The 141,037-nt window shown below is 39.8% G+C and overlaps 12 protein-coding genes and 1 long non-coding RNA gene across 19 annotated transcripts in view; 8 read left to right on the forward strand and 5 right to left on the reverse strand.

Annotated features, from left to right (window-relative positions):
* The first annotated feature begins 6,585 nt into the window (after positions 1 to 6,585).
* On the forward strand, positions 6,586 to 31,296 carry LOC115736857 (DNA-directed RNA polymerase IV subunit 1). Of its 2 annotated transcripts, XM_030668706.2 has the most exons (20): positions 6,586 to 6,919; positions 9,022 to 9,162; positions 10,964 to 11,062; positions 12,433 to 12,553; positions 12,669 to 12,793; positions 13,780 to 13,833; positions 13,918 to 14,145; positions 14,630 to 14,782; positions 14,973 to 15,068; positions 15,143 to 17,080; positions 18,426 to 18,595; positions 18,706 to 18,769; positions 18,847 to 18,965; positions 19,704 to 19,864; positions 21,025 to 21,284; positions 21,375 to 21,548; positions 21,642 to 21,779; positions 28,771 to 29,027; positions 29,652 to 29,763; positions 30,676 to 31,296. In XM_030668706.2, exons 3-20 carry the CDS (start codon positions 10,976 to 10,978, stop codon positions 30,850 to 30,852), a joined length of 4,434 nt encoding a protein of 1,477 aa, XP_030524566.1. In that variant the 5' UTR covers positions 6,586 to 6,919; positions 9,022 to 9,162; positions 10,964 to 10,975; the 3' UTR covers positions 30,853 to 31,296. The 2 variants fall into 2 exon arrangements, with proteins under 2 accessions (XP_030524566.1, XP_030524567.1); XM_030668707.2 differs by lacking the exons at positions 6,586 to 6,919; positions 9,022 to 9,162; positions 10,964 to 11,062; positions 12,433 to 12,553 and having other exon boundaries at positions 12,715 to 12,798; positions 19,698 to 19,864.
* A 4,494-nt stretch (positions 31,297 to 35,790) lies between these two features.
* On the forward strand, positions 35,791 to 45,739 carry LOC115736858 (SPX domain-containing membrane protein At4g22990-like). Of its 3 annotated transcripts, XM_048285192.1 has the most exons (12): positions 35,791 to 35,994; positions 36,229 to 36,299; positions 37,682 to 37,740; positions 38,319 to 38,439; positions 39,385 to 39,696; positions 39,867 to 39,971; positions 40,112 to 40,566; positions 41,543 to 41,844; positions 42,753 to 42,937; positions 43,680 to 43,870; positions 43,995 to 44,128; positions 45,146 to 45,739. In XM_048285192.1, exons 3-12 carry the CDS (start codon positions 37,688 to 37,690, stop codon positions 45,382 to 45,384), a joined length of 2,097 nt encoding a protein of 698 aa, XP_048141149.1. In that variant the 5' UTR covers positions 35,791 to 35,994; positions 36,229 to 36,299; positions 37,682 to 37,687; the 3' UTR covers positions 45,385 to 45,739. The 3 variants fall into 3 exon arrangements, with proteins under 3 accessions (XP_048141149.1, XP_030524568.1, XP_030524569.1); XM_030668708.2 differs by lacking the exon at positions 35,791 to 35,994 and having other exon boundaries at positions 36,230 to 36,398; XM_030668709.2 differs by lacking the exons at positions 35,791 to 35,994; positions 36,229 to 36,299 and adding an exon at positions 37,032 to 37,177.
* A 1,259-nt stretch (positions 45,740 to 46,998) lies between these two features.
* On the forward strand, positions 46,999 to 48,105 carry LOC125316598. Its single transcript, XR_007199732.1, has 2 exons — positions 46,999 to 47,519; positions 47,762 to 48,105. It is a non-coding gene; the product is annotated as an uncharacterized LOC125316598 (long non-coding RNA).
* A 9,982-nt stretch (positions 48,106 to 58,087) lies between these two features.
* Positions 58,088 to 63,652, forward strand: LOC115736914 (hydroxymethylglutaryl-CoA synthase). Its single transcript, XM_030668805.2, has 12 exons — positions 58,088 to 58,354; positions 59,495 to 59,601; positions 59,894 to 60,026; positions 60,255 to 60,398; positions 60,593 to 60,751; positions 61,778 to 61,851; positions 61,953 to 62,028; positions 62,111 to 62,166; positions 62,256 to 62,343; positions 62,430 to 62,570; positions 62,651 to 62,800; positions 63,251 to 63,652. The coding sequence occupies exons 1-12, from the start codon at positions 58,292 to 58,294 to the stop codon at positions 63,452 to 63,454; spliced, it is 1,395 nt and encodes a 464-aa protein (XP_030524665.1). The 5' UTR covers positions 58,088 to 58,291; the 3' UTR covers positions 63,455 to 63,652.
* A 3,804-nt stretch (positions 63,653 to 67,456) lies between these two features.
* LOC115736915 (transcription factor TCP9-like) lies at positions 67,457 to 69,120 on the forward strand. Its single transcript, XM_030668807.2, has one exon. The coding sequence runs from the start codon at positions 67,882 to 67,884 to the stop codon at positions 69,064 to 69,066; it is 1,185 nt and encodes a 394-aa protein (XP_030524667.1). The 5' UTR covers positions 67,457 to 67,881; the 3' UTR covers positions 69,067 to 69,120.
* A 5,932-nt stretch (positions 69,121 to 75,052) lies between these two features.
* Positions 75,053 to 82,301, forward strand: LOC115736913 (phospholipase D beta 1-like). The gene is made up of 10 exons (XM_030668804.2): positions 75,053 to 76,633; positions 77,315 to 77,431; positions 78,301 to 78,495; positions 78,925 to 79,173; positions 79,269 to 79,337; positions 79,457 to 79,604; positions 79,913 to 80,061; positions 80,773 to 80,949; positions 81,071 to 81,268; positions 81,709 to 82,301. The coding sequence occupies exons 1-10, from the start codon at positions 75,671 to 75,673 to the stop codon at positions 82,000 to 82,002; spliced, it is 2,559 nt and encodes an 852-aa protein (XP_030524664.1). The 5' UTR covers positions 75,053 to 75,670; the 3' UTR covers positions 82,003 to 82,301.
* A 4,734-nt stretch (positions 82,302 to 87,035) lies between these two features.
* On the forward strand, positions 87,036 to 89,365 carry LOC115736972 (bifunctional dTDP-4-dehydrorhamnose 3,5-epimerase/dTDP-4-dehydrorhamnose reductase). The gene is made up of 2 exons (XM_030668888.2): positions 87,036 to 87,620; positions 88,707 to 89,365. Exons 1-2 carry the CDS (start codon positions 87,165 to 87,167, stop codon positions 89,157 to 89,159), a joined length of 909 nt encoding a protein of 302 aa, XP_030524748.1. The 5' UTR covers positions 87,036 to 87,164; the 3' UTR covers positions 89,160 to 89,365.
* Positions 89,366 to 91,213: 1,848 nt separating this feature from the next.
* Positions 91,214 to 95,147, reverse strand: LOC115736971 (homeobox protein knotted-1-like 7). The gene is made up of 5 exons (XM_030668887.2): positions 94,400 to 95,147; positions 94,075 to 94,195; positions 92,425 to 92,615; positions 92,088 to 92,219; positions 91,214 to 91,754 (listed from the first exon to the last, which is right to left on the reverse strand). The coding sequence occupies exons 1-5, from the start codon at positions 94,721 to 94,723 to the stop codon at positions 91,614 to 91,616; spliced, it is 909 nt and encodes a 302-aa protein (XP_030524747.1). The 5' UTR covers positions 94,724 to 95,147; the 3' UTR covers positions 91,214 to 91,613.
* Positions 95,148 to 101,287: 6,140 nt separating this feature from the next.
* Positions 101,288 to 111,539, reverse strand: LOC115736966 (ubiquitin carboxyl-terminal hydrolase MINDY-1). Of its 4 annotated transcripts, none has more exons than XM_048285857.1 (13): positions 111,129 to 111,539; positions 110,589 to 110,707; positions 110,384 to 110,490; positions 110,206 to 110,293; positions 108,146 to 109,229; positions 108,004 to 108,058; positions 107,813 to 107,894; positions 107,604 to 107,684; positions 106,638 to 106,742; positions 106,511 to 106,560; positions 106,028 to 106,148; positions 102,474 to 102,570; positions 101,288 to 101,316 (listed from the first exon to the last, which is right to left on the reverse strand). In XM_048285857.1, the coding sequence occupies exons 1-12, from the start codon at positions 111,379 to 111,381 to the stop codon at positions 102,490 to 102,492; spliced, it is 2,226 nt and encodes a 741-aa protein (XP_048141814.1). In that variant the 5' UTR covers positions 111,382 to 111,539; the 3' UTR covers positions 101,288 to 101,316; positions 102,474 to 102,489. The 4 variants fall into 4 exon arrangements, with proteins under 4 accessions (XP_048141814.1, XP_048141813.1, XP_048141812.1 ...); XM_048285856.1 differs by lacking the exon at positions 101,288 to 101,316 and adding an exon at positions 101,332 to 101,540; XM_048285855.1 differs by lacking the exon at positions 101,288 to 101,316 and adding an exon at positions 102,059 to 102,289.
* Positions 111,540 to 121,567: 10,028 nt separating this feature from the next.
* LOC115736973 (agamous-like MADS-box protein AGL19) lies at positions 121,568 to 129,250 on the forward strand. The gene is made up of 7 exons (XM_030668890.2): positions 121,568 to 121,848; positions 125,128 to 125,203; positions 127,839 to 127,900; positions 128,097 to 128,196; positions 128,321 to 128,362; positions 128,478 to 128,519; positions 128,830 to 129,250. Exons 1-7 carry the CDS (start codon positions 121,667 to 121,669, stop codon positions 128,941 to 128,943), a joined length of 618 nt encoding a protein of 205 aa, XP_030524750.1. The 5' UTR covers positions 121,568 to 121,666; the 3' UTR covers positions 128,944 to 129,250.
* Positions 129,251 to 129,559: 309 nt separating this feature from the next.
* On the reverse strand, positions 129,560 to 135,098 carry LOC115736967 (protein FIZZY-RELATED 2). Its single transcript, XM_030668884.2, has 10 exons — positions 134,442 to 135,098; positions 134,071 to 134,193; positions 133,842 to 133,946; positions 131,869 to 132,048; positions 131,573 to 131,635; positions 131,269 to 131,463; positions 130,815 to 130,916; positions 130,679 to 130,741; positions 130,509 to 130,577; positions 129,560 to 130,140 (listed from the first exon to the last, which is right to left on the reverse strand). The coding sequence occupies exons 1-10, from the start codon at positions 134,967 to 134,969 to the stop codon at positions 130,087 to 130,089; spliced, it is 1,482 nt and encodes a 493-aa protein (XP_030524744.1). The 5' UTR covers positions 134,970 to 135,098; the 3' UTR covers positions 129,560 to 130,086.
* A 1,627-nt stretch (positions 135,099 to 136,725) lies between these two features.
* Positions 136,726 to 138,503, reverse strand: LOC115736970. Its single transcript, XM_030668886.2, has one exon. The coding sequence runs from the start codon at positions 138,011 to 138,013 to the stop codon at positions 137,084 to 137,086; it is 930 nt and encodes a 309-aa protein (XP_030524746.1). The 5' UTR covers positions 138,014 to 138,503; the 3' UTR covers positions 136,726 to 137,083.
* A 35-nt stretch (positions 138,504 to 138,538) lies between these two features.
* Positions 138,539 to 141,037, reverse strand: part of LOC115737054 (expansin-A7-like) — a 3,266-nt gene continuing 767 nt past the window's right edge. The window contains exons 3-5 of the mRNA XM_030669005.2: positions 140,355 to 140,595; positions 139,822 to 140,137; positions 138,539 to 139,642 (exon numbers count right to left, since the gene is read on the reverse strand). Coding sequence (XP_030524865.2) covers positions 139,330 to 139,642; positions 139,822 to 140,137; positions 140,355 to 140,595 — 870 coding nt within the window. The 3' untranslated portion in view covers positions 138,539 to 139,329. The remainder of the gene's footprint in view (positions 139,643 to 139,821; positions 140,138 to 140,354; positions 140,596 to 141,037) is intronic.

Below are 141,037 nucleotides of genomic sequence, written 5' to 3' on the forward strand. Positions count from 1 at the left end.
TTCTTCATAAAGATTTTCCTTTTCGGACATTTTCGGACCGCATAAGGTTTAATGCCGCATAATTTTGGGTGTTCTTTAGCCCACTTGGGTGTCCTCCTACTTTATCTACTTGAAATAAAATGAGGTTATTCCCGATCATTAAAAAAAAAAAAAAAGTATCGCCAGAATTCTCAAACCGTAAAATCATGCCGGAGTTAACCCAAATTAGTTTCATGCCGCAAATCATGCCAAACCGGTGCCCAATGACAAATCTACCCTCGTCTAGCTTCCGTCTAATGTCCCCATTAATCGTGGAAGTAGAATGAGAAACAACTCATATGATCGGCGTGCGACGTGAAGAATCCAACATAAATGGGTATTCTGAATAATATCGTTTTGGCTCTGATTAAAAAAAAAAACTAACTAATATATGCTAATTTTGCTTGGGGAGCTCCATCGCTTTTCGAAAATCCGCTAAGTGGTAAAATTTGTTACGGGTGTGCGGACTTATAGCATATCCGTTACGCGAAAATTAATCTGAGATAAATGAGGCACGGCCGTACGAATTTGGGATTTTTGTTGTTGTTGTTGTACCAACCCTGCATCTAAAATACGAGATCGAGGATTTGCCAAGTCTATTAGAGATTTCAGGAAGACAAGTGGAGTGATGCTGATGCTAATGGTGAGTGAGACGGTTAGTTTAGGCCCAATCATAAGAAATGTTTGCCAAATGTGAGGTAATTAGTCCAAAAGAGTGGAGAAGTTTGTAGCATCCTCCCCAAAAAAGTAATGCATGGAAAGGTCGCCATCACATTTAAATTTTCGCAATCAAACCCACCCCCTCCAATCTCTTCATTCAAATCTCATCATTGTATCGCGGAAAGGAGCTCAATAAATAATCATTTCTGTTTTGTTTTGTTTTTATTTTTATTTGGTTTTGGTGGGGTTCTGTTTGATTTCTCCGCCACCTGCACCGTCCCAACCACCGCTGCCGAGCGGCGGGTGGGGCCGAGCGGCCTCAAATTCAGCAGCTAAAAAGCTGGGCCCTAAGCTTTCCTTCACGTGCTACTAGTAGAAGTCTCCACTCCACTCAATCATAAAAGTAGCCCAAAAAAAAAAAAAAACGCTTATTATAACAAATTTTTTGCAGTTTTTTATGTACTAATTTTTTCCATATTATGCGTAATAATTATGGAATAATAATTTTCTCTCAATTTTCGAAGTATTATGATAGTTTTTCCAATTATATCGTGTTTCTGTCCGAATTTGATTGTTTGATTCTTGCTAAAGAAACTTGCAACATAGATTAAATAGGAGTTGATAACGTGAAAAATCCCGATCGTACACATGTGATAAATTTATCCCGAATTAATTTTCGATAATAAAAATTTTCAAATTGATATGCACGCTTGTGATAAATTTATTCCGAACTAATTTTTTGATCTAGAAAATTTCAAACCGATACACTAGTGACAAATTTACCTTTTATTAATTTTAGTTACTTGAATTATTATTAACTCGATAAATAACGAATCTCGTTTCGAGGAGTTTTCTTAGTGCATGTTTTCGGGGTTTCGCTTTCATCGAATTTCGTTAGCGTAAAAGTCAAATTTCAAATGCGATCGGAGGAGTTTCGTGAATGTTTCACTCTTACTATTAGATCTGTGCTTGTTCAACCTTTCTATTCCGCAAGACGATTGTGTTTGGGACACCGAATCTAGACTCGTGCACCATCGAAAGGTAAAGCCATATTGATAAATAAAGATCTCTATGCGTGCTCTTTTCTGAAGATGATGATGGGACGCTGATTTTGGTCCGAAGAAATCACAAATTTGTTTCAATTTGTTTTTTGTTTTTTTTGCATATATGAATTAAACATTATTTTACTATATATATCCCGTCTATTATTCTTGGTTTTGGGTCCAAGGGTGGGACGGGTGGAATCGAAAAAGCGTGCAACTTTTTTTGTGACAAAGTGACGGAGAAAGCTACGATTCCAAGGAGAGAGACGACAATCCCTTGCTTGGACTCTCGAGCTATTCATGGTTTATTTAATAGCTTCCTTGGATTTGCCAATGTACTCGGTTTCAATTTCGACCAAAAAAAAAAACCCCCGACGCACCATTTTCAACACAAATCATAGTTTACATGGACTTTTTAAGTTTTGGCCCACTTGATTGGAAATTTGGACACTCGACACCTTAATTGAAAAGGTTAAGACTTTCTTAGAATCCCATTTTGTATTGAATTTAAGTTACAAGAAATGTGTTAATCTCCGATTCTCTAATCCTACTGTTCATCTGATCTGATCGACTCAAAATAGGAAATTGAGTTTGGAGCGTTGTAGACTTAGATTAGATAAAATTTGTGCGACATGCAAACTACGTGGACTCCCATCCTTTTATCACGGGATTTTTATCGGGGTATGGTCGGAGACCCTTCGTTAGGCGAATAATGACTAACTTTTTTACCCGCCACGTTGTAAAAACGATCTTAATTTTCATGTGGCTAGAGCGTTCTCGAGCCTTCTTGATAGCTCTAGCTAGAATGTTCATGACGAGAACTTGAGGATCGTACGTGATTGTATTGTAGCCTTTCTTATTAATTACGAGTTTGTAGTAGCTGGGGAGAGTGGATCTCCGCTGCTGGACGGAGACATGATTATCTCAAACTCGTGAAGTACCTTGTTAACACGCCGGATACGATAGTATTATTTTCATCTGATAGCATCGAAGATCGAACTTGTATTACGCGTGTGATCCCAAATTCCTCTTTAAATCTTATCGAACACCGAAGAAATCATTAGACATAAACATCATCGGAATTATATAAAAAAAAAACGTTTACACAATCATTTTAGAACATAACTAAACATCTCATAATGGCAGTCAGAACTCAGAAGGTACTAACTCGCAACGATATTTCTTAATTGTCGACTTGTGGCGCCACTGTATCGTCACCTGACGTGAAATGTCGTAGCTAGGATTCCGTAGTCCTCGCACAGGACTTAGTTGAGGTTCATAAATATGAAATCTGGCAGGCTGAGATTGCATTCATTGAGTGCTTCCAAAATTGCTACAAGCCAAGAAAATTTAATCTAGACATTTCCCTTTTTTGATTTATTTTTGCGAAAATTTAAAAAAAAAAAAACGATATTGAATCCCTACTTTTTCTTAATATCGGAACGCGTCGTATACCTAAATGCATTTTATCGCGATTCTAATAGCAAAAAGAAAAAGATATCTCCAAAACTCGATTTCGAAAATTTTCAATGAACACACTAATTTATTCTTGTAATCAAACATTGAAAACATTGAAAACCGAAATAACTTTGCTCGAGGAGAATATGTCGAGGGTCGCGAGTTAGAAACAATTGTTTAGCTGCTTTATTTTTACGGCATATTAATCAATCGTGTCTCATTTGGCTCCCATGTGATATTATATAGCATCGGTACTTGATCCAATTTTGACCGTGAGATCATGACATATCGTCATCATCAGGAAACACGATTTGTGTCCCTTTTGGCCTATCAAATAAGATGTATTTTGCAAATTATACTTTTTTTTTTTGGGTAAGGTTTGCAAATTATACTTTGATTCTCGAGAAGAACAAAAAAAAACGAGCATGCGTACTGTCTTTGGGAATGCAACTTACTTCGTCAATTTTCGAGAAGAGAACAAACTTTCATCAGCAAGAGGATTAAATGAGAGTTTGACCGTGGCAATTGCACCGAGATAAATGACCTCGAACGTTGCTTGTCCTTCAAGAACGAGGCCGCTTGGGATAAAATGCAGCCAAACGTAAAGCATGCAATACCAAAATTGCGATTTTGTTCACGGCGATTCTAATTAAATGATTCATAAATTTGCACATTTGTGATAAATTTACCACAAACTAATTTATTGACCACACAAAAACCAAAACCGATACAAGTATGATAAATGTACCCCAAATTAATTTTTCGACCACGAAAAATCATAAACTGATACACTCGTGACAAATGTGTCATCCGTTATTTTCCATTAAAAGGAATTAATACCATGAAAAACTTCAAACCGATATATCTGTGCTAAGTAAAGGGTAAAAACTCCAATTTGGTACACCCGTCACTTATCACGTGTCATTTAACTAACAGATGGTAAATTTATCACATATGTATCAATTCATGGCTTTTGGTGGTCAAAAAATCAGTTTGAGGTAAATTTATCACATAAATATCAGTTCGGGATTTTTCGTAGCATTAATCATTTTTCTAACTATTTTAAATTAAGTCCCTTCTGAGAATTTAATATTGGATCTTATTTAGAGCGGTGAAAAGCCGCTGGCAGAGCATGCAAGTACGCACGAAAAGAGGAGGATTGGGGGCTTTTTCTTACTGCTTCCATTGAGATTCGATGTAGCTACAGATTCTCGTGGATCGCAGCCCTCGATGTTGCAATCGAGTTCGATTTTTGGCAATCTTTTTACTGTCCAGCAGCTGCAGCTTTCCTCACGGACCACTTTCTGAGGAAAAGGTTTGTGCAAAAGTGCGAAAGAATATCGAGAAAATCAAAGACGATCTTGACTTGCCCCCAGAATTGCATATGTTCTGAAACTTTGAATTATGCTTTTGGTCTTGCCCGATTTGATAAAAAAAGGGAGGAAATTTTTGGTCCCGCCCACTATAGAAAAGGGAAAATAGACTGATACAAGTCCTTTTTGCTTTGTGCAAACAATAGCTACAACATTAGGAAAAAAAATAAAAAAAGTTTAAGACGAACCGTAATCATACAATAGCAATGGCCCGGATAGAATCATAATCTGATCGGAGTTAAAAGAACGAGAAAGCGGCTTCTTAAATCTCTAACACGTTTTTAAAGTTACAATTAAACTTCCTTTCTTTTATTTTATGAAGATTTGAATTTTTGCTTCCTCAACTAATCGAGTGTTTCGACCCCACATTCTTTTTTGCAACGATAAATGTTTATTGATTTTTTTTCTTCCTTTTTGCCGGTTTGGAATAAATGACGAATGGGTCTCCCTCATTCTTATGATCGAGACGGCGAACGAAATTGGTCTATTTTCAATTTGATTCTTTGTGTGCCGACAACATCTTTGCAAACAATTTGATTTTTTTTTAAATATTCGACCAAAAGAAACATCTTTTTAAATAAGGCATTACTTTTCGACCAAAAAAAAAAGGTTTGGGGCAATTTGAGTCAAAGCGATCATAAAGCGAGCGAGCGTGTGCATTTTACGCAACGCCAGCGACTTTTTTCCTCATTTATTTATTTTTTATTTTATTTTTTTCGGCAAAAAAGAAGAAGGGAACTCTGAAAATATCTTTTACTACAAAAGAGGACAGAAATTTAAGTCCTCATCACCAAAATTACGGTTTCGTCCTCCGCCCGACGACTGCCATCTCCGCTGTCTTCACCAAACCCCAAAAGTCCCCTGTGCTTTTACGCTTCTGTCCTTCGCCCGTGTGTTTTTTTCGGTCTGGCCTGTCGGAAGTCTGTCTTTTTCATTCTTCCCCCTTTCCGAAATCTGTCGGCCTGAATCGCCACGTCATCAGCCTGGTGCTGTAAATTTCAATTTTTTTTTCCTCCTTTCCATGCCACGACAACTTAAACTTTTATTACGTTCAATTTAAAATGATTTGAAATTTGATCGGTACCTGTTGTTTACTGGATTACTTGCTTGCCATTCTTAAAGAGGAGGAATTCTTCTATGTCATAGTCGTCTAATCATATTAATTCCTGACAATTTTTTTTTAGTAACCAAAAAAATAATGATCTAGTCATTGACGACCATTTTAACTACATCGTCGCGTCGGAGATATTAGACGAAAATTGATTGGAATGACTATATTGGAATTTCGCGTAAAAGTTGAGGACTCAATTGATAAAATTGAAAAATCTAAAATCGGATGTTCATCTGTATTTAGGATTGACTGAGTAATTTTTCGAATTTATTCCACGAGCACGTGGGATTATGTCTACATAATTGTCGACGGTTGGAAAACCACGCTCTAGCGTATCGCCGTTACTTTATATAGCACGTAACTACCTTAGGCTCCACATTTTAGATTAAAAATTTTCAACTTTTAGTCCAGTTTTTTTGATCGAGAAGAAAAGGGTGAATTCACCGATCGAGCTCGAAATAAGTATCATCAATGTAATTTTTTTTTATCGACGCGATCTAGTTTCTCTAAATGTATACATAAAAATGTCGAATGTTCAATATAACCATCTCAATTTATATTAAGAAAAAGAGACAGAGAGAAAATTAATTAATTCCGAGATTATGTTTTCTCTTCAAAGAGTTTGATGATTTTGGTACATTCTCGGGAATGCCGAACCAAATGAATCTTGCGTGCGGCACGTGCGGCACGTGCGGCGGCCTTCCAACTCAGCAAGGCGAAAGCTCTGTCCACATCTCAGGTCTTTCAACTGAGAAAATATAGGAGTCAGGGGCAATCTCGTAATTGGAGCCAACACGAGGGGCTACATATTTATCTGGCAGCAGCGACACTCCCGCGAGGATAAAGAAATCGAGGAAGAATGGGGGAAAACGCTTCTGTCTGTCTCGGCGCCTCGTTGAACCGGGCGTGGTCTCGTGTTCTCGGACCCGAGAAACGAACCGGCGGCGTGGTATAATACTCTCTCTCCCCCGCCGTGACTCTCTCCTCTCTCTCTCTCTCTCTCTCAAGACTCTGTCCTTTGGTCTCTTCTTCCCTGTTCGCAAAACCCAAAACCCCCAATTGCTATCTTCACTTTGGACCTTGATTTTGCTCATTATTTGCGGTTTTGCCTCGCAAGCCTCGGCCTTTACAGCACAGTTCGCAGTTGGCACGAGTTCGTCCTTCCTGTTCAACCGTCTCCCTGCTCTGCTCTCTGCTCTGCTTCGGGGGCACTGCCAATGCACGGTCACTAGCAGAAGCCGCATTGGTTAAGTGAAGTGAGTGAACAATTTATTTCTTCCGCATTTTTCTCGCGACTTCTTGTTTCCTTCGTCTTTTCTAGCTGTTGATAGAAACATCAGAGTTTGGTTGTTTTTGGGCCATGATCTCGTTCTGCTTCGGTTACGTGGGGATCGCAAGCTTGCTTCTTTCTTTCTTTTTTTATAAAGGTTTTCCTTTTCTCTTCCTCGCTTGGTGAGCTTCGTTCTTGGCGTGATCATGAGGATCGTATGAGGTTTTCCAGTGTGGGAATTTTGTGACAGTTGTTGGATTGGGTAATTGGTGCTGTGCATGGAGGATTCGGGTTCGCTGTTTTGCATGTTGTGTATGGCGTGGGGAAGTTCCACCAGCGAGCTGTGGATAATGTCGATGGTATGCGCGGGATTTCCCGCGTCGTGAGGAGTTTGTCAGGTTTTTCTCGCATCCTGTCGCGGGCAATTAATGGCCTGCGAGGCGATTGGGGTTTGATTTTTGGGCACAAAGTTAAGAATCTGTTGGTGATGATGGTTGTGCTCTTGGTGCGCTCGATTGATCCATTGATAAGCTGCAATGTGGCTTTGCTATTCACTCCTTGTTAGAGATGATTGGTCCTGGAGAAGGAGAATTCTTTAAAGGGGGGTGCTTGTACTCTGTGCGGGGACCAATATAGGTGATTTGATGCTTGTAGTTAATCGATCAATACCCGATCAAAATGGCTTTTCTAAAAGAAATTTTTCCAGCAAGTAAGATGGTCGTTTGTGGCCAAATTTCTGATTTTTTATAGTTGATTATTCATGAACACAATATGTAGTTATCTGAGTAATGTGATGGTAAATACAAAAACCCTTATCCACGAAAACCTGTCAAATAGCGGGTTCTGTCCCATTGTTTGTGCATCTCAAGTTTTAGTTACATTGTTTACATGGTCAAGACAACTTATGGAGATGATATATTGTGGATGGAGCTGTCTTTCTAACTTGACGCGTGTTCCAATCTTGCCCTCACTGGAGTGCTTTTCACTTTTATGAGTTCAGACGAGAGACGTGTGCTGGATTTCCTTTCGGAGAGCTTTTACACTTTTTTCATATTTATTCTGGATACCCTGCTCTTATATCAGCAGTGTGAAAATTCATAATCTTTGATAGCTTGAGGTTGTTCTCGAAGGAAATTGAGAATATTAGATTGTCTACCTTTCAATACCAGTATCCTTGTTTTTCGAGTTATCCACTCGTTGAAGATTTTGTCGTCTTTCCTTTATAGTCAAAGTTAAATTTACGATTGTTACTCAATCAGTCATTTGCTCGACAACAAGATGAGGATTTTTTTTTTTTCTAAGGAGAAAGAGTTGCTCTTCTCCTTTACGTGATTGACTAGCTTGATTTTTAAACTTCAAATTATTTTTCACAGGATTTACTTTTTTTCTTCCCCTGATAATTAACATTTGAAAGGTAAATAATATGCTTTAAAGAACAACTGTATATGGATATTAAACTGCCAATATTTCTCATTAGATGAGTTTCCATTACTTGGCGGCGTGATCAATGTCATGCATCCCAAAGGTAATAAACTTCATTTCAGTGGAAAAAGGATCTAGGGTGGGAAACTTCATGATCTGCATAAAAAATTGCGCAAAACACTCCCGTTGATGCATTTGCACTTCTTATGGAGCTGGTCTTAAGACTCTTGGTTGGTGACAATTCGTCACATCCTTCATAAATTAAAGACATATGATGACACCCTTTTGGAGAGGCACCTAAATTTTGCCATTTTTCTCATATCCCAATGCTGTCAATCTTAGGAAATAATGAGTCTTCTTAAGATTTAGGGCGCTGTCGTTCCTCTAGGTCGGATTGGTCTAACTAATGGTTCTCAATATGTTATTCTTGAATTTAACCTGAAACTCTAGAGGTGATTCGTGAGAATATATATATGGTCGAACGACTAGGTTTTACTTAAATTACAGCTAAATCCATTTTCCGTTTTTGTGTCAGTTCGGTGTTCATATGGTGAATGAAATGCTTGGGTTATTGTGGAATTTTTTGCATGGACATAAAGTTTCCTTGCGGTGGCTTATCTGATCTGTCCTTTTTCCTTCTCAAACTTATTTTGCTCAATTTGGCAGGTAGTTAGCAGAGAGACTGTGCTGTTCCAGCAGAAACTGAGGAGCAGGCTTGCTTTTAATAGAAAAAGGGCTTTACCAACTAATTGGACAGGCGATTTTGTTTCAAGAAGCTCTCAGATTGGATAAATCGTGCTTTGAATTGTAAGCCAATAATTTTAACTATCTGTCAGAATTGTAAACTAGTTGGACAAGCAATAATTCTTCATCAAGATGCTCTCAAATTTAGACAAATTGTACTTTGGACTGCAAGCTAAGAACTTTAATTGTCTATCAGAACTGTCTTTGTTTCTGCAATTTTTCGGCCTTCTAGAAGCTTCGCCAGAAGCGACTAGTCGCTTCCCGAAAGCTTGTTAATAGCTACATTCCCTGCTTCTCCAACAATCTTATTTTCTTCTGTCTGCTGACCGCCGCTGACCCTAACATTGTCATTAGCAACATCTCCCTCCACCACGTATGCTAGGTCGTTGAACCTGGTTCATGAATGACTGGCACCATGGATATCCTAGTATGTCTTCCATGCCTTTTAGGAAGCTTGCTTTATACAATAGGCAATTTTCATCGGGAGTTTTAGTTATCTGACCCTGTATGATTATGATCACTATCTCCATATTCCATTATTCCATGGGTCCAATCTTTCCCCAATCCTTTATGTCTTCATTTTTCTTCTTGGTTGCTTCATCCACTATCAAATCCTGACGGGGAACAGTGTGTCTGTTCTACTTCTATTAACTCTATTCTTGAGTATTTTGACTATCTTAACTACAAGGCTGTCCAATTAATAGATCAGAAAATCTACTTTGCAAGTGGGTGATGAAGTCACTCCACATGTTTATTCAGCATATCATGATGCATTTTTCAGTTTTCATTGTTCTCTCCCTAAGATTTCGCTTCATAAACTATGAGGTTGTGCAATTTATAGCCCAACAATCTATTTTATTCCTCTTTGGTCAGACCTGACAATCTTCTTTGGAAGAGCCAAAATTTCGTGATGAAGGCAGCTCAGCCTTCTATCCAACAGATCATGATGGATCTCGTCATTTTTCTTACTTGTCTTCTTAAAGATTTCACTTTCTAAAGTGCATGGTTTTATGTTTGAATAGAGAAAATATCTACTTTGCAAGAGCCACAATTTTGTGCTTGAGTTACCACGCTTATTTATTCAGCAGATCACGACTTCTCCATTAATGAAATGTCACGAGCCTCAAATTACATGAATTTTCCATTTTGTTTCATTCGTTTTATCTGATCAATCTTCATGCATGTCTTTTCAGTCTTTAAACCTACCCTAAACTTGAAAGTAAAATTGCTTTTTTCAATTAAGGTGCATGTATTTACTGTGTTATTCTCGGTTTTCATGTAAACTAACTGCAGGTGTGGTTCTTTCTCTTTCTGATTATTGAAAGAGCTTTTATTGCAGAAATGACAATTTATTTCCTGGTTATCACATCTTGATTATTTATATGTAGAGACAAATATATTCAGAAGATTTAGTCCATTTATAGTCGTTGCTTTCTTCACGTATTTTTAAGGTATTAGAGTTGTGGTCTTTAAGGTTTTTGCGCATCAATCTAGTCCATATTCTTGCCACGTTAAATTTAGCCATCTTACATTGCGACCGTTATTTTGATTGATGGTTTTGGGCACATGGGATCGTCATTGTTCTGTACATGGTGATTTGGTTATTAGTTCCATACTTGACCCAATCTCAATTTCAACTTTGGGCCCTCTTTTGCATGATAAACGATGTGATTTTTAACATTGTAAAGTCTGTTACTCATTTATATACTCTTCTTCAATCTAATTCTCTTAATTAAATGACACAAAAGAAATCGTGCACTTGGGAAGTGCGTGTGATTGCTAGTGTATTACAAGTGATCTAATAACTCGTCATGCCAAACTTTTCCTCTTAGGAATGTTATATATCTAATTTAGCTTATTGTAGGTGTGAATTCCAATGGACAATGATTTCTGCGAGGAGCAGCAAGTTCCTTCTGCTGTTTTGACAGGAGTAGCCTTCAATGTTCTAAGTCACGTAGAAGTGGTAAGTCTTCATATTGTCCCAATATTCCTTCACTTGCAACCCTTCAACTGCGTATCAAGTCTTATGTTGAAGTTGGAATGCATTAAACAAACTTTGGAAAGCATTGAGTAATTAATGCTGCTTGATTTAGCTACTTTGAAAATTTCCATGTGTATACGATAATGACTAGTCTTCCAAGTAACTTTGAGATTAGAAATATTTAGTGGGCGTGCGGCACATATGCTTGACCTACATGTCAGTCGAAGTAAAAAGTTGAACTTAAAAGTATGAAACCCTGAGACTGCCTGAGTTGGTAGGTTAGAAACTTGCGTGGCTAACTAAAGTTTGGCAACAGCATCAAAAGATCTCCACAAATTTGTGATTACCAGATTTATGACATGGCAGCATTGATAGGAAAAATTGTTGAAAACTGGAGTCGGATAGAGTGAATGAAGAAAAGAGAGAGAACACGAAAAACAAGACATATTCCAAAGATATCCAATGTCAATTGTTTTCTTTAACAGGTTTGTCACAGACATAGGGCATGACCAATGTCTTTTGTGGAAAAGTACAGACATTTCTGTCACTGATCTATTTCAGAATGTTCACAATCTCAAATAGGTGTTTGTTCTCTTTCTTTCTTGAGATTTGCTAGTGACTTGTTTGTCACCAATGTATATTTGTGGCACTATAGTAAAGAACCTGTGGTAATATTATTTCTTTCAGATGTGGCTAATTTTCGTTGGAATTCCGATGACCATAAAAGATTAACATTTAAAAAAGTGACGATATGAAAAAGATGACTGACATTTTGTCCATCTTAAACATGGTTGGACTTTTAAATTGATCGCAAAATAAACAAAGACAAACGTCTATATGCATTTGATTTGTCTGCATGGTTCGCATCTGCCAATCATTAATAGCTTCTGGCACGTCCTGTTTAGTCCTTTGTTCTGCAGGCTGAATGCATCTGTGTCATTCTTTCCTGCCTGGTTCAATTTGGTGTTCGAGGAAATTGCTTACTATATCACAACTTTCCTTTTGCTATATTAATGAGTGTCTTTTTACCCTTCACGTTTGTAGTGAACTTTCTATCTTTAATTTGAGGCTCTTTTCTTTTCCCCCTTCTAATTTCATTTACTTGTTAGCCAACCACACTCGATGGGATAACAGTTCTTGCATTGTCATTGTCGTTATTCTTCAATTACTTGTTTTGCAAATCCTTTATGTGCCTACGATCTGCCATTAGCAGACAACGCACAAATGTTGGACATCAGACATGCCTTGTGCAGTTAATCTAGCATTAGTGCTGGTTATTGTATGTTCTAGGTTGGCATTCAGATTTTTCGGCCAACTTTGCCTTCTCAAACAATTTATACACTTTGTGACAGGAGAAGATATCTTCAATAACAATTGAGTCTGTCGGTGAGGTCAGTGACTCTAGATTGGGACTCCCAAACTCCTCTAATCAGTGCTCCACTTGTGGCGCCAAAGACTTGAAACAATGTGAAGGTAATGGTGCATACAGATCATTGGAACTTTCTAAATTTAGTGCCACTTTAACTCTCCTCTCCATATCCTTTTTTTTTTTTTAAATGTTGAATGGTGAATCATGATTAATCTTCAGGTCATTTCGGATCTATCAAGTTACCATGTACAATACTTCACCCGTATTTTCTGTCTGAAGTTGCTAAGCTGCTGAATAAGATTTGCCCAGGTTGCAAATCTGTTCGGCAAGAACTACGGGTTAAGGTCAGGTACCTCCTCTTGCTACTGTCCATTCACATATATCTGGTAGAGTTACATCTTTATGTAAGTAGCATGTTTTACTGTTGTTGCCTACAATTCCTTTTTCTTGTCTTGTTTGCTCAGCATTGGAGCAACTTTAGAAATGAAAATTACTCTGACTGAAAAATCTAAATGAAGAACTGTCTGCGGACTCAATAAAAATTGATTAAACTCAGACCCACTCATGATTTTGGATCGGTTTGATCTACCGCCTCAAATATGTTTCGGGATGAGCACCTATATCTTTGTCCTACAAGATTTAATTTGTCTTCAGCAGGTTGAGTAGGTCCCCCTTTCCTTATTCTTTTCATTGGCTTGAACAGTTCAAAGGACCACGAGATGAATATGATAAATGTAGTATTTCATGATCATGCCAACGGTCTGCACTGCTTTTGACATTGGCATGTTTCAAGGTTTAAATAACGTATTACAAAATCTGCAGGGCTATGTTTCTTCTCGGAAAGAAGGTGAGGAGATTAAGAAACCCCTTTGTGACATTAGAATTTGAATGGCGAAATTATACCCCGTTTCTGTCCAAAATAGTGGCCGTGATTGTTAAATTGTTGTATGTATGTTTATCTAGTTGTGGATTGTGGAACTTGCCAGTTGGAATACTTCCAATGTACCATACACCATGAAACCCAATGCTGTTATCTTGTGTCTCTTGTCTAGATTTTTCTTATTTATTGTGGGGGCATGATTAGATATTTCTCTGGGACATTCTTGCTCTTGTTTACGGTAGCTTGGACAATGTGAAGTGCATTGTAATCATGCCTTTTTTTTTTTTTTTGGGTGTTTTTATTTGAACCCAAATGTCTTTTTGACTTGCTTCCTTTCACTTATCATGACAAACATTATGCTTTCTCTTGTTAACATGTAATATTTAGAGCTCTATGCCTTTTCTCTCTGCTAATGCTTCACCTTTTTCACTTTGCACTTTAATTTACCAGAAGAGTAGTCCGAATCAGGTACATCATGGGACTAGGGGTTGCAAATACTGTCTCGTAAGTTAATTTTATATTTCTATAAGATTCTCCTTCCAAATTTGGCCTTCATAATTTGGTGGTAACTATTTGTGCATTGAGCAGCCCACTCAAATAGATTGGTATCCGCCTATGAAGTTCAAAGTGTCATCTAAGGATAGTTTCAGAAGAACTACCATCACTGTAGAAATAGATGAAAGTTTTAGAAGGAATCTTCAAAAGAAGTCGAACAGGAGGATATGGCCCACTGATTACTGGGACTTTATCCCAAAAGATCTGGAACAAGAAGAAAGTTGTCAGAAACAAGACAAAAGGGTATTATCGCATGCTCAGGTAACTCATCCTCTATAGGTTGTCTCAATTTGTTGTTATTTCCTGTACGAAACTGAGAGTGAGACATCTAGTGGAAAATACATACAATAGACATCACCAAGCGTTGTACGTGCAAGCACTCTAAGTTATATTTTTGACACTATTCAAGTTCCATTGGATATGAAATTGATTGGTTTCAATCAACTGCAACTACAGGTTCTTTTCAGAGGACGCTATTTTAAATCTTTCTGAGCGAAGGGTAATGAGAGAGAGACATATTATGGTTTGTACTGTGTTTAATAGGAATTGAACAGCATGATGCTGCTATCGGCTGACATAATTTCTCTGCCTCATGCCTTGTCTCCTTTTCCTCTTACTTAATTGCGCTTAGTGAATCTCTTTCCATCTATATAATATACTGCTCTCTCTCTCACACGCACAGTCATAATTAATTATTGTCTCGGTAGTTAGCTTGATATTCTCTTGATACACTTCTTCCTTTCAGGTTTATCACTTATTGAATGGCGTTGATCCTACTTTCATTAGAAAGTTTATCTCCAGAAAAGATTCTCTTTTTCTCAACTGTTTCCCGGTAACACCAAATGGTCATCGTGTGACTGAAGTTACTCATGCATTTTCTCATGGACGGCTGGTCCTTGTAAGTCCTTTTCTGTCTTAGTCAAAAGAAAAGAAGCAAGATCGAATGCAAATCTCATAATGAATACTTAGTTGCTTAACCACTTGGAATAGTCTTGTTATTGATGCTTTCTTTCTTAATTGGATTTTATATGGCTGGTTAGCCGGCTAAGTTTGGATGTATTGTTCTCTTTGCTGTAAATTTTTTTCAGGATGACCGAACGAGGGTGTACAAGAAACTTGTTGATTTTAGAGGGACAGCGAATGAGTTGGGCTCTCGAGTCCTTGAGTGTCTTAAAGTTTCTAAGGCAAGCTCTGCTATCTTCTGTTAAGACTTTCGAGAATGGTTAAGCTCTATGCTTACTGCTTTATTTTCAAACAGCTGAACCCAGACAAGTTATCGAGTACCGAATCTGCTTTTGCCCAGAACAGAAAGAGCAGGGATTTGGATTTCACTTCTTCTGGTTTGAGATGGATGAAAGATGTTGTTCTCGGGAAGCGAAGTGATTACTGTTTCCGGATGGTTGTGACGGGTAATCCAAACATCAAGCTCAGTGAAATTGGTGTACCGTGTCATATTGCAGAGAGATTGCAAGTATCTGAGACTTTGAATAAGTGGAACTGCGAAAAGTTAAATGCTGTTTGCAGTTTATTGCTGCTTGAAAAGGGTGGCATGCATGTTCGGAGAAAAGGGTGTCTCGTGCGTGTCAATCGCATGAAAGAACTTCTTTTTGGAGACACTATATACAGGCCATTAAGTGATGGAGACATGGTTTTGATAAATAGGCCTCCATCTATACATCAGCACTCTCTTCTCGCATTAAATGCCAAGGTTCTACCCATAGCCTCAGCTCTTTCTATAAATCCGCTATGCTGTTCCCCTCTTCGTGGAGATTTTGACGGTGACTGTATCCATGGATATATTCCACAATCAGTGGATGCAAGAGTAGAGCTAAATCAGCTGGTTGGTGTGGATAGGCAGTTGTATAATGGGCAAAGTGGCAGGAACCTTCTTTCTCTTGGTCAGGATAGTCTAATTGCTGCTCACTTGATATTGGAGGATAGTGTTTGCTTAAACCACTTCAGTATCCAACAACTTAAAATGTTGTGCCCTAATGAGTTGCCGCCTCCGGCAATTGTGAAGGTACCTTCAGTTGAAGGTGGAATCTGGACTGGGAAGCAGTTATTCCAGATGCTCTTGCCTACAGGATTGGAGTGGTTTTCGTCTTCAAGTGACATTGGAATTAGGAATGGGGAAATTGTCTTTTCAGAAGGATCTGGTTGGCTTCGAGATGCCGATGACAATCTCTTTCAGAGGCTTATCACTTTTAGCCAGAGTAGGGTTCTTAACGTTCTGCATGATGCGCAAGAAGTTCTTTGTGAGTGGTTGTCCACGAGGGGTTTTAGTGTTTCATTAGCAGATTTGTATCTTGCATCTGATTCATTCTCACGGGAAAATATGATTGAGGAAATCTGTTGTGGTTTGCAAGAAGCAGATGAAACGTGCAATATCAAACAGTTTATGGTGGATTCTTCACGGGATTTCCTGGCTGGAAATGATGCAGAAATTAGTGCTATGGCCTTCGGTTCAGAACGCTTGTGTTATGAGAAGCAGAAATCCGCTGCCCTTAGTCAGGCATCTGTTGACGCTTTTAAGCGAGTTTTTCGAGACATACAAAGTTTAGCCTACAAGTATGCTAACAAAGACAATTCCATGATCTCTATGTTCAAAGCTGGAAGTAAGGGTAATCTGCTAAAGATTGCTCAACACAGTATGTGTGTCGGCCTGCAACATTCACTGGTTCCATTGTCATTTGACATACCCCATCAACTTTCTTGCACTTCGTATAACAACCATAAGGAAAACAATATAGATCATCTGCGTGATTCTCCATGTCCTCGGTCTTTCATCCCATTTGCAGTGGTCAAGAACTCTTTTCTTTCTGGTTTGAATCCATTGGAGTGTTTCGTACATTCTGTGACAAATCGGGCTAGTTCGTTCAGTGAGAATGCTGAAGTGCCCGGTACCTTGCACCGGAAGCTTATGTTTTTCATGCGTGATCTATATGTTTCCTACGATGGCACAGTTAGAAGTGCTTACGGCAATCAACTCATAGAGTTTTCTTATGGCATTGAGAAGCAATCATCTACTATCTGCAGCAGCAAAGATAGTTTCTCCTGTGAGAATGCAAAACCTGGGGAAGGGATGGGAGGCCAACCTGTTGGTTCAATGTCTGCCTGTGCCATTTCTGAAGCTGCATATAGTGCTCTAGATCAGCCAATCAGTCTCCTTGAAACATCCCCGTTGTTAAATTTGAAGGTAATGTCTACCCACTCACCCAAGCATTCACAGACCTATGCACTGACCTCTATTTCTTTATTGCTGAGTGAAGTTGCATATATTTCGTATCTGCATTTCGATTGTTTCACATTTTGGTTTTGTCAATATTGCATATTATTGCTGAGGCAGTGGTCGTTCTCATTGGACAGCATCAGATTCTGTCTTTATTATTCTCTTCCATAGATACTGGATTGTGAACGTTCTGTTTGCACCAAAATCGGCAGTGGGAATGCGTGTTCCTTTTTATGGTACACTAGTGATGTAGAGTGCTATAAATGCTGTCATTTTTTTAATTAGGAGTACATAATCAAGAAAAGTTTTTAACTGTAGCTTGTAACCTCGTCCAAAGAAGTAGCCCTTTTTTTAAATCTGAGTCTTGTATATAAAGGCAGCAGATAACTTAGCGATTATGTCGCAGAAGCTTGTGTGAATGACATTGTGTATGCCTTTATTTCCATATGTTCTTTTCGATCACACCTGCTTTCAACTAAAAAGAGAATTTATCTTTTTTCCAACTAAGAGATTCTTGGTCAAGCTAATATACTGCATTCTAGACATTCTGTGTTCTTACTGTTTCAAATGCTGGAGAAATCCACGCTCCTCTAACTTTCAGCTGATATGGTTTTGTGACCTAAGAGTTATGGTGGGCAAAGGGTTCACTTGTATTTCTGGAATTGTGCCTTTAACCTTTCAAACTTTCTTGATGTCTTTTCTCTTGCGTCACTTTTTTTTTTTTCTGTTAGTCCGTGTCTTGTGTTGTGTTTATTTCGTTCTGAAGGGAGGAGTCAGCTTTGGTAATAATCGACAATTGGCCGAAAACAATACACTTTCGATATAGAATATCCTGGAAACTTACTTGTAAATGCTGTGATTGACATACAAATGCTTTGTCTTGTCATTGAGATCCTTTTGCGTATGGGTTTCAACCCTCTTGATGCCCTGCAGACTTATAAAATCTCTGCAAAATATAGCTGCATTACTTGTAAGATTTTGAGGAAAGGACTATGCAATTTATATTCATTACTTATTGCAACGCATCATGGGTGATTTGTACAGTACAGTCCTTACATAAGCTTCTTCAAATGGGTGGGAATTATAGTCCGAATTTCACAATAGAAGAACTTAAACATTTTTCCCAGTCCCTGAAGATCCAGGTGAACTTTTTTAGTTGCTGCTAGGGGTTGAACAATATGTTGTTTGTCTTGCTTACATATCACTGAAAGGTGAATGCTGACAGTGGTAGGTGAGATTTGCATGATCAGATATTTTCACTTGATCACCTATAGAGACGCCTAAAAAATTCTTGTATTGTTATACCATGCAGAATGTGCTGGAGTCTGGTACCAAGAAAAGCAACTCGTGTCAAACAATGTCGTTATTTCTCTCTAAGCAGCTTGCAAAACGTAGGCATGGTTTAGAATACGGAGCACTGGCAGTTAAAGATTATCTGGAGAGACTCTTCTTTTCAGACATAGTGTCAACCACAATGGTTATGTGAGCATATATAACCCAAGTATTTTTATTATCATTTCCATTATTCTTTGCTGACTTTGAGCATAGTCATAACTTCTTTACGATAGAAACTGATGTACATTGGTTATTAGTTTCTCCCCAGAGAATTATAACCAGAATTTGGGTCCATGGGTGTGCCATTTCCATATAAGAAAGGTAAACGGTTGAGTAGATCCTTTCTTTTCCAATTCACATCAGACTCCACTCTCTTACAGAATTATGTACCACTTCAGGACATTATAACAAGGAGAGGATTGAAACTTCATTCTATCATTGGTTCTCTTCAGAGGAGATGTCACATTTTCTTGAATGAAACAAGAGTTGATCTTCCCCCACTGCAGATAACTATCAAGTAAGCCATACTGACTGCTTACTGGGTTGGGTGCGGGAGTTGGTCTTCATGTGTGAGAAATTCACTTGCCTACATCTCCCTTTTTCTGCTTTTGTGCAAACATGCTCACATATGGTACCGAGCGTGTAAGAAAAATTACAGTAAAAATTTAGTTTCTCATTGGTAAATGAAAAATCATGTGGACCACCAGGTGCTGTATTTTTCCATTTCCATGTTGCTTTCTTAACTTTAGTTAATGTTCGGCCAATTAGATCCTATGTAGCATTTGAATCTACACTTGCCCTTTTGATTTGCATGAATTCTGTAAGGTCTAGAACAGCATCAGTCGCAATTTTATGTGCTTAGCTGCTCAAAGAGTGTCTATTGGGTCCATGACGCAATGGCTGTCACAGTATTTGTGAAAGCTGCAGCACGGAAGTTGCTTTGTGTATTTGTTATGTGTTACTACCTAGTGTTGTTAAAGCTCCTGAAAAGGAGATATGGAATGAGTTCTACTATGATGTACTTCCGAGTTCCAATATCAATCCTACTAACTGGGATCCCTTCTATGATTCTGGCTAAATCCAATCCATCCAGTATGCCTGAACTTATCTGTTTAGCCTCATATATATTTGCAGTGACTACCAAAGTGAATTTTTGTTTTTGGGATTTTTCTGTAGATTGTGTTTCCACTGTGAGATTTGACTATCTATCAAACACAATCCTGTGACTTGGTTGGTAATGTATTTGCTGATGCAGTGATTGTTCATTAGCTGGAGAAGAAAGGGAAGATGCAGCTAACATCTTTTGCATCACACTCAACATGGTCGAAGATTCGAAGAAAGTTGCCACACAGCCCACACTTTTGAAATTACTTCAACAAATGGTGATACCTTGCCTTCTGGGAACAGTTATTAAAGGTTATCTAGGAATTTTATCTTTTTTCAATGTGGCTCTTTCACATGCAGGAAATAACTTTGCTGAAAGAAAAACTGCGTTGGAGTATGATCATTAACTTTTGTTGAGTCTATTGGCTGCAGTAATACTAATCTTACTTGTATAGGAGAAGTAGTTTATGTGACGGATATACCACGTGGCGGTCATGACGTGGTATAATCGACCAAATCACCATATCTTGTGTGCTATACATCTCATCCTACTTGGCGCCATGTGCTTATGCATCTCACTTTTGATTGGTTGGTTGAATCACGTGTCCCTGCCACATGGCATATCTGTCTCTTGAAATATTTTCTCCATGTATAGGTCACCCGTAGAGACTAGTTCACAACTTATTTTTGTTGTTATAATTAGAACATCAGTATAGTTATTCAATCAATTAAAGGTAACGCCATGGGCAACATCAAATAGAAACTGCGAAAGAAAGCTTGAATAGTACATGTAAGTGTTACTCAGTTCATATATGCTAGATGGGAAATAGACTCCCTGCAAAGTCAGTAGTGTGTAACACGATATGAGAATGTGATGTACTTTATTTTGTCAATACCAATACAAATTGCCATGAATCTAAATTGTCGCATGACGTGCTAAACGATGTTTAGCAGGAATAATGGAAGGATAAAGTCAGAGTAAAAGAAACACACGTAATATATTGTTACTCCACTCTTGAGAGCACTGCAAAACCTTATATACATACATATGGTATCCATACTTGAGTATCAGGCTAACCCTAGCCAATGCCTAAGGGTGAGTGTTAGAATTTTTAAATAATACTCCACTCTTAAAACTGGTTGCTCATTCTCTATGGAGTGATTCTGAAATACTGAAGTTTCAGTACTTAATGATAGTTCACTGGTATATAAATTAAACAGAAACGTACATGATCTGTAACATGGGGAACATTATGAAGAAGTTGCTCCAGTAATCATTGCTAGGTACAAACATGCTGTCATACTCAATGCACCTTGCACATTGTCTCAGTGCAAATGTACGTAGGCACTATCATACATTTCACCTAGAAATTCACTGCTTGCATGTGGTTTGAAAAGTTGTTAGTCGAGTTTACATGGTCTGCAACTTCTTTGTGTAACTGTTATAGCTGAATGGCTCACTTGTTCTTCAGGATTCATGGAGGTTAAAAAGGTTGATATCTTATGGAGTGAAAGCAGCAAGCTAAGCAAATCTAATCCTATGTCAACTGGTGAGCTCTACTTGAGAGTATCCATGTCTGCACAGTCTGAGAAAATGATGCTCTGGAGTGCACTTATGAAGAATTGTGTTCCTATTATGGATGCTATTGATTGGTCTCGCAGTCATCCGGATACCATTCGTGAATTCTCATTAGCATATGGGATAGACGCTGGATGGAAGTACTTCCTTAATGTGCGGTTCTCCAATAAATCTCTCATTGCTGCTTGTTACAGTGTGAGCCAGTTGCTAACGTGATTAATTGCTGTGTAACTCTCAATACAGAGTCTGGGTTCGGCTGTATCTGATACGGGCAAGACTGTTCTTCCTGCACATTTAGTTCTTGTTGCCAATTGTCTATCGACAAGTGGAGAGTTTGTTGGCTTAAACCCTAAAGGGATGTCAAGACAAAGGGAAACCTCTTCTGTCTCATCACCTTTTGTTCAAGCATGCTTTTCGGTAGGTTCTGGCCCCCAACATGGTTCACTTCAGCCTTTTCCAGGATATCTTTTTCGTTATGTTTGATAACGTAGTCTGTGCTAAATGTTGTAGAATCCTGGTCCTTGTTTCATTAAAGCTGCCAAGGCAGGAACAGTGGATAATCTACAGGGGAGCCTGGATGCACTGGCCTGGGGGAAAGTTCCTTCACTGGGAACGGGAGGATTATTTGAAATAATATACTCTGGAAAGGTAAGGATTTTGTCTTTTTTCTCTTGATATTGAGAATGTCAATCTAAGGTGGCAAATGGAATTGTAAGGTTAATTCGACTGCTACTTTTATATGAGAAGCTAGGATATTGCCGGCGCGGTTCACTGGAAACAGCTTGAACCATTGGATGCTAAACACTAGGGCTTTCAAATGTTTGAAATGTTGGAACTATTTTTGATGCATTGTTAGCTTGATAGCATTTTATCCCGGCTCCAATAGTTAGACACCTGTCACACTGGCAGCCATAGTGTTGCCACCATGATATTGCCACTCATTTTAGAATGAGATATTATTGCAGCTGCTTAATTTGCAATCTGACTTGGAGAAATAAGTAGCTGAATGGGTCATGGTTGTGTGGTTAATCTGTGAAACATTCTAGTGGAGTATACTGATGTTCTGTATATTACCAGGTGTGTTTAGCGTTCATATCAGAACCAATATCTTCAATTTGTTAAGTTTTTAAATCATGTGTTGGTTTAGAGAAAGATGATTATTATTCCATTAACAAAGGATTACACTTATAAATAAAAGACTCTCAGCATCAATTGACTCAAATGACTATTTGACCCTTATTCTAACACTCCCCCTCAAGTTGGGATGTAAATATCAAATAATCCCAACTTGTTACATAAAAAAACTCACTCTACTTCCTCTAAGAGATTTAGTAAAGACATTTGCAAGCTGATTCTCCGTTCTTGTATGTTGAAGAATAATCTCCCCTTTTTGAACTTTCTCCCCGTACAAAGTGACAATCAACTTCAATGTGTTTAGTTCACTCATGGAAGGCAAGATTATTTGCAATGTGAATAGCTGATTGATTATCACAATATAATACCGGTGGATCCGATGTTGGCAAACCAATTTTCGATAATAACATCCTCAACCAGAGCAATTCACACGTCACATGTGCCATAGCTCTATATTCTACTTCAGCACTTGATCTGTAAACCACATGTTTCTTACTTTTCCAGGCAATTAGATTACCTCCAAGGAACACACAATAACCCAATTTAGATCTCCTATCAATAGGACATCCAGCCCGGTCTGCATCGGAGAAACCTATAGTGTCCGGATGTTCATAATTCTTGAAAAGTGGCCCTTTACTTGGCGCTCCCTTCAAGTACTTGATAATTCTAAGTACAGCATCCCCGTGAGTAGTATGGGGAGAACTCATGAACCGACTAACTACACTGATAGCAAATGATATGTCGGGCCTTGTCATAGTAAGATAGTTCAACTTTCCCACTAATTTTCTATACTTCCCTGGATCACATAACAATTCTCCATATTCTGGATCAAGTTTCATATTGGGTTCCATAAGAGTATCTACCGGCTTTGCTCCAAGAAATCCAATCTCATCAAGAATGTCAAGTACATATTGTCATTGTGATAAATTGATACCTGCCCATGAATATGCAACTTCAATACCAAGAAAATAACGTTGACGTCCCGGATCCTTGGTATTAAATTCTGTGTGCGTAAACCGCTTAAGTCGTTGGATGCCATTTGAATCACTGTCGGTAATGATAATATCATCCACATATACCATCAGAAGAATACAACCGGCTGGAGAGATAGAACTAAAAACTGAATGATCTACTTGACACCGTTTTAATCCGAACCTAATAACAAGCATCACTAAATCGCCAAACCAAGCAAGAGAAGATTGCTTGAGCCCATACGAAGCTTTATGTAAGCGACATACCAAATTCTCCCCCTAAGCAACAAACCCCGGTGATTGCTCCATGTACACTTCCTCGGACAAGTCACCATGAAGCGAGGCATGTTTGACATCTAGGCGATGAAGAAGCCAACCAAAATGTGCTGCAAGGGAAATAAAGACACGAATAGATGGAATTTTGGCAGCAGGTGAAAAGGTGTCATAATTAACATCGTATGTCCGAGTATATTCCTTTGCAACCAATCGAGCCTTCGATCGATCAAGAGTGCCATCGGGATGAACTTTAACAGTGAATACCCAACGGTTTGTTTCTCCGTAGGTAATGAAGTGAGTTCCCAAGTTCGGTTATCAATGAGCGCCTTCATTTCATCTTCCATGGCTTGCCGCCATCCAGGATGAGCAAAAGCTTCAGCAACATTGCTAGGCACGAAACGAGAGGACAAGGACGAGACAAATGTAGAGAAACTAGGAGATAAATGATCATATGACAAGAAATTTGATATAGGATGACGAGTGCGAAGACAATCGGAAAGACCAGAATAAGGAGCATAACGATCCACAGGGCGACCAACACAAGAACGTGTACCTTTTTGAGTAGCTATGGGCACATCGGGATCGGAGTATAGTGCAGCAAGCGATGAGGGAACAGGGGAATCATGTGTTGGTGAAGTTTGTACCATTGTAGTAGGAGCTACACCACACCGATGATATGTGTGGTCAGCAAATTGAAATCCTGTGGATGGTTCTGAAGAAAGTGGGAGTGGGGGAAGTGTCGGTAAGACACATTCACTGCTCTCGGGAGTAGCTATAGGTTCCATCTAAGTATTATAATATGGCTGATCTTCAAAGAATATTACATCTTGTGACACGAGCACACGACAACATCTAGGACTATCACATTTGTAGCCTTTACGAGTTTGAGAGTATCCTACAAAGATACATTTCTCCGCACGAGGATCCAACTTATTAAGACTTGGAGTAAGATTATGCACAAAACAAACACAGCCAAAGACACGTAGAGGTAATGCAAAGGGAGAATGATTTGGATGTAATTTAGAGAATGGTGTCTCCCCCTTAAGGACAAAAGTAGGAAGCCGATTAATCAAAAAACAAGCTGTAAGAACAGCATGTCCCCAAAAGGTTTTAGGTAGTTGCATGTGAAACATGAGGCAATGGGCAACGTCAAGAAGATGACGATTTTTACACTCAGCACCACCATTTTGCTAAGGAGTATATGAACAAGAAGTCTGATGGATAATGCCATGAGAATCAAGAAAAGATCGAAAACACGAAGTGACAACAAGATACTCTTTGGCATTATCTGAGCGTAAAGTTTTAACGTAAGTACGGTGCTGATTTAATACTTCAAAATAGAACAAGCGAAAGCGATGAAAAATCTCAGTACGATTTTTTTTAAGAATAACCAAGTCATTCAGGAAAAATCGTCCACAAATGTGACAAAATATCAGAAACCAAAAATATCAGAAACGCGACACGAACCCCAAACATCGGAGTGTACCAACTCAAAAGGACTTGACACTCGACTATGAATACGAGAAGGAAAAGAAACCCTATGATGTTTTCCGGATTGACAAGCCTCACACCGAAAAGAACTCACGGACTCAAAGTCAAGAAACAAATGTTGGAGGGTGTTCGGCGGTGGATGACCAAGACGACAATGCATCCTAAACACATCAAAGGATGTGTGTTTCATAGCTACAACAGCTAGCACCTTCTTGTCAAGGTAATACGGACCATTGGATTTATATCCCCCACCAATCATCTGTCCATTCCTCATATCCTGAAAGACACAATGAGAAGAGAAGAAGGTTACGAAAGAATTAAGTTATTTAGTCAATGAACTAACGGAAATTAAATTATATGAAGGTTTGAGATGAAGGACCAATGACAAAGAAAGAGATGGACTCAAATGAGCAATTCCAGTACCAGTAACTTGAGATTGTGAGTCATTAGCTAATGTAACAAAGTTTGACAACCCAAGAGATTTAGGAGAAAGTGAAGACAGCAACTTAGAATTACCGGTTATATGATGAGTAGCTCCAGAGTCTATGACCCAAGAGTCGGACGTTGTTGAGAGTAAATAGGATGAACTACCTTTTGATGTTTGTGCCGGAGTTGCGGTAGGAGCTAAAGGACCTGTTACCTATTGGGTGCGAACCTATGCATCGTAGTCGATATCTGTCAACGTAATCGAACCACTCGTGTTTTGCACACTAGCAAATTTTGGTGGAGTGCAGTCCGCCTCTGCATATGCTGTAAAGGTAGGTCGAAGTTCCGGATGAAGTGTATAACAATAAGCCTCTGTATGTCCAGCTCTTTCACAATGACTACGATGGCGGGAGCCACGACCACCACTAGAAATAGAGGCACTACGAGCACCAATACTACCATCACGACCTCCATTCCGAGCAAAGCCACGTCCATGACCCCTGTAACCACGACCACAAGATCTACGTGCACTAGTGCCATGAGAAATCATAGCACTTGTCTCCAAAGATGGAGTAGAGATCTTTTCAATGAGGGTCGACCGAAGAGCTCAAGAGAGAATCTCATCCACGGTAGGAAGGGAACTGCGAGAGGTAATCTGCTGGCGAAGTGAGGAATATTCCGGCCCTAATGCCTTGAGATATAGTACAACTCGAAGATCCTCTTGTCGTTTAATGAGGACATTTGAATTGTTCGAAACCGGAAGGTAAGTATTCAATTGCCTACAAAGCGTCGTGAAACGAGCGTAATGCTTAGATAAGGATTGATTCTCACGGTGAAGATCAAATAGAGCCTCCCAAGTGTCACACACTCGTGTCATGTCATTCTCTCGGGAATAAAATAAGGCACATTTTTCCCAGGACTAACTTAGCGATTTGCCTCGAATGAAGTGAGGACTAATTTTAGGGTCCATACTATTCCATAAAAGGGTGCGGATCATTGCATCTCTAGCAAGCCAATCGGGTACCTTACTCTGATCCGAAGGGGCCGTAGATTTAAGATAATCACTTTGTTTAGTAGCGATAAGATAAACTTCAATAGCAATGGACCAAGATGGATAATTAGTTCCATCCAATTTTCGAGAGGTTAAGCGCAAGTGTGGTAGATCATTTGGAATTCCAGACGCAGCCATCGGTGAATCAAAAACATGATTAAACCCAAGAACAATGTCACAATGTCTCAACAATCAATTACTTAACTCCAATATTAAAAACGTCCACAAAGTAGAACAATCATCTGCTTATAACCAGCAATTACCACACTAACAGCCTCGCTTCCATTGCGCACAAACTTAAGAACAACAAACCATAGATTATATCACGGACAAACCATATATCTCATCCCTTCTACATTCCCACGGGTTATGTCACACCTCAAGAACTCATTGCCACAAACAATCGGCAACAAAGAATTCGTCAACTTCAGTCCATGCTTCATATTTCATCACCTCGGAATCCAAAATTCCAGACCATTAGACATAAAAACAACAAACCTCCGGAGGGCCACCGCAACGGAAGACATTGATTCCTAGGCTTACCCACATGCATGACATTGCGCGAGACAAATGAGGATTAGACAACGTCCATGTTTGGGCTTACTTACATGCACGACGTCGGGCAAGGCGGACGAGGGCTGGACTGCATCGGGCGAGGGCTAGAGGGGGTCAAACAACGTCGGATCTGGTCGTTCGATGGCTAGACGAGGTCGGGCGACCTTGGATCTGGGCTCACCAGCCTCGGGCGACGTCGGATCCGGTGATTAGCGATGGGTGATTTATGGCAAGGTGTTTAGAGCTACGATACCATGTTTAGGTTTAGAGAAAGATGATTATTATTCCATTAACAAAGGATTACACTTATATATAAAAGACTCTCAACATCAATTGACTCAAACGACTATTTTGCCCTTATTCTAACAAACCAAAAGAAAAAAAAATCTTGCTTTAGTTCAAACCATCAACAACAGTTTGTCTACCTATAATAGAAAGTCCAATATTAACTCAAAAGTCCTAGGACTGCAACATCCCTAGAACTGCAACATCAAATGAGTAACCATTACAAAGGTCACCCTAATGCAAAAGACTGTTGGAGGAAATGTCTAAAAAAAGTATGCGGTCAAGTAATTCATCTTTGTTAGAAAGTGCAACCCAAAAGTTTAAGTTGGTAGGTGGAGAGAGACCACATAAAGTAATTCATCTTTGTCTTCCTTTTTTTTTTTTTTGGCTTAGGTCAATGTGACCCCAACCTATCTATTAATAATGAAGACGAGGCCAAAAGTTACAATATCACCCTTATTGCCGCCATACATAAAATAGTAAAGGAAATAGACAAATATGCCCATCGGCCAAATACTCTCAACATTCTTAGAGTATCATAAAAATTGCTAATAATACCAAATTAAAGTGAGCATCTAATTGTATTATCAGACAAATAATTTTGGTGTCTTAACAATGAGAGGAAAAAAAGCCAATCAGCCTATAGGAATTTTAATCTTCTTTTCAATGTTTATAAACATTACGTTTCACTTCGAATTTGTTATCAGTGAATCAAAGAAAAAGAGTTATCTACTTGGTTCGGAAAGCAGTTAACTTGATAAAGAGTTATCTATTTCAATTAACCCAATGAAATAAGCCAGATCAAACCTGGACCAAATAACCCAAATTAAGTCAGGTTTTTGTTTGTCTAAACACTTGGCAGTGGAGTTTAGGCATTTTTTTTAATTTAATGCTTGAAGTTAGAGGTGCTGCACATAAAACCGTTAAGAAAGGAATGGGAAAACCTACTTTATTTTCTTGGGGACTTACTTGATACTTACCTTTCGCATTGTGCGTGTTGTTTCTAAGTTTGGGAAGGTGTCTTAACATATACTTAGCCTAGAATATTGCTTCTGGTGGACCGACCCTCAGGCAAGCATTTTAATACCGATGCAAGCTCCATGGATAAAGTGGTATTTAGACATCGTAAAGTTCTGAGATGAAATTTATCAGTTTTATTCTTTGTTAACTCATTGGAATGTTTGGATGTTGTTGGGAGATGACAATTCTTCTAAATGCCCCCGTCACATCCTTAACGATTCTGATTGATCATTATCTATCTTTGCGTGTAAAGTGTGCTACTTATCTGTGGAGGCATCTTTAACCAATACCTTGACTAATGGTTCTTTTTTTTTTTTTTTTTTTTGATTGATTGTGTTGTTAGTTTCTGTTGAAAAAAGGATCACCCGTGTTTGTCTTTCAGGACTACCTGGATTTTAGAACGTTATAAACTTCTATTTGTATTGATTAGGGGCATGAGCTTGCAAAGCCTGAAAGTGTCTACAATCTGTTGGGTAACAAAGTTAGTTCCACACAGCTGAATTTAAAGCTTGAAGTGCCTAATGCTGGCAGCCATATGTCAGACAGATGTGGGGCGGAGTTTGTGCAGGCTGGTAGTGTTGCAAAAGTGCTCAAGAAACTGGAAATCAATAAGTCATTATTAAGGAAATTTATCACATTTAATGACATCCAGAAGCTGTCGCTAGAGCTGAAGAAAATATTATACAAGTAAGTTATTGATGACTTAATCGTTTTTAGACTTGTCCATTATAGGAAGAATTTGATGCATTATTTGCCCCTGGTTAAACCATTCTTTGGAATTGCGTTTCTTGCATTTGCCATCAATATTTTTTAACTTTCAAGCATGTACTTCTACATTCTGGGCACATACTGGATTCCCAAATTGCATGACTCACGATACATTGTCCTTGCTACTTATGCTACTTTTCTATTTTAAATTTGGTTTTGTAGATTTCTCTCTGTGAAGCAAAGTGGGCTAGGGTGGTCTAGAAATTAGGTACTGAGAGAGGCTTGAAAAATTAGTATTTCTGGATCAGGACCCTTTTCACCCCCACATAAGAACCGTGTTTTCTGACATTTGGAGTTTTGAGAGTGGCTCTTTGAATGAAATCTGAAAAACATTTTCTTTTGAAGTCAATGGTCGAAATAAACTAAAATTTTAGTTTGAAATTAATCTGAGCACATGCTGCACATTATCTTTGTGTAGCACGTGAAAATTTCCATATCAAGAATTGGAGCGCTAGGCCAAACAGTTACCCAAGCGTTGTTGCCTGAATGATGATTTTGATGTATCAATTGTCATCTCCTTGATGATACGTGTCATTGATGTAGGTACCCGATCAATCACCATTTAGGTGAACAAGAAAAGTCAATCGTGATGATGGCTCTGAAGTTTCATCCTCGTGGAAAGGAAAAGATAGGAACTGGAGCTCGGGATATAAAGGTAACGAGATATATAGACATACATATACCAATAAATGTATATGTAGCTAACAGGTGCAAATAATATTCCCAATGCTGTTTATATCGTTAGGCATGTTCTAGCATTATCTTAAAGAAAATTAAAAGGTAGTTTCGATGCTACTATAATTATTGGCCATTCAGTAGTCAAAGATGAGTGTAGTTCCGTTTATGAAGGGGATGGTCTTTCAAATTGAGTGCTTTGTCGAAAAGAAATTTAGGCACTTTTGGCACAGGACTTTTTCCCAAATTCTTCATTTCTTTCTTGAATTGGAATGGAGAAACTTGCCGAGAATGTTAAAAGAGGAACTGTAGGTGTACTAATATTGACTTATAAAATTGGGTTCAGAGATTGCAAGTGGGAGTGGGCCTTGTTAACTAATTTTGTAAACCGTTCTTAACATACTCGCATTATACTCGTTAATACCGGCAGAATACTCCATGTGAGGAACATCGCTCATGCATGTACTCTGTTCCAACTAATCCCGCTTGGGGTTTCTCTGTGCGGAGTAGAGCATTGATGGGATTAATACCTTATTAGTCTTACTTCCTTGGAGAATAATGACGACTTGAGCTGATATGAGGCTCTATCCAAGGGAGTACCACCAATTATTGAGGTGATGATATTTGCAGCTTATTTCGCAAGAACGAGTTTATCAATGCAGAAACTTCAGCTGCTTTTTTAAAACAAAAGACGAAGATTTTCCTCTGATCTCTTTCATATAACACAGGAAACCCTGCACAAGCAAACCATGAGGTGATTCAAATGTTGACCGTGGGGAACTCATGCTAAAACTAGCTTCATACTGTTCTGTTATCTGGGAGGCTGGTGTGAAAGAAACTTTTGCCCTTGCATGGGCCGGCAGCTGACTTTCTCTTTCCTGTCATCTCGCAGGTTGGACATCACCCCAAGCACCAAGATTCTCGCTGCTTCATGCTGGTCAGAGCTGACGGAACGGCGGAAGACTTCTCTTACCACAAGTGTGTTATTGGCGCCCTTGAGATAATTGCTCCCGAGAGGGCGAAAACCTACCAATCGAAATGGTTGAAGCACGAGGTTGAGCAGGTATAGACTGCTTCGCTTCCGTGGCGGAACGACATGTACAACCAAGTACCTGTAATCATCGCCCTCCTTTTTTCTAGATCTTTTTCGGTCCAATTGGTTCAATAATTGGTTGTCCTTTTCCACGCTTCTTTTTGCTCCTTTTACTGCATTTCGTTTGCCTACTTATTTGATTGGCAGAAGAGATGTAGTGGAAGCAGCAACGAGAAGCTCTTAAAGCGCATCCATCTTTCCTTCTTTTCTAGTAAAATGTATCAGAATAACGTTGCAAACTCAAGTCTCCATATGAGTTTTCTTGTTGTACCCGGTGGACCGCCTTTGCGCTCCCGATTTCTGTTGTTTGGGAGCGAAATAGACGTGGACGGTAACCTTGTGTTGTGATGTGGGGGCGAACATTTTGCCGCGGATAGAAGTAAAATGAGTTCGTCCGGGATATGTGATATTGTCGAGGAATTACCATGCCTTACTTTCCTCTGTTTTGATCCGATTTTGATTCGAGTCTTTGTAGCCTCGATTTAATTTTGGTATGCTGACCCTTTATTTCGATACTCACCCACATGGATCGAATATGACATTCCCTATTGAACTAGGGAAATGAGGATTTCCTACACGTTCTCTTGATTCATGTCGTTTTCTTGTGGGCATCAAAGTACTATATTGTTAGTAACAACGTCACTATTTTTTGTTTTTGTTTTTATTGCAAGTGGATTTAAAACGTGCTAATTTTGATCTTGGGAAATCGACACAAATGACCCCTCAATTTTGACTCAATATGAAATATAATTTATAAACTTTTAATTTGATCAAAATGGTCTTTGAATTTTAGTCTAATATGTAATATGGTCTCTCGACTTTCAATTTGTTCAATGCGATTTTCGAACTTTTAGGATATGCTCAACTTAGTTCCTGAACTATAAGAAAATATTCAAAATCATTCATCAACTTGAATTAACAAAAGGATTGCAGTGAAACGTGGTCATTGAACTTTTGGCGCATATTCAACTTAGTTTCCTAAATTACAAAAAGATGTTCAATGCATTGAAATGTGGTCCTTGAAATTTTGGAGCATGTTCAACTAAGTTTCCTAAATTACAGAAAGATGTTCATTGCGGTCTTTTTGTTAATTCAAGTTCATAGATGATTTTGAACATTTTCTTATAGTTCGGGGATTAAGTTGAGTATATCCCATAAGTTCGAAAATCACGTTGATCAAATTAGAAGTTCAAGGATCATTTACATATAGGGCTAAAGTTCAAGGATAATATTAGTCAAATTAAAAGTTTAAGGATCATATTACATATTGAATCAAAGTTCATGGACCATTTGTGTCATTATCGCTTTGACTTTTTCTCCCATGCTGCTAATTTGGACTTTTGGCCTTCCTAAATTTTGACGCGACATCCTGAGTTTCGACATGTGTGGCGCATATCATAAGATTAGGACGTGAGCCTTAGCGGCTTATCCTTATTGGGAATGTTGTGAGATTTTATAAGGGGAAGAATTGGAGGCCCACACCCTTTTTGTCTAATGAACAAAAGGCCTTTTCACCTAAAAGAGGACAAATGCTTGTGTCGCTTCGCCCTTTTATCATACTAATAATTATAATAATCATTAGAATTATTATCTTGGATCCGACCCGAAAATGGTGGACCTAATTGTTCTCGAAAAGTACGTCGTAATCACCTCTCTCTCTTCGAGGTAACTAATGATTTTTCACTTTTCAGTAGGATGTCCCTTACCAATGGAAAGGGAGTCTCCATCATTGGAAGCCGAGGGAGATCCGGCCACTTCATCTGATTCTCGGATTCGGATTGGAGAGAGTGGGACCGGAGATCAGCCGGGGCCAACAGTGAATTTGGTACATTGTAGGGGCCTTCCCGGGAATTTCGAGAGAATTCAGGGGGCATTTCTGAAAATACCTTTTGGGAGTTTGTTTTCTCATTTCTTTTTTTTCCGTTGGATGCGTCGCGTGAACTGCGGCTGCGGCAGAATGATGTCGGGATCTCGCCGCATGCATGTTCACGTGATTCTCCGTCGCCGGAGTTTTTTTTTGGGTTGTTTTTTAATATAAAGGGTCACTTTTTAAAAAAAATAAAAAATAAAGGGTCACTTTAAGAAGAGTGAATTCTATCGTAAAACTCTCAAATTGATATACTTTAATTCAATATATATAATTTCAAAATTGATAAATTTGTGTTACATTTACTATAAATTAATTTTTATGGCCACATCGCGCAATATTTGCCCCCAAAAAAAATTCTCGAATTTACCATGGCTTGTGGTAAAATTGGCATGGATATATAAGTTTTGGAGTAAATTTGGCACGAGTTCATCGGTTTGAAATTTCTTACGGTACAAAAATTAATTCGAGGTAAATGTTAGTACGGATGTACCACTTTGAGAGTTCTTATGACATAAAAACTAATCTACGGTAAATATCGCATGGGTGTATCAGTTTGGCTTCTTAGCGATATTAGCTCATTAAAGAATGGAGCTGTCACGCGCACGGGACGAATGTCTAGAATGTTCCTGCATCGGAGCAATGTTTCAACACTTAGAAAAGGGAGCCAGTCGAGCGGTCAAAACCTTCGGCTCGAATGAGGTCTTCAATCCGCAACGTCACCTCTCGCTTGGAATACATAACTTTTGGGAGCCATGCCGTCAATTTGCAAGTGGCCTATCCCATGGCGACATGATTCGCTCGATTTCACGGGATTAGTCGAAAACCGAAAGAAAAATGTTTTGCTTTGCGAACTATCATCAAGGCCAGCCAACAAATCCTGAATGTCCCCGAACTTGGCAGATCATTATATTGATCAAGTGCATAGCACTCCGGATTCATCCGAACCGTCGATATTCGGCAGGACATACATACATTTCTCCTCCGAATTGGGCGATTCTGAATATTTCGGAAAGGCATGCGGAGGAGGCGAGAAATGTATACTTTCTACTTACCGTAAACCAAAAATTAAAAAGCATCGCATGATTTCTAACAAAGAAAAGAAGAGACCAAAATGTAATTTTAAGCTAATTAAGGCAACACGTGCTGAGATTGAAGTGTTCTAAATCGGAATATCACGGGCATCCTCCCAATGCAATACGACAGGACCCGTAAAGACTAAACTAAGAAATCATGGGGTCATATTTATGGAGGATGTTGACTAGATTCGTCTGAATCTTCATGATTTTGACTTTTATATGGTAAGGTCGTACTCTCTGGCATCAATGATCCGAGAATGGGTTGCCCAATTTGGAGAGGAAAAAAAATGTAAATTGAGTGACTTTTGTTGTTTAGTTAGAACTATCACTTTTAGAGAGGGTAAATAGGCGAATATAATCAAATTTAATAAATAATACAAAAAATTAAAACTTCAAGTTTAATAGGAGCGGATGTGGTGAACAGAATTTGTGCAGTGCTTCTGTCATACAGTTAATAGAGGCAAGTAGACAATAGAAAAAAAATGCATAACAGTCTATAGTAGTTCCGCTTTTGGTCAAGCTTACGTCTACTCTCTCATACTAACAGCCTCCTGGATGTATTCCACTAAGTAATCAAATAGAAGATTATGGAAAAATGTGATTGCCACAAGCACTTTCATAGAAGCGACTACTATCTCTATTAAGGCTATCTCACTCTACACACTCGGACTTCGTACAACGGTTGATCTCACTTAAACTCAAGCGGATAATTGAAGCAGATAAAACTTTCTTGAAATATGGATATTGATCTCTTAATCTCTCTTACTTCTCTTCAAATTTGTGCTCCTTATATACTCTTCGTCCCCATGCTTCCCACACGATTGAACCATATTGAGGATCAATTTTCAAAACTAACTGTTAGTTGATTGATGTAGAAGGATCATGTAACCGTTGAAATAGAGAGGATTAGGAGGATTTGTTCGCTCATACAATCAAATCCTAGAATCCTTAAATCAAGCTTCTAACCAAAAAAAAAATATCTATAGGGTAATTGCCAATCAATCAAGAGTTCTCATATAGAAAGTTATGAGAATATCTTTGTCATTGATAACTTAGAAACGCAATCCTAACTAAATAGTTGACCGTTAGTTATGGAACTTTAATCTGCTAAAGAATCAATAATAAGATTCAATAAACAGTGAGGATTAATTAAAGATCGAAATATATCTTGCCATATGAATCTCTCGTGAGTTTGCCTCTGCCCATAAATCATGCTTCTATTAGAATAAAAGTGTTAAACACATTAAATAAAAAAGGCATAGAGATATATTTATAAAATATCCTCATAGTATAGATCAAAATCTTTTCAATAAGGTATAGTAGTTTTGTTTCCTTCAATATAAAATATAATTTCTCAATAGCTTTATTTGTCGGGTTAATAAATCTCTTAAGTAATAAATGTTTGTATTAGTATTGTTAATGACTATTATTCAAGATACTTAATAAAAAATGCTCCATTTTTTTGTTTGGGACAATGACATAAATAATATTTGAACTTTTATTCAATGCGCAATATAGGTCCCTAAACTTTAATCCAATATACAATATGATATATGAATTTTTGAATTATTCAAACTACCGGTACATATTTAATTTAGTCTCTGAATTATATGAAAATGTTTCATGTTGTCCCTCTACTAATTCAAAGTTCGGGGACAGTATTAAACACGTATCAAAAGTTCGGGGACTATATCGAACAAATTAAAAGTTTATGGGCGACATTGCATATTGATCTAAAATTGAAGGGTTATATTAAATAAATTAAAATTTTAGAAATCGCATATCTTTTCTTTTTTAGGCTTAAAATATAATTTGCTGCTATTGACTCCGACCCCCACCAAGCAACCGAATTTTCACAGCCGCCCCCCCGCCATTTCGCAAAACAAAAATCTCTCTCTCTCTATAAACTCGAAAAGCACATGATTGATCACCAACGCAATCATTGTCGAGCTGATTCTGAGCTTCGGACCCCTCAATCCTCTCTCGCTCGCTCTTGCTCGCTGGCGTCGAGTGCCATACGAGCCAAGCTCGTCATTACGTGATTTCGTCGCATCACTCTCCGTCTCAGCTTCGCGACGTCGCTTCGTTCTCGCCTGCAACTCCCTTTTGAAAGCGTTGCGCAAGCGATCGTCATCGGCAAAATTCTCTCCGCTCTCCACGTCTGGTTTTGAGATATCTCTCTCGTTTTCCTCTCTCGCGCGTGCTCTCTCTTTTGTGCTCATCCGCAAGGTTTTCATATGCGTTTCACGATTCGGAAAGCGATTGCAGTTTTTCCTTTCTTTTTTTTTTTTTTTTTCTGGCGTTTTTCGCTGGTTTTTTGTTTCTTTTGTTTTTGTCTTCATCGTTGTCCGCCAGAGAAAACAGAAAAAAGTGATGCCACTTGTTTTGTGTCTGTTTCAGATTCAGGTCCGTTCGTTGATGGTCATCTAAGCTCTGTTTTTTTATTATCGGAAGGAGGTCTGCTGAGCTCGCGCTGAGTAAATTTCGTTCTCCGGCTCTGGGAATCAGATTTTAACGTTGCGCGGGAAGTTCAGTGCTCTGTTTGGTCGAGAGACGCAAAATTCAGAGAAATTGAGGTGCATCATGGGTTCTTCCCTCCTCCTCTTCACCCCCACCCCACCCCCCCCGGGCCCCGCGGCCCTCTTCCTCTTTCTGCCGTTCCTTTTTGGTGCTTAGAAGTGCGAGCTGGTTCATGTTCTTTTGCTTCTCTTTTCCGTATGTTGTCTCGTTGCCTGCGGAGCTGCTCGTCCTGTGGGACTGTTGAATTCCATGTGGTGGATGTTTGATTCAGCTTCTCTCTTTCATTGGTTCTTCATATGACATTCTTTGTTTGCTTCGAATTCACAGATATACAACTCTCTGTTGTTACTTCTTTGTGTGTTGGTGAAGAGTGTTGCTTTTTACTGTGGTTTTCACTTGAAGCAGTAGTGTCATGTTTTGGCGGGCGTCATTGAATTCCAATAAATGCAACCGTGGTTTAGATGATAAATGGACTGTTGTAAGATGTGGGTTCCTTATTATCTTTCTTGACTGTGCCTAAGTCAGCTGTTGAAAAAGCAGATAGAATTTTCCTTTCAGATCTAGCTGTATGAGACAGTGGACTAAGTGGCATGGGAAATAGTTAAGTTCATTTGACATGAAGTTTACTTAGTGGGGAGAAATGTTTTAAAGAGGCATAGGCTGACAGATACTTTGTCATGCGTCTGAAGAAGGAAAATATGCAAAAAGTTTGACGTGATTATCAAGCCAACTAGGTGCCTTCTCTGCTTATTCGTTTCAAAGTGTACTACTCTCTTGCAGCTGAAGTAAGAGCTGCCTCCTGAATTGAACAGACTGAGTCAGTGCTTTAATACTTTTTAGTGCTGTTGGTAACCTGCTGGCGTGACCCTGAAAAATTTGCACTCTTTGCATACACTCATATCATGCAGGAATATGAACTAAATTGGATTGAAAAGACAAGTAAAGCAGGTGATCATGTACTGTTCTATCTAACTTATAGCTAGGACTATTGACCGTGTTACGTTTTTATGGTACTTTAACAGGAATGATAATTGTACTCTCAGAGGAGACAAGTGCACCGTCTGCTATCACTGAAACTGCACTCCCCTAAAACTGTTTCAATATGCATTTATTTTCACATTCCTGCTCTATGTACGCTTGACACGGTATAAAGTAAAACCCCTTGTTATTGGTGCATCAACTTACTGGTCTCCTGACTTTTTATTATTTTCTTTCCTCTCTATTCTTCCTATTAATGACCAGCTCATGACTCGTGATTTCATCATGATTGCAAAATTGCAATATTTAGCGTCTTTTTTATTCATTATCTATTCCCTTATCTCTTACACTTTGTTTGCAGAGAAAGATGGTTGCCTTTGGCAAAAAGTTGAAGGAAAGGCAAATTGAGGAATGGCAGGGGTATGTCTGATACATAGAATGTGGTTCCATTGCCCTTTTTATGTGCTCAAGTCCTGGGGACACTAATCAGGCCAGGCATTTGTGGTGTCTGATAACCATCCCCTGTTGAGATTTACAGCTATGCAATTTGTTTCTAGATGGATGTTATATAACCTCTCTGATGTTTATCATTGTTGCTCAGTCAACAGTTCCCTTCCCTCCTTGAGATGTCAAATATTGAAATTTTTTCTCAACTGTCACTATCAGTTTTCATATTCATCTAAACTCACGTAAGATCTTTATGATGCATGCGTCATCATGTCAGACCTTCAATTACAACTGCAGATTTCAAAATGAATCTGTCGTATCATGTACCAGTACTTTATAGGTCCTGCATGATCGCTACGTTAATTTGTCTCATCAAACCAGCCATGTCATTGGACAAGCTCAAATGCATGTATAGCGGAAAAAGGGCAGGGGAGGTAGAAAGGTCACACTAATTGTCTAAAGCATTGTACTTTGTGTTACTTTTTGTTACTTTCACATATTTGTACATTGTGAAATTTTCTCAGAATTTGGTATATTCTGTTTCTTTATAGATACTATATTAATTATAAGATGATGAAGAAGAAGGTGAGACAATATGCTCAGCATATTGAGATCGGAGCACAAGATCGTCGGCATGTACTCAAGGATTTTTCCAGGATGCTAGATAACCAGGTATCAGATCTCTTGGAAATGTGTACTTGTTTGTGGGAGTCGGGGCTCTAGTAGCGCAGTAAATGTCAAATTCATGCTTAAAATTCAGGGTGATTGTATCGGATGCAATAAATCGGTTGGCTATTTTATTATTGTCTGACTCAGGAGTTATTTTTTATGCGATTCATTCAGTTTTGCTTTCCTATGACAGCAGGTAAATTTTGATGTAGTCATGAAGTGTTTTATGCAATTGATTTAGCAGGTTGACAAAGCAACTACCCTGTACCTGCTTGTCTTTATCCTATTGAACGAAAAAAATATGTATTTGCATTTTGAAGATGAGGAAAATCATCTGTTAGAGTCTATGCTGGGGAAGAAGTAATTTTTGTTTAATTGAACATTAGCTGGTTAAGAGCCATAGTGCTCAACCAGAAAAATATAATGTGCATGTACTACTCGAGTACTTCTGGCTTTTATATCTCTCTCTTAGCTTGCAGGTTCATATGACCACTTCAAAGGAAGTTGCAATTTTAAAGTCATGTTAGTGAGTGCTAAAAGGGTATAGTTAAGTATGCATAATAGGAAATGAGTTGATATTCAATGCACCGACCATAAATACCACGAGAGAAGCGAGTACTTTGAAAACTGGAAAATTCCTTGGTTTGTTACTTTTGTAAAAGTGCAGTCAATGCACCCATAAAAAAATCCAATCTCTTTAGTATCTCATGGGAAATATATGGACATGATGCTGTGCATTCTGTACTTATTCCTCTTGTTTGAACAATGTATCATGTGAAGTAAATTTAAAGAGGTAAGTGGTGGTGTAGGTGGTGTGTTGTGTTTGCTTGAGAGCATGTGTGCACAAGTAATTCTTTTATAAATCAATAGAACAAACAATTTCTCATGCTTTCTCCCTTCACTTGAGTCTATGAGGTTCCAATTGTTTACTTCTTCTTATAATTCCAGATTGAAAAAGTTGTCCTTTTCCTGTTGGAACAACAAGGCCTACTTGCAAGCAGGATAGCTAAGCTCGGGGAGCAGCAAGAAGCTCTTCAGGAGCAATCTGATATATATCAAATATCTGAACTAAGAGAAGCTTATAGAACTGTGGGACGTGATCTTTTGAAGCTTCTTTATTTCGTCGAAATAAATGCAATAGGTTTGCGTAAGATACTGAAGAAGTTTGATAAGCGTTTTGGTTATCAATTCACGAACTACTATGTCAAGACTCGTGCAAATCACCCTTATTCCCAGCTGCAGCAAGTGTTCAAGCATGTGGTAATATGCTGAAATGGATTCATCTTCTTTTGACTCTTCTCACTTATCTAAATTGTTTTAGAAGATTGTGATTTTGAAATTAAATGGACTGCATTGCACGTCCTCTACTGCTAAATGGACAGTCTGTGTGTAGACTTTGATTGTTTAAGATTTTTCTATGTGCATTGCAGGGAATAGGGGCTGTAGTTGGTGCACTTTCACGTAACCTAGGCGAACTTCAGGACCGCCAGGGAAGCTACATATCAATATATGACCAGCCACCTCTTCCTCTCCAGGTTTTTCTTCGAATCTGTTCTCTGTTCAACTTGCTCAAGTAGCTCATGTCGCTAGCTTACTGCTTCTCTGCAGCCACAAGTAGATCTCTCATGTGGGGATCCAGTCTTGGATTTTGTTTCATTATGACACGTGTCTGCAGGATTCTGTCATTGACTCGATGAAAGCTGCTGTGGACAGATTAACACATTCAACTAACTTCCTGAACTTTTTGGCACAACATGCACTCATTTTGCAAGAAGAGCTACCTGCTCCTATCGATGAACATGCTGAAGATCAAAGTTATCATTTTATGTCTCTTATGTTGAACTTGGCCAACACATTCCTTTATATGGTCAATACATACATCATTGTCCCCACAGCAGATGACTATGCCCTGAGTCTTGGAGCTGCAGCAACAGTTTGTGGTATTGTGATCGGAGCAATGGCAGTGGCACAGATATTCTCCTCAGTGTATTTCAGTGCTTGGTCAAATAAATCATATTTCAGGCCTCTTGTATTCAGTAGTATTGTTCTCTTTGTGGGCAATATCATGTACGCGTTGGCATATGATCTTGATTCCATAGCAGTCCTTCTTGCAGGTCGGATTTTTTGTGGGTAAGTAAAATGTCTTTTTCTCATCTTTTCTCACGAGTCAATGCTTTGATATGAATAATAAATGTTTTTCTAGTTCATTTGACCAATATAAACTGTCATTTATCATGGTTCCTCATGTTCATGACTCTTCTTGTACTTCTTGGAAACAGAGGTACAACTAGCTATTTGGATTGCCTTTTATGTTTAGAGCAGCTGTTATAATGGGATGAGATTCAAGGAAATTGACATTCTTATAGCACAACTGCGGATTCAAAGAGAGCAGAATCTCTATTGCCTATTTTTGTGATTTCTGACTCGAAATGAGGAGGCTGTCGCTGTACATCAGCTATGGAATTAGTTGGCTAGTTGTTTCTATTAATATGAGTCGTTTTCATCTTTGTAACAGTGGTACACAAGGTTCCATTGATGATCCAGTTAGCTTTTAGCATCCGAATCAATGGATTATACTAAATAACCGTTTTTCTCAATAGCTTAAGTCGTTTGCTCCGATATCATGCCAGACTGCATGCACAACTACGAATTTTGGAAGTTTTAAGGTATTGAAAGGTGCGGAATATTTTCTGTATCTTAACAGATTAGTTGGGCTCCTAAGATTTCTGACCAAAACCAATTATCTTCAGATAGAATAGGACCGGTTCCCTGTCTTATGCTCTTTTCGGTTCTTGTATTGGCCAAATCCCAATTTTTGATAAAGCACTGGACAAAAGCAAGAAGCGAAAAACAAGTACAAGGTTGAGGTTCATTCTGTCCCCCTCTGGTGGAGTGTGCTCATTGTCCTCATATAATTTGGCCATAGCTTTTAATCTCACTGCAGTGAAATGAAATAAAAGGAGGCTATTGACTTGAAGAAACCCCAAAGTATCAGATAGTGGCGGTTTTGCATCTGCTTTTGTACTTCCTAGATGAAGAACTCTGTGCAAGTTCATCTGTGATGGGAAAGTAAAAGGTTAACAAAATTGCATCTCTTCAATTTCAGGTTAGGTTCTGCTAGAGCTGTTAACCGGCGTTACATCAGCGACTGTGTGCCATTGAAGATCCGCATGCAGGCCTCCGCAGGTTTTGTCAGTGCAAGTGCTCTCGGGATGGCTTGTGGCCCTGCTCTTGCTGGAATACTTCAATACAATTTTAAGATTTACAAATTCACATTTAATGAAGAGACTTTGCCTGGATGGGTAATGGCTGTGGCTTGGCTTGTATACTTAATGTGGTTGTGGTTCTCGTTTAAGGAACCTTCTCATGAGGTGGAGGCAAATGAAACACCTCAGGAATCAAATTCTGGTACATGGTTTTATCACATTTTTCTTTTATTCTGTATTTGCTGGTCATGTCCTTGCCTAAGATGTCTTGTGGAAGCACTTTCATTTAATATAATCCTTTTAGACTTGATAATGTTGATACAAGGACATCCTGTCAAGTAAATGGCTTAGAAGTATTTGTTGCTCCATTAGATCTTAATTTGTGAAAATCAGAGCATACCTCTTTCCATTTGGCAAGGAGGGACATGTGCCATTTGGGCATTTGTGATCCTTAGGTTGTGGAATGCTAGCACCTTATTCAATGGAAACCAAGAAGATGTAGATCAGCTGGGTGGTGGTTTTGTTGGCATCAAGGGGTTTAAGGTCGTGCTTAATTTGCTTGTTTCATCAAGACAAATATTTGTGAGATAAACTGGAAGCTGTGACCTTATCCACGGGATCTCAGTAATTGACTGTGCGTGTGATATCAGGCAAACTGCAAATATCTCCCCCACAAGCCTTTTTTTTTTCAATTTTGTTCCCTAAAACCCTTTGAAACCCTCCCCCCCCGCGGCCGCTCCCCAAAAAAAAAAGGTTCCATTTACTTGACATTTTGATTTTTCTAAGCAGGATTGCGGTAATGTATCCAGCAATTTGGCTTTTGCCTGTCATTCTACCACTGCACTATATGTCTGCCAGAGGACTAAATTATAACAGGTTTCCTGAAGGTCAATTACCATAGTCCGGATAATCATGTTGTGTTAGATGATGGGATATTATCTGTGACTGGGACAAAAAATATTCATTGTGTTATTATCGCGGAGTGTGTTCTCTGTGAATCTTCTTTCAAGCTAAAATAATTGCTCAAGTAATTGTAGCTCTTCCATTTCTCCCCAAGAGTGTTGTAAGAATAAAAGAGTATTTCAGAATGCATTAACTTGCTTATTGCAGAACCAGCAGAGGGTGATGCACTGGAGGATGGCATAAAAACACCATTGCTTATCAGCTCAGAAATAAAGGAGCTAGATGAAGATGGTGATGATGAATGTAGAGGAAGTGACGAAGCTCCTGAAGAATCCCGGCAAGCAGCAACTTCACTTCGATCAGCATATAGATTATTGACACCTTCTGTTAAGGTTTGCCATTCCTTCCTACAGCTTTTGAAGTTTGACTCATAAATTGTCTTTCTTTTTCATCATAATATGACACTGAAAAGCTTAAATACGGAAGGTGTTCAAACCAGCTGTTAAGTACGTCCACGTTATTCAGGCAGCTAATAATATCATCTGATCCCAGTGTGAGGATTTGCCGTAGTCCTAGGATTTAAACATGGATATGGACATTTTCAATACATTGACCTAAAGGTTGCACACTGAGTTAGGAATTTTTTTCATTCTCTATGGGAGGGGCTTATGCGAGGTGATCGTTATGGTTATGCATCTAGCAGACCTCAAATGGTAGGCTTCTGACTGTGGAATATTCAGCACCTTTTAGTTTTGTGCATCGGTACTTCACTTGGTCTTGAATTGTCACATGATGTGGCTCACATATGAAGTACTAGGCCACCTTGAAAAAGAAGCTGGAAAGGCTTACATTCATATTGTGATCATGCCAAGAGCTTAAACTTGGGCTGCATCTTTGAATGTTCCATCACACATGGATATTTTTATTGTTCAGCTAGTCAAATTGTTACCGTGCCTATTAATTCCGACTTTCCTGCATATTTGTATGTCGTTACAAGCCGCTGGTGAAGGGAAGTCTCTTGATTCTTGATCCTTATTCTTCACCTAGAATGTTTTCAGGTTTTATATAATTTCTTCTGGAGCCAAAATACTTTGTTCAGAATATCCTTTAATTGAAGATTTTTTTGTCTAACAGGTACAGTTACTGATTTATTTCATGCTAAAGTATGCAATGGAGATACTACTTTCAGAATCGAGTGTCATTACCACATATTACTTCAGTTGGTCCACAAGCAGTGTTGCCATATTCTTGGCGTGCCTTGGCCTAACAGTTCTCCCCATAAACGTCATTGTTGGAAACTACATTTGTAACATGTTTGAAGACAGGTAAAACGGAAAAATTTGCCTCTTGTTTTGCTCATTATATTTTTCCGATTTGGGATAAGTTCATTGTAATAATTCTCTCCAACCCAAAAATAAATTGTCATCGTTCTTGGTGATTTGACTGCAGGCAAATTTTATTGGCATCTGAAATTGTGGTTTGCATTGGCATACTCCTAAGCTTTCATGTGTTCATTCCCTACTCTGTTCCACAGTATGTCATTTCGGGACTCATCATGTTTGTTTCGGCCGAAGTGCTTGAAGGTAAGATTTTGTTCAAGTTTGTCAGTTTATAATTTCTTAGGCACTGCTAAGCATACCATAGTGCTGCACTCAAAGAGCTTACTTCCCTTAAGATGAGGGAAAAGGATGGAAAGACGGTGCTAATATTGCAGGCTATTGAAAATAGAGAGCTTACAGATTTTTCTAATTTGGACATGCACTGCACCTGCGGGTTTGCAGGTTCCAGGATGGGAAGGATATTTGCCCTAGCCTGAAGCCTGTTCCAGGATGGGAAGGATATTTGCCCTAGCCTGAAGCCTGCTTTAGGTACTAGGGAGTAATAGCATCAGAAGTCTATCATACTCTAGGCAGAGCATGAACTTAGCCAAGTTCGTCAGAGAGAGAGAGAGAGAGAGAGAGAGAGAAATGGAGTTGGAGATTTGTTATTTCCAATGGTATTGGAGCTTGCTGAACACTTAAATTGCAAAAGATTATCCGGGGTGGTATCATTTTGCAGGGTAGAATGTAGGGTGGTATGACCCCAAACCTTGGAACCTACCCTGTACATACGGGTTTCAAAATTTTGGAACCTAGACCTACCTTGCAAGCTCTAGTATCCACCTTAGAACCTATTTGACCATGCTTGTTCTGCAGGGTCTGCAGATTCCAAAGGTTCTGCTGCACACCCCTCACTGCACCTCTATGGTGTGAATGACTCATCAAATAGCACGTGTTGGTCTATTTAATGAAATATACAAGTGAAAAGGGGAGTATGTTGTTCCAGGAAGTAGAACCAAACCATTAGGATACTGGTCACATTTATGTCGATTCTAATGTATATTTCTCTGTTATTTGGCGACTTAGTGCTCCTTCACTTTACAATACTGGAGAAACTGTCCTTTACTCTTGATATTTACACTCATAGACACCTAACATGAATGGCAAACACGATAACTAAAATACACTTGAGTCCGATTGAGCATCACCTCCAAAGTAGCTTGCTCTTGCTATTATGTATTAGATTGTGTAATGTTGACCTCATACTCCTCATCGTGTCAGGTGTGAACTTGTCGCTACTATCTCGTGTCATGTCTTCTCGGCTTTCAAGAGGAACGTACAATGGTGGCTTGCTTTCGACAGAAGCTGGTACCATCGCTCGTGTTGTGGCAGATAGCACCATAACTCTGGCTGGGTACTTGGGCGACAGCAAACTCCTGAATGTCACTCTGCTTCCTTCACTCTTCATATGCATCTCATCCATCATCGCCACCCTCTGCACCTACAATTCTCTCTACTAGACTCCTCTCGTGTAAACATGCCCGTATATGTTTTTACGCCGTCTTCATTTTTTCCCCTATATTTCTCCTCATCTTTTTCTCCTTCCATTTATTTTTATTCCTTGACATGTAGGGTTCTATAATTGAGAGTTTCATGGGCTTTCCTCTCATATTGGATTGCAATAAGTTTTGAATAATCGATGTCAAAAAGGTTAAGCGCAGAACAGCTGGGGAATCAGAATATAGATCACTTCTCTAGTATTTCGTCTTTGGAATTGCTTAGTGTGAAAGAGATGCAGAAATCTGGAAATACTACTTTTTCTTGGATAGCTACATTCATTCCGCTCTTCCATATGTGATTGATTACTCAAAGAAATTTTGGGTCCCTGAACAACTTCTTCTTCTTCTTCTTCTTCTTCTTCTTCTTCTTATGTACTTGCTTCTGAAAATTTAGACTTGACCTAATAAATTTATCTTCGTTTGCGAAATATGTCTTGAATAGATTTTCCCTCTTCTATAAGAAAAAGTTGCATACTGCCTCTCCTCCTTTTCCTTCCATGTGACTTGAGATGGTAAAAGAGAACACGTTCTAACGAATACAACTTTGTTATGTAAATTACGTGATATTGTTGCACTTGAAGAGCCACAAATTGGAGGTACTTCGCTTATTTGCGTGCATCAGTGAGCTAGATATGCACTCAATTCTCAATCGACTGGACCTCTTGGAATAAGTTAGTAGCAACGGCTAATTAATACTCCGATTGTATGCCATTTTTATAGATTTCTTCTCGCAATATATCGACCATTTTTCCCCCTTCTGCCAAATGGAAGTAACGAATTAGCAGGTCAAAAATTTCATTGACGCAAACAAGTTACATTTATATATTTGACGTACACGAATTACTAAAAAATTATTACTGCTTACCTCTCGAATTCAGACTGTAGATTCATGACAAGTCTGTGTAACATTTGACCTTTTTCATTTTATTCCGTGCGTATGATTCGTGTGTCCGATGATGTGGGATGGGAGAGACAGTGCGATGGTGGCCGCACGGAGGGTTGTTTTCACTATAGCAAGTGAAAGATATATTACGAAGTGATACATAAGTATAGACTCTCAGGCAAAAATATCATTAATTACAATGGTCTCTTAGTATGTGCAATTCTTGAATATTAAAGGCACCCAAACAAATAACCATGATCAAGTCGACGTCAGTGCAAGCTCTTGACGAATCTCTCCTCTTCCCCGTACCTAGCTCTCGTAATGTGTTGCCAGTTTTTCAATCTAGAAGTCCGATCCGGGTTTTGTTGTTAAAACCGAACAACCGTTCGGTGCTGACGTGGCTGCCGCGTGGCCACCACGTGTTACACTCGCGGCGCCACGTCAGTTGCTAAAAAAGTTTTTTTTTTATTTAGAAAGGAGGACTTAAGATTTAAGGAAGGACGAGCTTACACTGGGTAAGGCCTTTTACCTTAACCGGTTTGCTCGCTACTTTCTTCCCTCGAAACAAAGACGGGCATCAAATTGACCTGCGAAGAATATGGCAAAGCATATGCCTCCCACAGCCGGATCTTGCAGCCACCTTCCCATGAGAAGAAAACCAGGCATCTCCCTCAACTTTCAACCTCAGAGAGAGAGATGTCTCCATCATGGTTTGTAGAATCTCAAGAAGGGATTTTGTGTAGAGGAAGCTTTTGCCAGCGGACAAAAGAGTGAAAGGTCTTCTCTGCATGGAATATAATGTGTAGAAAGCATGGGCACTCCTCACACACATTACAACAGTATATCCTATAGCATATGCCTTGTCATCAAGCACCCTCTCCTATCTTCTACCCCGAAAAAAATGGAAAAAAAAAAGAAACCTAGAAATAATAAGAGCTTCTCTAGGCCTATATATATATATATGAATCTCTCCAATGGGTCTTTCAAATAATACGTTTTGTTAGGAGTTTTGAAATATATTGGGTTCGTATAATGTCTGTTCACATAGGTGAGCGAACTCGTTGTAGGGCTTCTCTCCTTTGGCAGGCAATCCATGGAAACAAAACTAATCGGAAGAACGATCAAGAATGACCCGCCAAAGGAGAGTTGCCCTCCAACTACTTCAGCTCTATCATTGCCGAAGAAATGCTTGCATTTTCATAAGTAAGCTAAGGTACGATATGAGTGTTGACCTGTTAAGGTTGTGCTACTATTTATTTGCTTACTTTTTGCGTTATCTGTTTTCGGAATTCCTTATTAAGGTTGTGATTCTGTTGCGAGCCATTGGCATCTTATGTTCATTTTATCAGATTGGATAGTTGTAGTAGAATTACTGCTCGAGGAATCCTGATGATCGATTGCATTTTACCTTGATGTCGAACCACTTATTAATTCCATTGATCTTGATTTTTGCAGCAATTCAGAGCTTAGGGTTCAAAACTCATAATTCACACTATTGGAGAGGAGATAGTTTTGACGCCGTAGGAAGGCAAGAACCACGATTGAGATGAACTTAGAGCGATTGATTATCCCGTTAGCTTTCGCAGTTACAAGGAGTAATTATCATATAACTTCATAGCCGAGACTCTGATGGCTTTTTGGCAGCAAAAACTGAGCGTGCATACAAGTTGATGTTTTGAATTTATTTGGAGGAATCAGAATAAAAAGACCGATAGTAGTTTAACCCAAGACCCCATCCATTGCTTCTAATTCACCATTATTAGGAGTCTAGTTATATAGTAGCCCTAATATTATTGTAATTTCTTTCTGTTTGCTCATCGTTGTGTACGACGTACGACAATACCGTCCTCATTCGACGATTAATGAGCGCAAAAGTAAAAAGAAATGGAAGAAGCTCTAGGGTTTTCTTTCCTTGTGCGCAGAATGAGACTCGATGCACATTCGAACTGACTAACTGGATCATACATTTACTCGTTCTTTCTCTAATTTGATCCGTCTTTCATCAGAGCTGACGATGAAGTTCCTTTTAACCCGATTCCGGTGGCCCATTACTAGTTGCTTATTTGCTCAGAAAGATGAGCACTGAAGCAGTTTCTGCTTAACGATATCTGCACAATCTATCATTTTATGCACGACTAGGATGTCTAGATTATACGCTCGCTTGCGGTGTGTGTTCAACCCTGAGACCCGTACTAGTTGTTCCAATGCTCATTTGTGTCGACGGGCGCGTATGATCTCGATCAATGGCCCGTTTTATTTTCATTTTCGCTTCTTCCTTGTCTAGTGCCCGGCATAGTGTGGATAAGAGAGGGAGGAAAGCTCGCCATTTGATGGGGGTATGGTGTAACCTCTCGAGTTTTCACGTGTCGAACCGAGCTCAGAGAAGTCGGTATTGTATTTGTCGGTATTTTTTTTTATTTAATTCGATCTTAATGTAAATTAAATGAACCATAACTGTGTAATCCTATTCCTAATAAATTGACCCCCAAATAGCATATCCAAATTATAAGAAAGCCTATAGAAGCCACAATTGCGCAATTGAAACTTTCCCAATTTTTATTTGTTCGAGTATGTAAATAAATCGCAAATAGGGTCCAAGTAATAAATGCCCAAGTTTTCTTTGGGTCCCAATTCCAATCCCCTCTCGGCTCAATGAGCTGCTCGAACTGCATGGTCTTTAGAATCGCCATCGTGCCAATCACAACACTTTGCAACTCTCGTCGAGCCCACGAGCATAGAACCAACGCGATTTCCGCGTGCATTCGTGTTATATGCGAACTGTATCTCAGAAGAATTAGCCACAAAATATTGCCAGACAAACAAGACTCTTAGGAAGCAATCCAACTGATCAGCCAAAAGGAAAAAAAACGGAAGAAAAGGAAGATGAAGCAGGGAAACATGACCGTGGCCGGCCATGATCGGCCCATGTCGAACAAGCCCGCCCAGAAGCCAACCAAGAAAAGAACGAAAGAGATTTCTGGCAACATGCAGAACCGGAACGCTGGATCCAAAAGAGACCGGTCCAAGTCCACAGCTCTGCAATCGGAATCATCTCCTCCAACGATCTCACGTGTGTCCGAGACGTCGGACCGGTACACGTGCGGCTAAAAACACTACTTACGGGAAAAAAAACAAACGAACAAACACGTAGCTATCTACAATGAACAAAAGGTAAAACCGGCTCGTAGCTGCGCCACGGTTTAACATGCGAGATTGAAGACGTTCATAAGGCACGATGAGGCGGTCATCAACCAATGTACCCTTTTACTATCTGACAATTATGTCAAATTGTCGATCATTCGACATGTAAAATAATAATAATAATAATAATAATAATTGCGCCATGACGAAGGTGATATCACGACTTCTTTTCCGTTTCGATAATCTAAAAGCACCGGCATAAAGACTCAATCATTCAAAGGCTTGTGAAATACCTTACAGGCCACAGGTATCGATTCGGTCCAATCAATCAGGCAGGTATAGGTAGCCCCGATCGAGAGAAAATTAACAATCGGTTTGTGAGGTTCGAGCAAATGGGTTCGGTTTTTTAATCCACCGCACTAATCTTGGAGGGCCGACAACGTGGTTCTTAACATTTTTCTAATTTCGTTGAGATTAAAATGGCGAAATCATATAGTTTTACGTCACGTCACATCAAACATCGCTAACCATATAATTCATGATGCTTAATTCATTATCAGAAGAAGAAGAAAAGACGCGCGGCACACTTTTCACGCAAATCATGTACGATCCGACCCGGCCTTTAAGCAAGAGTAGTTGGGATGAAAGGCCCTCGTGCATGCGTACACGTTCGGTGTAAATCGAGCCGAACGGAGCATCGTTTAAAAACTCTCCGTCCCTCCCGCCACGTGGCAAGGTTCTTATTGGAGACTATATAAGTTTGGCGGATCTTTTGACAAAAGCACGTGCGCTTTGCAATTACTTTGGTTGAAATATTATTCATGATCGAATTCACAACAGGTCTCGAGTGATTTTTATATTCATGCGGTCTCCTTCTACTTGATAGTTTTATTATATAGCTTGCATGCGAGAGGAGTGTTAAAATATTATCACACATCGCATGAAAACGGGTTTAATCTCTCTCAATTCCCTAAAGAATTCTCAACTTTAGGCCCAATCTCAAATCTACCTCGAATTTTTTTTATCTCGGGTAAAATCCCCAGCTGTAGTTCCAGTCCTAAATCTACCCCGAACTTTTTTTCTCAAAAAAAAAAGAAAATCCAAACTTTGGGTACAGTCCCAAATATTCCCCGAATTTTATTTTGTCTTAAAAAAACCCATAAATTTTTAATGTATTTTCAAATCTACCCAGTGGTCCAATCCCAACTTGACTTGGCATTTTGACATCGATTAAAAAAAAATCCACATTAGCAAAGTAATGGGCGATAAGTACGGACCGACGTGGCATTTCAATATGGACATTGAATCCACCTCAATAAAGAAATTCTCAAAAATGAAATTGTTCTAGGATTTGAAAATTTGGGACAAATAATGGTGATTTTTGGTCAAAGGGCTAATGGAGCAAATTTTAGATTAGAGCAAACACTGGTGATTTCAATGTGGACATTGAATGCACCATTTCGATTGGTCACATGCTGCCAACGTCATCAACCAATTTCATTATGGTGTCGACTCTTCTACATAGTTGCCCAAAGAGATTTTTTTTTTTTGGCCAAAAGAGATTTAGGTGGTTGGAATCGTGTGCACCTTTTCTACCTACCACCGGCTTGCCCTGGTTGGGGGTGAAAGGAGGAAAAAACAAAGAGAGAAAAGAAAAAGAGAAAGAACATAAAAAATTATAAAAAAAAAGTCATAAAAAAATTCAAAAAAATATTAAAATATTGGGTCGTCCGTTGGCCGGCGTCCACATTAGCCTCGACCGGCTAAAATTCGCCGGATAGATTGAAATGACACAACCGTAAAAGGTTTAGGATTGGATTGACAAAAAAAAAAAGGATTTAGGACTGAATCGGCACAATTGCAACCGATTTATGACTTTTTTGGTAATTTTTCCCCAGGTTTCGTTAACTTGAATAAATGGAAGGACATCATTGAGCATTATCACATAATTTAAGGATCAAATTGAACATTTACCGATAGTTCGGGTATCACAATGAACAAATTAAAAATTTAAGAATCACATTACGGATTAGACCAAAATTATAAAACTATTTATATTATTTTTCCTATAAACCCTAGTGGTGATGGTGTTTTGGGGTAGTTTGTTGAAGGGAGGCGTTTAGTTGGTGTGCTTTAAAGGCTAGATGCAACTCGCGAATAGCATCATGGCCAAAACTCTAATTTCTCTTTGATATATATATATATATATATATATATATATATATATGAAAACGCAAAGGAAGAATATATTATAGCTGAAATCTTGAAATTGGTTCTCAACTGTTTTTTCAATTTCATTTTAATCTCCGAGCTTAGTGTGACCTTTTCCGCCAATCGCAGCCGGCCTCGTGTACCTTTTTTTTTTTTTTTTTTCGTGCTGATGCAAACCAGTATAAGTCCCAACAAAATGATAAGCTGCTTTCATAAGATTTCGATGTGAATCAAACTTTTTTTTATTTTGGGTCAAAGATGTGAGCCAAACTTACACCCCGATATACACGAAACAAAAATCCCTTTTTCTTTTTTTGTTTTTTGTAACCTTCGCACAAAGTAATTAACGTTAATTACCGACCTAGTCCGCCGCCTCCATACAAGGTCAAAGTCGCCGGCTCTAAGTAGCGTATGGAGTTCGTATTGAACCCCCCCACCCAAATTTCCTTTTTCTGCTCCGATTAAAGAAGTCATTTTCGTGGCCGTTCAACTTTGGTATGCCTTTCGATTATCAAAATTCGATGGTTGACTAAGTTCTGTGACAAAATCCATTGTCGAGTGAGCCGGACAGTGTTGACTTTTTGGTCGTTAAAGACCCATTTTTTTTTTTTTTTAAGTTTTAATACTATCGGTGCGAGTTTGACCCTTTTGTAGCTTTGCGGGTGGTGGAAGGAGAGGTTTGGGGATTTTTTGGAGAGAGCATAATCGATATTCCGAATTGATTGCATCGACCATGTTCTCTTCCTCGTCCTTTTTCCGATAATTAAGAAGCTTTTTTTTTTGTCGTGCGAATGGGGGTCGGCTTCGAGGATTCGCAACTTCAAATTGATGTCCAAACCGAATCTCACGTTCATTTGATTCTAATGTCCGTCTTTGTATTACCAGATATGCATTAGTTGCTTTGCGGAATAAGAATCAGAAAAAGTCATAAACTTATTTGCATTTGTACCAATCCAGTTATAAATCTTTTAATTCTAAACCTTTTCGTATTTTGCCATCGATGGGCTCCCCTTGCCGGATCTGGCGAGGCCGACCCTTGCCTAGGCCGGTGCGAGGATCATCACGCCACCAGACACAAGGGCAAGGGTGAACCTCATCGGCATGGCTTGTGGCCGGTGGCAAAAAGAAAAGGAAAAGGACAAGAAAAATGAAAAAAATAAAATAAAAAATATCTACGTTAGTGCCGGTCGTGCCATGTAAGAAAATCGGCATTCACATTAGTAATTTTCTATCTAAATTAGTAGGATGGACTTAATTGGTAAAACGTGAAAATGTTTAGAACTTTATTTATACTTTTTCTGTTGCTTTGCTCGCTATTCGATTGCGCGAGGTGTTTGTTCCATGAATGGATCCTTCAAAAATGTTACACGCATCGGTTGTGGGTTTGATGATCAAGTTTTGTTTCTTCTTCTTCTTTTGTTTTGTTTTTTTTTTTTTTGGACTGATGTGATAATATGCCTGGAAACTCGTATTGAGCCATCGTACCGAAAGACGAAAAATGCTCGGGGAAAAAGATTAGAAATTTTGACAAATGATAATTAAAAAAAGCGAGATATAAAAAAAAATTATGACCCATAAGGTTAAGCTAGTACATTGATTTTGATACTATTAATCCTTATTACTTCGCCAATATGAAAAATGCAACTAATCAAATTTTCTCTAGATTTATTATTATTATTATTATTATTATCATTTGGGGGGGGGATTTATTTAGGGATAATACCACGAAAAGTCTCAAACTGGTACATATGTGACAGTTTTACCCCAAACTATTTTTTTAATCATGGAAAACTCCAAACCGGTACATATGTGATAAATTTACCCTAAGCTAATTATTTTTACCATGAAAAATCCTAAATTGATATACATGTGACAAATATGGGGTAAAAACCCTAAACCGATACATCTATTAACTGTCATATGTCATCCAACTCAACAATTTAAAGGTTAGATTTAACGAAAACTAACGGAGGGTAAATTTGTCACAAGTATACCGGTTTGTGATAAATTTGTCACAAGTGTATCAGTTTATGATTTTTCGTGGTAAAAAAAAAATTTAGGGTAAATTTGTCACATTTGTATCGGTTTGGAATTTTTCGTGGCAATAACCCATTTATTTATGCCTCTGAATTTGATAGTGACAAAGGAATCCATTTTTTCCACCCCAATGCACGTCAAAATCAAACGATGCCTTGTCAATTTGAGGTTTCTTTCGACATCTTACCTAACTACGAGCGTTCTTTTGAGCTCAATTTGTATTTATCAGGTTGTTTCTGGCGGTTAGCTGCCAACTAATTTAAGAAATAAAGGCGAAACATACATACGGACATATAAATTTTGTACAAATGTCATTAAAATTTGTCAATGGAGGTAGGGTAATATGTTCCTCGCCCCTTGTCATGTTGATTATCTCAACCATAATTGTACGACGTGTCAAGTATCACATAATAGCGCGCGTTATCCACACGAGCCTAAATAGCGGCACTTCTCCCCTATTATTACAATGTTTTGTTTCGAATTTTTTCATTATCGTCTTGTGTTGTCTTATTCAATGTAATTATCCTTGTATCTTGGATGTCACGTATAATTTGCCGTTGAGGTACTCGAAAGTATTGCCGTACCTCCATATGTATAGTAGACTCTCACGTACGAAAAAGTCAAAAAATAAATAAGAAATCGTGGGCAACCCTACAATTGATCGAAACACTTACATCGAAGCATGATTCAATATATTACGGGGTTAATACTATCGAAAACCCTATATCGGTACATTAGTATTATATTTACCCCCTTGTGAAACCGTGTTCGTGTTGCACCGAATTTCTTCCTCGAGATATCCATCAAACAGTTAAACAGGTAAAGATTAATACCACGGAAAACCTTAATCGGTACACATGCGATAAATTTATCCAAAACTATTTTTTTTACCATAAAAAATCTTTAACCGGTACACTCGTGACAAATTTATCATTAATCGGTACAATTATGATAAATTTGTCTTCCGTTAATTTTTGTTAAATTTAGCCATCAAATTACCGAGTTAGATGGCACATGACAGTTCATGGGTACACCACTTTAGAATTTTTACACTATGTTTGTCACAAATGTATCAATTTGAGATTTTTCGTGGTATTAACCCAATTTAACGAAGGGTAAATTTGTCACATGTATATCAGTTTGAGATTTTTAGTAGTAAAAAAAATAAGTTTGGGATAAATTTGTCACAAGTATACCAGTTTATGATTTTTTATGGTAAAAAAAAATTAGAGGTAAATTTGTCGCAGATATACTAGTTTAGGATTTTTCACGATAAAAAAAAAGTTTGGGATAAATTTGTCACGGGCGTACGGGTTTGGGGTTTTTCGTGATATCAACCCAACAGATAATTTACCATCGAATCGATACCATTTGTTGAGAGCGCACAATAAAAATCCAAGCCCATCAACAGATTTGATCAAATCCATCTTTACTTAAAATTTTAAATCAATAAGATATGGATCAATTAGTATGTATTAATAGATTCACATCATATCAATTCTTCGATCGCGAGATTTTTTTAACGCACACATTTTCAACCGGACGATGCGAATAAAGATGCGCATGCAATGGTCTTTCAGTCAAGTATTACTTGCGATACTCTCATAGTCTCTGTTTTTCTTCTTTAATCATAAGAAGAAAATAATTAATGCAAATTTCTCCACGCGCTCCCAAACTCGATGAAATGAGCAGCGCACGCACAACTAACGAGGCCCAAAAAAAAGCAATATAATAAAATAAAATAAAAGAACACTTGAGTAGACTTTGTCTGACTTTTAGAGCAGTGGGAGACTTTCCCCACGTGGGAAACAATAGCTCGGTTCCCCTTCACCAACCCCGCCGGGGGAGGCTTGACTCGACTTGCGTCGCGGGTGCATTATGTTGACCGATCCCGTCCCTCGGACACGGACGGCTCAGATCCGCCAAACCGTAGGGCGTGGGGCCCCCCCGACACCAGGACTAATTTAGCGAGGCCCAATTAATGATGCAGTCAAATTTGGTTGTCCGGATGGAGGGACCATAATGTAATGCGAGCGAAAACCAACATCTACGGCTATCTAATGCCAAGTGCCATGGGATGAGATATTTTTTCCTTCCCCTATTCTTGGGTCGGCAGCCAATTTCACGACTAACGATGTCATTCCATTTTCGATCCCGATTGACGACATGTCAGTTTGCGTTCGAGAATCGAAATTAATTTGATGACTTGTCTCGGTCACGTTTGCCGCGCTCTCATTTTTACAGTGCGGCCTATGCCCTCATAGACATGCTCGAGGAGCCGGTCACATGACCCTCGATTGACGACGTGTCAGGTTGCGTTCGAGAATCGAAATTAATTTGATGACTTGTCTCGGTCGTGTCCGCCGCACGCCCATTCTCACGGTGCAGCCTATGCCCTTATAGACATGCTCGAGGAGCCGGTCACGCGACGCTTGTGAAACTCGCGCATAAACAACCGGTATCGTCAGCGAGGCTTTCCTAAGTTGGATTTGACGGCATGTTTCGGTCGTCTGTCGAGGTGCTCTTCAAGTGCTCATCTCAATTTAGGCATTTAAGAAATGTGAGATGGGTGGATGTTCTTTTAGTAAAATTTGTTGTGACCTTACTATCCTTGAATTGAGCCGATTGCTTGACGTAATGTGTTAAAAGAAAAGAAAATTGACTAGTTCGCGATCTCTACATACATCTCGAGTTATCGCCATTACAATAGTTTCTACGATAGAGCAATGATGTAACATGGCACCAAGTTTCCTCATGTCGCCTTTGACGCAAAATTATATAGGAAAATACTTGCAAAGACTCAGGCGATCCTGTCAAATATTAATGGTTGTGATTCATTCGATTGTCTTGGCCGTTTGACTTATCCCATGAATCTGCCGAGTCGCGCGATAATTATATCCAAAAACGCACTTCATTGACAAAAGAGTGCATCTCTCGGGTTCATAATCAGAGGGCAATGGGTTTTTTTAAAACATAAAAAGATCAAAATCAAGCAGCGACCGAAGAGGTTAAAAAAAAAAAAAAATTTGCTCATCCACGTCAGCAGATCGCGCTGGTGGGGCCCGTGGGAAAAAAGAGCGTTGGCTTCGCTGTCCGAGCAACAGTGGATTCCTCACTTTTGAGAATGACCCGGACCGTCGTCTGTAGATCTGACAGATTCTTGTTCCTGGTTTTTCCTCCTCCTTTTTATTTTCGATGCCGCTCTTAAATTTTGCAGGAGTTCAGATGAGCCGTGGCCTCATGGCCCAACCACAATCACAACCAAAAACAAATTAATTCCAACTGAAGACGGTCCGGTGAAATCCTAAATACCTTTCAAAAGACAACCATAAAGACGGGTACTTGATCCCATATTTTTTTCCGAGAACGTTTAATAACTACAAAAATTTTCAAATCAATATATCTATAATAAATTTACTCAAATTAATTTTTTTTGAACACTAAAAATACGGAACCGATACGCCCGTAACAAATTTATATTCACGCAATTGGAGACTTGCGACTCGAATAAGAAGCGCGAGATAATGAATTTGTAGTTATACACGTCCTCAATATTTGGGTATTTCAATTTAGTATTCTCGCAAGTCACCGGGTTAAAAATCGCATTAAGCCGTCCAAACATGTTAAAGTCAATCAATTTGTTGCGCAACAACTACTTTTTTTTTTTGGGAATTTTATATTGCAATTTATGCTCCGTTTGTTTCACGAAAAATGAGTGATTTGAAAGATATTTTCCTCCAAAATAATTGCTTATATCACTTATATCGTCCGAAGTAGTTAGTCAATAAAAAATATTTTCATCAACTACAACAGTTTACGTTTAAACATTTTTGTGAACGACGAATATTATTTTTGTAAGTGATATATGCGATCATTTTTAAGAATACATTTTTTAAATCATTCATTTTTAATAAAACAAACGGAGCAGTGTGTTTCGTAAAAATAAATGATTTAAAAAATATTTTCCGAAAAATGATGCTTCTATCGCTTACAAGGACGAAGGAAAGAAATTTTTTCATCGTCCACAGAGATGGTTAGACGTAAAATTTTGTCGATAATAAAAATATTTTTATTGATTGAATATTTCAAGTGATACAAATAATTAACTTTTGAAAAAATAGTTCTAAATTATTCAATATTTGGGAAACACTAAACAGACAGAGCCTACTACTTTGTCCCTGATTTTTTTTTTCAGTCTTTTTCTCGGATCAACGCCATCACGTCCCTCCCCAGTCGGGCCAGTCCCCACCCTCGAGGCTCGCGCGTATCACGTGATGGCATTCCCGTAATTCTTGGGAAAGTGGAGGGTAAAGAGAGGAAATGCTCGCCGAACACCTGGCACTCGGCGCATGAGTCAAGAAGTCGCATTTGAGAGAGAGAGAGAGAGAGGGCGCGCTCCGTCCCGTTCGCCTTTGCCGGGGTGCGGCCATCTAATGTCCCTATATATACCGTCCCTTCAGCTCCTACATGTGAGCATCACCTTACCATTCTCTCTCTCTCTCTCTCTCTCTCTTCCCGAAGAAGAACTCGCGCTCCAAAGAGCTTTCGTCATCATCCGTCGTTGCTGCTCGTTCTTCGTCTCGATCAAGCTCAGAGATGGCAAAGAACGTTGGAATCCTCGCCATGGACATCTACTTCCCTCCTACCTGCGTTCAACAGGTCTCTCTCTCTCCTCCCTCCCTCTCTCGCTCTCTCTGCACGAGTGTGCGCGAGCGAGCGAGCTTGTGATTTGTCGTCTCTGTGTTGCGGTTCGGATTTCGGCCGCGTCGGAATGAGGAGGTGGCCAAGGATTTCGAGCGTCTGTGCTCGAAAGAATTGAATAGGTTGAAGTCTAGGTTGTCTCTGGCGAACGATTCTCTGTTTTGGATGTTTATAAGCGCGAAAAATGGAAGGATGCTTGACTGTTCATTAATATCTCCTTGTATCGCTCTTTTTTCTCCGGGAGATTTGATTCTGGATTTTTTTGTTTCATTTTTTTTTTGGTTTTTGGCGGATTTGGATGGTTATGTTCGGTTCGGTAACGCAAGATGCGTGCTATGACTGCGACTGTCTGTACTTGATCCGTGTTTATTCCCGGTGATAATGACTTCATTGGTCTTTGGAGTGCTAGCTCGAGGTCCTGCCGAGCCTGTGTCACCGATTAGATGATTTTTAGTTTGCTATTGTGTGCATCATTTCGGGGTCTGGATCTGCGTAAAAGTGAGGTTGTGCATGTGCATAGATTAGGCTGTGGCTCGAGTTTCATCTTCTGTTGTTTATCTGTGCGAAGCGTCTGAATTGATTTGTCAAATTTCTATAAGTTAACTATGGGCGTGATTATGGTGAAATGACAGAAAAATCGAATGGATGCTTGTGATAGTAGTGCTTTTATGAAGAAGCTGACAGGTCTTGAAACTAGTTCTGTTCTAAGAAGAATTGGTTCGGATTTACTTCTACACCATTTCTGTGATTAAAGTGGATATAGTAATTACTGGCTTGATCTTGGACTCGTAGTTTGAAATCGAGGTGAAAACGCAGGGAGCAAACTCAAATTTAAGCAACTATATAGACTGTGAAATGTGAAAGTTAATCCTCATGTACATTTGCTTGTGGAGAACCCTTCTCTATATATGAACTTGCATAATGAAAAGGAAGAAAGAAGATAAAATGAAATGACAATTAAGCGATACATAAACAAAGCAGCAACAGCCACAAAATACATAGTTGAATGAAATCTTAACATTAACACTCTCAGTTTCCTAGTACTAGGTTAATACGACAAAATCTCAAATTCTGTCTCTCATTTTTTGGCATTTATAGGAAGCAATGGAAGCACATGATGGTGCAAGCAAAGGAAAATATACTATTGGACTTGGACAAGATTGTATGGGATTTTGTACTGAAGTCGAAGATGTCATCTCAATGAGGTTAAATTTCTATAATCCGGTCATTAATATTTCATCCTTTCGTTCCCCTGTACACCTTCTATTATAAGGATATTGGTCTTTGAGAGTATCCTTGCTTTCTATACTGCTTTTAAGCTCTCCTTGTACATGTTATTTTGCTTTTATGATGATTGTCTAAAGGGTGCAATTGTGCCTCTGAAATATGATATTCACGTATCATAAGGCCATTGCCAGCTATTAGAAGGTCTATTCTATAGCGGTTTCTCCTTTGTATTTATTTAGATTTTTTTCTAACTAAATCCTGTACTTCCAGTTTGACAGTTGTTTCATCCCTCCTTGAGAAGTATGGGATTGATGCAAAACAAATTGGTCGTCTGGAAGTAGGCAGTGAGACGGTCATTGACAAGAGCAAATCCATCAAGACTTTCCTCATGCAAATTTTTGAGGTACATTTCAGTGTTTACCGTTAGGTCCCTAATTATATGTTCAGGCACATGGTCCCATCAGCTTTGAAAGTAAAATAATAAAGAAATCTGATTATATAACACCATATTGCTCTTATATTTTACAACCTTTTCTTTTGTCACTCTTCTGCTCTTGCATTTATAGTTGCTTAATAAGTCCCATTTTATGCCTGAAGATGCTCATGTTTAGTGTTGCTGATAAATAAGCAGGCTTCCGGTAATACTGACATTGAAGGTGTCGATTCAACTAATGCTTGCTATGGAGGGACAGCAGCTTTGTTCAACTGTGTGAACTGGGTGGAGAGTTCTTCATGGGATGGTCGCTATGGTCTTGTTGTAAGCACAGACAGTGCGGTATGCTAATTCTTTTCCTAACGTCTTCCAATATTTTTATATTTTCTGTTTTGCCTGCCTAAACTGGAGAATGAATTTTTTCTATAATAATGGATATCCTCTCGAATGGAGTACTACCACTTGGAAGGAATAGATTTTTTAATGTAAATTCTGTTTTATTCTCTCATTTTTCAGCTGTTACTTCTCTTTCTCAGGTTTATGCGGAAGGACCAGCACGCCCTACTGGAGGAGCAGCTGCTATTGCTATGCTCATTGGGCCTGATGCTCCTCTTGTTTTTGAAAGCAAATTCCGTGGGAGTCATATGTCTCATGTCTATGACTTTTACAAGCCCAATCTTGCTAGTGAATATCCCGTAAGTCCTTCTAAATGCCCTTTTTGTGAAGTTTGAAATTTTTCTAATTCTATAGTTCTAGACATTGATGTCCAGTTCCCTAATTTCAGTGCACTTGGTAGACATAGTTTCGGAACATAGCATGAAAAGGAAGCTCCCACTTGTCACATTTCCTAAATTATGTACCCTTCTTCTGCTTTTACAACTGGATGCCTTTTGATTGGAACATCAGACTACTTCACTACCATCGGGTTCTGAAAGTACATCTCATACATCTGTTAAAGAAGATAGTGAACATTCTTGAGAAAGCTAATGTGCTTTGTTCTGCTGAAGTCAATACATATGCCACTTTCTGAAAGTCTGTAATATAAAGAGTTTTCAACTGATTATAACTCTTACACTTGGTAATACTGCAGTTTTTATATACAATAACAAATTCTACTTTTGTCTTAGCTTTCATGTTTTCTCTAATCAAGTCCCTATACTTCTTATTTCTCCGATCTAGTATTTCTTCTTGCACAACTTATCTAATCAAGTCCTTCCAGAACCAAATCCGGCCAAATCAAGCTGACACAGCTGTTGGATGTTGTCGTACTGCGGCATTGTAATATTTTCAAATTCATGACCCAAGTGCATATTGAAACAGAGAAAGATTATGAGTGAAAAAGAAGGGTTTTCTCTTCTTCTTCTTTTTTCAACTGTAGCAGTGTACCTCAGCTTAATGTTGTAAATGTCATCCTCAAGCATCACCAACGGTCACGTCAGCTGAATTTGACCGGATATAGTGTTGGAGGGACTTAATTAGATAACTTGCGCAAGTAGAAGGACTTGTTTAGAAAAATTAAAGTACATGGACTTGGTTAGAGAAAACATGAAAGTACAAGGACGCAAAGTATAATTTTCCTAAATAGAAATGTTTGCACTCTATTCCGTATGTACCAAGAAATTTCATACTTTCAGTTAAGGTCTTTATTCTCAAATTATTGGAGTATTTCATGGAAAGCGACTGACGTTTGCTCGCCTTCATTCCTTGAAATCCCTTTGCAGGTTGTTGATGGGAAGCTATCACAAACATGTTATTTGATGGCTCTTGACTCCTGCTACAAGCATTTCTGTCACAAGTGAGTTGAAATTCGTAATTATGAGTATATTACCATCTCAATCTTCTATGGAATTCGAGTTATTACTTTCCTTTTCCTTATCCTGCTGTTTGCTTTCACAGATACGAGAAACTTGAGGGAAAACAATTTTCTCTATCCGATGCTGACTACATTGTGTTTCACTCCCCATACAACAAGGTCCTTTTACTATTATGACCTGACGCAGATAATGATTTATCTTTTCTTGCTTCTACTTACACTTTTACCTTCAATATTGCAGCTTGTGCAGAAAAGCTTTTCCCGTTTAATGTTCAACGACTTCTTGAGAAATGCCAGGTTTTATTCATCATATGCTGTACTACTTCTGAAGTTCAGTGGAATGACACTGTTGGACACTGTGATTGATTTATGCTCTTATTTGGCAGCTCTGTGGATGAGGCCGCGAAGGAAAAGTTGGCACCATTTTCAAGCTTATCCAGCGATGAAAGCTACCAAAGCCGAGATCTAGAGAAGGTATATTAGGAAACTATCTCGTCGTTTGAAGCTAGAGCATAGAAGTTGTTGATAGATGACAACTTTATGATCCCATTAATATGCAGGCATCCCAACAAGTTGCCAAGCCCCTGTACGATGCGATGGTGCAACCATCCACTTTGATACCAAAACAAGTTGGAAACATGTACACTGCATCTCTGTATGCAGCTTTTGCTTCTCTGATTCACAATAAGCACACCTCCCTGGTAATTTTCTGTCATATTTCTAATCTTAATCTCATGATATGGGTCATGTGACTCTTCTAAAAACGAACGCATTTCGGCAGGGTGGCAACCGGGTGATATTGTTCTCCTATGGAAGTGGTTTGACTGCGACGATGTTCTCCTTGAAAATTAATGATGGGCAGTATCCATTCTGCTTATCAAACATTGCTGCTATAATGAATGTTGACAAGAAGCTGAAGTCGAGGCATGAGGTAATTTTAGTGTTCTCTCCTACTTGCTTCTGTATGCATTCAGTGTCATCATGCCTTATAGGTATGAATTGTACTCCTTAAGCTGCTGTCCTTCACTTCATCGAATAGCATTTTCATCATTTTTCAACATAGGCATCGGCTCTACCAGCTGCTAGATTTACACTGAAGAACATCTCTTCTCATGTGTTTGAATGCACACGTGATTTGCCTATTTGCATTGCCACCATTGCACATAATTTCTCCCTAAGTAGAGATTGCTTTTAACTTTTTATTTGTAATCATAAACCAGTATCTTCTTCTTGCATTACCACCTGAATCGGACACATGCACTGACTATAGATGCAGTAGAATCTTTTCTTGGGAAATGCTTTAAGACCGTTGTCTAAGGAAAGTTGATTGGTATGTGCCCCGTTGACGAACACATTTGAACACAACTTGTGTTTCATGCAGTTCCTACCAGAGAAATTTGTCGAAACAATGAAGCTTATGGAGCACAGATATGGCGCTAAGGACTTTGTGACAAGCAAGGACTGTAGCCTATTGGCCCCAGGAACATACTACCTCACCGAAGTCGACTCCATGTACCGGAGGTTCTATGCCAAGAAGGCCAAGGACAGCCACTACGAGAATGGTACAGTCGCCAATGGTCACTGAAGCGAACCCCCGGTACATCAGTGGCGTCCGCATGTGAAGTTAGCTCATGCACTCGTGTTGTTTTAGATGATTGTTGGAAACGGCACTAAGAAGAATTATTGTGCATTCTTAAGTTTGTACCTAAGCACCAATAGTTTGATCATCATCTCAAGTCTTTTATGTGATGATTAGCCTTCAATAAAAACACCTATTGAAGTCCCCTTGCTCTTTCCGATACGCTTTGTTGTTACAGTAGACGACCCGTTTCTTGTTCAAGAGTTAAATGTCACGATGAGCCCACCGATCAGAATTCAGAAAAAGATCGATGGCTTCATCATATTTCACACGATCAGCTTGGTAAAACGATTGGGGCCCAAAGCCGAAAAGAATTACGATCTTGCTGGCCATTTCATATAGAAGCCGGTCTGATCAGCCCTTCGTTAACTAGCCAGTCAGGTTGTAGTCGTCCTGACTGGGCTACTAGCCTGTCATTCATGCCCAGTTGGAGGGAAGATACGGTCAGGGTATCAATGTGAGATGAACCGAGCAAGACTATTCGCATAAGACTTGCCCGGCAGAGTGCAGTCCAGGTTTAAGATATAGCCTATCAATGACATAGCTTTAGTCGTTCGGCACAACTAAGTGAAATATAAGGGTCTGTATGGTAATACTTCAGAAAAAGTATTTTTGTTTCCAAAGTGTTATCCGAACACTTTGGGAACATAAATGCGTATGGTAAAAAAGTGTTCCCAAAGTGTTCCGGAAACATTTTTGAGAAACAAAAACATTTTTGGAGCAGAAACAAGAAACAAAAAAAACTTGCTTCTGTATTCTTGGAACACTTTTTAGAAACACATTTGGAACATTTTTTTTAGAAACAATTGGGAACAATTTTATTTTTGAACAAACTTTTTTCTCTTTTGTTCTTGCATGAATACAATGTTGACACTTGATTTTTGATCATTTTATTTTAAAAAATTAATTAAAAATACAAAAACAATTCATAAAATTACAAAATCAACCTTGGAAGCTTTAGCCTAGCCTTAGCAACCAATTTTGAACAAAAAATATTTTTGTAATTTTTGACATTTTGCAGATTTATTTTAATTATAAAATAGCCGAAAATAAGGAAAAATAGTATTCGTGGTAAAAAAATGTGCAAAAATATTCCATATTATTATTTTAATTTCCTTTTCATTTTGGTCTCTTAAATTTTAAAAAAATTCAGTTTGGGACCACATGCCTCTTCATTGAACATAATCCTAAATTGACTAAAAAATTTCATTTTAAATCATTTTAGCCAAAATTTTTACTTTTAGAGTCATGACATGAGATTTTGACACCTTGCATCTCATTTCAGTCCTCATGTTTGGAAAAAATTGCACAATTGGACTAAAAGGACCTAAATGCACAAATATTTTTCATTTTAGTTCCCGATTTCACTCAAAGTGCAATTTATATTTTTCTAGGGTCCTCGTTTAAAAGTAATCATATTTTTAACTACTTGGGAACATTTACATGTAACTCATAATTATAATTTTTCCTATTTATAGAAAACATATTTGATGTTCTTGTTGTCTAATTCCAATTCGTCTTCTCTTTCAGGTTTTTTTTATAGGTGATCTCGTCTATATCATCATTTGATAAATCGTGCATAAATTACTTATACATTTATTGGTCCAATTTGATTTAGTAAATTGAAAAAATGCGATTTAATTTGATTTAGTAAGTAAAAAAGATAAAGACATTTTAATTTTAATATATATAGTCCCCTTAATTAAATGAAAAAAATTATGAACAATTTTTTTGCGGTTACCAAATGAGTTTCTTTTCTTCTTCTTTTTTGTTCTAGAACAGAAATTTTATGCAATTACCAAACGTGTTTCTGTTCTTTTTTTGTTTCGGGAATAATTTTTTTTTGTAGTTACCAAACGCGTTTTTGTTCCCAAAAATGGTTGCTGGGAACAGAAACAAAAAAAAATGCTTATGTTCTAAAAGTTGTTCTAGGAACGTAAACGTTACCATATGCAACCTAAACTTCTTTGCCTTTCGGCTGAGACCAAGTGCAACCAAAAAACACATACGACTAGGCCATGCCACGGCCACGGCTAATGTGCAACTTGATCAGCATACCATCTAAAAGGGCGGTAACTTAAAACAGCAAAATCACAGTAATCAACATATGAAATAAGGTCTACAAGCTTTGCTACATTAATTATTAGAGACTTGCGTATGATAATGCTCTAGAAAAAAGTGTTTCTGTTCCCAAAGTGTTCCCGAAATACTTTGAGAACAAAAACGCGTATGATAAAAAAGCGTTCACAAAGTGTTCCGGAAACACTTTTGAAAAACAGAAACACTTCTAGAGTAGAAATAAGAAACAAAAAAAATTTGCTTCTGTGTGTTCTTGGAACACTTTTTAGAAACACATTTGAAACATTTTTTAGAAACAATTGGGAACAATTTTGTTTTTGAACACACTCTCTTCTCCTTTGTTCTTGCACGATGTTGACACTTGATTTTTTTATCATTTTATTTTATAAAATTAATTCAAAATACCAAAACAATTCATAAAATTACAAAATCAACCTTGGAAGCTTTGGCCTAGCCTTAGGAACCAATTTTGAACAAAAAATATTTTTCGTAATTTTTGATATTTTTCGGATTTATTTTAATTATAAAAATATCCGAAAATAGGAAAAATAGTATTCGTGGTCAGAAAAATGCGCAAAACTAGTCCATATTTTTATTTTAATTCCCTTTTCATTTTGGCCTCTTAAAGTTCTAAAAATTCAGTTTGGGACCACATGCCTCTTCATTGAACATAATCCTAAATTGACTAAAAATTTTCATTTTAAATCATTTTAGCCAAATTTTTTTACTTTTAGAGTCATGACATGAGACTTTGATACCCTGCATCTCATTTCAGTTCTCATGTTTGGAAAAATTGTACAATTGGATTAAAAAGACCTAAATGCACAAATATTTTTCATTTTAGTCCCCGGTTTCACTCAAAGTGCAATTAGTATTTTTCTAGGGGTCCCTGTTTAAAGGTAATCATATTTTTAACTACTTGGGCACATTTACATGTGACTCATAGTTGTAATTTTTCCTATCTATAGAAAACATATTTGATGTTCTAGTTGTACAATTCCAATTCGTCTTCTCTCTCTTTTTTTTTTTTTATAGTCGATCTCGTCCATATTGTAATTTGATAAATCGTGCATAAATTACTTATACTTATATTGGTCTAATTTGATTTAATACATTGAACAAATGAGATTTAATTTGATTTAGTAAGTTAAAAAGATAAAGACATCTTAATTTTAATATATATGTATATACATAATCCCCTTAATTAAATGAAAAAATTAGGAACAATTTTTTTTTACAATAGCCAAACGCTTTTTTTTTTTTGTTCCGAGAATAGAAACTTTATGCGATTCTCAAACGCGTTTCTGTTTCCAAAACTCGTTGTCCGGAATAGAAACAGAAAAAAAAATGTTTATATTTTAAAAATTATTTCGAAAATAGAAATATTACGACACGCAGCCTAATATTCTATAGAGTTCGAAACCATCCGAATTCGACCCACGAACTCAATGGGGGTGATAAGACGATCAAAGTGCGAGATGGCTCGGCCCAATTATTTAACAAAAGATAATGAAAAACTCACTCCGGAAAACGTGACGGTCCTAAAACTTTTGTTTTTTTTTTTCACTTCATTATTTTAATTTTTCGCTGGTCTTCCAGATGGTGCCGGGACCACCAATGGTGAGGTGGTCTCAACCAATTGAAACCCCACTTTACTTGGGGCCCACAAAAAAAAAAGATTATTTTTTCCGGATCTTGCCCCCACTAGGCCCACCACCACTCTACTCTCCTCCTATTGGTGGAGACTTGGAGACCACCTTTGCCTCGCCCCCACCCCACCCCACCCCCCCGGGCGGGTGGTCCACTTGTGATTGGGCCCCCCCCCACCCCCTCAAACAGATAGAGAGAGAGAGAGAGAAAAAAAGATGAAGTAAGGGCCCCACTACTTGTCATCCCCCCCACATCACAAGCTCCTTGATCCGATCCCCACCGTCCGTTCCCCCAAGATCATCATCAACGCTCTCGATCACGACCCACCATATTTTTAAGACGATGGGGGTGCGTGCGGAATGGTGCAATCGGATGGAGCAGGAACAATATTTACTGCAGTTCTCTCTCTTTCTCTCTCTCTAGGGCTTCATGTCGTGAATTTTTTCTTTTTGGGCTTTGTTCGATCCCTCTGCTTTTTTCCTCGTTCTGTTCCATTGTGTTTCTTCTTCCTTGAATCCTCTGCCATCTTCCACAGAACTCGCCTTGAGTTGTCCGTCTCTCTCGGCTTCTTGCGACGTCACAAGACATAAAGGCTCCAACGGAAAACACCACCTTTCGCGTTCTCGCGTCTTTGTTGGGGCGAAATGGCGTCGTTTCAGCAGCAGGAGGCGGACCCGGACGACAACGGGGGCGCGTCGGATCTCAGCACCAGCGCCGGCGACCCCGAGGACTGCCCCAGCGCCTCGCCACCCCGCGACCTGGCGACCCCGTTCCAGGCCGTCCCGCTCAAAGATGAGCCCGTGGAGTCCGACCCGGAACAAGCTGCCCCGCCCGCTCGGGCCGGCCCGCGCGGGTTGGTCCCGGGGGCTGTCCAGGTTCAGCCAATGCCCATGCCCTTGTCCAGCGCTGTAGCCGCCAGGCGCTCCTCCTCCACCAAGGACCGCCACACCAAGGTGGAGGGCCGCGGCCGGAGGATCCGGATACCCGCCACCTGCGCCGCCAGGATCTTCCAGCTGACCCGGGAGCTCGGCCACAAGTCCGACGGCGAGACCGTGCGGTGGCTCCTCGAGCACGCCGAGCACGCCATCATCGAAGCCACGGGGACCGGGACTGTCCCTGCCATAGCGGTGTCCGTCGGCGGGGCCCTCAAAATCCCCTCCACTCCGAGCAACAACAACAACAGCAATACAACCGCTGCCCCCAAGCGTAAACGTCCGTCGAACAGTGAGTTCTGCGACGCCGGCGATGCCGTGATCACGCAGTCGTCGGGCCTCGCCGCTGCGGCACCACCCCCCCAGGGGCTGGTGCCGGTGTGGACGGTTGGGAACGCTGGCTTGGTGGTCCCCACGAGCGCCTTCTGGATGATCCCGCAACCCCAGGCTGCCGGGGCCGCGGCGGCTCCGGTGGCGGCGGTGGCCGCCGGGCCTTCGGTGGCTCAGCAGGCGCAGATATGGGCGCTTTCGCCGGCGGTGACCCCGGTGTTCAACGTGGCGGCCGCGACGGCACGGCCGGTGTCGTCACTGGTGGCGGCGGTGGCGGCAGGAGGGAATATTCCTTCGGGGATCGAGATAAGGGGGCCATCGCCGGTAATATGCGGTGGATTGACGAACTCCGCAGCGAGCACCAGCATGGTTGGGGCTAAGGCGGCGAAGAAGTCGACGATGGCGCCGAGCGTGAGTTCCGGGGGAGGCGGCGGCGGCGGCGGAGGGAAGGCTCAGATGTTGAGGGACTTTTCGTTGGAGATATACGATAAGCAGGAGTTGCAGTTCATGGGCTCTGGGAATACTGCACATCCTCGCTCGCGACCACAAGCCTCCTCCAAGCCTTGAGGAAAGAGTTCTAATCGTGACTGACAAAACAAAATAAGAGAGCAGCCGAATTAGGGAAAGACAAAATAGTTTTAGAATTTTAGGTGATCAATGTTTTCTCTTCCTCTTTTTTTTTTTTGTAATTTGTATCGTGTCTCTGTACTTAACAATTGTCAAGTTATCGTGAAATCACAACTCATCTCCTTTGGCAAACTATCTAATTGGTAATGGGTCGCTCAATTCATACGCTCTCGAAATATTTCATTTTTCCCAATAATTTCATATGATGGTTGTTTTGTCACATGCCGGACCAGAATTTCTTATGACGGTGGTTTTGCATAGCTCGTACCACGCATAAAAGCCTGTGATTGGCCAATGAAATCATGTAATACATCTCACACATTTCCATTTTTTTTCCTTTTTTTTTGGAGTATTAGGGTATAAAAATACTCATGAATATTCACCCGTAGTTAGTGCCATCTCGAGATAATATCTCTTTTTTTTTTTTTTATCGGTGACAATACCAAGAATAAAGCTCAAAGTTCATCGGCAAGACTAGCTCTCGCCATGCCTCTTGACTCTTGCAGCATGCTCATGGTTCTTTTTTCCTTTGCAGAACCTAAATTTCGAGTTGACTTTTAAGCTTGGACCGTGCCTGGTGCTTAAACTAAATGAACATGGGAACTCTAATACGAATCGAGCTCACAAGCCTTTTGTCCAACCTACTCATTTTCACGATTGTGTGAATTCCCGGTGCTTGCTTAGAGTAAAGGGTGACAATTTGCGACAGGACATCATACGCATGATTCGAATACGGCTACCTAGTCCGAATTGAGATTAAATCGTGTTGGTAACCCGCAAGATGCGTTGCTTCAATTGTGTTATACGGGGCGTGTTGGGTCAATTAGTTATTTTTCTCGACTCTCGCTCGTGTCATATAGGCCGACACGATTCAGCTCATTATGTCCATTAGAATTTAGAGGAGACTTGAAATGGCCTGTTAAACCCAACAAGGAAAAACCCAAAATGAAAAATCACGAAAAAGCCATTTTTGCGGTAACCCATCGCTGAGCAAAAACAAAGGAAAAATCCAATTTAAATAATTTGGTAAAATCCCCTTTGACCTTCACACGTGGGCCGTGACCGGGGCTCGCACGTGAGACCTCTCTCCCCCATCCAAAGGTAGGCAGGAATTAGTTGAGCGGGGTTTTGGTACGGCCGGTCGGGGGGCCCACCGATCCCCCTCTCCCCCACAATGGTGGGTGGGGTCAACCACGCCTGAGTGGTGGGGATGTGGAACCACAAAAGGGTAAAACACGGACCATCGCCACCAGAGCGCCCCCCACTCTCCGTCGTCTCGCGTGCAGCCCACCCCCCGCGTCCGCTTTCCTTGGTCGGGAGATTCCTCGGTCACGCGCCGCGAGCGCGTGAAAGTAAAAGCTTTGGCGGGGGCCTCCCCGAGATTTAAGTACGTGATCCGTGTAGGGGTGGGTGGGGTCCGGTGTGGGAAGCTAAGCTGTGGTCCAAAAGGGATAGGGAAGAGTGCTGTGATGGGGGCCCACACGTGCGAGGACTATAGGGGGAAAAAGGAAGAAAAACGCTCGTGGGCCCCTCTTCCGTCCCTCGTGGGGCCGTCCATCTTCGGGCGTCCAGCGTGGTCCAGCCAGCCCCACCCTCCAATTCCCTTATTCCTCCTCCCTCCTCCCCCTCCCTTTCGGATAAACGCGGGTGGGGTCCACGACCCCGCGGTGTCTTGTTCGCCTTTGGTAGAAAGTCGTGATGTTTGCATTTGGGAAGTGTCGCGTGTCACGTTGAAACGACGCCGCGGTGGGGGTTCAAAAGTTTAAACCCCGGCGTCCCTGGGCCGCCGCGGACAACGACCGGCCGGAAGGAATTAGTCTCTTCGTGTCAAGTTTTCCTTGGTAACGTCGAAAGCATCCGATGCTAGTTAAATAATTAATTGACCTCGGAGTTTAGACGACACATCCCGAACCTAACGACAAATGATATTCTTGTGGAAAAAAAAAGGTCGAGCCGATCTTTGGCCCGATGGGTTTGTCGTGGACCCTCGCGGTATTTGATGGCAGAGGGCGCCGTCGGAGTCGAGTATCTTCCGCTTCTCACGGCTGTAGGTTGAAAAAACTTTTCCGCTTCGTCGACCCGTTAGAGGTCCTATCTTCACGAGGTGCGATATAAAAAGAAGAAGAAGAAAGTATTATGCAAAAGCATTTCTCTTCTCGGAGGCATAAAAAAGCATTATCAAGCAAATTTTTGCATTCGAACGACGATGCATTTCATTCGAGTTAACTTTGAATCGCGCGTCATATCGAAGCATTATCCAATAAATGTGGATAAAAACTGTTTGTGTGCAAATGGAGCGATAAGCTAACTTTAGATGTCTTGATCCTTTAAGAGGAACGCATTGGATTCAAGTTCATGGAACAATTAGCATGGAACCATTCTTGAAATGCGATTGTCAGCATAAAAAATGTAGCATTTCTTTTTCATGTGGTACGACTAATCTACCGAGGGAGTTTATATGATGACCTCTTGTGGTTATTACAAAAGATTATTGCGATGCAGATGATTATCGGGCTTCGCTTGGATAATTGTGAGAATAACAGCATATCGTGGGCCGCAAATGAATGGACCTCAGTCCTTACAACAATTTTTGATTTATTATTATTAGTATTTTTTCCCCCAAAATAGGTTGTATTGTTGTGCATGATGTACGAGTAATCTAAAGTTGTGGCGATGCACCGGCATTCCCAAATTGACCCGTCACGTTGGGTGAATTCAACACCGATTAGTAGATCTCAATACCATATGTTATTTGATGATTGAGAATGGGTTGCACTAGAATCAACAACCAAAATCCAAATCCCATGAATGAACTTGTCGGATTTTCCTATGAAACAAGAAAAGTGGTTTGGTTTCATCTTCTTGGGCTTCTCTTGTGGGCTTTTATAGCGTTGTCTGGATGGTTACAAGAAAGGGATTGAGCCCATTTAGGCTTGGGGCAGGCCCAATCACAAACACCTTTTCAATGTTTTTGCTAATGGCTAATTCGGTCCAGATTAATCAAATTTAGTTATCTCAATTTGCAGTAACTTTAATTCAAGATTGGTCTTTGAAGACGACAGAGACTCATAGCCTCACGAGAGAGCGCATATTTGAAGGCTCTCATGAAATTTTATTGGTCGTTCTTCGTATCCCTCTTCTCATAAGTAGCATACGTAGTTCTAGGAGTCACGATTCTAAGTTGGGTCATCAATTTCATCAAGCCCGAGAACGCGACACATGATGGCAACGACCGGTAGTTCCGACATTCTGAACATAATAATGCATCTACAGTATACTACTTGACACTCCCTCTCTCATGTAAGCCGACCCCTTTACACGTGGAAGACATTGTAAGGCCATAATATCACTTCAGGTGATTGGAATCGGAACACATACAATAATTTAGACAATATGAACACTCGACCTCCTCTTGTACTCACGTTAGGCTAACCTCTTTTCTTGTTCTTTGCCTAGAAAGTTTTAAGTTGATGGGAAATATGCCAACAATGTATTATGTAGCATGTTTTTTTTATCAAATATGTAGACTACATGCCGTCGTCTTTTTGTGCACCATGTTACTAATTTAGCCTGGACGACGGAAATGAACATTATAAAAATGCAAACGAATTAATTTAAAAAAGAAGAAGAAGAAGCTGATCTTGTAGTTTAATTAAAACGATAGACATTAGGTTGAAAGGGCAAAACAAAAAATCGTCGATCCCATGTTAGCAATATTGATGGAATTGTTCATGGTAGGCGATGGAAGAGCCGATTGCATAAATCGTGACGAGTTATATGTTTCAATCGAACGAATCGAGTAAATAAAGCGACTTTAATCGCAAACGGAAAAAGCGCACGATCACCCAATTGCGTATTTGACAAGAGTTTAGGGACCAAAGTGGACTCGACCTCGTTCATCAACCAAAGATAGGGGAGTTCTCAAATAAATGCATATGATCGAGTAGTTAATGGGTTTGGATACGCCGTCTAGATAGAGTTAGAGATAATAGGGCCCTTCACTAAATTACTCTCCTTCTAAATGAAGATGTAGCGAAAGCATCTTATAGGGACGGCTACAAACAGATGTCCCCAATGGTACCGCAGCCATTGCTTGCACTATTCGGCAGGGGGGGTTTCAAAATCGAACCGGAAAACTAAATCGAACCGCTAACCGAACCGAACCGAACTAAAAAATTTCATGCATTCCGGTTCGGTTTGATTTTTGGTTTAGGTAATTGGACAATAACCATTCATTTTTTTTTCAGTTCAGTTATTTCGGTTCGATTCTGTTCGATTTGGTTAGGTTAGGTTAGGTTAACCAAATGGCACAAAAAATCTCCAAAATAACAACTTTTTTTTTCCTCCTTTTTGGGGCAAAGGGCTAGTAGAGCCGCTGACCTCAGTGAGGGGCCACAACCGCTCACCCAAGGGTCGGCAGAAAAAGAAAAACAAAAATTGAAAAGCGAACTAAATAGAACATAACCGAAGTAGATTTTGGCTAGGTTTATATTAAGTGCAGGGTGAGATTTGATTCGGTTCAAACTTACGTCCTAATGATTCAGTTTGATTCAGTCTTGTTGAAAATTCGAACCGATCTGAACATTTTCGAGACGGTTTTGAGGGGCACAGTCCCGCTTCTAAGGACGATTTGGACCGTCATCAATAACGACGGTGAAGTCTTGGCATATGCATCTGCATGGAAAAACCATAAAATATCACATTTACCTATTATTTACTTGATAAACAAGTTAGAATAACTTGCCAGAACCTTGAATTTACAATTTTGAACAATTGATAAAACCCTGGTTTACAACATTCCTTTTAGAGAAAATTTCAAAAATTTACAAATTATTGCACTTTCGCAAATTTAGCTCTAAACCTTTTAATTGTGACGATTGAGTCCTAAACCTTTTCACGTGTTGCCGATTGAGTCAATCCGGCCAATTTGGTTCGAAATAACTGAGTTGAATGCTGAAAGTCCTCTGTGGCATTGCCAAGGTTGATAGGGATAGTTTTCGATAACATTTTTTTTTATATATTTTTCTTTTTATTTTCCTTTTTTCTTTATATATATTTTCACAACCGTGACCAACGAGGGTCGCCACGCCCTCCCCTAGACTAGGCGAGGGTTGCTGGCCATCGCCCGTGGTCGGCGATGGTTGGCCGATCACAATTTATAGAAAAGAACAAAGAAAACAAAATAAAAAAAGTAAAGAAATAAAAAATTATTAATTTTTGTTTTAAAATTTTCCACTTCGGTGCCGAACGTGTTACGTAGGACGCCTAACATCCACGTCGGTGGTTTTCAATCAAAATTGGCCAAATGGACTCACTTGGTAAAACGTGAAAAATTTTAGCTCAATGGGTACAATTAAAAGGTTTAAGTCTCGAATTGAAAAAAGTGTAATAAATTTAAAACTTTTTAGACAATCTCCTTATGAAAGACTTGACATTGACACGGATCACAAATCGAAAGTTTTAAACATACAAATCATATTCAAGCATTTGATGGGAGCCCGCAATTTCACTCAATTAAACCGATTCCGCCAATCATTCTTAATTCGGCTTGCTTGGGTAAAATCATGGCGATACGCCAGGATAGCTGCAAATTACTAGATACATTTGACAATGTGGTCTGACCAAATATAACTTCATAGACCTAATTAAGGGATCATCGAAAAATCAAAATATAAAACCCGTCTTTTTTTTTAATCCAGAAGATTAATGACAGAACCAAGTTTATTGGTGTTCTAATACTAGAAAACTACCCAGGAGAAATAGGATCTCCTCACTAACGGCCATTCAAATTTGGCGGCTGAAAAACAACGAGTGTCATCTCGAGTCTCCGTTGACACTGAGATGCCGAAACAGAGAGCGAGGCTTTGGGACCTTCCGACCTCGATCTACCTTCTCTCTCTCTCTCTCTCTCTCTATAGACTGACCGTCCACGGTCTCGATGCCCATTTCCCTTTGAATATTCAATGGCAAGGTCTAGAAAGACTTTGCACTGTTCGTTGCTATCTCTGTCTTTCAATGTTCCTTCCCTCGCTTTTGACAACGGTATTAAAACAGCTGATCATGCGGGTGCGAGTTTTCTTGTACGATTTTTCAAAACTTCGATCTCACCCCTTTACGTTCTTGGACTTCCTCCTCCTTGGACCTGGTCAGCTCGGTTTTGCTCATCCTACTCGGGCACCATCTCGGGAATGCTGGGGCATCTTTAGCTCGGATGCCAAGCTCTGCTCGGCTCCTCTCGGCGTGTCCGATCCGAGCTCATCGGAGCAGCTTTCTCCTGGGTTCGTTGTGTTCCCGAGCGCAATTATTCAGTCAAGGTACCTCCTGCCGTTCTTCCTCGAGTTACACAATTTTCTGGCCGCCGATATTGCTTCAGTGAGACGGGTTTGTGTGGGTTCGCCGTTCGGAGTTGCTCGTCGGTCAGAGGCTTCAATAGCTTGATAATTTATTCGGGTCGTCGTCAAAGTAGTGGTAGAGTTGTTGTCTTGTTAGGTTGCATACTGCTATTGCAAGGGCTTCAGTTCCACCGGGAGTGAGGAGCTTTTCTATGGCTCGATCATTTTTTGCTGAAACCTTGTCGTTCCGAGGATCATCCCATGTCCTGGGTCAACAGAATGTTCCTATTAAGACCAGCAAGCAATCTCTGCAGTTGCAGCTCTTACATGGAAACCTAGACATTTGGGTGAAGGATGCTGAAAAACTCCCCAATTTGGATATGTTTCATAAGAAATTAGGGGACGTGCTTGGGAAAATTCCTGTCAAGGTTAAAGGCAAAATCGAAGGGCAAATGTCTAAGATAACTAGCGATCCTTATGTTACGGTTTCCATTTCTGGTGCTGTCATTGGTAGGACGTTTGTGATCAGTAACAGCGAGAACCCTGAATGGAAACAGCACTTTTATGTGCCTGTGGCACATTATGCTGCGGAAGTGTATTTTGTGGTTAAGGACAACGATGTAGTGGGCTCCCAGATAATAGGCGCAGTGGGGGTTCCTGTGGAACAGTTATTGCCGGGAACAAAAATCGAAGGGACTTTCCCTATCTTGAATCATAACGGGAAGCCTATCAAGACTGGAGCTGTCTTGAGCTTATCGGTCCAGTACATTCCGGTGGATAAGGTGGACGTTTATAGTCAGGGAGCTGGTTATGGTCCTCATTACCAGGGAGTACCTAATACATACTTTCCCCTTAGAAAGGGTGGTAAAGTTACTCTTTATCAAGATGCTCATGTCCATGATGGTTCCCTTCCTAATTTAGAGCTCGACGATGACTTGCAGTACAACCATGGGAGTTGTTGGCAAGATATCTTTAATGCAATTAGTCAAGCCCGGCGTTTAGTCTATATTGCTGGATGGTCTGTGTTCCACAAGGTTAGACTGGTCAGGGATGGCAATGAGGTGAGAGATTGTACATTAGGGGATCTACTCAAAACCAAGTCACAGGAAGGTGTCAGAGTGCTACTTCTAGTGTGGGATGATCCTACTTCTCGCAGCATTATGGGGTACAAAACGGTAAGGAACTACAAAATGTTTGATGTCATGCGATTCAATCCTAAGTCAGTTTGGCATAAGCAAGAACATACTATGGTACTCACATGCTGTCTTGGTATTTATGCTGTGCTGCACCATTACACTGCAATTTGCTATGAACATAAATGTCTGTCAGAGATTGTTCTCTTCCTGCATTCTTGATATCCTTGGTATCATGAAGTTTATGTGACATGAAATTTGATTCAACTTCTTAAAGCACAAGTTAGATCAATCAACAGTTCAAGCCAGCAAATTTGGACTTGTCAGCTTTTTCACTATCACGGTTTTCTCTTTCATAAGCGATGCCACTGGCATCAATTGGGTTTCATATGAATGTTAGCTTCTGAGCGATCTAGAATCTACAACTCATGGTGTGATTAGTATCAACTAGCCCATAAATTGGCCAGATAAATACGTGAAGTTGGCGTGCATTATAAATGAGGGAATTGGAATCAGTTGAAAGCAAGAACTGCTTGTCATTTGATTGAATGAGAACTTCTGTAAGCACAAGTATGTTAGACGCATAAAGGAATTTATTACTTGTCGATTGGTTTTATGTTCAATGGACATTTAATGACGTTGGCACATAGCCACAACAAACTTCAAGGGCTTAATGTTGCAACTTCTAATGGTTCATCTGTTCATTGACTTGCATCAAAATAGGAAGGGATCATGCATACGAATGATGAGGTGACTCGGCATTTCTTCAGGAACTCATCGGTGCAAGTGCTACTTTGTCCTCGATCAGCTGGAAAAGGACATAGCTGGGTCAAAAAGCGGGTTAGAGACAAAAACACCATTTATGCCTGTATACCCCTCCCAAGTTTCTTTGTCCAAAAGCATCTATGGATACTCATTTTCTTAGCAAAGTTTTCATTCAACTTCAACTACCATATACTGCACAGTCATTGGAAAACAAAGGAGTTGTTTTGCTGCTGAAAACCGAATGCCAGTTTGTGGAATTATGATCAACAATCTAGTAGAACTTTGACTTTGTAGCTTTTTAAAAGCAGGAAGCACGTTAAAACCCTTGATCATATAGAAGCAGAACACCAAATGGCACTAAAAACATGTTAACAATTCTTTGCTGTTTTATTATAACTCACCTGCAGATTTATTCGCCTAGAGAAAGAGATATTGCAATACCATGTAACCAAGAATGGGTTAAAGAGGTGTTGGCACTGACAGAATGGAGTCCTTTCTCCAAGAAGCTAGTAAAGTTTACATTTTTTTTGGGTAATGCTGTATTTGGTGATATCATTTGAAGTATTTTAAAATTATAATCTGTCCATAAACATCACTCTCAATAAGATCCACCTGGGTAAAACTATTGCCTCCGTATCTTGCTAAATCCGAAACTGGGGTCAAAGATGAAAAAGTGTACTTTACTCAGAAATATGAGCTCTATATATGGTGACAGTCTAGCCAATTTTTTTCTTCTATCTGATCAGAAAATAGTGATTTGTCAGGAATTTTTCCATATTCAAATTGGCGACTACATCTTGTCACCTAATAGTGTTTGATATTGACCTGTATTAATTTAAGTTTCCGTAGATGCGCCGGCATGGATATTCCTTTAAGATTTTTTCTTTGCTTCAGCAATTGCTTTGGATCTTCTGATCTTTTTCCCTGTTGGCTATATTCCTTAGGAAGTAGGAACCATTTACACTCATCATCAGAAAACGGTGATTGTTGATGCTGATGCTGGGGATTACAAAAGAAAGCTTGTAGCATTTGTTGGAGGTCTAGATTTATGCTTGGGTCGCTATGACACTCCTTGTCATCCAACTATGCGGACACTGCAGACAGTGCACAAAGACGACTATCATAACTCTACTTTCACGGTAATGAATAATTATACTCATTGCACGTGGACTTGCCCACAGTTGTTTGGGGTATCACTGTCCCGCTTCGTTTGTCCATGCACAATCCCAGACAAGATATCTACACCCACATTGCATGCTATTCAGCGGATGTACTACGTATTCAACCATAGGGGGTTATATTCAGGCATGTGTTTATTATGGGGATTTGTCTTCTCGACTGGATGTCATGCGAATTTAAGCTGCACATGTGTCGACATTTATGCAATCATTCAATACAATTCACCAAATGTAAGGTTTTCTTTTGTAGAAAGTGTGGTACGTAAGGTTTTCTTTAGTAGGAAAATGTGGTATGCAGCTTGATACCTGGTCTAAAGATGCTTTACCTATAAGAGAAGGATTGAAGCATGAGGAATTTTCTCATTTCACTTGTACCCAAAACCTTAACAGGATGCTTCTGCTGGTTGTCCAAGGCAGCCATGGCATGATTTGCATTGCTGCATAGATGGACCAGCAGTATATGATGTCCTCACGAACTTTGAGGAGCGTTGGTTAAAAGTTTCAGAACCACACGGTTTACAGAAGTTGAAGACGTCATATGATGATCAACTTCTGAGACTAGAAAGAATTCCCGACATCTTGGGAATTTCAGATGTTTCTTGTCAAATTGAAGATGACCAAGAGAATTGGCACATTCAGGTAGAGTGATCATTGCTGTTAAAAATTTGCATTATTTTCTTCTACGTGCTTGTCAAGTTTTCTCTGTGGAGCTGACTCAACTTTTCAAAGTGAAGATTTTCCGCTCAATTGATTCCAGTTCAGTCAAAGGCTTCCCTGATAACCCTAAAGATGCTCCAAGCAGAGTGAGTCTTAGAGAAATAAGCCAGGCCTTTAACATTTAATGTTCCTTTTACAATTGATCCATGTACATAGATATGCTATAAAAGGAGGAGTAATCGATATGCTTTCTCCTTTGTAACAGAACCTGGTATGTGGAAAGAATGTGTTGATAGACATGAGCATACACACAGCATATGTCGAGGCAATCCGTGCAGCGCAACATTTCATTTACATTGAGAATCAGTACTTCCTTGGTTCATCATATAACTGGGATTCTTATAAAGATTTAGGTAAGAAAGAATTTCCATGGTAAATGAAGTTGCGCAATTTCGTCCAAAAACAAATATTGTATCATGAGCTCATCTCTGGTATAATTTGTCTGTTAACGTAGTTCCTTCTTCAAGCAAAAGAGGTAATTAAGAGGCTTTACTCACTCAAGATCTTTCCAGCCAGATAATAAACGTAAACTATTTCCCCCCATATTTGGCTATTCAAAAACATATCAGCACGAACTCAGTGACAGTACTGGTTTTGACAACATATTTGTAAAGTGATTTCTGAACTCCATGATTCAATAACTTGTGGGCTTGTTTTGCAGGTGCCAACAATTTAATACCAATGGAGATAGCTCTTAAGATTGCTAGCAAAATAAGAGAAAATGAGAGGTTTTCTGCGTATATTGTCATCCCAATGTGGCCAGAAGGTGTTCCTACAAGCGCCCCCATTCAAAGAATACTGTTTTGGCAGGTAGGATTCAGTTACACAAGGCAAAAAGGAAAGAATAAAACGAAACTGAAAACTTAAGTTCGACTTTTAACTTTCTTAAGGTGAAAGCAAATTCGAACAACGAAATAAAGTCGAAAAAATCTGTCTGCTTATTGGTTTGGTTCAAACTTAGTTGAGGGCAAAAAGTGATTTCAAGTTGATTTATTTGCCACTTTTTCAATTGGCAAATTATACCAATGAGCGAAAGTCTTTCTATACGTTGTAATGTCGTCATTTCCTCCGTTAAAAAGCTGTACACATGGTCCACATAAAGTCTCTCACTTTTATACTAGATGAAATGCTTAGACTTTTTGGTTTGGTTAGGTTCTACTCTGGATCATAACCTGCTGATATCTTCTGTGCGATCTGAAATTTTGCTCCAAAAGTGACCCAAAACGAACATGAACGCCTTTACTTGCCACGTTGAATTGTTTTCCAGTTGCGTAGCATTAGAATACCCCAAACTGGTCGGGAACTTGCATGTTCATTCACTTATCTTTGTCAATGTGAAAATTTTCTGATCGGTAAGATCGCTCATGTCTTCATTTGATTTACATATAATGAACATACTCCTGACTTCCAGATAATAATAGGTCCACTGCAGTTCCTTATGTTGGAAAATTCTTTCCTATCCGATTTTATGCCCAGACATTGACAAAAATCGTTTCACACTATGCATTTGTTGCTGTGCAGCGCAAGACAATGGAAATGATGTATGATACAATCTACAAGGCTCTAAAAGAGGTTGGGCTTGACAATAAGTATGAACCTCAAGACTATTTAAATTTCTTCTGCCTTGGCAACCGTGAAGTTTCTGATGGAGAAGACTGTTCAAAGTCGGGACGCACAAATGGAGCAAAGATGGCTCAGGTATGCCTTGGCCCAATCTCCAACACGTACTTTGACGATGCTTTGGTTTCTATTGTCCTTCATGGATTATTTCAAATCATGTTGCTTCGGTTTGGTTGAACGTGCCATGCAACTCGCTCAGGAACTTGCTCGAAAGAACCGGCGGTTTATGATTTACGTCCATTCTAAGGGGATGATAGTGGATGACGAGTATGTGATAGTGGGATCTGCGAATATTAATCAGCGATCCCTGGAGGGAACTAGAGACACTGAAATAGCTATGGGTGCGTATCAGCCTCATCACACCTGGACTCACAAACAGTCAGCTCCACGAGGGCAGGTAAATTACGTTCTTTTTTCTCCAGATAATCATCTCAAACTTTTTTTCGTTGTTCGTAATAGGTAAAATTAAGTATGAGCTCCATTTCTTGGCTCTCAAGCGTCTTTTTCAGCTGGACGGGCAAGTGACCGTCGGTCCTCTTGATGATTCTTGTGGGAGTTTCGTTTGTAATACAGTCGCTCTTAAGTTCTATGTGTCGGATGAAATCATAGGCTTTATCCGAAAACATGCACATGTCCTCGACATTGAACCAAAACCTGTGTTTCTTGAGAAAATTGGGACATTTTTGGAGCATCTGAGTCCCGTTTGTTAGTCATGCTAGACAACACTGCCGAAATAGTAGCAACCGAGATCCTTTCAATTCAGTATCTTGGGAACTCATTAGTCGATCTCATTGGCGCGTTTTCATGGCATAAAGATCCGTGCATATTCAATTGCAGATACACGGATACAGAATGTCGCTATGGGCAGAGCATCTCGGAAGCCTCGAAGAATGCTTCAAGTGCCCGGAGAGTCTTGATTGCGTGAGAATGGTACGTTTGCTGAGTGAGGCTAACTGGAAACAGTACGCAGCTGACAAGGTAACCGAAATGAAAGGCCACCTCCTAAAGTATCCGCTCCAGATTGACAGGACGGGGAAAGTGAAGTCAATTCCCAGTTGCGCGACATTCCCAGATGTCGGCGGAAACATACTAGGTTCGTTTACCGTCATTCAGGAAAACCTTACAATATAGTGAGCCTATGATCGCGTCACCTTATAAACGTTCATGTCTCACGACTGTCATATATGCAATGATCATCCATTCGTTTGTGCATCTGAGGGGATCGAAAGGGGCTCGGATTCAGTTCCTGTTTTTTGTGTATCATACCTTCATGGATTTGGCAGTAGACCTGCGCAACCTGCAAATTTTCTGCTCTTTTTGAGGTTGAAGATTCCAACCATTCCATGAGAGAGTCTAGGACTGGGGACAGAAGTCTGGGAATATTTATGTTCATAGTTGCTTGAATCAAGGTGATTCAAGATATGCCAAAATCATTGCACAAAATAGTAGGGTGTAGCAGTTTTCTCTGTGCATTAGCATTTGAAAATTAAATTTAAGTCGAAAAATACATCCTTTTTCTCGGCTTTGGATTTATTTTCTGAAAATGTGATTGACCTAATCTAGTAAATTAAACTATCCATCTGGGGATATCTCTCCCTCTCCCTCTTCCCCTCCCCCAACGTTTAGGGTTCCTGCTGCCGCTGCAAATTCTGAGGGGGGGAGAGGCTCTCCCTCTCTTGCCCCCACTCTTTTCATCTTCCTGCGGCCGATCTTTGGTTGAAGACTTTTTTTTCTTTGCTTTTCTCTCCCATTATGTTTTGGGAGCTTGCGAGTGTCAAAAATTTTATGTTGCTGATCTTGAGTGAATGTGAAAATCAGTTCGGTCATTTGTTCGATCGACAACTACTGATGAGGATGTTCGTGACGTGGCTCCAAAAACTCTACGAGATTATGCCGTTGTCCTCTCTCGGTTTAGATTTAGTCCAGATCCAAGGATTTTACTCTCCCAAACTAGATCTAAATATAGATCCGAGAGTTCCTTATAGGTATTTGATCTCTGCTCTTTCAACATATTGATGTTGGTGATGTTGGTGTTACTACTCGGCGATAGTGATTGGGACGTCGAATCTAGACTCGCACCGCAAGCTATTGCAATTGGTGTGGGAGCGTAGTGAGCTTATCACTGAATCCGGTTATCCGCCGCTGAAATTTTATGGTGTCGGATCAATTCTTGGAGGATGAAAGTGTGCTTCTATTTGCAAAATATGTTTTGTTATTTGCTTTCTAATGTTTGCCTTTTCTACTATTATATGAGAGCTTGAAGCATTCTATGTACCTTTCGAATGTTATCCCGATTAATGAGTAAATTTTTTCTTTCAACCTAAAAAAATAATAATTAAACTATCTAGATATTTCTCGCGATACATTGTGGGTGCATGAAGATCTATCAAAGAGCGATAAATCATCCTGATTACAAAATTAAGTAAGTCATGTTCTAGTGGGATTTATTCTTTTATGAGATAAAAAATAAATTTATAGTCCTATAAGCATGGTCTCTGCACTTTGACTCAATGTGCAATGTGATCTCTAAGCTTTCAGTTTTTCAATATGGTCCCTACACTTTAGCTTAATGTGCACTGTTGTTTATGAATTTTTAATTTATTTAATGGGGTAATTAAACTTTTGATGAATATTCAAACTTATCCTAGACTACATGAAAATAGACAATGTCATTCTTCCATCAATTTAAGTCCACGAACAACATTGGATATTTTCACATTGTTCAAGGATTAGTTTGAACATCTACTAAAATTCAGGGACCATATCGATCAAATCAAAAGTTCAGGAATGGCGTTGCAAATTAGACTAAAGTAGATGGATCGTATTTGAACAAATTAAAAGTTTAAAGACCTTATTGCATGCCACATGTGAGAATCTTATGTAGTATACGTGACGTTAACAATATACCTATCTATATTCGGATCATGTGAATTATTCGAACATGGTCAGTATCTCGAACGGCAAGATCCGTGTCTTACATCCAGTCGCTATTAAACTGCAAGTCAAGGGCGACTCATTATTTTATTACTGAAAGTTTTATAGATTAAGATATTTTTGAATCCGAGTTCCTCCGTCAAATTTGAACGAGTTTAGGTCTAGTCAAAGGGAAAATTTAAAAATCCTTTTCGTGGTTGGGAAATTTCTGAAATCGTTGATAAATTAAGAACGACCTGTGACTTAATTGTGAAATAACTTATAAATAGCTTATCGACATCATTAGGGATTTACCAACTATAAAATAATTAGCAATTAGTTAACTCCTCTGAAATTTCATAAATGTAAGTATGATCTGACGGACTTTGGCCCTTGATTCGTCCTAGCAGTTAAGAGACCATCCTTGGACAAAGAGAGCTAAACCGCCTTAGATTTGATTTGATGCCGACGTTGAATCAAACCAATTTTTTTTTCAGAGCACTAAACTCAGTAGAGACACCCGAATGGGAAAAGGCGGCATCGCTAGCTGTTTGAATGGTCGTACATGGGTTATAGGAAGAAGAGCGCGGGCACTCTTGGACAACTCGAATCTTGAACTACACGTTCTAAAAAATTTATCGATATTACAATATATTAGTAATTTACAATTTTTAGATTGTCACAAGTGTAGTTTAACTCTATAATGAACTTGCCAACATCTCAATAAGTCATTAAGTAACCAACTCCTTTTTAAATTTTTACAAGTGTTGCTTATAACAAATTTACCGATATTTATTAATAATCCGTTTGTTCTGCGGAAAAATAATTTTCCTAAAATGACGGCTTGTATCGTTTGTAAAAATGAACGAACAAAAAATATTTTTATCGTCACGAAAAGGTTTAGACATACATTGTAGTCGATAATAATAACATTTTTTATCAACTAATTATTTCAGGTGATATAAACGATCATTTTTAGGAAAAATATTTTCCAAATAATTTATCTTCTACGAAACAAACATAACCTAAATCAGTAAGTTATCTACTTCTTCAGTATTATACGGCCGCGATTAATAAAAAAAACTACCAACAGTACAGACAAAATCGCCTATATTTTAATAAATTAGAAGATCATCAACTTCTTTTAAATTTCACAAGTGTGGACCTCATAAAAAAAAATTTCGGACATCCCAATGAATTACCGACTTCTTTCACATTTCACGAGTGTGATTAATTTACTACCAACAACACCCTATGAAGAATTTATCGACATCCCAAAAACTAGGAAGTTACCAACTTTTTTGAAAATTTACAAGTGTGATTTGTAAAATGTCATCCCTACAAAGTGTAATGATGTCTCCCGGTATTTAGCGCATTGTGCATGTGTGCCAAATAGCATAGACATGACCAGCAAGTTGTCGGCTTGGATGGCAAGGGGCTTTACTTTTCTCCCGGGCACTTCGAGAGTAAACTCTTAAATGGACCGGATCAATGTAGGGGAGCACCTCCTATATATTGCCTAGAGATTTAAATTAGTCGATGTGTGCGAAAGCTGACATAAACACCACGTGATCATTATAAACTTGTTGAAGAGATGAGTCGTAGCTGTATTGTTAGTCAGAAGGGAGCCGGTGCCTTTCGAAGCATTTTTTAGTGTGTGCTAACGTTTGTTTGCAGCGAGCACGCTTAACTAAATAAAAAGGGCTTTTCTGCTTGTTTAGTAAAGTCAAGTTTTTGGCCTTTTTTTTGCAGGTGACGAAGCCATCGAGTTGGCGGCGGAGAAAGACTCGACATTCAAGCCAGCCGTTCGGTGGTGTGGTACGTAGCGGGTTTAGTGTGCCCCGCCAAAAGGGCTCCGAAGCAAATAAAAAGGTGTATGCGGCACTCGTCGGGGAATGCCAGTACTAATGTACATCTTTTTGATACCAGTAGGTTATCCCCTTTAGTAAAGCTAAAAGATAAAAAGAGATGTAGACACTTATTAGAAGCATGATAATGCCAAATTTTCAATTTCATTTTTACTCGTGAGATTACAAAACATGAACAAATCTTGCACATTGGGCTAATCGATGACCTATATTAGGGTAGAGATTGCCATAGGCTGGCCTAATTTTCTTGGAACGTGTTTGAATAAGTTTTTAATTTTTATTTAAATGTTATAACCCAACATTTTGACTTTTTTCAGCCTTCACAATCAAAAGAAAGGCTCGGAGAACCGTAAAAAAGTGCAATGAAATCTTAAAATTTATTAAATTGATGCAATTGAGTCTTTCCGTTAATTCTGTCCAATTTGACTAGCGAAAAATGCTAATGTGACTTTTTTATTTGTTTTATCCTGCATGGCACCGACGTGATTAAACGGTGTTGTTTGGTCTAAATCCGGTTCTTTCAATGCAAATGTTATTTGAGTTATACTTTTGTGGGATAGTAAAAAGTTGGTTTTTGTCTTCAGATTACCTAACGAAGAGTACGAAAAGAGAAAGAAGAAAATTGACTGGTAAAGAATCTCTAGGATTTGACCCAAAAAAAAAAAAGAATCTTTAGAAATACCAAAGAGCATGCTTTTACGAACAGTGAAAACTGCATAATGACGTCCATTGAAATTTCGTAATGATCTGATTAAAAAAAAATCGTAAAGACAGAGAAGGACACAGAAGCCCTAACATATTTTGTAATATGTGGCATACATACATTTCACACGTTATGGATAATTCGATGGATAAATATTTTTGCTTTGTTAAATTCGAATCGGAGCTTGCGCTCCGGTTCATTTAATCTAATTTGGCCAAGTCGATTCAGTCTCGAGCATTGAAAATTTAACACCCGAGTAACGGTTGAATCGGGTTTTGAAAATCGAGCGGGCGAGTTCAATCCAACTTGGAATCCAACATGGCCCAGGCCCCAGACCGGTTTCTAGTTACGAACCGGTCGAACCGATCAGGCCGATTTTGACCGGGTCCCGAAGTCTGCGGTGGACCGTGCTCTGCCCCCACCAGGGAGAAGGTTACTCGGGCACGATACGATACGACCTACACCGTAGGTAAACGTGAGGCGACACGCACTCGATCGCGACCCTTGTTCGTCGTCCGGGGTGCGAAACATCGGACGATGCATCATCGCCACCTGTCACTGTCTGAATCCCACCCCCCGAAAAACCGAAAAAAGAGAGAGAAAAACAAAATTAAAAAGAAAAGGGGAAAACTCCTCCCCAACTAATTATTGCACGAACGCCATTTTCATCCCCACCTTAAATATCAATATCTCTCTCTGTCTCTCTGTCATCACTCCAAATCCACCACCACAAACACTGTCTGTGAGATCCCATCTTGAATCTCGCAGACGCAGGAGGAGGAGGAGGAGGAGGAGGGGAAGAAAGAAACATGGGTTTCCCGGCAAACGGCGGGTCGGCTTCGGACAGGCCGCTCAAGTTCCTGATCTACGGGCGCACCGGCTGGATCGGGGGCCTCCTGGGACGCCTCTGCGAGTCCCAGTCCATCGACTACGCCTACGGCTCCGGCCGCCTCCAGGACCGCGCCTCCCTCGAGGCGGACATCGCCGCCGCCCAGCCGACCCACGTCTTCAACGCCGCCGGCGTCACCGGCCGCCCCAATGTCGACTGGTGCGAGTCCCACAAGGTCGAGACCATCCGGACCAACGTCGTCGGCACCCTCACCCTCGCCGACGTGTGCCGCGAGAGGGGCCTGATCGTCATCAACTACGCCACCGGCTGCATTTTCGAGTACGACGCCGGCCACCCCCTCGGGTCGGGCGTCGGATTCAAGGAGGAGGATACCCCCAACTTCGTCGGGTCCTTCTATTCCAAGACCAAGGCCATGGTGAGTGCGTGTTCTCTACTTGTTCTCGTTCAGTCCGTGATTTGGTGATTATGTCGGTTATGTGTGAGTTATAAATTTCATATCTTTGGAGCGTAACTGTTGTTTCGGATCTGGCTTTGGTGTTTCTTGATCTGGGGCTGTCTGTTTTTTCTTTTTTATGGGGAGCGGGTTGTCAAAAAACATGCTCTGTTTGTCTGTTCCTTCAATCGTAAATCACGAACACTTCGTGGCGTGGCAGAACACTCGTTAACCATCGTAAAACGTGTTCATTTTGCAATAAATCTCGAGTACTCTGTTCCTTCATGATAGAACTAACGACCTGATACGGTACTTTGATGGGAAAAGCGATCGTTCAAGTGCTTGTTGCGATCATCAGCAACCGCTTCGACGATTGACCTATGCTTCAGTTACTTTCTCAAGCTTTCAGATGAGACGAGTTATGTTTGAATCGAATGTTCTCTGTTTGGATCCCCTCGCAGTGCTTTTGATATACGAACCAAATGCCTGCTCAACTATGATAAGTAATGTCACAGTGTCTCATGCTATCTCTAAGCTATGTGTAGTTGCGGCATCTGATGAATGCATTTGTAAACAAGTGATATCGAAATGATAGATCCATTCGGGTACTTGGGTCATAACACAAGGATGCTTCACATTATATCCGTTCAGATGCTACCAAATTTGGTCCATTCGACTGCATTCTGTATGTACATCGCCTAAATGATTCCGCGTTCTGTCATAAAATTGCAGACCATTCTGTTTCTTGTTGGTCCTGAGAGAGGAGTTGGTTCTTTGATGCTCTTCGTATGAAGATTTTTCCCCCCTGAATACTAGATTGAGTGACAAATGAAGATCTGTCGTGGCCTTCCTCTGATCCCCATTCACATCGTACCTAATGTAGTCGTGTTTGTGTTTGCAGTTCATGAATAATGTGTGCGTCATGTTGCGTGCGAGGGCTCCTTCTGTTTGCCATCGCCATGTCCCCGATGCCCCTGCATTTGCATCTTAAGTTGCGTGATAAATGCATGTAGTTATTATAGTAAATTCTGATCATGTTTCTTTTGTTTTCCCTTGGTGAAACATTAGGTTGAGGAGTTGCTCAAGAACTACGAGAACGTTTGCACTCTGCGTGTCCGGATGCCAATCTCGTCCGACCTGTCCAACCCCCGCAACTTCATCACCAAAATCACCCGCTACGAGAAAGTGGTGAACATCCCTAACTCGATGACCATCTTGGACGAGCTCCTCCCCATCTCCATTGAGATGGCGAAGAGAAACCTCACTGGGATCTGGAACTTCACGAACCCCGGCGTGGTCAGCCACAACGAGATACTCGAGATGTACCGCGAGTACATTGACCCGAACTTCACTTGGAAGAACTTCACCCTCGAGGAGCAAGCGAAGGTGATCGTCGCCCCCAGAAGCAACAACGAGCTCGACACGACTAAGCTGAACGGGGAGTTCCCCGAGCTGTTGCCGATCAAAGAGTCCCTCATTAGGTATGTGTTCAAGCCGAATCAGAAAACCGGTGGAGCTTGATGCTCATGTCTAACATTACCTTCGGGTATCAAGTCGATATTAAATTTTACTCGGTTTTTTCCCGCATTGTTACCGTGTTTCCATCATCCAAGCTCCTCTTCCGGCCGAGCATCCAAGATTTATTGCCCTCGGCTACTGGTTTGTAATTTGTATGTTTTCAATTTGTATTAATTTGATCATTAATAAGCTGTTTGGAACTTGGAAGAGATCTGTCTTTGTCATTTGCCTTATTTTTTCTTCCTTCAGTAGTTTTCGATTTGTATTGATTTGCTACGAAACGCCTTATTTTTTCCCAACATTTTGGCTGATTCTCAACTGCTATTATAAGTGTAGGGTCCATAAATGTGCTTAGTACTGATTATCAAGAACAAGTTAATAGCGAGTCTTTGTCATGATTCTCAATGGCTTAACATAGCGGTAGAATTAGTATCGAAGGGTCCGAAGTAGTGAAGATCAGATCATTCCACGAACGTATAAGGACCCGGAATTTGAATAGCTACAGTTTCCGAAAATCACGTGCTTCGGTGTCCATTCTATCGACTTTGCCGGGGAAATCATAGCAGTCCAACAAGTTTGAATTTGTAAATGGTTCATGTCGCAAGAAAGACCTACTCGTAATGAGTAATGGCCATAATCCAATCGCAGTGTGGCAATTTTATTAGCACATTGATTTGAGTGAGTGATGATCTTTGTGGAATGTGCAAGTTTTGCGGGTTATATCAAATTGATTTATTTGTCAGATTTACTTATTTTGTTTGATTTTCATCTTTTTCTTAAAGTTATGTACTTGTTTTTTAAAAGAAATGGATTTTTTTTCTTTCTTAAAAAAAAAAAAAAAACCGTGTGTAATTCGACTAGGCGGGGACGGAGTTTTAGCAGATTCCTGTAGGAATAATTTGTGGCTTTTCAATCGTAGTATTTTGTCGGTCGTGTCTTGTCCATTGCTTTATGTTTTTGGGCAAAGTTGCAAGACCAGGTCAATCCCTTTTCTCACTTTGGGCGAGAGGGATGTAAGATTCAGATCATGTCGTGTATATATCATTATGTCTTTGTTGAGGGAAAGATGAGATTAAAGTTTAAGTACAATAAGCTTCATCAAGAAAACGATAATCCAGATTTAATTTCTATTAATAAGTAGGTATCTTCGCAGGATTAAGATTGCACCATATCCTTGTAATGATGCAGACCTATAAAACAGTTATCGAGCCATGGGAGGATCTGGAAATGCCACGTCTTGGATCCGAAAGCTGGTACTTTTGACCAAACATCCCGTAGCCACTTTCACGAGCACAAGTTTTCGGGAAAATTACCCGAAAAGTCTTAACTTATTGCGCTTTTTCCAATTCAATACTGAACCTTTTAATTTTACTAATTGAATTTTAATCCTTTTCACGTTTTGCTTATTAAGTTTATCCGACAAAATTTTGGTTGACAATCGCTAACTCAATCATCCTCGAGCGAGCCTTGCCCATGGCCGCGATCGGGGCAAGGCCATCACCGGCCACAGACAAGAAAAGAGAAAAGTGTCAAAAAAGCCCTAAATCTATTACATTAGTGTTAATTCAGTTTTAAAATTTTCGCATTGGTACCAATTTAGTCCTAAACCTTTTATTGGCGTCAATTTAGTCATAAGCCTTTTATATTTATGCTAATTCAGTTTTAAACCTTTTGCATTTGTGTCAATTCGGTCAATCCGGTCAATTTTGATCGGAAATGGCTAAGGTGGATGTCGATTGTCATATGTGGCACGGCTAGCGCTAACGTGACATTTTTAAAATAATATTTAAGTATTTTTAATAGTTTGTTTAATAAATAAGTAAATAATTCGAATAAAATATTAAACATTATTAAAAAAAAATGTTCATGTCAAGACCGACCAAGCCACGTAGAACGCCCGATGTCCGCGTCAGCTATTTCTTGCCAATATTGATTCGATAAACTCAATTGGAAAAACGTGAAGAAGTGAGGAGTACTTCGTAGATGAGGTGTTGAATGGTTGTCATGCCAATTTGTTTCATTACGTCAATAGAGAAAATGCTTTAGCCAAAAAAAGGAAGGAAAAGAATTGCACCTTGAATCACCGACAAAAACAACAATTTTACAAACCAAAAGAAAAAAATTAACATCTTGTTTCTTGTTTTGGGCCTAAATACAAGAGAGATTAGGCAACAGAAGCACTCCTATCCAAACAGAAAGACAATCAATTTTCTGGGCTTTGTGTATGTAATCTACTGGAATTTGCATGACTTGTTACAGGCACTAACAGCATAATGAATCATCTAATTACCATCACTGCTTGAATCCACCACCACCACCACCAAGTGTTCAGCTCTAGCTATAACGTATACCCCCCAGTATATCAGAAAGGTTACATCAGAGTCAATACCGATTTGATAAGTTTGGTCGTTTCGGTTAGCGGCGCAAAGGCGAGCTTTGTCGTTCCCTTTGCTGCGCCTACCTCTTGCGCTTGGACTTCAAGGAGGTGACGGATTGGGAATTGTTGTGCCAGTTTCGCTTCCGCTGGTTGATGAACCAGTTGTTTATTTGCTTCAGCTGCAACCCTGTCTCCTCCACGAGTTTCACCTTGTCATCTTCCTGAAAAGAAGCATATATATCAAGCATGTTAATTGTTGACTCGCTGCCTCACAATTTAAAATCGGGCCTTTCACATAAAGACGCAATGTTGATTAGTCGCATCGAACACAAGATCGAGGGACATGAACGCCTGATAGCAGGAGAAACTGGCAAGATGATTCTAAGAGGAGACGTCCACATTCGAGTTTGAGTTTTCGATGAGTGGTAAGATGTCCGAAAGAAAGACAACTGTTTGTCCTAAAACCTTAACATTCTGCAACGGTGTAATAACATAACGTGTTTGAATGCCAGGGATGAAATGGAAAAGAGGAAGAAAAAAAGGCGTTTGCTTACAGTCGGGTATGGCCATTTTGAGTGTTGCTGCCACCAATTTTTCAACACAGAAGTAGTGTCGCCAGGTAATTTTCCGGCTCTCCTTTTCCGTAGTATCTCCTCCCTAACATCCTCAATTTTTGACCTGAAACCCTGCAAAGACCAATCGACAACAATTTCACTGTTTATGATGTTCTTACTGGTAAAAAGAAGCTAGATTTGGATTTCAAAGTACGTTTGTGCACTATGAAAAAGAGAAAAAGCAAACTGAGGTCCCTTGTTGGAATAGGAACTAAGCAAGCAAAGATAAGGGCAATATGTGGAGCCGGTTCCTTATTGAAAGAGTACTATTGTATACCTGCTTGAGTTCGATCTTCAATTCGTGGCGAACTCTCTCCATCAAAGACCTTTCGGATTCAGTTGGAAGGAGAGGACCGAATCCCGTCAGGTCGTGAGCATCCGCACCGGATTGATCCCACGAGAAATCCATTTGCAACTCATCCTCATCGTCCGACATGGTCGCGCCGGTTCCTTCGCCCAAACTCATTCCTGCAAATAATTCCAATTTACAGAAAGATGCCTTCTTGAGTGAGTCCACTCTATTGAGCACTAGGTGTGGCAAGAAAACCATGACACGCATTGTATACATGGGCGTTAAATTCGCAAACACGGGCATACGCTCTATCCTGATAGTCGTTTTCCTTGCCCTAACAGCTCGCGTCCGACATTCACATGCTCCCATGTTGTCCTAAAACTCTAATTAACTTGTATGCAATTTTGAAATGCATTTGCTTCCTTATAAGATCACGATTATTTCATTACCGACTAAACCGAGCATAGCCAATAACATAAAACTAAATAGGGCCAATTAAACTGCCCATCGGATCATCAGATATTAAGTATTAGAGGTCTTGCATTCTCTACAAACTGCCTATAATGAGACTAGGATGGCTTGGTTTAATCCATACAAGCACTCAACTGGCTGAGAATTTCGGTCAATTTAAGACTACATACCGATCCCAACATATTGCGATAGATATGATGTGGCAAAATACGTCGAAACACGTATCTTATGTTGTTGCCGGTGCGTATATCGTAGTTTCTTTACATGCGGTTTGCTCGATCTAGCAAATGAGTTTAGCAGACACTTTCTCAACCACCAACGAAGCATGAAAATACTACCACGCATGATCTCGTATGAGTTCAGAAAGAAGTTAGCATCGCCATGAAAAATTGATTAACAATGTTAGCAACCAAACATTATTCCCAGTTGCAACCTCATCGGTTGTTGGCGGTGCATGGTGGCGATGGCGAGTTGTGGTACACCCTCCCACCCAACTCTCCACGAACCAACTCCTCAACTCCCATCTAATTCAAAACTCCACACCAGAAAAGAAATTTAAAGGTCGGGTCCTACAACACCCACCTCCTCTAATAACAATTTCCCCAGACTCGCAAGAAAACCACCACATCTGCGTAATCAACTTGCTCACTCAAGCTCTCCGTCCTACCGAACAAACATATCGGAATTGCGGAAATCCACCGAGGAATTTTGATCGGCCGATGAAAGAAGCAGAACACAAACATCTTCCTGGTGAATAGAATCTTGTTTTAAATTAATCAGAGTTTTTTAAGTAATGTCACCTTGGTGAGGGACACCAGCACAAGTCACGACTAATGATTGGTTTATCTGTTGTTATCATTTATTAATGGGAGGGTGGGTGATTATCCTTTAGATTAGTTTTAAGAAAGAGTGGCGTGGCGTATGGCGTGGCTTCATGTTCACCCACCAAAGTTTTCTGTTTGAAAAATCGCATGCATCAACGCCTGTTGATCCAGCCCTTCGCTTGCAATAATTCCAAATTACGTGGTGCTTCAAACAACCATTGAAAGCGACTCGATAGGTGTGTATTTCTAAGCAGCATCTTAAAAATATCAGCTTGATTATACCCGGAACAAGATAAAATTATATGAAATAAAAGAAATTATCAGAGAGAGAGAGAGATACCAGTAAGAGCTTGGAGGGTGTTTTCGATTTCACGGCAGGCCATGACGGCTTCAACGGCGTGGACTCTAACGTGTTGTTGCAGCTGCTCTTTGAAGCTACATAGTACCACCAGATATTGTGCCTACCCCGCAAAAAAGATCGAATTTTTACCGATTTAAGGATAATATATTTCGTATATTTTGATATGGGACTTTCTCAAAGATGTAGAGATTCAAAAAGCAAAACCAAGAGAAGCTAATTAATGACTAGCGCAAGGTTATTTCTGTAAGTTGAAAGAGATGAAACTACAAGGGCTTTGTTCTTGGGGGGAAGAGAAAGAGCGTACCAAGAAATTGTCAAGCTCTTGCCTGTCGCGAGGAGAGAGGCTGCTGCCGCCGTGCTGCACCGAGGAGGAGGCGGCGGCGTAGGAGCGCAGGAGATGGTGCGACTGCGCGAGCTGCGCGTCGATCAGCGGCAGCTGGTCGATCGGGGTCGCGACGCGGAGGCACGCCACGTGGGCCGCCAGCAGCTGCTCGTACATCGGGTGGCTGGCGATCTCCGCCCTGAGCTGGCGTTGCTGGTGGTCCCCCGAGAACGACGCCTCGCTGCTCAGACCGGCGCCGACCCCGCCCCCGCCGCCGCCCATCATGGCCAAGTTCGGCTCTTGCATTTGGTTGGGGTTATGTGCTCGGGTATGTTCCTGCCCAAGAGAATCAGTCGAAACTCTTAGGAAGAGGATATGTAGTCCACCAGCAAAAAGAAAGGAAGGGCAAATCAAAAGTCTGAAAGGGTATCGGGGAGAAGAAAGTCTGTACTTTTTATCTGTGGCGAGGAAGAGGAGCGACGAGGGTTTTGAAGAAAAAGAGAGAGGACCACACAGAGAGAAAGAGGGAGAACTCTGACTACTGTGATGATGAAAAGAAGAAGGAGAAGAAGAAGACAGTTTTCTCGTTAAGGGTGTGCATGAGAGGGAGGGAGAGAGAGAGAGAGAGAGAGAGAGAGAGAGGCGATATTGGGATCAGAGATACAAGACTTTCTGCAGAACCCTCTGCGTTTTTGCAGCAGATTTCGCTTCAACAAGGGAAGAGAGAGAGAGAGAGAGAGAGAGAGAGAGAGGGGGGGGGAGGGGGGCCCGGAGAGAGAGAGAAAGAAAAAAAGCCACAGCAGAAGCAGTAGAGAGAGAGAGAGAAAGAGAAGAGTTTAGTTTGGGAAGGAGGCTGATGGAATCATCATTATTGCGAGAGGAGAAGAAGAAGGAGAAGAGGAGGGTTACAGATAAAGAAAGCAGAGAACTTTTCACAGATAAAGCTGTTCTGCTGCCTGACCATTTGATTGCTTTTTTAGCTTTTTCCCCTGTTTTTTTTTTCCCCCAATCTCAATATTCATATTTCGGTTATTTATTGGTGTATTATGGGTCTTGATTCTACTTTTTTAAATCAACAGTCAACACTGACTTTATGAGTTCTCTACCTCAATTAGGGTTCATGAATTAGGTAGATCTATCCTCTCTCCATTCGCGCAATTACTCTCTTCTTATGTTCACATCATATGCTTAGCGCGTGCACGACTTCAGATCGATCCGACACACACAAACATACCGACTTCTATAAATTCGATCATCTCCGTAATTTCGATGTAAAGCTTGATAATCTCTATATATGGTCAGTTTAAATCGTCTGAAGCGGGCGATTTGTCGATTTGAAAGAGGGGACAAAAGCCTATTTGAATGATAACGCCGACATTTTTCCTTGCTGCTTCATTAAGATATGTTGGAGAAGAGGTCTCCGCCATCGGTATAAGTTACTTTTACCTCCTTCATAACTGGATAGTGGCCTGCTATCTACCTTATGTAAAGGACAAAGATTCATGGAATGTTAAGTGGGTAAGCATTTTGGTAAATCTCGAGGTTAGTGGAGTCTTTTTTTTTTTTTATCTATAGTGGTGATAATTTGTTTGGCAACAAAGATTCTACACCTGCAAAAACTCAAGAACTCTTTTCCTACTTTCAAAAGCAAGTAACAATGTCTTGCTTTCCTCCCCCGAAATATCGAAAACGAACCCCGAAATTTCAAGTCTCCAAAATTTACGGAGAGAAAAACACAGAACTAAGTCGCATGTCCGTATATTCGAATCGTAATATACTTTGGGTGTCCGGCATTAAAATTAGAACGAAAAATCAGAATTTTCCGAAATCATACAAAAGTATTTCAAGACAGAAGTCACACTCTCTACGAATAACTAAACATCCATCAGATGCATTTACATCAGTACCGAAGAATATGCATAAATTCCCCTGTTGTTATATAAATAAGAATATGCAATAATTGTTTGGAGCCGATCTCAATTATTATTTTTCTTTTTTTTTTAATCCATTATTTGTTTCTCTCTCTCTCTCTCTATCTCTAAAGCTGCAAATTATTCAAGTCAGTGATGGGGACATATCCTTAATGACGCACTCCTGTCAATGGAACGACATGAAATAGGAGGGAGGCAGGTCACTTCCCTTCTTATCATTTCGTCGTCGTCAGGGAAGCTTCTTCTTGCTTTTTTTTTTTGTTTTTTTTTCAAATGGGTCATGCCCTTAATTTTTTAACGCGTAATTTTTTTTTTATCTTATTGACATGTCAGGGCGATAGTATAACAATAAAATACTAGGCATAAAATTAGAGATGATTTCCATCATGATTACTAAATATATTTTGTCATTCATAACACCTACAATTGATATTGTACCATGTGATACCATCAGCTTCTCAAATCTCTTTATAGCATAAAAGATGTAATTAAATGGATTTTTTGTGTAATTAGAAAACGGCATTAAAAATTTGAGTAAACGGGTCATGTCTGAAAGATTTTATGAGACCACAACCAACTGTTCTAAAAGTTTAAGCTTATAGAAAAATGCGTGATTTAATATTTATATATTCCAACACTCCCCTCACGCTTAGTCCGGTCTTTTTGCCTAATACTAAGCGTAGTGATTTAATATTTATATATTCCAACACTCCCCTCACGCTTAGTCCGGTCTTTTTGCCTAATACTAAGCGTGAAAATATTCATTAGGGAGGCAAATAGGGGCCTGGAAAGATTTGTATATTCCAACATTTCCCCTCACGCTTAGTCTGATCTTTTTTACTAGTACTAAGCGTGGAAATATTCATTGAAGATGTAAATAGGGGCTTGGAAAGATTTAAACTCGGGATCTCCCGCTCCGATACCATGTTAGAAAGTTCAACCCAAAAACTTAAGCTTATAGGTGGAGGGAAACCACATGAATATAAAGAGAATATAATACCCGTTCTTAAGCGATGTGGGATAACAACTACAACACCCCCTCTCACGTGCAAGCCGAATTACGATCGTGGCACGTGGAATTTGACTAATAGGGGTGGATGCACTCGCATTTGCGAAAGAGATAATACCTGGCTCGACAACATGAAAGATTTTATGGGACCACAACCAACTGTTTTAAAAGCTTAAGTTTATAGAAAAAGACGTGATTTAATATTTATATATTTCAATAGTGTCTAATATATTGATACGTAAATTTCCCATGAAATACGACGAAAGTCTTCTCGGTAATGGATTCAACATGCCGACGGGGAGTCACGTACCTAATTAATCGTCTCTGTCAAAGTCACCCGTCAATAGAAGCAACGATAAACGGATAATATCCCATAACAACTGCACAACACCACATATATAATCGTGTTAAGAAAGTTCCTTTTTTAATTCAAACAAAAGGGCAATTATGTAACGTATGCTTTGCGTCAAAATTTCGTCACGAGACAAGGGTTTAATGGATTTCCTTTGATTAACATTATTGGGCCAAAAAAGAAAGGGCGGAACCATTTTGGGATTAAAGCATAGTCGGCTGAAGAGTTGAACTGTCACTGTTCCGCCACCCCTTTGGCTGGTGATCGCCTTTTTCAGTTTGGTGTCTCTTTCTAAATTTGCATTTTGGTGTTTTGAAAAGTGAGGAAAAATAAACAAATAGATAAAAAGAAAACCACTAAAAAAATCACGAATTATGCTCACAGTCACATATTTATCCTAAATATTTTTTTGGCGGGGACATTTTTTGCAACACATTTATTTTTTTTGTGACCTCAAAAATTCAAATTTGTATCTGCATGGCGCATTTACCGTAAATGTGTCATACGAATATAAATTTAGGATTTTTTGCATCATAAAAAGGGTTGGCGTAAAAAATGTTACATCGGTATAAGTTTGGGGTATAATGTCACGGTACGCATAATTTAGGATTTTTTGGTGGCTATCCTAATCCTAAATAAAGTTGCCCGAAAAAATTGCAAAAGAAAAAAAAAAGAATACAAAAGGAGGACGGAAAATAACAATTAATTGAAGGGAGAAAAGGGATACAGAGCAGAAGTTTGTTTGGACACAGTGACCACCTACCCAACTCCCCACCCTACATTAGCGGCTGACGTGGCGAGCAACCATTGGCGGTGGGGTCCCTTCGAGTTAAGGTACTTATCTTATTGCTGACTTTGACGTCTGATGGGGCCTCGCTAACCGTTTGATCCGGTCACGTTGCGTTCAGTATGATGTAATGCATGATCCGATTCATGCATGTATCCAATTGCTGCCCCCCACCCGTGGGGAATATTGTTCAGCACGGTTTAGGATTTAGGGCATGAACATGGAGGTTTTCTTTTCTTTTCTTTTTTCTTTTTTCATCTTTTTGTTCCGTCTGCGTTAAGAAACTAATATATTTTTGCGAAAATAATTAAATATCAAAGTGTTTGGAATGATTTTAGAAAACACGAAATCTTGTTTTCTCGCGAAAAAGAAGAAGAAGAAGAAGAGATTTTCTTGATATAACAAATTCGAAATGTCCGATTTGAGTTACAGTCGTTGCTCATATTTTAGCGAGCCTGCCTCTCCCCGTACAACCGAATGCAATGGGACAAGGCCGGAGTTATCGTATATCCAATGCACAGGCAGGAGCAACGCCATAACCGAATCGAGATTTCTCGGGATCGAGGTGGGACTGTCTCGATGGATTTAAACTCGCAACCGAAAGAGTTATCGGGCCCCGTAATCTCGAAAATAAAGAGAGAGAAGAGGTTTTCTTTTTTCTTTTTTTTTTTCAATAAATGGAGGATAAAATTGAGTAAATTGAAACGGTTCTTGTTGTACGGGACATGGGAGGGATGGTGGGACCATGTAGGAGAGCAATTCTCAAGGTGATTTAGGACAAAAAATTGGGAGAGAATTGTTGGGGGGATCAAGACATGTTGTGGGGTGGTGTGGTGGGTGTCCACTGGAGTTGGATTCAAGCAAAACACTCGAACGACTTCTTAGGTTCCTTTTGTTTCACGTGGGAAATGCTGCTTTGTATACACGAAAGCTTTTGTTTCACATTTATTAGATTAATTTTTAATTTTTATTTTTTATGTCTGGCCTTATTTTCGGTGTATGTTTAAGTCTGGTGCCCTTTCTAGAAGCTCGATCTCTTGCGAAAACATTTTCCAATTTTAAAACCTTTTTTTTTTTCGTTTTTAGCTCGGTATAATATTTCCATCAAGAGAGAAGGGGAAAAAAAAAAAGACGTCACTCTAACCGAACAGGTAAAACATCCATGAACGGCTTCACGTTCTGGAACCTCGAATAGGCTCCCATACATGTGGAGGTGATTTCAATGTACGTTAGTCATTGCGGGATTGGCCTCTTAAACCGATCCTTAATTAAAAAAAACACAGATATCGTCATTTGTAAAGTTTTCTGTGCCCTTCAATTTCTTTTCAAATTAGTCTGAGTGGTCAAAACATCCAATTTCGTAACCTGGTGAACGAGCCGTAAGCAATCTAACTCTAATTCCGAGTAATCTTACAGACTATACAACGGTGGTGCGCACAAAATGAAACTATTTACATGTAATTCGTGACAGCTAGTGGCGTACGAATTTATGAAATCAAGTATGACCGGAAGCTATAAAAAAAAACAGAAAAAGAAGAAGAAGAAGAAGGAGAAGAAGAAGAAGATGATGTGAGAAAGGGAAATTGGAGAACGCTGGTGGGGAATAGAAGTGGGGTCACCGTCACAGCTGTAGCCTTGTCGCGTTGTTAGGGGCCTCTAGATTGCGACCTCTTTGGCAAAGGATTTGAAAAATCTCGAAGAAAGAGGACACAAACACACTCAGGATTAGTGGCCCAATTAGCGGAATACTTAAATTTCTAAGCATTAGTTCGCTACGCGAGAAATGAACGTTTTGTTGGACATTTTTCGAAAAATAATTATTTATATTATTTAAAAAAAATTAATCAATAAAAAATATTTTTATTATCGATAACAATCTATGTCTAATTATTTTCGTAGGCGATGAAAAACTTTTTCATTCATTTATTTTTGTAAACAATATAATGAATTATTTTTTGGAAGTTATTTTTTGAATCACTCTTTTTTTCTCGAAACGAGTGGTGCATAAACCTTTGACATATCCATATATATAGAGAGAGAGAGTAGTTGCTTTCAAGAACTCCGCAAACCCCTGAGCTTGAAAGTTCTCTCCATTGTGTTTCCCTCGTGGTCTTTTTTTGTTTCACTTCTTAGATCTTTCTCTAAAGTTCACCCAAGTCAATCCCATGGCTAATCAGTAAAAGTGTAGCCCACTTTATCCAAAACAGAAGGCTTACTCGCTCGCTTACTCGACATTATCACCTTCCCAATAACATGGACGACGATTTGCAAGAAAAATTCAAAAATTTTTTCTTTTGACACCAAAGGACAAAATCGCTTTTGTTGGTGATGTTGTCGTATACGATTGTGGGGTGCCGTGCCGTGACAAAAAGGAAAATTGGTTGATGGGGGGCCACTTTGGGCCTCTCCAAGCTTCATTGGCTAGCTGAAAGGGGCTTAGCTCCGTAGCTAGACGTTAGCACCTAAGAGACGAGAGAGTGACAAACGTTGGCCGAAAAGAGAGAGCACAGGGCAACGCCGATGGCGAGGACGATGAAAAACTCTTTTCGCCGATAAAGCACACCTCCATTGAGGAGGTGTTAGCACCTGCGCCGGATGCACAGTGAGGTCCACCGGAACCTCCCTAATCTCGTAGCTGATTTGATTTGCATCAGGAATAGTCCTTGCAGTTTCGTTTCCCGCTTTGACCTACGCGCGTTCTAAAGAGCGTGTCCTGGTTATCTCATTTATGTTCTAATCCATAGCCTCCTATAGAAAGAGAGTACTTCTCAAAGTGCCTGATGATTCTCGACTAGAGTGAGGTCCTTAGCAGCAGTCAATCTTTGGATTGAACAGTCGAGAAATGCTAGATTTCTGAGGTAGCCATGAGAAAAATTCACAACTTTTACCAGTCACAAGTCACAAGTCATTTCTACGGGACTTCTCTTGTACATTAGCAGAAAAAGGCTGTCTTCATAGTAATGGAAACTATTTGATGAAATCCTGTTCACAACCTTCTTTTCTCCACTTAGATCGTGTAAATAGGGAGATTATGACAACAAAAACTGGCTCCATCAAAGTCGCATGACTGAACAGCAGCAGAACGGGAAACAATGACAACAGCAGCAACAATAAGATTTCCCCCGGAAGAACATCAAAGAATTCAGATGAATTTTATTATATTAGGTACATAGATTTAAAATCTGGCTAGAAGGGCTTCATTAAGTATAGAAAACAACCTTCACAAAAACTCATTCTTGACTCTTCCGTTACTTACTTATCGGATAAAGACACCCATCTTAAAGGAAAGGGCCACAAACTAATGTTTCTAGCAGGGTGAAACTGCCCACAAGACACGGTCACACAGCTTCCTCAACTAAAACGAACTTGGCCCTTTTACAATGGCCATTTACTTTTTACGTGGAACGGCAAAGAGAGCTTCGCGATTCATTCATCTGATGTCAAAATGGCAGAGAGATCCAAGTTCCAACACTACAATATGCATTAAGGATTTTGGAGCTCACAATCCTTGTCGACATCAATATGACAAAACTAAGACCAGCATTGAAACAAATCATCAGGAGAAAGAAAACCCACTGCATAAAGTTTTTATTAGAGGATCAAATCCAACTGCAGTATAGATGGCAGTACTGTTCCAAACTTCTCACCTCCATATAACATTGGAGCATAAAACACGCATTCCCAAACTATCAAAGCCTTGAGTCACCCGGCTCCATCAGTATCTCCTTAACTCCCGTATTATTCATGCGGTTCCTTTCTATGCGATGATCCACATATTCATTTCCATGTGATGCTTCATTACAAATGAAACGACAAATCAAAGCTTCTAGGCTGCTAAAAGAATATGCAATTCCTAGATATCTATTTACATTACAAAATGAAATATTGAGCGAAAATCCACATATATTACCAGAAAGGTTGATTAGTATCATGACATACAATTGGAACAAGGCAAACCATTTACAACACGAACTCACCTACAATGCACGCTGTTCACATAATGGTACATCTATCCTTCGATTTTGCATCAGCCCTGTTCGAAGATGATGGATTTCTCCCTCCATATCTTCCCCCCTGTAGAGCACCATTAATGGCTGGTATAAGTTACACGCCCAAGGGAAAAGTCTTAAATGAACACTATTTGATTGCATTACAAGTCATTATCCTTCATTTACATGCAACTGTAAACTACATACAAAGACTAAAAATTCCTCAAAAACAACTACACATGTATTTCACGAGTTGGTTTCTCAGCTATGCAATAACACAACCAATATTCTAACTTCTATCATCTTCAAGAAGTCATCCTGAAGGCAAAATATTATCAGATATTAGTAGGACGTCAAGGCAGAGAGCAACTCCATGAGATACCTAAAAAGATTGACCTAAATGAGAACAAGCAACAATTAAACAAGCAGCCCACTCCACCCTCGCCTCCAACCCAACACCTCCGAAAAAAAGTTGCTATTTCATTTTTCAGCTAATATGGAAGGACCATCCAAAACATAACAAGTTTGAGCTCATCCTTAAATTTAACGAATTCTTGAACATGAGAAGCTCCCCTGCCAACTTTCGAACACCAGACTTGGGTTTTAAGAGTGAGCGCCAGGGACGGATGTAGAAGTTTCTCTTAGAGGGGACAAGATTTGATCATTTAGAAATTAACAATTGATTGCTCGTACACATAACAGTACCAAGAAAATTAATATAAACAAGTTTTGTTCGTCTATAATACCTACGTTTTCAAAATGCTTGAAGTAAATAGGATGTGGAACGAGATGTCTAACTGCATCAAGAGAGTGGCAAGAGGGGTGTTAGGGGAAAGTAGAGGGAACGGACATCAAACAAAGGAAACTTGGTGGTGGAATGAGGAGGTGCGGGAGGCAATTAAACAAAAGGAGTGTTTCAAATGTTTGCATAAATGTTCTAATGAAGAGAATTTGCAAAAGTTTAGATTGGCGAGAAAAAAGGCCAAGAAAGCTCTGCGAGAGGCTAGAGGCAAGGTTTTCTCCGATATGTACAAAAAACTAAGAAGCAAAGAGGAAGAAAAATGTATCTATAGGCTTGCAAAGATAAGGGACAAGAGAATTAAAGACTTGACACAAATTAGATGCATTAAGGATGAAAATAAAAAACTCTTAGTAAGAGATCCGGAAGTTAAGGAAAGGTGGATGAGCTATTTTAACAAGCTTTTTAATGAAGAAGCGGTAGAAGTGAGGTGGATTTGGAGGACGCTTCTGATGATTTAAACAGAAGGTTTGAGCGTACAATTAGAGCGCATGAAGTTAATGAAGCATTAAAGAAGATGAAGACTAGTAAAGCCTTGGGACCCATGGTGTCCCTATTGAAGTGTGGAGATACTTAGGGGATGTGGCAATAAGTTAGTTGACTAATCTTTTTAACAAGATTCTCCAAACTAATAAGATGCCCGACGAATGGAGGAAGAGTATGCTTTTGCCTATCTATAAGAAAAAGGGGGATATCCAGAATTGTTTCAACTATAGAGGCATTAAGCTTATGAGCCATACAATGAAGTTGTGGGAGAGAGTTATAGAGCATCGTTTAAGAATAGAGACCAAGGTCTCTGTAAATCAATTTGGATTTATGCCAAGAAGATCTACCATGGAGGTTATCTTCTTGATACGACGATTGATGGAGAGATATCGAGAAAAGAAGGACCTACATATGGTGTTTATTGATCTCGAGAAGGCGTATGACGGGATTCCAAGAAAGGTTCTATGGTGGGTTCTTGAGAAGAAAAAAGTACCTTCAAAGTATGTAAAGGCAATCAAGGATATGTACGATAATGCTACTACATGTGTGAAGGCTTGTAATGGTACATACAAGCCATTTTCCAATCACAGTAGGCTTACACCAAGGTTCTACTTTGAGTCCTTATCTTTTGCCCTAATTATGGATAAGCTAACAAAAGATATCCAAGATGAGGTGCTGTGGTATATGCTTTTTGCAGATGATATTGTGTTTATTGATGGGACCGGGGCTGGGATTTGCGCTAAATTAAAATTATGGAGAAGTAGGTTGGAGTCTAAAGGATTTACGTTAAGTCGAAGTAAGACCGAATACATGAAGTGTGAGTTCGACACGGCAAGAGGAGGAGATCAAGAATCCGTGAATATGCTCGGACAGGAGGTACCCAAGATAGATGCTTTTAGATATCCGGGATCAATATTGCAAAAGGGGAGAGAGATTGATAAGGATGTAAGCCATAGAATCAAAGTAGGTTGGATGAAATGGCGCAGTGCATCGGGGTTTACGTGTGATCACAAAATTCCTCTTACGTTAAAAGGAAAATTTTATAGAACGGCAAGAAGGCCTGCAATACTATACGGAGCTGAATGTTAGCCAAGACAGAGGCAACAGGAGCATAAAATGGTATTAGCGGAAATGAGGATGTTAAGATGGATGTGTGGTCATACAAGAATAGATAAAATAAGAAATGAAGATATTCGACGAAAAGTTGGAATAGCACTAGTGGTAGAAAAGATGAGAGAACATAGATTGAGATGGTTTTAGCATATTCTTCAAAGATTCCTAGATGCTTCAAGAAGAACAGAAGTTTGTTACCGAGAGCATAACATGAAGAAAAGAAAAGGTCGGCTGAAACTTACCTTGGGGAAAGTAGTAAAACAAGATTTAATGAAGTGGAAAATAGATTGGTGCATGGTTTGTCTTAGGACGGAGTGGAGGAAAGCTATTAGCGTTGTGGAGGGACAAAATTCCTATATTACTGATTGTCCTTTTTAGTCATTTTTCCCCCATATATATTTATCTATTTTTATTTTTATATATTTATTTCTATTTTTATATAATTATTTCTTTTTCCTCAATCGATTTTGCTTCTTTTTATTTATTTTTGAGTTCATCGACCGCCGACCCCAACTAGTTTGGGATAAAGGTAATGTTGATGTTGATGTGGTGGGGGCAAAATTAAAATGAAAATATTCAATTTTCACATAGCTGTATATTCTGAGAAATTGAATGGGGACACAAGTTGTTTTTAGGCCAAAAGTAATTTAGTAATAGTTTAGAAACCATTATATATTCCAAATTTTTGATGAAATGAGCAAGGGCAAGAGCCGCTGCTACTCTAAAGCTAAGTCTGTCCCCGGTGAGCTCTGGTGAGCTCTCAAAGCCATCAGGCTAGAGGAAAGTTGATCTTGAAGAAGACAAGCAGAGTTCCATATTCCACATCTAACTTCTATGATTCAACAAAAATATACTTCCTTTTGTTATCTGCTGCATAACATGTTTGGAGAACAATGAGAATGGAGTTCTTTAAGGTGACACAGAAAATCTGGCTTGGGCGACTTTTGCAAGCAACTATGGAGGATGACCTAGTAAACTTATGATCTCAAGTAAAGACACTGCTTAAAGCAGGCAACTGCCAACAACGCATTATTGTTATGGCCTATGACACGAAAAAGTACTTGTATCTCCAATTAGAACTTTATATCAAAAGAAGCTAACAAGATTACACAAATAAGACATGGCAACTAGATGATCAGCAAACCTGGGGACCAGTGATCAGCCTTGAACCACCAATTGACTGTGGTTGCACATTACTGCGTTGTGGTTGTCGTTGCTGCTCAAACTCTTGTTGCTGCAGAGCTATCGCCAATTGATGGTCGGAACTACAACATAGAAATGTTTACACTCTAAGCAAAAGGCTCAAGTTGTCAAAATGTATTTAATTTATGAGGCACTAAGAGAAAGAGGCTTTAATAGACAAGAAACACTCAAACTGAAGAGACATATCTTCGAACTCCAAATAGTTCACAAGGCCTAGCCAATTATCAACGCAGTGTTGCAATTATGCAAAGAGCATGAGAATGCTTTTGCGAAGAAATAAACGATTCCTTCACACGGTGTGGTGCAAATAACAAGACCACTGATGTCGCTTGGCAAAATCCAGTAAGACTGTTAATATTGCTCGACCTAGCCTAATCCATCCAAACTATAAAACGATAGCAATCATGAAGTTAGGATTGTTTACTCCATATCCAAGCCTGCATGTGTTGCTCTGTCAATGCTGGCAAGATAGTCCTGCAGCAGATGAGGGTAATATCGGTTGACAGTTATGGCAAAACTCAGAGCACATAAGGAAAAAAATAGATGCATACAGCTGTATTGGCCATGGCATTATGCTCATCCCATGTATCATTTGTATGACTTTCCACCTTAAATTCCTTAAAATTGCTGGTCATAAACAAGGTGTCCCCATTGACCTGAAAACGCAGTGTCAGTGCTTGAAAGAAACATTGTGCAAACCATCCACGTGGCACAAAGCAACATAGTCAGTTCACACCCAATCATCTTAAAAGTCACTTATTTGCAGGAAAGACCAACAGTAACAAAATGCTGTATAACACAACAACAAAGAAGGCATGTGAGGTCAAGCATAGATTGTTGGGAGAGTAGGGGGAAATACTTCAAGTTTCACAAGTGGAAAATAGAGTTCCAAGGAGAAGTTCATCCCACAACCCATAAGTGGGATAGGTTGGTAAACAAAAAAGGAACTCTGTTCACCTTCCTAAAAACTTGGGTAGTACCCTCATTCAGTTAGGAAAAATCAAAGTTTGGAAAGGGAGAGAAATTACAAAAGAAAAAACCATCATGTTTAGTAGCTGTCGCATAACTTACGACTGTAACTCTCATTAATCAAATTGTGTTTCTTGTTCACATATCTTTTCCTCATTCAACCTGCACAGTTGTGCATAAAAAGAGATAAAATCCCATAACTTGAAATAAGTCCATTTCTCTTAACCATGGGAGAGGTTACAGACGTGAAGTAGAACTGGAAAACTAGTCCTGTTTGGAATAAAATCAGTGAGCTTACAACCAAATTTGGCAGTTACCACCATAAGAAAAGGTTATGCACTGATTAAATGTCCTTACCTTTTTCTATGACCAGATTAAATGGCCTTAGCTACGTCTTGGATTCACTTAAAAAAATCCAAATAAGGACACTCACCGGAGAAACCACAAACCCGATAAAACAGCTTCAGTTTCAAGCAGGTAAAAGGATGAAATGAGAACAAACTGATGAAAGCTCTCCACATCAATGACAATGAGAATACGCTTCTTACCTCATTTAGTTTCTCCCATACCAAATCAGGCTGATTTATGTAACCTTGGTCTGTAGCTAATAGATATAGTTGACCTTCATACTGCAAATGACACGAAAGTTAATTAAAAAGACATTTCCTCGTTCATCTGGCACAAACAGAGCAATGTCCAATGGTTCACAATAATGATAGAAACATACAAGAAATACAAAACAAAGCCCATGACTGACCTTAAACATGGTACTGAAATGATTGTTACGAAAGAACACACAAAGCTCTCTCTCTTTAAGGCCTTCTTGTAGACTAAAAAGGCTGCATTGTCCATAGAGTATTATTATGGAGTGCCTTCATATCCAAAATGTTGGACAACTTTTGATAACTGATAGAAAAATAATGTAGGATAGGAAATTCATACACATACCCATAGATGGTCAACTGACTGGCGCTGCTCTTCAAGAAATTTCGCACTAATTCCCCTAAAAGCAAATTTGACAGAAAGAGATATAGCATCATGACAAAGTCAATAGTAAACTGAACGTCCACTTGATTACAAAACCTCTTACCCTGTTGTGGGGTCATTTCATCCTTACTACTGACATTATAGGCATCTATGATTGCTTTGTCAGCTTGTTTAGCAAGAACCACCTCGCCTTCATATATAGGTTCTCTATCTTCACAGGCTGCTGTGCCAGAATCCAAAATGCATTCCTCTCCCTCATATATGGGTTCACTACCATCTATGCTGGGTGTAAAAGGTTCAGCAACATCTGTGTGCTGCAATTTGCCATTGGACGAATCTGAATCGACATTTGGCACAGAGACACTCAAAAATTCCGCTGCATCACATCCAGTCTGATAATCAGCTGTTTCAACAGCATAAACTGGAGAAGTTGGCGTCTCTACCTTTTCATTTACTCGCAAACATAAACTCAAACTCTCATCCATAGTGCCACCCAGTTTAACAGGAGACAATACGGAAGCTTTTTCAACCTGGAACGAAGTGTCTACATCTCTCAGGTCAATCAAGTCATCCTGAATGGCAGCCTCCCCAATTTCTGCATGTTTAGACTGATGAATGTGGTCTGCCACATCCGTCTTTAAGGATGGAGGACCTACTTCCCCCAGACAAGTTCTGGCAATCACTGGATGGTTCTCATCAGTCAGGGTAATACCAGCAACCATGAGAGGTGGTTCCAACTGACAAGAGATATTTTCAACTCCACTAGAATCCTGTAATATACCAAGTGCATCTGCATGTACAAACTTCTGGGGACAACTACCTTCGTCGAAGTTACAAGAGATACTGCATGTGCCATTACCCGCGATGAAAGAGTTACTTGATGAATCAGGTCCTTCAATCTCCGACAACTTTAAAACTCTCATCAGCTCTGCTTCTTCTTCAAGATCCCCCTTTCTCGGTGTCTGGGTATCAGACACTGAGCGCGGAGAACCATCAAATGAGCTGACCTTTGAAAGGGATGGAGAAGGCACTCCAAGGGCTGCAGTAGCTGCAGCAGCAAAATCAACACAGTCTTCTCCACTGTCTTCCTTATGTTCTTGATCCATCATTCTTGTTTCTAATGCAACAAGTTCACCCACAAGGGTATTATATGACTTGGATCCAATCGCGATTTCAGTATCATTATCCTAAGAAGTTGTAGAAAGACAGATACAAACGCGTAGGCAGCATTAGAATAAATTGACAGGAGGGAGAATACAGAGAACTTAAACTAGTGGGAATTTACTCAAACTTTAGATTTAAACTACAACAAAGATCACTAAATCCAGTAAAATAAGTACACACTTCTTTTGCCTGCCTACGCAAGCCACTAAGTACCAAAATAGAGCAAGATTGTAGAAGATACTTCTACTCAAGAAGGATTTAAATGCAATGCAATGCAATGAGACTGGCACAAGTCTGATCATCGAGCAAACCACAGTGGTTTGCCCGCCTATGCAAGGCACTAACTACCAAAATAGAGACAGATCATAGAAAATACTTCTACCCAAGAAGGATTTAAATGCAATGCAATGAGACTGGCACAGATTTGATCATCAAGCAAACCACAGCTGTTTCCTCATGTAATCAGCAACCAACCTTAAAGTTTTTTTTTTTTTTAATAACCGAGGTGTCCGCCCGGCCGGCGAGCTATGGCTCAAACCGGTGGTGGAGCACAACTATTCCTCGGGGGGAGGGGAGGTTAGCGCAGCATCCCACCGCCACGACCCTCCGCTTAAATCACCGACGCCTACGAGTTTTGAATCCAGGATCTCTCGTGAAAGGAACTGGGCTCAAACCATCGCGGCCACCGATGGGTGGGTAACCAACCTTAAAGTTGGCTTTCAAATAAATCAAAATTTTCAAATTAGCAGATGTTATACATCATCCTGGACAGAGACTGCTGATAGTTCAAAGAAAAATCCTCAAAAGAGAGACAGTTTCCACAGTTGATACTGAAAGCCATGTATATACTGTACCTGTCAAAAATTTTGATAATAGATAGCGAATGAGGACTAACACTTACATTCAGATGAAGTAGACATCACAAGTTACTTGAGAATTTACTCCTAAATAAGTGATGAGCATTGGCACAAAAGCACATAAACCGAAATGATAAGGCACCTGGGGATCGACAATCCAACCATGATAAAGTGGAATGTCCAGCAGATCAAAGATTGCACATTCACGGGTGAATTCAAAGTCGTCTATCCTGCAATTAAAAGATATACTCTGCTCAAGACCAATAAAAGCATAAAGATTCAGGCTAAAACTTGAATACTTGTCATAAAGCCAATTCAACCTCCTGAACTTTATATTTACATCAATGCCGGTCGCAAGACGTGGCAGCAGATCAATTGCATCCGCAATATTCTGTTGTTGATTTTCAACATAGCCAGCATCCTTATTCTGCAACATTTCCAAAGAGGGGGGAAAGGAATAGAAGATTAACATCCCTCATAAACAGAGAAACCCTCCACTTCCAGGGAACAAGAAAAGGCCATTACATTAATATTGCTGTTGGAATCAATTAGTCGTTCAGCCACCAAAGACAGCAATTTTTCTTGAGAAACCTCAGCTGTGTCTGGACTCAAATTCAGGCTGTTCCGCAATAGAAGAATATTACCTGCATATGATCCAATTTAAGAACATTCCCCGAGTCACCGTCACCCACAAATAAACTCTGTACACATCACCCACGCAGCCAAAAAATGCATGACCTAAAAGACCTTGTATTATGATGAACTGAACGTGAACGATACCAAATACCCCTCCTGTTTCTTCAAGTACTGATTACGCCACCTGATTTCTCAACCAGACGAAGTTATAATCCATGATTGCCACGGTTGACATTGCAGCAATTAAAATTGACAGCTAGGCAACGATTCGATTTCATCCCAAACGCAAATACTAATCGCGAACCAAGCAAATGAAGGACATAAACAACAATTGGAAGCCAGAGAACGGCGAAACCCTAGAGAACCGCAACTAAAGGGGACGAGAGAGAGAGAGAGAGAGAGAGAGAGAGAGAGAGAAGGAGACGTTACAGATGGCGAGGAGAGGGCAAGGGCCATTATCGTTCTGGAGGACGATGGGCGTGGAGCGACCGAGGAACTGTATGAGCTTCGTCTTGTGGATGCATTCTTTCTCCGTCCCATTCGAGGGCTGAAGCTGATGGAGCTGCTGCTCCTGCTGCTGCTGCTGTTGTTGAGGCTGCTGGTCTTGTTGCCTCGGTTGCTCGTCCACCGTAGACGAAGAAGGCGAAGCGGAAGGAGGAGGCGAAGCAGTAGAAGTCGCCATAGCGATCTCAAGAATCGGAGCTTTTTCGCGAAGAAGACGACTGGATCGGAACGAGAACGGATAGGAGATTCGCGATTCGAACCAGCGCGAGAAGGAAAGAAAAAGGTCGTTGAGTCCGGGCGAAATGGAGGATTTATAGTGGGGACTGGGGAGGAAGAAGAGGAAAACTAGAAGAGGGATATCCGGCAATAACAAAGGGCTCTTTCAATCGACATTTAAAAATATTTTGACCTGTGCACCAACAAGAGAAAATCTCATTTATTTATGATTAATTGAAAAAAAGAAAGTAATTTATTTTGTATTTTTTTTTCTCTCTCTTTTACTACTTACATATATATCGGGCGTAATCGTGACCGTGGTCGTGTCGAATTGGTCTCGCCATTGACATTTACAGCCGAACTGCAAATTTGTGTCGTTGAAAGAGCTTTTAATTGCTTCTTTCAAGATATCGATCTTCTTTCCGAAGGCGAAGAAATTTACAAATTCGATTGTTTGATTTGGGAATTTTTTTTTTTCCCCATCACTTTTTGATATACGAGGTGCAAATTGGACTTCTCCCATCTTTAGAAGAAGCAGTGGACTCGTTGCATCATAGGCATCTCTCTTCCTCTTCTCGTTTCTGCAAACCCGTGAAATTGGGAGCCCCGGTAAAAATTAGGTGAAGTTTACAAAGTGAATTACATCATTTGCGTACACGCGTCTGATCGAATTCGTATTAGACTTAGCTGTTAAGCAAGACAACACATCTATGAGCAAAGAGGGTCAGGTCAATACGGCCATCGGAGTTACATAAACTACGATATTTTGCTTCTCTAAATATTGCTTAATTTCCCAAAAGGTCCCAAATTTTAGGTTTAGTCCGAAATCTGCTCCGTACTTTTCTTATCTCGAAAAAAAATCACAAACTTTAGGTCCAGTCCCAAATCTATCATGAACTTTATTTTTGTCTAAGAGAAAATTCATCAATTTTTACTCTAATAATAAATCTGCTCCCATTAGCCCTCTGTCAAAAAATCCCCATTGGTCGTTCCTAATTTTCATATCCTAGAATGATTTCATTTTCAAGAATTCTAACAATTTTTATTGGGGTGGATTCGTCATGGATCGTGACATTTTCATATTGATTCGTACCTATAGCCTCGCTACTTTGTTGATGTGGGATTTGCTATCCACGTGAAAACGCCACTTCGAGTTGGGACTAAATTACGGGAATATATCCGAGATTAGATTGAAAGTTTATGATTTTCTTTTAGACAAAACATAATTTGGGATGGATTTGATACCGCACCTGAAGTTGAGGGGTTTTTTCCGAGGTAAAAAAGAGTTCGGGATAAATTTGCGACCGGATCTAAAGTTGGAGATTTTGTTCACAAAATGCTTAGCAAGTGTCCTCTCACATAAGGTTAGACAAAAGACAGGAGCAAGCGTACCACTTTGTCTCATCTAGGGTGGTGCGGGTGGGAGAACGATTCTCGCGCAAAGTAAAGTACCCACCAAGCAGAAAAACACGAACAATACATACAAAAATGGCGGTCTCAGAAAAAGGCTTAGACGATGCGGACCGCCTGTACAATTATTTCCAAAGGGCGGTCTCGAAATGGACGAAACCATTCGTTAGGATTTGCATTTTCGGACGTGGCGCAGAGTGCATTTGATCGAATGCGTGCCGGATAGTAGAGATGCCCGCTACGAAATTTCAATTACTTATCCGACGATCGGTCGATGGCATTTAGATTTTGGAGAAGGTGAGTTAATGGTGGTTTTCGCTTTTAACTGCGACCAAAATAGTCAATAAATTCATTTAAAATTGATTCAAATTATCGTTATGCACTGGTTTTGAGGTGATGTAGGCGGAGTGACAAGTTTTGTTGCTGAATCTACATTAATAAGAAGGGGATAAAAAGGATTTTCGGCCAAAAAATAGAATCAGCCCAAAAGTTGAAGTACACGTGCGTTTGGGCCAAGGGAACAGGGGCAAACTTCCGAGACAGAATCATCAACTGGGCCTGCTTTCTAGGGTGGGCTTCACAGGCCCAAGAAACTTATCGAATGTCGTTTGGTAACCTAAATACACAAAACAAAAGAATTTAAGGGCGTGCTTGATTGAGCGTGAGAACTTGGCGCGGATTAACTTTTCGAACTTTTACTTATCTGGTTTGCTAAAATTGATCGGTCAATGGAAAACCATTAACAGTAAAAAAAAAATATGTGAATGCTTCGATATAGGAAAACAAATTCCCTAACCACGAAAAAAGGAGAAGCTATTGAAGGATGGTGCGATCATCCAAGGACTCAAGTGGCAGGGAAGACGACCCCCTGATAGGATCGTCTCATAAAAAAACAAGTCATTCTCTGGCAATGCAGTTAGCGATAACTATCGTGATAGGATGCATGTGTAAGTTGTGTTAGAAAAATGAGAATTACCGTGACGTGGAGCGGTTAGTATATACATTCTAATTGGTTCATAATTCATTGACTTAAGTTTTTGAGTGAAGATGAGTCCAATTGGATATATTGACAGGCTTGGACTTGGATTCTCTCTTGGTGATTTCTTCGGATGAAGTTATCGGGTTTTTTCAATGTTAAAGTTTAATGAAGGCCCAAACCCAATCGAGTATTCGGGAATAGGGGTGAGCATAGTTTTAGGGTAGAACCAAATCGGTGTCGATATCCATTATAAGACTTTTACTTAGTTAATGTTTCATGTTTTCGCTTTTATTTAGTTAATATTTCACGTTTTTCGTGTACATAAATATGAGTTCTGGTTATTAATTGTATCGACAAATAGTAATTACTATTCACCGCAATCACTCAGTTAAGAGAATAGGTGGAACCCGAGTATAACCGAAAACGACCCTAGAACATATGACGGAGTACAAAGCTAAACATAATGGACAGACCGAATTGAGAACCGCACAAACCGAATCGAACCCGCCGGCTTACACTTATGGTCGATTTGGTTTTGAGGAGTGGACTGAAACTACTAGCTTGGTTTAGTTCCATCAAATTAGAATTGGTTATGGTCGATCTAGTTCTCGATAGCATAAATTTGAAATCGATTACGATTGGACCGGTTTTCGATTCTTGGGGGAACTAGATCGAATTTAAAAAAAATTCTTAAATGTAAACTTAAATCTAAACCTAAAATGCTTAGAATAATTAGTATGGTTTTCAAGTTTAGCGACAATTTGATGCATTAACGAGAGGTTATCCGGAAGAATATGTTATTAGCGAGAAAAATTTACGAGAATGGCTGCATTTGGAATTCCGTGTCCCCATTAAACTTAAATCTTATATATATATATCTCTCGCGTGCATCATCTCAACGGAAACTTCAATTCGAAAACTGATTTTGGCACCTTCTCTCTCCACATTTAGCAGAACAAAGCAGGGAATATATGCTTCCCACATGGGAGGGATCATGGCCTATTACTGGTCAGTTGAAAGACTTCCTCGTCCTCCTGTGCCTGGACCACAAGCAAAAGTGACGACGCAGCACCAGACACGATGGTCGGATGCTGCGTGCGCGCTCGACCTGAGTGCGAGTAATGATTCTAATTCTGCTCCTAATCGCCCCCTCTCAACTCCTCAAAGGTCATTTTGCCATATAAACTAACGCAAAATCACGCAGCCCCTTATTATTATTTACTACAACTTGTGCGATCTGGGTTGGCGGGCTGCACGTGCAAACAAAGACTCCTCGTCCTCATGGACAATATTGCTCAATCCCCACTTCCTTGCAAGGCTGTGGAAATCTTCAAAAGAATACTTGGAGAAACCAAAAGGAAAGCCACACGGACCAGTTCCGGGCTAGGTCGTAGCAGAAGTTGCGCTGGAGGGTCCGGCCAGGGTCTGCCTCAAACGCGGTCTGAAGTTTCTTTAACGAGCCAATTTGGTCTAAACCCGCGAAGACGGGGGGCATCCCCGTATTCTCTTGTGTATGGAATGGAAGCAAGGCTACATGTCCAAATTATAGATTCCTTCCTAACGTATACTTTTTCAAGTCAAGCTGACTGAAGCTGATTAGATCCAATAGAGGATGGATCAATTGAACCTATATCTACCCGCGAGGTGGGGGGAGAATTCAAAAGCCTCGGACAGAGGAACGTTGATAATTAGATTAGCTCGATAAGCCTCACGAGAATGAACTGTAATTAATTTTGCGGGTTGCGATCGATTTCGCATGATATATTATCTGGAGTTTAAGGTGATTGCGGAGTAATTTCGTTTGGATTGGGGAGAACGATGCGGGGGGGGTGGAAGAGGCATTGGATGGGATGGAGAGCTCAGCGCAAAGGGCACGAGGGACCACAAACTCAAAGCAGCCACTTTGAACTTGAGCCTGTTCTCAAGACTTTGGGCGCGCCATTCACGTTCAGCTTTCCAAGGCTCCCCCACTTTTTGAGTGGTGTGGCATGGGCCATCCAAAGAGTATATATAAATATATACACAGTGTTGAAATCTGGTTCAAAAGCCATTCGTCGTGTACTTCTCCCTTTACATATCGATTTAGGCTTTTGGATCAGAATCGGATTCGTCAAATCATAGTATTGATTTTGCGCGTCAAAAGGATGATCTCGGGTTAATCGTAGACCCTGCCCAAGCACCGCACCCATTTATGGCTCGTACTCGGTTATTAAACAAGCTTTACTAGCATAACGGTTTTGTGAGACTATAAAAATAACAGTACATTGTGTGCGCCAAATTCTTAAAAGAATGAACACACAACAACTTGTGATTAATTGTTATTTATTTTTTTGCGGTCCTAAATGGACTGTTAATCTTATAATTACATAATCAATTCTCTCGTTGAATCATGCATCAAAAGGGATGATACGATGTTAGTGCTCCACGTTGATCGAGTTGGATATGTGCTATGGCTTAAAGACGGGCATTACGGATGAATAGCTTTTAGTTATTCGAGAATTTTTCGCAACACACAAGCTCGAGCGATCCTTTCATTGACAAAATGAAGTCATTAAGCAGCACCAAAAGATCAAATTAACTTAGATTGGGTCGAATAATCCGTGCTCGACATATTGATTTCAGTTTAATAGAGTGGAAAGATGTTAATACACAAAATTGGTTATTTTAACTTTCATGTGGGTTTTCAATGATCTTGTGAGCGGAGAACTTACCCTCTTGTCCATGAAAAGAAAAATTAGAGATATATGTAACGACAATGCTCAATTTGAATGACGAAAATGCCCTTAGTCAGTCTATTCTTTAAAACAAAAAGGGAACTCAAAGCTCTTATTTAAAACAATGTTCACTTCATGCTCTTATTTGTGAAAATAATAACACTTTGGACTCTTATTTATAATTTTCCCGTGGATTCATTCTAGATGAAAAAAAATTTTGGTTTTATTTTTTTAGTACTTGTTCGATTTGCTCATAGTTTGCTAGAGTTAGCAACGAGTGTCATTTAGGATAATTTTATAAAAGGGACTAAGTTTTACATCGTAAGTGTAATTAGATTAGGTTTCGTTTATTTCGTGAAAAAATGAATAGTTTATAAAATACATTTTGAGTAAAAAATACTTAGATTTCTTGAAATAAAAAGTTGGATCGGCGACCGGTTGGAAGAAAAAGAAGTAAGAAAATAAATAAATATTAAAAAAAATTAAAATTATTTAAAATTATCACGTCAATGTCGGCCAGCTAAAATTGGAAAGAAAAAACGTTTATGATCGAATTGGCATAAGCGTAATAGATTTAAATTTTTTGGCAATTTTTCTCATCTTCAATATAAAAAGGAGTTTTCAGAAGCGCTAACCATCAAATCAACAATATAAATACGTAAGTGAAAAGATTTATTTATGTTAACGACATAAAAGTGTGATTACTCGTGAACTAGAACTTCATATGATTAGACACGAACACGAATACGACTGAACCGACTTCTCCTCCACCCGCATCTTTGGTCGTATTTGGCATAAGGCCTCAGTTCCACATAAGTCGAGGAATCTCGTTTGACTAAAAAAGTTACTATCGTTAGCATTTAGCCGCTGGCAATTGTCCTCGATAGACAGAACTTTGGCCTATCAAGTGACTTTGACAAGTGAAGAGAGTATAAAAGAAAGGGAAAAACAAAAAAAATGAGGTAAACTGCCATAAAGTGGAGAATGAAATGGCGTGAATTCAATTCACGTATAGAGAATATGTAGAGAAGCTTTCCTGATCGTAAAACCGAATGAATCTTCCATTTTAGAATAAGATTAGTGGAAACGCGATAGCTCAGACTTATTGATTCGAGTTTGAAAGTATCTAAGAGGAAAAATGTGGGTTACGACACGAAGCATGCAACTGTTCACTGTATAGGAAATCGGATTGTCATGATCGCCGACCCTTCTGTGCATTCCTCTTCTTAAATAAGTTGTTTCTTTTATGATTTAGTTCAATTCGAATATCGGGGTGATAAACAGAAATTCTAGTTGTATAATCAACTATACATTATAAGTACCTATTCATACCCGCATAAGTTCCACAAAAACAATTCGACGCAAGAAAAGTCCACTTGAGATTCGAGTATCGTGACAATGGCAAATTTCTTAGCTATGAGTTGAAGTTTGCGCAAGAAAAGCTCATAGGAAAAGCTTGTCTGGTGCTATAAACACTCTTGTTTTGATGGGGAAGAGATACTATCATGAGGCTATAAATAGTCGAAATACACAATGTATGTACGCATGAAATGATGTTCAAATTCTTGATTTCCTATATTTCACTTGATGCTCGTCTACTATAGCTTTGCTTTTTTGTCGCTGCGCAGAGCCATAAATACGTCATGAAGGACTATGATTCGTGCGTTCGGTAACATAATTTGAAGCTTCATCGCCTTAGAACCGAGTGACTTTGCTTCGAAAAAACTATTATAGACCGTTGTAACATTGAAGATGCCACACTTGCGAGGAGCTTGCTAAATATCCCATCAAAATATTTCTCAATTCTCATCCCATTTTCGTAGTTGCATAAACCTATACTAAGCAGCATCTTAATTTTTAGCAAATGAAATACAAAGAGTTGGTAAATAGGGCGTCGTTTAAATGCACGTATGAGTTGTGTTAGAGAAGTCCGACATCGGATAATTGATGTGGTGTGGAGCGGTTAATATATCTTAGTTGACCTATAACTCATTGGCTTATTTTTTGAGTAAAGGTGGATCCAACTAGATATATTAACGAACTCGGACTTGGACTTCCTCTTGGTGATATTTCCGTCCGAAAGTATCGAACTTCTGCCGCACGCTTCTAACATGCCGTTAGCTAGATTTGAGTGAAGCACATTGGGCCGATAGAGTGATCTTCACAAAAAAGAACGGTTAATACCGTAAGAAAACCTAAACCGACACATTTGTGATAAATTTACTTAAAATTATTTCTTTGATCGCAATAAATTCCAAACCGATGCATATGCGATAAATTTACCATAAACTTATTTTTTGACTACTAAAAATTTCAAACTAGTACGCATGTAACAAATTCATTTCAAACTAATTTTTAACCACAAAAAATCATAAATTAGTACACCAGTAACAAATTTACCATCAATTAACTTCCGTTAAATTGAGTTAATACCATGAAGAATCTCAAATTGATGGGCTCGTGCAAACATAGGGGAAAAACCCAAAATTGGGATACTCGTCAACTGTTACATGTCATTCAATTCAAGACATTGACGATAAAATTTAACGAAAACGAAGGGAGGATAAGTTTATCACGGATGTACCAGAGCTTTTTGGTGGCTAAAAAAAATAGTTTGAGATAAATTTATCACGGGTGTACCAGTTTAGAATTTTTTATACAAAAAAAAAAAAAACAAGTTGGGATAAATTTATCGCGGGTGTACTAGTTTGGAATTTCTTAGGTAAAAAAAAATAAAATGGCTTGGCGCAAATTTTTCACAGGCGTACCTATTCAAAATTTTTCGCGGTGTTAACCCGAGAAAGAATCAGATGAATTAATAAGAATGGGATTAACTTAACAAATTATTTCACTGGAGAAGATATTTCTCGGCCATGGGAGCCCAAAATGCATGTACGTGGAACTTGCTAAAAGCCAATTAAATTAAATAGAAAGTGGCCCCACATGAATTGTTTAAGTCAAGTCACCAATTTCGACAAAAGGCAAAAACGACAGAAAAAAAGTCACTCTCGATACAGAAAAATCTTGGCCTCCCGCAATTAAATAGGGAAAGGATTCACGTACCCTCTTGTGGTCCTGCGACTTCAGCACGCTTAGGGCACTCTGGAGAAAAAAAATAAAAAAATAAAAAGAATTAATAATGATAAAAAAAAAATTCACCGAAATGTCCACTAAGAATATATTTAAATGCGAAAAGACAGAAAAGGAAAGGAAAAGTCTCGCTGGTGCGCGGCACATGACACATGTCAAGACCACGTGACGCCAGTACCCCCGGGTCTTTTCAGAGCGTGGGACACGTGGCGCCTCCCTATTGACCGGGCTCCGGGGCAATGGTACGGAATCTCATCCGACGTGTCCATCGGCTTTCGTACGGACCGGGCATCCCAGTTCAGTTCCCCGCAATAACTTTATCCTCTCTTTTAATTTATTTTCTATGCGAAAGATAAAGTGGCGGGAAAAAGCAAAAAAAAAAAAAAGGGAAAGAAAGAAAGAGCGCCCGAAAACCAAACCCCGGCGTTACGGTGCTTCTCAGGTTGGGTGCTTGTCTGGGTTTCACCGGATACCGACAGGAACGGTCACCGTCTTCGGGGTTCACGTGTCCCTCGTGCCGCCGCGAGGGTTACCGGGACTGAAAAGTTGTCAGTCGAACTTTGCCAGGCGGTTTCTTCCGAGACGGTAGCACCGTTGCTCCTGTGCCTCCAAGCCACTGTTCAAAAGTGCAAAGAAGCATAAAAGATAGTAAGTCTTACGTAATCTCAGTCGATCACATAACTTCTGAAACTCGCCCGTTCAATTTTTCACTTAATAATCTTTTTTGTTTCTGACCAAAAAAAAAAAACAAATTTGTTAAAGTTTACATTTCTTTTATCGCGAATGCAAATAAATTGGGGTTCGATCGTAAAATTATACTAAATTTACCCACCTGTCCATATGGCTCTAAAAGAGAGAGAGGGAAAAAAAAACTCGTTCACAGTAAAAAAACATTTGCGAGAAAAAGATCAAGAATCCTGATTTTTTTAAAAAAATATACAATAAAGTTGGATAACAAATCATGTCGATGAGAATTTAAACCCATTTCATAGGGGCTCGACTTACAAGTATGGCCATGAGTCACGTAGCGCCGACGTCGGCAGGTGTCTATAGAAAATCGAGAGAAACTCGCCGAGGTCTTCGGTCTTCTCACTCAACAGTCGTGAGGACCGTACCCATTTCTTGCTACTTCATCTGAAAGCATTTTTGATATACATATATACGAGCAAACTAAATTCGCGTATCCATGAAGATTGGTCGAATCAAAAGAGTTTCGGAATTCCCCGTGTATAATAAGTATCAACAACATGTATACTTCATCACAAAAGTCCACATTTATATAATATAAATATAATGTTCTCATGAATTATTAAGATCCACTGATGAGGGAGGGTGGGAGAGGACACATCGTCGGTGACACTACATCCACACACACATAGACTGAGCATTTATTCTCCGTTTCTTTGCTTTTTCTGGGAATGCCTGTTTTGGCTGTGGCCTTACCAAAAGGAGAAAGACACAGAGAGACCAACTTCTCCACTCTCGCTCCCTTTTTTTTTTTTGTTGTTATGGCTTTTTAGGGTTCATCTTATACTCTCCAGTCTCTTCTCCTCCTTCTTCTTCCTCCTCCTAAGCTCACCTCGTAGCCATGGCTTCTCTCTCGCTCTCTCTCTTCTGTCTAATTTTTCCTCTTCGAATCGCCTAGGGTTTTTTTCTCTCTCTCTCTCTCTCTCTCTCTAGAAATACGTCGTCTTCTTCGACCGAGCTCTCTCTCTCTCTCTCTCTCTCGCCACCAGCCCCATCTCCAATCGCCGTTTCTAGCCCGATCTCCTCAAGTTCCTTCACCGGATTCCCTACTATTTCCGGCAGCTTAAGTCTTAATCCACGCGGGCCACCATTTTCTCTTCTTTTTTTTTTTTTTGGCTGCTTCAAATCAGAACTTGGAGCCGTGCTTGCTTGGATCGAGCTCGTCCAGGTTCAAGCTCGTCCAGGTTCGCCACCCTCGCTCTCTCTCTCTCTCTCCCCCGGTCGCTTGCTTGCGCTCTGCGATCTTGTTTCCTTTCTTTTTGTTTTTTTGTTTTTGGCCTTTTTGGTGGCTCGAGCGAGAGGGGGAAATGGTGAGGGGGAAGACGCAGATGAAGAGGATAGAGAACGACACGAGCAGGCAAGTGACGTTCTCGAAGCGGAGGAACGGGCTGCTGAAGAAGGCCTTCGAGCTCTCCGTCCTCTGCGACGCCGAGGTTGCACTCATCATCTTCTCCACGAGGGGCAAGCTCTACGAGTTCTCCAGCTCCAGGTACATTAATTAATCAAATCTCTTCACCTCTTTTCCCCATCCTGTAAATCACCGGATTCTTTTCCGAGTAGCATGGTGTATAGATATCCGAGCCTTTGATTCGATGATCTTGGGTGTCCTTAACCAATGCGTTGTGATCTTGCCAAGAGTTTCGCAGGGATTTTCCTGGATCGTGACTTGGGAGGAAAAAAAAAAATGGTAGGACTGGAGCTTTTTTAATTGTTGGACCCAGTTTATTGGAATCATCATTTGATGAAGGCAAAAAAGAAAAAACGAGACAGAAAAAGAGTGAAGGAAGATGAGCCAGAAATAGGAGGATAGGCACAAAATAGGCAAAGTACTATGTGCGCAGGCTCTAGCTGTCAAAAGTGTTTCCTCTTCTTCCTCTCTCTCTTTCTCTCCCGTTTGATTTCCTTTTTCGTACAGCTTGAATCGCGAGTGTTCTTTCCCTGGTGCAGACCATCGAATGCAATTTTTAGTCGAGCAACGAAAGAAAAAACTTGACTTTGGAATGCGATTTTTATGGTTTGGAATGTTTTCCTTGTTTCAGAAAGGCTTTTTATTTTTATTTTTTATGGCTTTCACTTGCAAGAATGGCAATTTCTTTTAGCATTGTATTGTGTGCATGTTTCCTTATTTTGGTCAATGCCCAAATTTCTCGCAGCCTCGTACATACATTGACTCATAGGACTGGTGACATGAGACGTGAATAGTTTACACAACACGAGACAAGTTGCAAGACACGAAACACTGAAGATGACTCGGTTGCGGTACTACACGATATGTTTAACTCAGAGAGAGAGAGTCAGTCATGCGTCACAAGTTCACTAGGGGTATGCTTTAGTTTAGTTTAAGAGGATGTCATGACTTGCTTAATCCGTACATACACATATCTCCGGCATATCTGCGTCAGTCCATTGAAGCAGTGTATGCCCTACAATCCACTCAAGTGGTTTGGGATGTCAGTGACCGTATTTACCAATTGGGGCATTGCAAATGATTGCTCTTTGGTTTTGTTTTTGTTATTGATTTTCGTTTCTCAACTGTGGCAGTTCAAGGTTTTGTATCCTTTGATCTCCAAAAACTGTACAACAGTGTAAAATTAGCCGGTGATGAGACTTTCTCAGTAGCTTTTAGAAAATGACAATGAACATGGAATCTTAGGTCCGTTTACTTTGGGAAGGGGGGGTTGCTCTCGAAGAAGATGGACTTGGTTTGTTTGCCAGTAAAAACTGTATACGCTGTTAACTCTTCCATGATTTTTGTTTAATTGCCTTGGAAAAGAGTGGAAGTCTCTCCCCTACAAAGACCCCCAAACCCATGGAGGATCTGTGCACATTGTTTTTTGACCCTATTAGCTTATGCAGGTTTACGTGTTTGAATTGTGATCACATAATCTAATTTAATCCTCGACTTACTCAGCGCATTGTTACTGTGGAAGCTACAGAAATCCAAGCTATGTAGAGGCTCTAGTTCTCTTGTTTTGACTATCAGTGGCAAACTACAGTTAAGACTCGAGTTTTGTCAATTACTGTTCACTGTGGTCATTTTGGTTTAAAGGGGTTTTTCAGTGAGCAATGACGAGCAACGAAAATTCAGTTCTGAGTTCTCCGATATACAAATTAATCTTGATGAGTCCCACAAGGTATTATTTCATGCATGTTTCAGATTGCAGGCTCTTGGTTTCTTTGGTGCAATGCTCAAAAAGTAGCATAGTGGTATCTGAAGAGGAAATTTGAGCCTTCACAAAGATTAATATGATCATCTAATGTAACTCAAAAAATGACTTTTTAGGTTCACTTATCTGCATGACATTTCTAAAACCTCTAAAAGCTTTTAAACAAAATTTGCTTGTGTGAATGGTGGAATTATTTCAATGATGTCGAGTTGTATGTCAGCTGTTTCAGTATCTTGCCCTCAGATCTCTATATTGTAACAATATACATGCAAATACATATTCTAAACTCCAGGTTTTTCCTCTGGAAAGATCGTGTTTTGTAGTTAAGCTCTCTGAATTGTGTTTATTAAGTTTGTCTGAATCTTCAGTCACCTATTAGCTTATTATCCTCCTTGGACCAATCTGAGGAGTTTCTCTATTGAATAAAATGAACTTGAAGGTGCATTTTGCAATATTTTGAGGACATTGTCATGTGTTGTGCTAGTGGATGGATTTGCAGGGCATAATTAGAAAGAATTACAATCAGTTTTTAGAATGACAATAAAAACTTGGGACGCAAATGAGCAAGCCATATGAGACTGAGAGACTAGCCAAGTTTAATAAATTCTAGTCTTTGGCATTCAAGCCCAGGTTGAATAATCAATGTGTCATACGAAGTCGAACTCAGGCTTGAAATACTTCAGATGAGCAGTTCGTCATCCTAATTTATTCATAGTTGAATTATAGAGTGTTTGATTTATATCTATGTATAAGTTATGATCGCAATACTGTAAGGAATTAACGATGACATAAGATTTCTTTTCATGGTACAGATTTCGAGTTTCAGTTTTAGCTGAACTCGAGCTTTCATCAAAATTTGTTTTATCAAGTTAAGTTCAAACATATGAAAATTTATCAAAGTAGAACTTGAGGTTGAAAATCAAGTGTCACTAAGCTGGAGTCTGATATCAACCTTTGAGTACTTGAAGACAAAGCCGACCTCATGTAGAAAGTCGTGTTGATTTGACTCGTACTAAGTGAAAGTTCCATGACTGAATTTTGCTTACGTGCGCTCGCACATAGATACATGTGTATACACATGTTTGTGTATTATTATAACTTGGTTAGTTATTTAATTTGAGTATTCTGCATCTTTGATATTCTCTGATCTGATCAAGAAGTATTATAACATTCTTTCTCATCCGGTTGTCTGTGTTCATGATGATAATCCTTATACAGTCATCAATAGACTATCTTCTTCTAGCTGGTGCTTATACGTTCTTTTTCCATATGAGGGAGGTGAAAATGCCATATGCATAAGTTGTCAGAACTCAAAAGCAAAGCTGCTAAGCTAGTACTGTCATGACATAGAGTTAATAAAGAAGGTAACTAATTGGTCTGGCACTTGACTCTTAAGACTGATTAATAGCAAAGTGGCCTGAAATTTCTCGCAGTTTTAGCTATAACCCCCGCTTTTCTTAGATGATGTATGCCGAACTTACAATTTCTTTTACTTTTTGGCTGTCATTCAGTACAAAGTTCATGCATTTTTATGTGAGCGTATGTTCTAGCTATGATTGTAAATGACACTTTCGCTCTTGTGGGGTGCTACGGAAATGCAGCTTGAGCAAGACAATAGAAAAGTATCAGAAGAGAGCCAAGGACATGGGAGCCAAAAGTGCTGAAATTTCTTTGCAGGTATGCTTCAACTTGACTGTAAGCATAAGAGATGTTTCCATGTCACCAATTATGTCTTTGAGATGGTGTCCATCCGAATATGTTTTTTGGTCTTGACTTACCAGAAATATTTTTTTGACCAGAAAGAAAAGTTGGTCATCGGAATGCTACGACATAAACGTTGGTAATTAGAAAACGAATGATTATGAGTTGGTAACTTGAGGAACTTTTATTCAAGTCGCTTGGACTCGTTTAATAACATTGGAATACAAGTGTTGGACATTCAAGTTCTTAATATCAAGTGAGTCTTTAAGGGCTGAAAATTAAAGCAAAAAAATTTGTTCGATAATTGATGAAAATTGAACAAAAATATGTATTCTTAACAAGCATGGAGTATTGAGCATTAATTGGATATTTTGGCAACATAACTGGGCTTTGCTTTTCATTGTACATGTCATCGCTTAATCAGCTGAGCAGGCCATTCTTACTTACTAAATTAAGTGTTTTTGACTTAAACCAATCCATTAAGTTGTGTGTAGTTAGTGGTTACGAAACGCACTTCACCCTTAGTGCTACAAGTTTAATTTTAAGAGCTCAAAATGATTTTCCAACACATACTTACTTGAGTTGATAATTTAAACCTAGTTGGTTAAAAAATTGTAAATAACTCAAATTAAGGTTAGGAATTCAATAAAACAGTTGGTAACTTAAGAAGTTGGCAAATTATGCAACATAGGTTGGTAAGTTCTTATAAAAGAATTGTAATTCTGAATTGACCAAACGAATTTGGATAAGTGACTCCAATAAAAGTTGATAATCTAAAATTAGTTGGTGATTTAATCAGATTAAATTTGGAAAATATTGAGGTTGGTTATTTTGATATAAGATCCTGTATATTAAAAATGGTGTTAAGCTAGGCAAATTAAAGTTGGTAAGTTCTTATAAAAACTGGTAATGTGGAAATAACCCAATAAATGAAGGTTAGTGACTTGGATAAGAGTAGGTAACCTAAATCTAGTTCGAAAATTATCTGAAGGAAAACTGATAAGCAACTCAACTTTGGATTTGTAACTTAGTACATGGGTTAATAATTTGAGAACGTGGGCAAGTGACACAAGTAAAACTCTGTGAGTTAGTATAAAGTTCGGTAGTTTCAAAATGACCTATCAAATGTCCTAAGTAGCTCAAGTAGAGTTTGGTACTTTAATTGGAGAAAAATATATTGCTCAATTTAAAAATAATTTTCAACAATGGTTATTGTAGATCGCTCGCAAGCCCCACAAGAAAAAACGATAATTTCAACAGTTGAGTGGAAGGGGTGTTTTTTATTTTTAGGTGGGAGGAGGAGGAGGAGGAGGAGGAGGGGGAGGGGGGGAATTTGCAAATGCGAAAGGGTGCTAAAGTAGTGTTTGCTAATTGAAAAATGACTGCTCAATTGAAACTTTGAGCCACTGTTGTGTAGCCACATACTCAAGCGTCCCTAGTCGCGGTCATTAGATGTTAACTTTTAAGGCTGGCCTCGACACTAGTGCTTGGCCAAGTTCTGACTTAAATGAGAGAATCTAGGGTTTGTAGATGGACTTTTCGGTGATGACGGTGAGAAGAGTGTTATATATGTGTTACTTCCAAAAATAACAAGTTTGCAAATATAGCTACAATAGACAATAGTGATTTGGAGGTGTAACTAACAGCACTCGCGTTGTAAAAACTGAAAACAGCCTTAACTCGAAGGAAACAAAGTTATTGGGCAAAAGATGATGAGGTTTTTTTTTTTTTTTTTTAAAGATATCCGTACCGATCATATATCATATGGTTTGATTAGGGTTTTTGCGATATGATTTTTTGATGGCGTAAAACTTCGAATTGTGGGGGTGATAGCAGCTATTAAGCACACATTACCTAATTAAAGAACGCAACTTGTGTAAATTGTGTTCTCTGTCGACAAGATTTGTGCTTTTAGTAAACGTTTACCTTTTTTCCGTGAAAGTTGCTCTAAAAAATCTTCTGATGATTTCAAACATCACGCGTAATTACCTTTTTCTTTTTTGTTTAGCCTAAAAATCATTATGAATTGACTAGCGCCTTCTCTTCTAGCCAAGATGTCACATTTCAAACTAGTAGGTAAAGTAGATTTCATATTGGTGCACTTGATTTTTGATTTCGATCGACTAATGCATTGACATACTCATTTATTATGAATAGATGCATTATAAATTGATTACATTATTGTCACATAAGGAACAACGCGGAAATTATCTAAATTCTGGTCATAGTACATCTATGACAAAAAAATCAAAGTTTAGTTTTACAGAATTATTAAGCTGAAGTTCAATAATCATATTGCAATATTCACTTAATTTCAGAGATCATGAAACATGAATGTGACACCAAATGCAAAATCTCATTGTAGTTTAAATTCATCTATTTGATTTTCAAATCTCGGCGACATAAAAAGAGTTCCGAAACATATAAATAAAATATTCCAAAACATAAATTTGACACCAAATTCAAAATCTCACTATAGTTAAAATTCATCAATTTGATTTTCAAATCTGGGCACACCCTAAAATTATTTGAGTGTTTTTTTTTCTTCTTTTTGGGTTGCAAATAAACTTTTAATTCATGTAGAATCACAATCACCATGCTTGACATGCAGCCTTCCAAGGGAAACACTGTTGATATGGAAAAGAAGATCGAGCATTTCGAAGTGTCGAGAAGGTCCAAATCTCATATCTTGTCTTTTGTAAATCTTTTTTCAGCACGATAACACTGGTCAATAAATAAATTGTCCGCGCGACAGATGCAATGAATCACAACCCGTGCTGTTATTCGGGCTTACGTTATTCCGTAAACGCTCAATCTTGCCACTTAGATCTGTTATAATTATACGTATGCCTGCCTTTGGACAATACAGAAGACTCTTAGGAGAGGGTCTGGATCCGTGTTCGGTCGAGGAGCTCCAACAAACAGAAAACCAGTTGGAAAGAAGTCTCACCAAGATCAGGGCAAGAAAGGTGAATCGTTTCCCTTTGTTCAAACTTCATGTTTCGCTTCCCATGTTTTCTTCTATCCCCACTTTCCGACTGGAAAGCTGACTGGCGATTAGTGGTTGGTTAACGCTTTCGTTATCTCGCGCAGAACCATTTAATCAAGGAGCATATTGAGCGGCTAAAGGCAGAGGTAAAGATGCCTACGACACTGCCCGTGCCCATGGATATGTGCTTTGTCTTTTGATTATTGTCTCCTGGTTATATGGATAGCAATGGTTTAACATCTCTCTCGGGACATTCTATAGGAGCGGAAACTACTGGAAGAAAGGAGAAAGCTACTTGAAGTGGTGATTAATGCTTTTCCTCTCTTAATTATATCCTCTTTTATCTATCAAGTTAAACAAACAGAAAAAGTTTATTACATAGACTCGTCGTCGAATCTGGTAGTCCCATGTGTCAATTTGGTGCACCCCCGCCAAATTGAATGTGCAGATTTATTTAGGTGTAAGGACGCGGTGTATGCAATTACTTATCAAGTCCAGGAGAATGGGGATTTTGTTGGGTTACTCCATATTTCAATAATTAATTCTAAGGTAGGTCCTCAGTTTTCATAGTTAAGTTGAATGACTTCTGAAAGCATTTTCTCTGCCATTGAAGATCGAACGTGGCAAAGGCTCAACCCCAGCCTCCGCGGAGCCTCCTCGTGAAAAAGTCCGCACGGAGACTGTGGACGTCGAGACCGAGTTATTCATAGGACCACCGAAAAGATGAACCGCTCGGTCACAAATAATGACCATAGCACCAGAAGCGCTTCCTCGGTTGCCCTTTTCTTCTTCAATCTGAGGCAAAATAAGTTGTGTGAACATGTTCATTAAAGTCTTAAATCAGGATGAGTGTATACTTGCTTATTGTTGCTCGATTGCGTGAAAAACTGTATATTACCAAGACACCCCATTTCATCTCTCTCTCGGTGGGAGGGGTAATGTTATAGCAAGAACACAGACCATGTATCAAATCACTTGCTATTCGAGCATCTTCAATGCTTGGAATGGTAGAATCCCCCGACTTGTCTTTACTATTTAGGCAGAATACCAGAGCACCGTCACATATTGTCACTAAAAAATTCAAAAAAATCTCAGATACGGAAGAAACGGAGGAAGAAAAAGATACAGAAATAGAAACAATTTTTGAAACGAAGGGAAAGAAACAGGAACAAGAGGGATCCATCGAAGGGGATTCTTCTCCTTCCCTTGGAGAAAGGCAATCCAAAAATTCCCAATTGGTGTCTTTTCTTCCGTTACCTTTAATCATACGGAACAACAGACAAGAGGGTTACACAGTTGCAGTCACAGTCGACAATACCTAAGTGACAAAGGAAGGCCAAACGTAAGAAGAAGCACATGTACCTCGAAGAACAAAACCAAGAAGTAGCATCCTAACCGTAAGGTCCTTTGACAAACCACGAGTCATTTCATGTCGAGTACCGAAGAAGCATGTACAGGAAATCAAAACCATTTACGTTCGTTGAAGCTGAGAGGAGGTTTACATGGAGGGAATTATGAGAATTTGCTACACAGTGGAAAGTTTAAATCACCCTATGATGCCTATGATAATATACAGCTGAAGGGAGTGAGTCGTTAAAAGGAATACATAACCCCTCCCACTATACATCTGGAACTGAAATTGATAAATGAAACTAATTGGATGGCAAGGACAAAAGACGACCTAGTCTCTCCTATTCACATCTTATGCTAGAGATCCCCGCAAATCTGCCAATATTCGTGGAATTGCTTTTCTTGGATAAATCTTGCAATCTGTGATGTGTAATATCTGTGATGTAATATGCCATTATGCATCTTCCAGAGTCCATGAACTAGAAATAACAATATGTTGGACTGAGAGTGAACTGTCTGATCAACGAATTGTAGTTCTTCCAAAGAATGAGGATCCAATTTCACTGTCTGTGTTCTGCGAAAACAGAAACATAGATTAACCGATTTTGCTAGGATTGTAACACGCCCAAAACAAGCAAATAAGGTAGCGAGAAGAATAGGCAGAAACGAAGGTAGCTAATTAAGAAAGTCTTAGCTAAAGACTAGGTGATACGCCAGACCTCATGGCACAGAAAAAGAGAATATGGGTCATGGCATGCCAGTAGTCAGAATACTAGAACAAGTTGATCTTGTTTTATTGGAGCAATGAAAATGTGTAAATGTGATGATCCGCTAGATTGGGGGCATCAATTCTAGGAACTAATCTGAGATAGGCTAAGAAAAGTTTAACAAGCGCTAGGACAGTACATCAAATTCTGACAAAATCTTAAGAATGTAGCCTACCTGGGACTTCGGAGAGGGGAACACGTTCCAAAACCTAAGTGTTTCATCTCCAGCTCCAGTGACGATTGTCTGAATCAGCAATTTTGGAAAAGAAGAAGATATTGCATCAATAAGGTGTGCCCATCCTGGGAATAAAATGACAAAAATATAAATAGGATGTGTAATGTAACCTGTCCATCTGGTGAAATAGCAAGGTAAAGTACTCTGTATGTATGTCCTGTAAGAGTCGCCAACTACAAAAGGAAAGGGACTCTCAAATTTTGGTAACTCAGAAACTTGACTAATTGATAACCGGTGATTCCATACCTTAGACATGGTGGGATATCTCCAAACTATTATCTGGTTTTGAGAGTAACCATGGGTGCTGACAAGTTCGTTAACATTCTTGGACCACACAAGGTTGCATACCTGTAAGAGATGACGAAAAAAGGGAGTAAATTCTCTTTTTCTGTGCGCACAGTGCAAAAGGCAATTCTACACTGTAAATCTTTTCAGCATAGCAAAGAAATCAAATTCTGTTTCCTCATTACATAAGAAATTTGATAAACTAAATGACCCATATTCAGACGTATAAGAGTCAATCATAACCAACAGGAAGTCTGCAGTCCACAACCAAAAAGAAAGAGACATGGCAGAGGCAGTTAAGTAAAAGCATAAACCTACAACTGAAACCACAGAGTCACCCACATAAAGTTAGCTAGCACAAACAGGCAGGAGACCAGATGAAAATGCAAAAATTGCACATAAAAGCATGTCTAACCTGGCTGCCAGTGTCAATACAGCTGAGTTGTGAGTTAGTGGTTGTATTCCAGAAGCGAATACAACGATCTGCAGTACCACCGCCAGATGCAAGAAGTCCATGAAGATGCGGAGACCAAGCAATCGCTTTTACAGCTGCTGTGTGCTCACTGTACTTAAGCACAGGCTGTGTTGAATGTTGATTCCATACAAAAAGCTGTAAAGGAGATCAGCAGGTAAATGCAATGTAGCTCAAACAGAAGTAAGCTAAATTACCACAAAAAAGTGACAAGAAAGAAAGACCAAAGAAAAAAACAATAGCTTACTCTGTTATCATTTCCACCAGATGCTAGTTCACGGTTATCGTAAGACCATTTAAGTCCACACACCTACATCAGGAAAGAATAATCAGGCAGACTGAAATTTTTCTGTCTAGTCAGACTATTGCCGTGTCAAAAAAAAAACCCAAAGGCTTTTTGCCTCTTATATTGGTGGTATCTTGCACTTCTGATAGCAGGCTTGTAGAAAACAGAAAATCAAATAGGCTGCATAAACTCCAAACTATGTCCACAAGTACAACAGACTTAGTCGACCTCAAGTTCTGAATGTATAAAAATCTGACCTCTGACTTATGTCCTGCAAGTTTACTGACAAAATCATCCTGTGCGCGAATATCTCTTTGAAGAATACTCTTGTCCCTGCTACCAGAAGACAACAGCGATGAACTCCAAGCTAAGGCGCCAACCCTTAATCTGTGGCCTTCCATAGTTCTGACCCTCCTGCAGCGTGATGCATCCCATACCTATGCAGAAGACATTATGAAATTACAAAAGCAAATATACTAGGCTGTCCAAGCGAAACAGGTTATGAAGCAAAAAATCAATCATGAGAGAAACCAATTTACAATAAAACAAAGGGAGTGATCCAGTTATTCTGTTGATAACGGAAAGAATTAAGGGCAACTCACTAATTTAAAATATCATCCCGTTGAACAAGAGAAAACTATGTTTGATGCATTTTGACAATTGAATGAATGGCAAAATCTATGACTCACTTATCAACAAGCAAATCATCTCATCAAAAAACCGCTCATTTGTTGTAGTTAGTTACATATCAATGGACAAACCTCACACGTATAATAGAACCAAGGTTTTTCCCCTTTTTATGAAGGATGAGGCCAATATGTTGAACCAAGGTTCAATCACGTATCATAGCCAGTGAGCTGGATATTTTTCTAACTTGATAAGAGCTTAAATGACCACTGCAGTATCCTATACTGTTCATTTCAAGAGCAGCTGAACTGGACAAGTATCAAAGCTGTCGCCATCCTTTCCATTCATTGTATTGTCCTACATGTCCATCGTCACTAAAAAGAATCTGGTATCCTTCTCAGCAGAATCCGCTAACCTTACGGGGGTTGTACTAAAATATTCAATCAGTCAAAGAATAAGGGAATCTAATATCTGGTACATCTCAAACATTTGAGACATTTAATAGACTTAAATCCATCACATCCTAAGCGGCAATGCAGTTCTTTGCACTTCTAAATAACTACCAACCCAAGTCTAATTAATTCCATGAGGATAAGGCAAAGCCAAACAATAAGCAGAGGTAAACTATTGTCAGTACAAGAAAAACGGAACAAGCACTCTTTCCTTGCTACAGCTTCTTGATGGAGTGATAGCATCAATTTATCCAAACTACTCATGCAATGGAGTGTAAAAGAATGATGCGAACAGCCTTTGCCTTGTATCTCTATATTGCTATAATCTTTCTTTTTCAATTACAATAGCTTCATTACAGTTATTTTTTGCGAGGTTTTCAAACTGTGTTTGCAACAATAGCAAAGTGCAAGGTAAACTGATAGAGAGAATTAGATTATGGGCATACCATTGAGGTTGTGGTTATGGTTAATACCTCAAATGGAAGTCTATACTCTTGGAAGAATCTAATCAATGCCGATTGCATCAATCATCTGAAAGAACCATGCACACTTTTGATAAATGCTTTATATATGAGTGCTTCCCGTTCATTTGGTTTTGCAAATCCATCCATTTTATGCTCCTTTGTCCATAAAAGTATGCCAGCTAAAGCATTAATGCGATTAATGCACGGTACTGGTACCATAGACCAAAGTTATAGTTTGATAACTCTGCTCGCCTCTGGAGCTAGATGTAGGGTTTGGTTAGAGTATCATTGACTGCAATATACAGGCTCAACAACCACAAGTACATGGAGTTAGATAGCAAGAAAGACTTGATGGCCCTGTTAAGCCTGAAAAAGAAGATGACGGATCCTATCCAAATCAAAGGGATAAACCTTAAAAACTAAGTCAGGTTAACGGCACAGTCGATCCTGAAGGCACAGCATCATTGTTTGAGGTCTGGCATAGCACCCATCCTACAACTGATTGAGCTAGTTAAAACCACTAAATCACATGCTAAATCCATCCCTCAAATTCCACCTACCCCGAGTCTACTGCAGAAACAAATGCAAGCTCCCAAAATTTGACTGACCAACAGCAACCTAAGCAACTAAAATTCCCAGCCCTTCCAATTAAGCAGAGGAAAGTTTCAGAAAGCAGAGAGTTCTAACCTGGAGTTTTCCATTACTCGTTCCGATTGCAAGATGTGTACCGCGCTGTGCCCAACCAACCGAGCAAACGTTATCATCAATCCCTAAGTCACATAACTTAGTCACCTGCAAGAACATACCTCTGAAGTTAGGGCACACCATAATCGACAAACAACTTGGAGCCCATTACAATGGCAGGAACCGAAATTAAGGAAGGGATTACACTTCAAGAGAATGGGTGAAGACTCACCTTGCTGCTGCAAGCATTCCATAGATAGACACAATTCCCCAGCCCCACTGCCAACACATTATGCGAAGACCAGTCCACAAGATTCAAGTAAAAATCATCCTGCAATGCAGGCGCATCCAAAACCTAAAAGAATAAACACACAATCATCAAAAGTTAATCCAAAATACACCAAATCTCCCGCTCCAAAACGAGGTTCTTTCCACAAATCCATAACTACAACTAGCAATTTTCCATGCGAACAGATAGTCCTCCGTGGTTTCATCCATACCCTCTTGTTTCTTGCCAAAGTAACTGTCGTAACAAGTTTCCTAATCACAACATACTGAATCATAAGAAGGCCCCCCCAAGAACCAATCAAGAAAGCTCCTCACCTTGTACGGCGACCTCGGAACCTTCCTCGCGGCCTTCACGGGGCTCTGGCTAACCACATTCCCCGCGTCCTCGAACCCAAAAGGCGAGAGCGCGTGCAGCGACCGTTTCGTCTCAGTCTTGTACCGGAAGATGTTCCGCCCCACCACCGGGGACTCCTTCCTCTCCGGGGTGTCGGGGCCAAACAGCGCCGCGCGGAGCAGCGCATTGTACGTGGACAACGAGGCCTCCTCTTTGCTCTCCGCCGCGGCAGAAGAAGAAGGAGAAGGAGAAGGAGAAGAGCTCGCCGACTGCGGCGAGGGCGAGGACTGTATGCCGAAGAAGGCGAAGTTGGAGCCGGATCGGCTGGGGATGAACCTGTCGGAGTAGATTGCCCTCGACGGCGACTGGCTGTGGGCCGAATTGATCATGCGGTTCACGTGATCGGAGGGAGTTGTTAGGGTTTCGAGGGCGAGGGAGTCGCGAGGCATTGTGGGAGGGAGGCTGAGCTGCGCACGCGTCTGGGACGGTGAGGTAGAGTCGTCGTCCATGGAGGATTTGAGCGAGAGAAAGAGAGATGCAGGTGAGGAGTTGATGATGGAGTGTTAGCGATTCTTGGTGATTGATGGAGTGTTAAAAATTTTGTCTTTTTCCCCCCTCTCTCTCTCTCTCTTTTCCGGGAAAAGTTGGTTTTTTTTGCGCCAAATATGGGGAGATCTGGGAAATTCGGGTGCTGACCAGGGGCTGCAACGTCTTTTCAAGAATCTTGAAGGCAGCTACGACGTCGGCTTTGAGGTATCTGGATTTCCTCGAGTTTTGAGATTTAGTTAACACGTGGCAACAGGACACAAATAATATGATATTTGTACTTTATCTCAACATGCAATATTATTCATTTCCTAAACTTTTAGTGAATTTAATTTGATCTCTGAACTATATAAAATTAAAGTTGAATTAATGAAAGTACAATAATAGACATTTTTATATAGTCCGGATACTAAATTGAACATGCAATCAAAGTCCGGAGATCATATCGAACAAAAATTAAAAGTTTATGGATCACATTGTACATCGAGGTAAGGTTCATAAGTCATATTGAATAGATTAAAAATTTTATAGATTATATTTCATATTTGGCCAAAATTCAAGAACCATGACTGTCCCTTACCGCATTGAAGGTCTCTTGTATGGGTAAGATACTAGGGCTTTCGCACAAAATACAATCGTAATATTTCTTCTTTTGGAGTGAGCAGAATTATAAACATCTAAGACACGTCTTATTATATCCAATAAAATATTTCACTTTTTAAACTTTCTTTATATCTTTTCTTGCGATTCCTCGTCACATAATATGAATTGGTAACGAAGTTTCATTATTAGATAATAAGTTTCTATAAAATTTTGTATTATAAATAAACCTGTTATAAAATGCGAGCCTAACTTTTTGTTTAACATGATAATATCATCTCCAGGAAAACGATGGTGTGTATCTGTCCGTATACCGAACCGTATAATTTTTGTTCTTGTACATTGCTAATGCTACGGAGCGCTTACTGTACTTTTTTTTTGGTCTGAACGCTTACTGTACTTGATTGGCAATTATCAGCACCAGAACTGGGAATGCCGTTCAGGAAGTTACTAAACATAATCGCAAGGTCTCACAACGTAAAACTTTTCGATGGCTTCGATGATTGACCCTTGAAACTTCTGTCGGACGGAGTCGAATTCGAACGAATTTTTTCGAAATCCTTGCTGTTCCTGGGGAAGTCCAGTGCGTCGACTTTTTTACATTTGTTTCGGTTGAAGTCGAGTTCTCAGATCGCCTCTTGACGCCGGCTAAGTTCTCTCATCAGATTACTGCTCGGAATTCGGCATAAAAAAGGTTGTTGATGTTGGCGACGGAGACTTGGGCTCAGACGCATGCTGCACAGTAGTAATCGGCATCGGTTCAACGTTTGCTGCCAGACTTGGAATGGAATGCAGCGGCGGCATTTCAATATTACAAGGACTAGTATTTGCCCCCTTAATTTTGGGGGCTATAGCCGAGTCAGGGTGACATTTTCCAGCATGGGCCAAGCAAATCATCTTTTAGAAGGTATAAATCTGAGCAAAGCCACGACAATTGAACCGTCGGCGAGCGCGAGGCGCAACAAGCCTACACGGCGACTACCTCGGGTTGTCGAAATCTCTGCGACCCACCCAACTAATTCACCAAACTCCACAGAAGAGTCACGATCGAGTGTCACCTGGTTCATGAATATGCAAAAACAAGACGTTTGGATGAAAAGCATATGACGCATCTGGAGATCAGGAGAAGAAAAAACAGTCTGGACTTAATCTCGCCATGCTAACAGATAAACAGCAAAAAACAAAGTCGTAATGACTAGAATCAATTGCTTCCTAGAGACGTGAAGCAGGAAGAGTAAGAGACTATCCCTCCCCTAATTTCAGATGACAAAAGATTGGATGGATACATTCAGCTCAAGAAGCAGAGCCTTTTTTTTTCCTCTCTTTGTTCACACAGTACATGGGACCGCCTGCGAAAATTTGAGCTCTGGCATCCGAAAATTCTCGTAGCACCTTCCTATTTTGTTGTCAGCCGATCAATTTTACAAAAGAAGCAATAGCCGTGCGTTTGGCAATGTCTGAAATTTCGAACTTTTGATCAAGAAGGAAAAGGAGCATACTCATGCTCAATGATGGGCACGGTCCTGGTGACAGCAGCAGTTGGTGCTCTTACATGGCCAACCATGGAAACTTGCAGTGCCTCTTCCTCATAAGCCCTCCTCTCCATCTCTTCCCGCCTCGATTTCTTCTTTGCCTTCACGAACAACGCCACGAGAAGCAGGCTCAGCAGGAACACCCCCAGCATGGACCCAATTGATCCCCCGACCGCTACCTTCCACTTGCTCACTCGCTTCCTCATCTGCACTGGCGGCAGCTCGGTCACCAGCCCGAAGTGCCCATGCCCTGTGGCCAAACAGACTGAAGGCGAGACCTGATTGGCCAAAGTCAGCTTCCCATTGGATTCGAAGTTGGCACACATTGGCACGACTCCAGGCCTGTGATCCAGTGTGGCAACGCCAGTGAAGTTCACTGTGATGGGTTTCTCTCCGGCTGTGATACTGAGCTCGAGCGCCGCAGTGGCGGTGTTGGAATTTCCGTGGCTACCGGCATTGTAAGCTAAAAGGCCTAGCACTGGAGAAACTAGCTGGTACCCAGATAAGTCATAGTTGGAGTAATATATGGAAGACCAGTTGTTTTGCAAGATTTGCCTGATCAGCATGACTCTTTCCACGCATGGTTGGACCGTCACCCCGATGCCCAAGTGGAATTCTTTCACCTGCGCGCCATACCGGTGTAAGCTGCCACACCGGAACTTCACGGTGTCAACTCGGATGCCCGAGAGATTCTTTGGCAGGTTCACGGCGTGTATCACTCCGGTCTTGATCTGCTGGCTGCTGGATTTAAACGTGTAGTCGCGGATCAGAAGATCGAGGACACGCGCCGATTTAATCTCTTGAGCTAGGACTTTTTGTGGTGAAGCTAATGCCGAGACAAGAAGCAAGAAATTGAGAGGAAATCGACAGCCCATTATACGGTGTGAGACTGCTAAAACAGAGTGCTGGGTTTCTTCTGCTTCTAAAATTAGTATGTCATCACTGATCACTTATCAGTACTGGTGCTAGAACAGGTCCAAAAAACCTTGTCAGAGACAACTTCTTCTGTAGTTATAGACGAAAGGAGAGAAGTTGCAAAGAGAGAAGAGCCTGCACCGGTTGAGGGAAATGATGTAGAAACACTGGGTTGATTGAAAGCTAAGCAAGTGTAGAGAAAAGAAAAAGAAAAAGTCTGAATCTTGTTGTGGATAGACAGAAAAGACAGGCATGTTTTCTCATTAGGTCGAAGTTAAAAGGTTTCATCTGACAGGGTCCTACCTTCTCCTCACAGGAAGAGGAAGCATGAATGAATTAGCTGGTAAATTGCAAGTAATGTTTGGCATTCAAGATTCTAGAAAAGTAGGCGTCACCACCACACAACGTTCATTATGCAGATTGCGTTTTCTCTGCAACTTTTCCAGGAAAGTAAAAAGCTCTTGTACAGTTTTTTCTTGCTCCAGTCGTTAAAGCCTTAAAGGTCCTAAAGGTCACACCTTTTTACCTCACTGCATGATGCAGTCATTTGCATCTCTCATGGATAGCTTGAGTTCTTCTCAATCAGGGACTCATTTTTCTTTGCAAGGTGAAGTTTCTGCAAAGACAAATCTTTACTTTGTCTAAAGAATCCTCCGAAAGGAGAAAAAGAAGAAGGAATTTTCAAATTGGGGGTCAGTGGAGCATGTTGAGCGCAATGATTGGGGAGGTGGGTCGATGATGAAAGTTCATATGACCAACCCAAAAAACATAAAATTGGAAACCAAAAAAGAAAAGGGTTTTGGCATGCTTAAGGAAAAGGTAAGGAAGCCACACTTAACTCCATATGTAGTTGATGAAAATGTTCCCCACTACACCAACCTTTGTGGGTCTCATGTTGCCTCGCATGGCCCTTCTTCCAATTGGTTTCTTTTCAGGAGACCCAAAAGTTTCGCATTCAGGTCAAACATCGAAGTAGCAAAATTGCCAGTCCTCAGAAAAGTTTTTTGTCCAGTGATCTCTTTCCATCTTCTTCTCTCAACTTGGGCCTCAAAACTTGTTTTATACAAGGAGGAGGATAATTAGAGCGATTTTGCTGAAGTGGGATGATGAATTTGACAAAGAGGGTATCTGAAAGAAGTGTTCAAATTATGGTAGTCATCCAAAAGGATTCTCTTTCCCATTTGAACCCCTCCATCGAGTAGTACACGTGCTTATAGAAGCTATTACAGACAGATAAGTAAGTCTCCCTTTAGCATAACAAGAATTGCAAAGCTGGCTAGTGGAAATTGACAGTGGCTTGGTAAGCCAACCCTGCGTTCCAGTTGGAAGGAGCAACGTTGTAGGCAATGATGGTCTCTCCGGTGGTGTAGGAGGTGAGCTTGAAGGAGAGAGATTGGCCTCCAAGGCTTGCAAAGGCTTGGTATGAAGCACCCCAGTTGTGGCTCATGCTGATCCAATCTGTCTTGCTTCCTTTGACCCACATGCTCACGATGTCTCCCCCTCCCCCCACATTCATCACGTACACCAGGAGCCAGTAGCCATTCCCTTGGAACTGGAATCTGATCCCTCCTGGCTTTATGCAGGGTACTCTGCAAACATTTCCACAGTCTTCTCGAGTTATTTCAAGTCAAATGGATTTGGATATGACACCTTGGTCGAGTATTCACATTCATGTCTTTAGGGAGTACATTATAACCCCAAGCAGTGTGTAGAATACATATTGCCATACGCTGAGGAGAGGCTAGAAAGAAAAAATGTTTGTGTGTACCTTCTGTACATGACGGGGACTATGCCGGCCTTCCACTGAGCGATCTTCATGAAGGCGGGCTTGGACATGTCAAAATGGACGCTGGGTGGGTTGCACCACCCGCCATTGTTTGAGTCCTGGGACCAGTTGGGCGGGCAGAGGTTGGTGGCTGTGACCGTGGTGAAAGGTGAACTGACGGAGCACCAGGGCGACTGCACGCACTTGATCTGATAACATGTCCCGCAAGCATACCCGTCGTCGAAAAGGGTCGAGCTCAAAGCTGCCGTCGCGGAGCCATACCCGTTGATGAACAAGTTTCCATACCCACATGCCCCTCCTGGAAATTGGAAATGAAAGCATGGGTGATACTTAGAATGGACATACGTACTTCAGGTTATATACTTTAAAATCACATCCGCTACGCAAATACTTGAATGCAAGACCAGAGAGGATGGACCCAACAAAGAAGTATGGCCATTGCAAAAACGCAATGCAATTAGTATCAATTCAGCTCTAAATCTTTCAGTGATGATCGCATGAAACAACAAGCGTACCCATAGTCTCGGAGGCAGTCTCATCCCCATAGAAAGTGGCATGAGCAAGAGACCATTGGCTAGGTTGAAACCCTCCAGACCCAGGAGAATCACCATAGCTCCCACCACCCATGGCTGAACCATTTTCGCCTACTGCTGCTGCAAGTATCAATGCAAAAGACCATAACCTCCATGAGCGAATCAAAGAAGCCATGGATGGTTTGTTCTTGCTGATTCTTGGGCACAACACAAAGCTTCCCCACTAAAAATTATGTGCACCCACGAACACACAACCCGATTTCAACAGTGCCCTCGTATATATTTGGTCCTATACAAGGTGTAGGGAGAGAGAAAAATGTTGAACTTCGTGATGCCCACGAAGATATTTGGCCTCATGCATTTAAGTCAAAAGGAGTTTGGTTAAATAATAAGCCAATGTGATTTTGGGCTATGGCACTTAGAATATTGATTGTTTGGAGTCAACTACTTGATGGTTATACTGATATGGGTTTGATAGATTTTGGATAGAAAGGAGACAGCCAACGTGCGGGGCTCAATGTCTTCTTAGTTGAGGGCCTTAAGGCGTGATTGCAAGTTTTCAAGTGGTTTTCGATACCGAATCCCAAGTCGGGTTAGATCTGAAGCCAAAAGCTGGGGACTAGAAAGAGAAGCCATCGTCGAAAAGTAGAGGCTAGTTATTGAGC

This window comes from Rhodamnia argentea, chromosome 9 (genome assembly GCF_020921035.1).
Source record: "Rhodamnia argentea isolate NSW1041297 chromosome 9, ASM2092103v1, whole genome shotgun sequence".
Classification (NCBI taxonomy): domain Eukaryota; kingdom Viridiplantae; phylum Streptophyta; class Magnoliopsida; order Myrtales; family Myrtaceae; genus Rhodamnia; species Rhodamnia argentea.

Coding starts and splice junctions, on each gene's coding strand:
- LOC115736857 (XM_030668706.2), top strand. CDS start 10,976: ATGGACAATGATTTCTGCGAGGAGCAGCAAGTTCCTTCTGCTGTTTTG. Junction 12,794..13,779: donor GGCAAGAACTACGGGTTAAG/GTCAGGTACCTC, acceptor TTAATTTACCAG/AAGAGTAGTCCGAATCAGGT. Junction 29,764..30,675: donor CTGGAGCTCGGGATATAAAG/GTAACGAGATAT, acceptor GTCATCTCGCAG/GTTGGACATCACCCCAAGCA.
- LOC115736966 (XM_048285857.1), bottom strand. CDS start 111,381: ATGGCGACTTCTACTGCTTCGCCTCCTCCTTCCGCTTCGCCTTCTTCG. Junction 110,491..110,588: donor ATTCCAACAGCAATATTAAT/GTAATGGCCTTT, acceptor GAAATGTTGCAG/AATAAGGATGCTGGCTATGT. Junction 108,059..108,145: donor TGAAATGACCCCACAACAGG/GTAAGAGGTTTT, acceptor ATTTGCTTTTAG/GGGAATTAGTGCGAAATTTC.
- LOC115736973 (XM_030668890.2), top strand. CDS start 121,667: ATGGTGAGGGGGAAGACGCAGATGAAGAGGATAGAGAACGACACGAGC. Junction 125,204..127,838: donor GTGCTGAAATTTCTTTGCAG/GTATGCTTCAAC, acceptor CTTGACATGCAG/CCTTCCAAGGGAAACACTGT. Junction 128,520..128,829: donor GGAGAAAGCTACTTGAAGTG/GTGATTAATGCT, acceptor CTGCCATTGAAG/ATCGAACGTGGCAAAGGCTC.
- LOC115736915 (XM_030668807.2), top strand. CDS start 67,882: ATGGCGTCGTTTCAGCAGCAGGAGGCGGACCCGGACGACAACGGGGGC.
- LOC115736914 (XM_030668805.2), top strand. CDS start 58,292: ATGGCAAAGAACGTTGGAATCCTCGCCATGGACATCTACTTCCCTCCT. Junction 58,355..59,494: donor CTCCTACCTGCGTTCAACAG/GTCTCTCTCTCT, acceptor TGGCATTTATAG/GAAGCAATGGAAGCACATGA. Junction 62,029..62,110: donor TTCACTCCCCATACAACAAG/GTCCTTTTACTA, acceptor TCAATATTGCAG/CTTGTGCAGAAAAGCTTTTC.
- LOC115736967 (XM_030668884.2), bottom strand. CDS start 134,969: ATGGACGACGACTCTACCTCACCGTCCCAGACGCGTGCGCAGCTCAGC. Junction 131,464..131,572: donor CTGGTGGAAATGATAACAGA/GTAAGCTATTGT, acceptor TCTCCTTTACAG/CTTTTTGTATGGAATCAACA. Junction 130,578..130,678: donor CTATTTCACCAGATGGACAG/GTTACATTACAC, acceptor TTGCTGATTCAG/ACAATCGTCACTGGAGCTGG.
- LOC115736913 (XM_030668804.2), top strand. CDS start 75,671: ATGGCTCGATCATTTTTTGCTGAAACCTTGTCGTTCCGAGGATCATCC. Junction 79,605..79,912: donor GGATTCTTATAAAGATTTAG/GTAAGAAAGAAT, acceptor CTTGTTTTGCAG/GTGCCAACAATTTAATACCA. Junction 80,950..81,070: donor ATGGAGCAAAGATGGCTCAG/GTATGCCTTGGC, acceptor CAACTCGCTCAG/GAACTTGCTCGAAAGAACCG.
- LOC115736970 (XM_030668886.2), bottom strand. CDS start 138,013: ATGGGCTGTCGATTTCCTCTCAATTTCTTGCTTCTTGTCTCGGCATTA.
- LOC115736972 (XM_030668888.2), top strand. CDS start 87,165: ATGGGTTTCCCGGCAAACGGCGGGTCGGCTTCGGACAGGCCGCTCAAG. Junction 87,621..88,706: donor ATTCCAAGACCAAGGCCATG/GTGAGTGCGTGT, acceptor GTGAAACATTAG/GTTGAGGAGTTGCTCAAGAA.
- LOC115736971 (XM_030668887.2), bottom strand. CDS start 94,723: ATGCAAGAGCCGAACTTGGCCATGATGGGCGGCGGCGGGGGCGGGGTC. Junction 94,196..94,399: donor AAGAGCTTGACAATTTCTTG/GTACGCTCTTTC, acceptor TTTGCGGGGTAG/GCACAATATCTGGTGGTACT. Junction 91,755..92,087: donor CAAAATGGCCATACCCGACT/GTAAGCAAACGC, acceptor GCTTCTTTTCAG/GAAGATGACAAGGTGAAACT.
- LOC115736858 (XM_048285192.1), top strand. CDS start 37,688: ATGGTTGCCTTTGGCAAAAAGTTGAAGGAAAGGCAAATTGAGGAATGG. Junction 39,972..40,111: donor AGCCACCTCTTCCTCTCCAG/GTTTTTCTTCGA, acceptor ACGTGTCTGCAG/GATTCTGTCATTGACTCGAT. Junction 42,938..43,679: donor TATTGACACCTTCTGTTAAG/GTTTGCCATTCC, acceptor TTTGTCTAACAG/GTACAGTTACTGATTTATTT.